The 143,767-nt window shown below is 47.3% G+C and overlaps 2 protein-coding genes and 2 long non-coding RNA genes across 5 annotated transcripts; 2 read left to right on the top strand and 2 right to left on the bottom strand.

The window, feature by feature from the left end:
- Positions 1–44,051: 44,051 nt before the first annotated feature.
- LOC138818052 (uncharacterized) lies at positions 44,052–100,786 on the bottom strand. The gene is made up of 4 exons (XR_011368955.1): positions 100,653–100,786; positions 46,644–46,781; positions 46,085–46,288; positions 44,052–44,618 (listed from the first exon to the last, which is right to left on the bottom strand). It is a non-coding gene; the product is annotated as an uncharacterized lncRNA (long non-coding RNA).
- A 6,241-nt stretch (positions 100,787–107,027) lies between these two features.
- Positions 107,028–136,114, bottom strand: LOC138818054 (uncharacterized). Its single transcript, XR_011368958.1, has 3 exons — positions 135,766–136,114; positions 134,099–134,259; positions 107,028–107,158 (listed from the first exon to the last, which is right to left on the bottom strand). It is a non-coding gene; the product is annotated as an uncharacterized lncRNA (long non-coding RNA).
- Positions 118,237–134,156, top strand: Csf3r (colony stimulating factor 3 receptor). Of its 2 annotated transcripts, none has more exons than XM_070008920.1 (17): positions 118,237–118,308; positions 119,417–119,471; positions 120,632–120,715; positions 124,339–124,638; positions 126,177–126,300; positions 126,467–126,654; positions 128,060–128,229; positions 128,337–128,490; positions 128,572–128,654; positions 129,118–129,331; positions 130,248–130,427; positions 130,790–130,891; positions 131,717–131,863; positions 131,987–132,127; positions 132,432–132,525; positions 132,728–132,806; positions 133,398–134,156. In XM_070008920.1, the coding sequence occupies exons 3-17, from the start codon at positions 120,652–120,654 to the stop codon at positions 133,872–133,874; spliced, it is 2,517 nt and encodes an 838-aa protein (XP_069865021.1). In that variant the 5' UTR covers positions 118,237–118,308; positions 119,417–119,471; positions 120,632–120,651; the 3' UTR covers positions 133,875–134,156. The 2 variants fall into 2 exon arrangements, with proteins under 2 accessions (XP_069865021.1, XP_069865020.1); XM_070008919.1 differs by having other exon boundaries at positions 132,725–132,806.
- Positions 136,115–136,187: 73 nt separating the features above from the next.
- Positions 136,188–142,029, top strand: Mrps15 (mitochondrial ribosomal protein S15). The gene is made up of 8 exons (XM_070008740.1): positions 136,188–136,401; positions 136,801–136,845; positions 136,958–137,033; positions 138,091–138,139; positions 138,601–138,685; positions 140,081–140,139; positions 141,469–141,660; positions 141,868–142,029. The coding sequence occupies exons 1-8, from the start codon at positions 136,284–136,286 to the stop codon at positions 141,979–141,981; spliced, it is 738 nt and encodes a 245-aa protein (XP_069864841.1). The 5' UTR covers positions 136,188–136,283; the 3' UTR covers positions 141,982–142,029.
- The last annotated feature ends 1,738 nt before the right edge of the window (positions 142,030–143,767 follow it).

Here is a 143,767-nt window from a genome sequence, read left to right as displayed (position 1 = left end):
GGAATTCCAGACCCAAACTAAAATAGTAAAATTATCATTAGCTTCAGAAGATATAAACATATTCCTGGTACATGAAAGAGAACCAACTGAAAGACTTACCAACAATAAGGAAATTCAGTGATATGGCTAGCTATAAAACAATATGTAAAAATCAATCACTTTCATATTTTAAAGTGACAGCAATTTTTGTACACACATGTATATATAAATATACGTATGTATATTTATATGTACATATGTATATATGTACATATGTATATTTATACATACACACACATATATATACATATATATTATAAACTGCTACTGAGGAAAACAAATAGGAAAGTATATCATGTTATTGGATAAGAAGAACCAGCATCAGGAAGTGATACCCATTTTCTTGTCACTACCTTATGACGTTTACATGCTTTTCTAAAAACACCAACAGTAATTTTTAATGAAATGGGATGACTGTGAAGTTCATATGGAACATGAGCATCCAAAACTAGCAGGAAAATTCAGAAAAGAGAGGAGTGAGGGCAGGTTTACTCTATCATGTACTTAAGTTTATTATAGAACCTCAATAACTAGAATAATATGGGAAGTGGCTCATGAGGAAACAAACACAGTAATGAAACAAAACAGAAAGCACAGAAATAACCCTAAAAACTACGTGATAAAGATGACATTCAGCATCATTGACAGGGGCCTGAGGATATAGGCTCAACTTATCTAGCATGTTGGAGATCCTGGGCTCAATCCCCTACAAAACAAACAAATAAACAAAACAAACCACACACATACACCATTAAGAATCAAAAGAAGGCTCAGACATTATGAGAAAGAGACTCAACATCATTATTCATCAGGAAAATGCAAATTAAAACCACAATGAGTTATCACCACAAACACACACACACACACACATACACACACCTCTGTTAGAAAGAAACAAGTGTGGCAAGAATGTAGAAAAAGGGAACTTTTGAACATCATGGAAATGTAAATTGGTACTGTCATTATGGAAAATAGTATGGAAGTTCCTCAAAAAAAATAAAAATAGAACTGCCATCTGATCCAGCACTCCTACTTCTGCATATACATCCAAAAGAATCAAATTGAAATCTCAAAGGCATATATGTTCATTATATTATTATTCACAATAGCTAAGACCTGGAATCAAACTAACTGTTTATCAGTGGATATAGGAATGATGAAAATGTGTTATGTTATACATATGTGTTATACATAATAGATCACTGTTTGTCCTTTCCCTTCTGACAACATGGGTGACTCTGGAGGACATGCTAAGAGAAATAAGCCAGGCAAAGAAAGACAAGCCCAATATGATTTGACTTATATGTAGAATCTTAAAAGTCATGTTCAAAGAAGCAGAGAAAAGAATTGTGACTGCCAGGGCAAAGGGGTTAGAGGGAGGTGACTTGGGGAGAAGAGGTTTTAGCTAACTAGTACAGATTTTCTGTTAAACAGGATGAATAATATCTGGAGATAGGGAATAGAGGTGTAGCTCAAGTGGTGAAGCACAAGCCTTGAGGGAAAAAGCCAAGTGAGAGCACATAGCCCTGAGTTCAAGCCCCAGTACCATCATACACACACACACACACACACACACACACACACACACACACACACACACACACACACACACACACACACACACACTTCTTTTTGGGGGGGGGTCCGGTCGTAGGGCCTGAATTCTGGGCCTGGGTGCTGTCCCTCAGCTCTTCAGCTCAAGGCTAGCTCTCTACCACTGAGTCACAGCGCCACTTCCAGCTTTTTTTCTTTTTGCTTATGTGGTGCTGAGGAATCGAAGCCAGGGCCTCATGCATGCAAGGCAAGCGCTCTACCACTGAGCCACCTTCCCAGCCCACACACATAATTCTTGAGATCTATAGTACAGGGTTATTACAGTCAATAATTATGTTTTATATACTTAAAATATCAAGAGATTAGATCTTGTCAGGCGCCCATGGCTCATGCTTGCAATTCTAACTACTTAGGAGGCTGAAATCTGAGGATCAAGGTTTGAAGCCAGCCCAGGCAAGAAAGTCAGTTTAAGATTCTATTTCCAATTAACTACCAAAAAAGCTCATACAAGAGCTTTGTCTCAAATGGTAGAGTTCTAGCCTTGAGCAAAAGACTTCAGGGATAGCACCCAGGCCCTGAATTCAAGAGAAAGAAAGAAAAAAAGAAAAAGAAAGAAAGAAAGAAAGAAAGAAAGAAAGAAAGAAAGAAAGAAAGAAAGAAAGAAAGAAAGAAAGAGAGAGAGAGAGAGAGAGAAAGAAAGAGAGGAAGAGAGGAAGAGAGAGAGAAAGAATGAAAGAGAGAAAGAGAGGAAGAGAAGAAGGAAGGAAGGAAGGAAGGAAGGAAGGAAGGAAGGAAGGAAGGAAGGAAGGAAAGATGGAAGAGAGGAAGGAAGGAAGGGAGGGAGGGAGGGAGGGAGGGAATGAAAGAGAAGGAAAGGAAGGAAGGAGAAAGGAAGGAGGGAAGGAAGGAAGGAAGGAAAGAAGGAAAAGAAAGAGAAAGAAAGAAAGAAAGAAAGAAAGAAAGAAAGAAAGAAAGAAAATTTCTTCAAGACAGAGGTCACTATTAACAAAGTCAAAGAATAAACAATAAACAGAAAACTACCTGGTGCTTATTGCACAAAGTTAGTCAATTTCACATTTGCATAAAAAGCTCTTACAAATCAATAAGAAAAAGATCAATAACTCAATAAAACAATAGACAGAGGGTAACAAAATAGTTCACAGAACAGGAAATAGAGCCAGGTCTTAAACATTCAGAAAGACACTGAACCTCAACCTAGTAAGACAAATGTAAAGCAATCTACCTCACAGACTGTTTACTAGCCAGCTTGGCAAAAATGGGAGGGGGGGTCACTCTTGAAAACTTTACTCTTTAGCTGGGTACTGGAGGCTCAGCCTATAATCCTAGCTATTCAAGAGGCTGAGATCAAAGCCAGCCTGGGCAGGAAAGTCTGTGAGACTCTTATCTCCAAGTAAGCAACAAAAAAGCTGGGAGTTCCAGCACCCAGGCCCTGAGTTCAAGCCCCAGGACTAGCACGCATGCACACGCACACACACATACACACACACATACACACACACACACACACACACACACACACACACACACACACACACAACCATTACTCTTTAGCAGGATGAATTTTACCATATGTGAATTAATAGCTCCAAGAAAGAAAAGAATGAGTAGACTCTTTAAACATCTAAAACATAGTGTTAAGTGAGAAAGCAAAGCACAGAGCCCTCTGGATGATCAAGTAATACTAATGAACAAAAGACAAGAGAGATCATTTTATAGAACTGGATGGATTTCTGCTTATCTGTCATTGTCTGCTGAGACTCTCTTGAAGGCAGGGTGACCCTGCCTAGGCAGAGGGAGTGAGAGGCTGGGTCTGGGCTAAGAGGGAAGCTTTACACTATCCTGGAAGCATCTATTCCTGTCCAAATATCAAAATGAATATAAATTAGAATTAAATTGAATGTAGATTTGGAAATTGGAAGTGGCCCCTCTGTTGAATGTGGAGGATGAAGTAATGGTGATGAGGGTGGGTGGTCTTTGAGCATCTCAGAAGAATAAAGACCTGAGGCAGATGGATCTGAGTGGTGGTGTCTTCATGCAGGGAAGGTCCCAAGAGGGCCCGGGGCTCTAGCCAGGCCCAGTTGGATTCCCATGAGGAAGTGACCTAGAGAAAGAGGGAGTGGTAGAGAGAGGGACAAGGGAGCTGCTGTACTTACAGGTCCTAGAGACCTAAGCCATTTTCTGAACCTGCTAAATTTCTCATGGCTGGCAATGAAATGTGTGCCTCTCCTACACTGGACTTGGGATATAGAGACAGATCGGACAGGAGCCCCATGTCCAGCAGTCTCTAGACCCATGATCCACTTATGGCTCATCTTGCAGGACCCCTAAGGACAAGGACTTAGTGATACTCTGGCCCCAGCAGCAATGTGAAGATACCACTAGGTCCTCACATGTAAGCACCCTCTCTCTTCTTGATGGGGTTGTAGGGTGGAGGGAGCCATGGAAAGTCCCAGCACCCCATTGCTGGAGACTTCATATCATCCCTGCCCTATATAGCAACTCAAAGATGACCTCATCCAGAGAGTAGAAACCTACTGTGAAAAGATGTTGAGAAGTACAGAGAGAGGACTCCAGGGCCAGGAGAACAGTCCACATGGTAGGATCCCTTCCTGGTCCCACCCCCACATCTCCAGGCCTCCAATCCCAACTGTGGCTTTGAAAGCAGGTGCCTCAAAGAAGGAAACACCAGGATCCCAAAAGTTAGCGCCTCAAAAACAAATTATTATTTCTAGTTGAGAAACTAACTATTAAACAACTATTTATGAGTCTGAGATTTGGCTGTGTCTGCTCACCCAGGCTGGGCCTGGATAATGTCATTTATAACACAGCTGGGCCCTGGATGACCTAGGAAGGTCTGAGCTGAGATGTCTCAGCTCTGCTCCACATGGCCTCTCATCCTCCAGGAAGTTAGCACTGGATGGCTCTCATGCATCCTGATTTGAAGGCCCAGCTGCAGAGCTGACAGCACCGCCCACACTTTGTCTCTAATACCCTAGAAGATGGGCAGAGAAGGGACAGAGCTGAAGAAGCATACAAGCCCTGAATGTGAATTTCACATCTAGACTGCAGGGTATCCGTCTATATTCCAGCAGGAAAGGGATTCAGCCTTCAAATTAAGCAGAAATTAGTAGCCACTCCCCCCCCAAAAAATAAAACAAAGCCTACATGCTAATTTACTTGCTAATTATTTACTAATTTACAGAAGTGTGGTGCTGGACATAAGGAAGTCAACTAAGGCTGAGGATCTCCAGGCCCGCAGGAGTAGGAGTTATGACTAATTGGACTGAAAGGCCAAAGAGAACCTTCTAGAGCCTCAATAGAGAGTTGTAATCAACCCCCAACCACATGGCTTAGAAGGGCGGGATAAGGGGTGGAGATGTGACCCCATTCTCCTCCATTTCCATGGCTCCCACTGGCTAAGCCACCTAATAGAACAAAGGACTCATGGGGTTGTCAGTACCTAGGACAAAGCAAAGGAGAGTGGGGAAGGGGTTTATGGAGAGGCACATGACGGCTGTCCAGCCTGCAGGCCACTTGATACTGCCTGTTCCCAACCCTCCCTTCTCCAAGCACTGAGGAGCAAAGGCAAGCCCAGAGACACAGAAGCCAGTTCCCAAATGCACCAGTCCAAGAATCCATTTCCCCAGCAGCCTGGCCAAGGTGACCCCTAACACAGTTCCTCCCCCGGCACTAGGACCCAGTCTCTGCCTCTCAGGTCCTTTCCAAAATCAGAAGGCAGAAAGCTGAACAGCCCTCTCTGATCCCCCTGTCAATCCCGTATCTGGGCCTAGGACTCATTTTCAAACCAACCAAGCGTCAGAAGTCACACATCAGGCTTATCTCTCCTGCCACTCATCTCCAGAAAGCCCTTCTTCCCGTCCCCAGCATTCCCAAACAAATAGAATGTCTCCCCGGCTCCAAATCCTGATAAATGCCTGGGCTCAGGGAGTAGCGTCCAGTCAGCCCCGCGTGCTCTCAGTACATAGAGATTCACCCAGGTCTGACTCTTCTAGTCCAGAAGAGAGCAACAAAAACCACCCCCCCCCCTCCTTCATAGGGCCTGGGCTGCCAGCCCCCTCCTTGGGCTTCAGCTACCAAAGCTAGTCTCAGCCTCGGCTCACTAACAGCAAGAGACCAAGATCTACATTTTGTTTTTGTAACTCTGATTTAATGGTGTTTATTGAAGAACTGCAGTGGGCTGACAGAGGTCTCCTGGAACTCTAGACCCACAAGTTCAACTACCTATGAAGACCCAGCCCCTCCTTCTTGGCTGCTTTGCCTTGCCAGGGAGGCTGTGAATGGGTGGCATTTTTGGCAAGCAACCTAGTTGGAATCTTTGCTGTCCTTATTAGCCATTTAAGATTTACTGATTCACTCATTCATTCATTCAGCAAATGTATTCACTATTTGAGATACCGTGGACAGCCAGGCGCTGGTGGTTCACATCTATAATCCTAGCTACTCAGGAAGCTGAAATCTGAGGATAGAAGTTCAAAGCTAACTCAGGCAGGAAAGTCCATGAGACTCTTATCTCCAATTAACCACCAAAAATCTGGAAGTAGAACTGTGGCTGAAGTGGTAGAACACCAGTCCAGCACAAAGAAAACTAGCTAGCACCCTTTTGACTGATGATCCCCACTTTACCGCCACCCATCCCCCCAGCTACCTTTTGTCCCATCCAGCCCTGTCTTGGATTCCCCTTTCTTCTGAGAACTGGAATCCCATTTCCTCTCCACCCTCCTGGCCACAGAGCCCAGGCAAAAGGAAGAGGGCTAGAGGGATGGAGGACAGCTGGGGCACGGGCAGGACACACCTGCCAGTCCTAGACGGAAGGCCTGGCTCATCTCCTCCCCCACCTAGTCCTCAGCACCACTTCTGACTGATGGCAGGAAATTGGTCCCCGCTAAGCCCATGTGAGGAGGCTGGATAAGCAGTCATGGGGAGGAGAGCAAGATGGAGCCATAGGAGGACCGATGGGTTGGGGAAGGGAGGGGCTGCTCTTCAGACACAGCCCCCATCGCCCCAGCCCTGGGAGCCTCTCCCTTTGCCCCTCCAGGAACTGTGGTGAGGACAGTGACAAGCAGACAGCCAGTTCTTATGTCCCTCATGATAATCATGTGCCCTTCCCTCAGCCCCTCTATCAGCTAAAGTCCCATCCCCTCCAAGGCCTCCCTGGAATCCCACTTCCTCCCAGAGCCCTTCCCACTGGCTCTCAGTTGGATGCTGGTCCTACCTACTCCTGGCCACTTACAGCACACCAAGCCTGATGCTAAGCATCTTATACCCAGCCTTCTTGTCAGTGCTCACCACTCCCTGAGGAGGACCTGCCACACCCATTCTACAGGTGGCAGCAGAGTGAGGCTCGGAGAGGAGAAAGCGACTCACCCAGGAAACACAGCTGGGAAGAAATCATGAAACCACAGTTTGCACCTACTTGACTGTGGGGCCTGGATACTCTGCCCTCTGCCCTCACCTACTCCTGGGCTTGCTTATCAGCACGTTGAGCTTGTGAAACAAACCCTGGTCATAGCCTCCATTGGGGGGCAGGTTATCAAGGCAGGGGGGAGAAGCCACTGGGTTTGCACACAGCAGGTCTCACTCCTCCCTTGTTGAACAGTGGCCAGCACAGAACAGAGCCTAAAGATGCCCCTGCCCCACCCCTCCTCCCACAGCTCTGTCCCAGCAGGAACCCAGCCAGCCAAGCCTTCCCCCACCCCCAGCTTCTCTCAGCGCCTGGCCTGCTACGTTCCCCCTGGCTTCACCGAGACTTCCTTTACAGCGTTTCCAAAATCTCACGAGCCTTTGCATTTTAAGCAGACGCGATTGTATCAGACTTTTCCCTCGTCTTTCCAACAGCTCAGCTCTCCCCAAGTTTGATGAACTGATCTCAGCTAGATAAATCGCATCAGCTGTCGGCTTTGCTGAGGCTGAGGAATGACATTTCCCCCGTTCGCTTCTAGTTTAATGCGAAGGAGACCTTCTTGCTGCAAACCGTCAAGGCCAGGTGAGACAAATAAAGAGTTTTATACAAATGGCCCCACTCCACCAATCTGGGCCATCTAGCCTGGCTTCTAGCTCCCTGTGGTTTCTGAAAGGCTGGGAGCCGGCAGACAGCAGACCGAGGAGGGCACTAGGGATGCAGCCTCCGCTCTTGGCTTGATGGTAATTGGCAGCATTTCCATGCATTTCCATTCGGGATTATGCCATAAATTTCCTTGGCTCCAAATAGGGCTGTTCCCAGCAGGAAATGCAGGAGGGGAGTAGGGAGGAGTGGGAGACGGTGGGGTGCCCCCCGTACTACAGGCCTAGTATCTCCCTTCACCCCTTCTTCCAGACCCACATGCAGCACTGTTGCTGGCTGATTCCCCTGGGGAGCAGGGAGTGGGGAGCAGGAGGAAGCAGGAGAGTCTGAGGATCTGCAACCCGGAGCTCCAAGAAACTGGGCAGGACCAGGGGAGGCAGGGGAGGGGTGGAGCCTCCAGCTGACAGCCTCTTCCCATCCGCACACTGGACCAATGAATGCATTCCTTCTGGCTGCTCAGCTGGCCATAGCAGGCCTCTAACAGGCTGTCTTTGCCACTGAGAGCCCCCAGCTGGGGGATTCTAGGAGCTAGTGCTGAGCTGTGGGCACTGGACAAGGCAACCACAAGACAGATAACAGCAAAAAGGAGGATGTTCCTGTGTGGTGGCTCCAATAAGAATATTGACTGAAGCCCGGCGCTGGTGGCTCATGCCTGTAATCCTAGCTACTCAGGAGGCTGAGATCTGAGGATGGTTCAAAGCCAGCAGAAAAGTCCGTGAGACTCTTATCTCCAATAAACCACTAGAAAACCAGACAAAAAAAAAAAAAGAATGGGGAAGGGAAAGAGGGAGGGTAAGGGAAGAAAGAGAGGGAGGGAATAGAATACAGGAGAGGGGGGAGAAGGAGAGAAGAGAAGAGAGGAGAGGAGGGGAGAGGGGGGAGGGGAGGAGAGGAGGAGAACGCAGAGGGAGGTAATTGTTCCTTACAGGGGACACCTAGACTTGGAGTAGACATGATGACAACTCACACAGTGCACCCTAACACTCACCAAAACCTGCACATACAGCACACCACATACTCACATTCGCTTCCCCTCTTCTAACATGACTCCCTCTCCCCCTCCCTTTCTCTCTCTCTTTCTCTCTCTCTCTCATACACACACACACACACACACACACACACTCAGCACAAAGACCTTAGATACCCACACCCACAAACTTAGCAAGGACCCATGTTTGATTTGTTATGAGTTTTATTTTTTAAATGAATATTTTTTTTGCAAAACTAATTAAGAGGGATTGGAGCCCAGAGAAGAGCTAATGAGCTATGCAAATACCCTGGCATCCACCCCACTGGTGCAGTTCAGAGATGAGGAGGGTGAATGAGAAAGACAAGAGATGCCCTCCTCCTGCCCGTCCTGCCTGGGTTCTTGCCATAGCCCCAGAGGAGGGTGGGGGGAGTTGGACCCAGGCTAGGAGGGTGGAGGCGGTGGGAAGAGCACAATGTTGAAGGGGTGGCACCCTTCAGGAGGATCTGACTCCCACATCAGGACCATCAGCTTCATCCCCAAGCTCAGAGATCTGGGAAAAGGCCGGTGAGTGTGCATTTCTGAAAAGTCCATAGGTGATTTGGCTGCTGCTGGTTCCAAAGGACACACTCTGAGAGCCTCTGCCTTCCACAGACCGCTCCAGCCATTGTGTCTGTACAAGGGGTCAAATGGGATTTGTGCTCACCAGGCTTCACAGGAAACACCAGAGACTCTCCAGACTCTGCCCTCAACAAGAAAGAGCCCAATACACCTGGGAAGACTAAAACCCTTCTAGGATTCCACTGAGCTAGAGATCCCTGCCCTCTTCTTACCATCCCGTCCCCACAGCAGCCAGAGATCATCTGAGCTTACCCAGTGGCAGCCTATGATCAGAACATGACCAGCGTGAGGCTCAGAGAGGTCACCCTGGGAGGGCTAGGATCTTAACTCCCTTCTCCGTACCTCCCCCCCCCCACCTCTGCTCCACCACAGACAGACAGAGACCATGGGACTCTCTGCAGGGTCCAGAGATGTCCCTGAACAACATCAAACCCAGGGAATTGAGCTCCCAGATTTGTCTTCTGAAACCTAGAGTGGACTGGAGCCCACAGCCTCAGCCAGGGCTTGGAGTCATTGTGGCACACCTAAGCAAGGAGCTGCCCAGCAAACCCAACCAATCTCCCCTCCACTCCCCGGGCTGGCCCTGCCCACCATGTATATAAGACACTCATCTCTGGCACCTCAGTCACTATGGCCATGGGGGCCAGCAAAGCAGCACCGGAACCTGGGGGGCAGGAGGGCATCGGAGACACCCTTCGTCTCTGCAGTTTTGAGTCTCCCTAGGGTCCAAGTCAGTTGCCCTTGGAATTGACATAGAACAACAGATGGGGGCTGAGCAGGGAGGAACCCCACCACCCCTCCTTCCTCACAGCCACCTCCAGACCCAGCTGGCTGGGACCCAGATTCTTCAGCCTATACATTAATTGTTATCGACTGGTTAAGTCAATGAATGTGGTGAGCCGGCTGGGCTGGGACTGGAGATGGGAAAGAACTTGAGTCCCAACCACGTGACCCAGTGTCATGACTCCAAACATGTCAGACCCTCGCTGGCCTCACACTTCTCAACACAGGTGCCACAGACAAGAAGTTGTGCTCACAGCTTCTGGAGCATCCCGTCCACTGAGCACACCACTTCACAATAACCCCGAGGTGTTATTTGTTGTGTCATCCTTAAACTATGGAGAAAGAAACAGAGGGAAAGAGGGAAGTGATGTGCTAAATCTCACAGCTGGTAGCTGAGCTGGATTCGGCTCTATTTCATTTTTAGTGCAAAGCCTGTTTTGTGTTTTTCCTCTTCCATGAATTATCTTCTTCAAGAACTCTTATTCTCTAGCTGGGAACATGGCTCAAGTGGTATAACATCTGCCTAGCAAGCCTGAGAAACTGAGTTCAAACCTCAGTACCACCAAAAAAAAAGGAAAACTCTTCCCATTTCACTCAGGCAGAATGAATTATTCTTATCAGAATTCTAAATAAAATGTTGATTTAATAAATAGCATTTCACTGGAAAGAATGCCTGCATTTCATTCTCCTCCATAAGCTACGCACAGAGAATAATAGCAAAATCTCTGGCTTAAGAGTCTATATTTTGGTTAATTGTGATAAAAGAAGAATAACACACAACTGGCTACTTTCAAGTGTACCCACATTGTGACCACCATCATCCATCTCCAGAAGTTATTCTTCATCTGAAATTCTGATCCCATGAAGCCAGAACCCCATTCCTCCCTTCCCACCGGCCCTACTAGCACCATTCACCGTTTCCTGTAAACCTGGCAGTCCTCGGGACTTCCTATAAATGAAAACACATTGTATTCTGCATTGGGTTTCTTTCACTTAACACCATGGACACACAGTACCACCTGTGTCAGAATGCCTTTCCCTTCTGAGGCTGAATGACCAACATCTCATTGAAGGGTATATGCCATGGATGAATGCTTAAGCCGTTTCCACTATGAATAAAGCTGCAGGTAGAACAAGGGTGTGCAAATCTCTGCGCAAGTCCCTGCTTTGGGGTCTTCTGGGTCTGCGCCTAAGTGGAGTCAGGAGCCTTAATGACTACATTCCCTGTCCTGTCACAGTAGACGGTGCAATCAAGACGCCTGCCTCTCTCCAGACCCATCACCAGAGCTGGCTGCCCCCTCCCCCCCCAGCTCCCAGGAGCCCTCTCTGTCACCTCCCTTCATCTATCTGCCTCCTGGACATTTCTGCCCGTGTCTCGCCAGCATTCCCAACTCAGTACATCCAAAGCAGGTTTCTGGCCCGTCTTCTGCCCAGCCAGTGCGCTCTCTCCTCCTCATATTACACCATCTCTAGCCCTGGCTCTGCCAACAAACTGAAACTACCAAAAAAAATATTTACACAATCCCCTTCCAACCAACAGCTGGGTATGGTGGTGCACATTTGTGATCCCAACTAGTTTGCAGTTCCTGACTAGCTTAGGCAAAACATAAAATAAAAGAATAAAAATTCATGGGACTTTCTGTCAGTAGAAGTTGAGCATGGTAGTACATGCCTGTCATCCCAGCTATGGCAGGAAGCATACACAGGAGGATTGCAACCCAGGCCATCTGTAGCAAAAAGCTAGATCCTATTTCAAAAATCACCAGAGCAAAAAGGACTGGAGGCATGGCTCAATATACCGTGCCTGCTTGGCAAGTGAGAAGCTCTGGTTTCAAACCCCAGTACCACACACACAAAAAAAAATCTTAGCTGGGTGCTGGTGGCTCACACCTGTAATCCTAGATACTCAGGAGGCTGAGATCTGAGGTTGGGTTCAAAGCCAGCCAGGGCAGGAAAGTCTGTGAGACTCTTATCTCCAATAAACCACTCAGAAAACCAGAGGTGGTGCTGTGACTCAAGTGGTAGAGCACTAGCCTTGAGCTGAAGAGCTGAGGGACAGTGCCCAGGCCCAGCACCCAACCGACAAAAAAAATCCTGTATCCTTCTTTTCTTTCCATCTACACACACACACACACACACACACACACACACACACACACACACACACACACACACACACACACACACACAGAGTCAAGCCAACACCACCTTTTGCCTGGACCCCAGCATTCACCTCTAGAAAGGCAGGGAAAATCTTCCTGTGGCTTATAGCATCAAGGTCCAAGTTTTTGCCATGATCCAAAAGTCCCCAAAGATTTTGTGCCTGCCATTTTTCAAGCCCCCACCCCCATCCTTCTCATGGCTTCTTTCAGAAACCCGCTCCATTATTCTTCCACCTCTGCGCATGCTTCCCTCTGCCTCTACCATCTTTCTTCACACCCGGCTCCAGCACCTTTTGGCCTAGCTGCTTCCTGCCTTCCTTCAGGGCACAGCCTAAAGGTGACTTCCTCAAAGAGGAAGTCTTCCTCTTTAACTTTGACCCCCATGCTACATGGAGTCCTGTGGACTCCATGCTCTCTCCCAGACCTGGCTCTCTGCCTTCATAGCAAAAGTCACAAATTATGAAGATACAGTTATAAGGCTGTAATGTGTCTCCTCTCAGTCTCCACATGTTACCAGGCCCAGGAATGCAGGTCTTGTCTGTTATACCACTCCTTGTACCTCTAGTACCATACTCAAAAAGTGATGTTCCAACAACTAGTACTGAGCACCCAAGGCCTGCCATGGAAATAACCTTCAACTAAAGACAATTCTACCACCAGGAAATCACACAGGTGCCTGGTGACAGGAAGATACACACACACACACACACACACACACACACACACACACACACACACACACCCCAGAACTTCTACACATTGTCAGCCCATGACATAAAGGCATACAAGCCATTTGGTGGTACACAGGCACCCGGAGCAGTATGCATGTACATCAGCATGAACACATCATAGGGACCCAGAGAGTACTGCTATACAGTTACATACATGGTCAAGAACTCAGCCCCACTCACAGGTACACACAGACATACACACAGTTACGCCTGCAATATACAGTGCCACTCACGATCTTACACAAACAGGATAGCACACTTCACATGACTGCTGCACCATATGCTCATTCATACTGGGACACACTGAGCCATGCCAAAAGCACACGTTAACACATGTGTGGGGTGTGTGTCTGTCTGTCTGTCTATCTGTCTGTCTGTCTGTCTGTCCTGGAGCTTGAACTCAGGGCCTAGGTGTGGTCCCTGAACCTTTTTTTTTTTTTTTTTGCTCAAGGCTAGCACTCTACCACCTTGAGCCACAGAACCACTTCTGCTTTTCTGTTGGTTAACTGGAGATAAAAGTCTCACAGACTCCTGCTGGGCTAGCTTTGAACCACGATCCTCAGATCTCAGCCTTCTGAGTAGTTAGGATTACAGGTATGAGCAAGCCACTGTCACCTGGTTTCAGAAGCCTTTGAATAATGTCTGGAGGTGACTTCTAGGAGCCCAAGAACTAGGGCAACTCCTTACAGCCCTTGGATATGAATGTCCTCCCAGGGAAGTTCCAGAAGTTTCCTTCTCTTCCAAAACATTCTGCCTCCTTCCCTGTCTCCCCTACCCCACCCTGCTCGATTCATTATAGCTTCTGGGTTTGTAGGTTCAAGACTGGAAAGAATGTGAGAGGCACCCAGTGATAGAAAAGACCCACTCAGCAGAACTGTTTACTATGACACAACCAGGGATAATTATTGTTTTTTATGCCATTTCCATATAAAATTACTCATTCTGATTCTTGGGGAGAATGGAAATGAGGAAGTCTCGTGAACAATGAAACCGGCTGGATAATGAGGAGCCATTGTCATTTCTGTGGATGTGGGCGCTTCTCACCCCGGAAAACACAAGCATGATTACACACAGGAGCCTGATACTGTCTAAGGGGGCGAGGGGAGAACTAGAATCAGAAAGAGATTAGAGTGTGTTTGAGTATGTGTGCGTGCGTGCGTGCGTGTGTGCGTGTGTGTGTGTGTGCACATGTGTGTCTGTATATATGTATATGTGTGTTTATTCTGGTTTCTGCAGCTGCCTAAACACTACTTCAAAATTAAATGGCTAAAACAACCAACACTCTTAGATTCAGCTCATATTTTTTAAAGATCAGAAATCCAGGGTAGCTCTATGGAGTGTCAACCAAAATGGTGGGCTTCTAGCAGAGAATGGGATGCTCTAGAGAGTCCGGGATGACATCCTGGCATGTTTGGTACTTGGCAGGGCTGCAGGAAAAGGCAGAACTTTCCACCAGAGCAGCCACTGGGGCCAGTGGCATCCCGGGGGCGGGACTTCTTGCAGGGGGACCCCTCTCCCAAGGAAAGTTTCCTAACAGGTTAGAAGATACCAGGCATCGAGCCACCTAGTCTAGGAGCTTCTAAGCTCAGCCCAGATTCATGCGCATTGTGAAGGATGTTGGGCTCCGCTTCTCAACAGGAAAAGTAGAGGAATTCTTTTCAGCCATCAATTCATCACTAGGTGTTCTATACTTGGGGAGTATTTTTGAGAGGACATTAGAGATTGCCTTGAACCCCAGCGCCTCAATTCCCCAGCTGTGTGACCTTAGAGGACCCAAATAATTTCTCTAAACCATCATAAACTGAACTAACAAATGGAATTGTTCATGAAATTGCAAGTCAAGACCAGCCGGTCAGCATTGCTCAGTGAGCACCTATTTACTTTGTGCTAGGTGCCCAATGCACATGCGTCTCCTCCTGCTTCTTCCAGCCCTCCCGCCCTGGGGACACACGCCTTAGAATGGAGATGGGTTGGGAGAGACAGACATTCCCTTGAGCCAGCTGACAGATTTCCCACCCATCGGGACCCGGGCCCTGGCAGCCTGCTCCCACCAGCCTCCTGATGATTCTGTCTGCTCCAGTGCCAAGACCCAAGGTGTGCCCTGCAGTCCACCATCTGCGCCAGCTGGGCTGGCTAGAAGCAGCTTCATCAGCGCAGGGTTGTCCCTGGCTAACAATGGCGTTAATTTTTCATTTGTTTGTTTGATTTTCTGCAGTGAATGAAGAGTGTTGGAGCAACATCTGGAGCTGCCCCAGGCTGAGCGACACACAGCACAGCTCAGAACGCAGCAGTGTCGGAGTGTGCAGACCCACGCTTGTGCGGGCGTGGTACTCACATGCAAACGTGCACACATGCTCACATACATGTGCCTGCACATAGCAAACACCACACCTATCCACCAGGGTGTCTGTGTACATGTGTGTTTTGTACACACAAACCTACACATGTGTGGGCATGTCTGTGTGTATACACAAATGCACACACGCCCACAGATGTATGCACACAGATACACTTGCTTGCACACTCCTGGCTACATCATCAGGACCCCACAAAGGACTTCTACTAGGCAGGAGTTTACAAGGCCTCAGCCCCAAGGAGGCCACTGTGAGCCCCATTCCACCCAGGTCCCACCCAGGGAACCAGGCCTGACCTAGCCTAGCATGGCGTTAGGACTCAGCTGTCACCATCTACCTGGAGGTGTGGGTTCCACTGCTCCTCACAACTCCTGTCCTACACCCTCCCCAGGCCCAGCTCTGCCCAGTAGTCTTACTAGCCCTGAGGGAAGTTAACTGGAAAGCACACCAGAGATCCAGCAAACTCCTCACTACCAAAGCCCAGCCAGCTGCAGGCCCAGACCATGCCTGCTGTCTGTATGGGTACATGTGTCTGGGGTAGGGAGCTGTGTGTGTGAGTTGTGTATGTGCACACATGGGTTTGAAGCAGGGGCCTGTGCTCCCGCAGTCTGTCTCTAAATGCTCACAGGTGTCTGCACGTAGCTGCATCTGGAGCCATACAGCTCTGTGTCATGCTGCTAACTGTAATGTGCAATCATGTGTCTCCAAGTCACTGTGTGTCCCTGTGTCCCTCACACAGTTCTGTGTATCTAAAGAGTATATAAGCTGCTGTTCATCCACATCTGTGTCTGTGCCTGTATGTTTCTGTGTGACTGTGTCTATGTGTGTGTGTGTATCAGAGTCTATATCTGTGTATGTCAGTCTGTGTTTTAGTGCATCTCTGTATTTGTGTCTGTGTCTTTGTGTGTATCACATGCCTATGCTTGTATGTCTATGTGTATTGTGTGTCAATGTCCATGCATGTTTCAGTGTGTATCTGTGTATGTGTTTTATGTGTGTGTCATTGTGTCTTGTGTGTCTATGTGTTTCACTGTCTCTGTGTGTTTGTGTGTCAATGTCTGTGGGTCACATGTCTGTTTGTGTGTCTCTATGTATTTATGTGTGCATCATGTGTCTGTGTGTTTCTGTGTGTTTCTATGTGTATTTGTGTGTCAATGCCTATGTATCATATGTCTGTTTCTGTGTGTATATATGTGTTGTTATGTGTCATGTGCCTCTGTGTTTTAGCGCATGTGTGTGGTCAGCATCTTTGTGTGTTGCTATGTGTGTTGTATGCCTGTGTGTGTTTCAGCATGTATACATATGTGCTTGTGTATCGATGTCTGTGTGTGTCATGTGTGTGTTTCCGTGTGCCTCTGCATGCGTTTGTGAGATGCAGGGGCAGGCCCCTCAAAGGCCCCTGCTGAGGCTGGCAGTCCACAGGCCTTCTGACCACCCCCCCATGGGACAGCCCACCAGTGGCCTGAAGCAGAAGAGAAAGTCTCATGCCTCTCCTTGCTTGATCCTTGATGTGTCCCACTGTTCTCAGTAAGTCTCCCGGCTGCTCCCTCTCCTGGGGCCTCTCCTGACTCCCTCTCTCTGCACAGAGGTGTGAGTCATTGATCCAGTCCATCTCTCAGTCTTTCTGTCAGTGTGTGTCTATGACACACACACACACACACACACACACACACACACACACACACACACACACACACACACACACACACACACATACCACAAAGGATTGATCTCTTTGTCCCCTTCACACTCCTGTTACAGACTCTGTCATACACTCTTTCTTCCCCTTCCCCCTCATGTTCCCCCCGCCTTCCAGTGTGGTTCTGGAAGGACTCATTCTTAGCTGTAGGATCGATGTGGGGTGGGGGGAGCTGGGTGGGGTGTTACTAATAACAGAACACAATGGACAAGCCTAGGGTTTTCAAAGGATATCTATACCTATGACTATAGGGGTATTCTGTGTCACCCAGGAGCAGAACCAGAACCCTGCCTCCAAAGGACTCTTAACAGGGTCAAGAACCTCCTCCTTCTCTCTTCTCTGTAGCCCCCACTTCCTTCTCCTCTAACTTGTCCAGGCATGTGACAAAGATGACCTCGCCCACCAATTCTCAAGTCCAAAGAACTGCCATTCAAACAGGGGCCCAGTTTGACCAGTAGCAACCAATTCTATGGGACTGAAAGAAAAACCTGAGTGGCCAAGCTGAAGTCTATTGCTACCTCTGATCCAATTAGCAATGGCTGGGGGTAGAGTTACATAGAAACATGGCTGCCAGGAAGTTCTCAAAGAGGTCAGAAGGAAGAAGTTCAAGGCACCCAATGAGCCCTACTTCCGAGCTGTAGGAATGCAGGTGAAGCAACAAGAAGCCTGGAGCCGCCTGGGCTGAGGAGGCCTAGGAGAAGCCAACATGACCGTCTAGTCCCCCAGCGTGTCCTCTGGGTCTAACTGGATTTGCGCCGACCCCAGCCACTGGCTGCCTTCTCCTCATGGAAGACCTACAGCCACGCAGCCCTGTGGTTTCATTCTGCCCCTCCTTCTATCTTGCCCCCACCCCAGGGTTGAAATGTGGATACTGGGTTTAACTGGTGCCATCTTGGCATCTTGGTGAATAATAGGAACCTTCTAAAAACTGCTGCAGGTGAAATTCCACCTCCCCACCCTCACCAGGTGATAGGCCTAAATTCCTAGACACAGGGGCAGGTGACTTGGCCAATAGGTTCCCAGACCTGCCAGACCTGTTCTCTGAACTCAGGAGACTCTTTGAACTCTTGAGTTCCCTGTGACCCTGACCCTTAACCGTGACCTTATTTAGGCCCCCCACCCCTGCTGCCATTGCACCATGCCTGGTGTCTCCTGACTCTCCTCAGGTCTCCATGGCGTCCCTCCTTGACTCTCCCCTAGAATTGATCTGGTTTGTTGAGATTCTTTCACTGCTCTTTCTTTGCTCCATTCCCCTAACAGTTTCCTAACAGTATTAAGTGCATTTGAGGCTGCAAGTTTTCGGGGGACAGTCGCCAGCATTCTAATAAAGACTCATAATTCAGCTTCCCAAAACGTGGCTTCTCTGTATCTAGCCGTCAAATTCCTATATAACAGGTTCTGGGTGTGGAGACCAGAGCGAGCAGGCCTTGTACAAGCACCAGGCCCTCTGACAGGAGCTAGAGCAGCAGAGGGTGGTGAGAAAATCAGCCACCAAATGTCCTTTGCTTACACGGAAGCAAGGCAGTGAGGGACTCCATCCTACTCACGATCACACCAGTGCAGGTCTGAGAAACAAACTAGTTGTCAGCACACTGCCAATACGCCCTCAAAAAGTATTCATTGCAAAACACATGGGTTAGGAACTGGGCTCACTGGTCTGCCAATGTCTTAATGGCAGCTGGTAATCCTAAATTATTATAGCTGACATTTAATGAGCATGTAACTAAAGGACTGGAACTGTGCTCAGTCCTCTCCAGTGCTAAGGCCTCTCCAGGCATTATCTTATTGAATTCTCACCACTGCCCAGAAAGGTAGGTCTATGATACCTTTTATTATGTTTTTAGGACAAAAGGAACATTCAAATTTATGTAACTTGTCTAAGGATCACCCAGCCAATAAGTAGCAGAGCCAGGATTGAAAATCTGGTCAACTGTAATGGCAATGCTCTGGACCTCCATACCGTGTCCTCACTCCCAGGACATGGTGTATAGCTGGAACCATGTTCAAGGGACTATAAGGGAATGAATGATCTCTGTTGCCAGCTGCTGACAATTCTAGGCACTAAAAAGGCAAAAGCTGACCAAACCCAACAGGAACAAAACTATTCTGACATTATTCCAGAGTCTTCCCACATATTCAATAATTCTGGATGTTCCTGCTCTCTTCAAGTCTTGTGTTCCCAGCTTTAAGCCCTGAGGGGACAGTGCCTGTGTCCTCTTTCTCCCACACTTTGCAGGGCTACACACAATGCGAATGTCAAGCCAGGCCCAATTTTCTACATGGTTGTCTATTGGACGGTTCGGTGGGTGATGGATTGATGTTTGTTTGTTTGGTTGGTTGGATGGGTGGGTGGGTGGTTGAATGGTCCATTAAATGCGTGTAGGGTAGCTAGTTGGATGGTGTCAGAGTGTCAGGTAAACCTGGAGGTAGGGGACTCCCTGAATGGGAAAGCTACCATCTGAATCCCTGTGAGGGTTCTCTTGGATTTCTAGATAAAGGCTCTCCAGGGCAGAACACAGAACTCACCTCTTTTCTTCTCTCTCCCTGCCCGGCAAAGTCAGGGCTTCCTCTCTGTCACCTGCATCTGATGGAGTAGTGATGAGGACTCGGTCTCTGGAGGGTCCCTGAGCAGCCTCACACGGCTGTGTCCTCCTCACCCCCAGCCCCCCACTCTGGGGAAACAGATAGCTAATTGTGTTCCTGGCTGACTCGGTGGGCCCAGGGTGGGTTCCTAAAGACTGGGAAGCCACGCTGTGGAAAACAGGGAGACCAGCAGTCTGAAGCGGCCTGCTTCTTCCTGCCCGGGAGAAAGGTCATGTGCTCCGATATGAGTAATTAATTTTCTCCGAGCCTCGCTGAAAAGGTTAACCTGATTTATGGGACGCAATTGAGTGTAGAATGGGTTGTGTATCTTGTAAAAGGCCCATTCCGGCGTCTGAGTCTATAGACTCACTCGCAGCTGGCATCAGCTGGGAGCTAGCCCTACCTTTTATGCCTTTATGTGAAATCCACATGAAGAATCCCACAGAGAGGCTCACTTGGCAAGAAAGTTGTTTTCTGGACTCCAAATTGTATGGAGGGGTCCCTAAAACAGGCAGACAAGAGTTCTTTCTGCCCCTGTCACAACCCCCAACTTGGTGGCAGCCTCAGCTGCACCCTGCATTCCAGGAAGAAAAGCTCTGCCCTGGGTTTGGGTTCCACATCCAAGGCCAGGCTTGTCCATAGACCCTCTGGATTCAGCTTGGTGAGAGAACCCTTGTTCTTCATTGCTTGCCAGCTGTGTGAGCTTGGCAAGTCACCTTACTTCTTTGTGCCTCCATTTCCTCATTTGTGGTAAGGATAATAGTAGGTACTATTATCTCATGCATGTGTGTGTATGTGTGTGTGTGTACACGCACATGCGCACACACGCGCACCAGCACTGTCACCTGTGGCTTGGCTCCTGGTTGGAATGGGCACCAATAGTGCTAAGGAGCCCGGGGCTCCAAGGACATATTTGACTTTAGAAAAGAAGGGGAAGCAGATGGATAATAGGGCTTTCACAGTCAGTGGTATTTGTTCTAATCTGTCTGCTCTCCCTCACCAGAAATGAGAGCTCTGTGCCACACACACACACACACACACACACACACACACACACACACACACACACACACACACACAACCACACCACTCTGAGGGAGTCTGCTGCCTATCAAACCACATCTGCCAGTCTAGCACCACCTAGTGGAAAGAATGAAGTCTGCATGTGGCTTTGGGACCCTTACCTGCCCAGGTTAGGGGTGAGGTGTAAAATGGTCCCTAAAACTTCCCTGAGGCTCAGCTCTACCGAGAGCCTGTTCACTTTGTCCCCTGTAATGCAGTCACGTGTGTTCACATCTGTGTGATTACTGATTAAGTGGGTTAATATGCACATGGTCCTAGACCTGTGCCTGGGAGGTACAAACCATTCAAGAAATGTTTGTCACCGCTGTTGTTATGTATGCATGTGTGTATGTGCTTGTGTTCATAAAAATTTGCATACACTGATGCCTACATGTGTATGCATGCATATCTAAGAAATACTATGTGTTTACATGCCTGTTTACCTACTTAAATATGGCATGGTACGCATGTAAATGGAGAGCTACAGATGTCTGCATCTTTGGTCATATTTGTGACCTATATTTATATACGATGTCTGGGCAGGAGTTCCCTATGGCTGCTCAGAAAATCGCCATCATCAAACCAGCTCAGCACAGCACTCAGTTATCTCACACTTTCCACGGGCCCAAGTCCAACACAACCCAACTGGCCCTCTGCTTAGGGCCTCACAGGCTGCAGTGGAGATGGTTGGCCAAACTTCAGTCTAACTGGAGGGCTGGGGTCCTCTTCCAAGTTCATGTGGTGTTAGCAGACCAAGTTTCCTCATAGCTAGAAAGCTCATAGTAATAGCTAGTAGGAAAATCTCTGACTCTCCAGATGTTCTTTTTTCCATTTGAGTTTTTTGTTTTGTTTTGTTGTGTGGCATCAGGGTTTGAACTCAGGACTTCATGCTTGCTAGGCAAGTAATCCACTGCCTTAGTCACACTCCAGCCCCAGACTCCTCTCTTAAAAGGCTCAACTGAGTAAGACATGACCAGCCAGGGAGAATCTCCATTTTGATCAACTCAGTGACAACATATTAGAAATCTTAATTACCTCTGAAAAATCCCATCACTTTTGCCATATATATATGAGTCTATGACTCACTCACTCTGAGCAAAGTCCAGTGTGCCTATGGCCAATTCTTCTTCTGCTTCCTAAGGGGGGCCATCACTACTTCAGGTCCCCTCCCCAACCTGCTATGAGATTACAAAACCACTGTTCTTTCAAAAACATCACAAGGCCGGGACAGCCCTACCTCATCGGCCTCGCCTCACAAGCCAGGGGGCCTGCTGGGAAGCTAAAGGGCCTTGCACTCAGCCGATAGCCTTCTCCCAACATCATGCACACTGAATAGGATGAAGCCAAGAGACACAGGACAACCTCAGCCGTGGCTACCAAAGCTGTCTGTGGCCAAATAAATGTGAAACCCTGGCTGTTTCCCATCCCTCTTGGAATTGTAATACAGATTAGCACAGCAAAGGCTCTGAGAAGGCTTGTGAGAAAATAGGACAAGAATAGCTCTCAGAACAAAGAGGAGGCAGCAATGCTTGATAAGGAATGTACTCGTTATCTTGCCCATGTAATTGTAACTCCTCTGTACGGTATTCTCACAATAAAAAAAAAAAAGAATAGCTCTCAGCCCAGACCCCAATATGGTCTCTATTACTGGCTCCAGGCAGCAGTTGAGTGGAGTGACTAAATGAAGAAGGCACATGTGTTTCCCATGCCCCCTGGGAAACAGCCAGGGAAGGGAAGGAGACCATGGCCACACTGAGCCATCAGAGGGACTTAGGGCTAGGTTGGTGTGTATACAGAGAAGAGGCCTGGGTGTGGAGCTGCAGCCACAGAGCCGGGGTGGGGTGAGCAGATACAGCTGTGCGCCCCATCATCTCCCGTTTCATATTTACTTCTGTTGATGAGATTTCGTCATGCTCGATTACAATTCATAGACTCGTGTTTCCAGATTTTATGCACCAAAGTGCCCTGATTTACAGAGCCACCCTCAGCCTGACACTGTACCCCCCACAAGACGCATGAGCACTGATGTTGTCTGGGATCACCAGGGACCCTTGCTTCTCAAATCATTAGTCTCTAGAAAGCTCAGGGGTTGGTGCCTGAGGGACCCCTCCAGGAGTTAGTGGGAAACATGGTGGCTACTAGATATCCTAGCCAGGCACGGGGCAGAGGAGCAATGGGACTGTGGCAGCAGTCTGGCAGCCATGGATAGGCCTCCTCTTCCTCCCTCCTTCCAACCCCTCCCCAGCAAACCTCCAAAAGCACCACAGGCTTTCTCCAGCCAGGCAGGAATCAGCACTCAGAAACTATCCCCCTACCTTGCTTGCCTAATTCATGCTAGAGACCCCAGCTGGAGGTACCTGAAGAAGGAGCTACCTGTTGGCCCGAGCAACCCAGTTCAGGCAGCCGGGTACTTGAAATAGTATGCTGCCATCTTGCCTGGACTCTGTACATGCTTTTGGTAAGCATGTGGTGTGTGTGTGTGTGTGTGTGCGCACACACACACACACACGCATGCATGCGCATGTGTACACATCATTGTGTGATTGTGACTTCTTGTCAGTGTGTACCGTGTCTGTATCCTAGCAGGCTCTCAGAAGGAATCGGGCTCCTCTCGGAGTCCCTGTGTCTTGCTGGGTGAATGCACACATGTATGTCACTCCTCTCTTTTGAGCTCTTTCTATCTTCCCCCGTCCCATCCCTTTCTCTGGGCTTTTCCTCTAGGTCTCTGCATGCTGACAAGCCTCTGGCTGCCACTCTGTCCCCCCTTCTGTGTCAGAAACTCCCTGTCCCTGAGCCACACATGCTGATGTTCACTCGTTCACCCACCCCTTATTCTGCCAGTGTCTCTAGGATCCAAACATGGCCTTGCCACACTTTCACGTTCCCCAGGGTGCCTACAGCAACCCCTGACCAGTGAACTTGTCAGTCTGTGCTTAGCTTTAGTCACTGGACCCCCACAATGAGCAGCCCCACATGGCTCAAAATGGCTCCACCTTGGCCAATGCTTTCCAGGCTTCATCTGTCTGATGATAGCCTAATCCTCCCCCGCCCCCAACCCCATCCCTCAGTGCTACCACAATTCCCTTCCTCAACAGTGCCACGGTGACTAAACACACCAATGCCGTCACCACCCTTGACACAACACCCTTCACGTACTCTATCAGTGCCCAGTTGTACTGGCTGGGACTGGAACTCAGCTGGAAAGGCAGAGGCTCCAGTCTCAGGCACACTACAGCTGATGCTAGTTTGTCCAAGACCCAGCGCTGGTTATGCTTGCTCTGTTATCTAGCTCTATCTCCCCAAGGCTTCACACAGAACTCCCCATCCACCAGGCCTCCTCTTTGTTCAGCCTGAAAAGTAATTTTTCCACTATCACAGCCACCCTCCATCTATCTCTCCACTACCCTGGGAAGAGGTGTTCAAATGCCAACCTCTGCCTCAAGTGAATCCTCCGGTGAGATGAGGCTGCTTGTCTGATCCCAGGTCTTACTCCCACTTCTTGGTTTCTCCTGGGGTGATTGTTGGGGTAATGGAAGGCCTAGGTGTCTACACACACACACACACACACACACACACACACACACACACACACACACACACACACACACACACACACACACACACACACACACACACACACACACACACACACTGGGCAGCAGAGAGTCTGGCATTGATCACTGGTCCTACAATTACCACATAGGCACAGGCAGGGATTTCAGGGCTAATAGACTTCAAATGAGAAACCCATGGGCTTCTGGAGGCAGGGACCCTTCTGTTGAGGTAGGTGTGGGGGTAGAGAGGGGCTGTCCTCACCTGCATGAGCCTCTGCATATGGAAAAACCTTTCGCAGGAAGCATGCATTTGCTGGGCACTAGCCTCCCCTTGAGCCTGCAGGAGAGGCTGCTGTGAATCTACCTCTCTGGGGTCCAGGGCTATGGATGGAGCCAAGCCAGGCTCCACCACATGGTAGAAAGGTTCCTGTGCAAAGGTCTGCTCTCTAGGTGCCCAGAGAAAAGCTGGAGGGTAGGGTGTCTGAGGCAGGGGGGAGTGGCAGATCAGTAAGACCACTCAAGGCATTAAAGAGAACTGCTCCAGGGCCCTGGAGAATTGCCTATGAGACACATAAATATGCATCGATGCTCTGATCTCAAACATATTTACAAGCCTGTGAATTTACTCCACGCACCTGTACACACATATTTACGCTCATCACACACACTCACCCACCGCCCTCATTCCCATACTCACAGGCTCAGAGGCTAACAACAACACAAAAAGTCACACACACACACACACACACACACACACACACACACACACACTCTGCCACATACCCACTAACACCCTCCACCATCACACGCTCACATCTTCACATGCGGGCATGTGCCTGTATCCTCAAATACATTCTCTCATTCTCAGAGCCAAATACCCAGAAGAATAAAAAAAAAAAAAAGATGAGGGACCCCCCCACACACACTCATGAGCTCCTTGAGCAATTGTGGGAAGGCACGCCACTTGTTCCTTTCTTTCTCTCCCCCCGGCTTTCACAGGGGTTTTCATTTAAAAGTTGCCTGAGCTCGAGCTTTCAGATTACAGTCGAGACTATATAGGTTTCCCAAAGATAAGGCTGAGAAATTGATTTCAATTACCAACGTGGAGAGGCAGCACTTCTCAGCCTCCCGAGCGGAGCATTAACCCTGGAGATCCAGGGGCTGCTGGAAGAAGAATCGACACGGCAGGCACGTGGCACCAGTGTGCATGTGGCACACGTCTCGTGCCCACACACACACCCACATGCAAAGTCCTACCCACTGCAGCGTCCGCACAGAGCCCAGATCTAGGTGTCAGGAGGCCTGGGTTCTAGCCTCAGTTCTGCCAATATGTTGCTATGTGATCTTCAAGTCCCACCTGCCTTCCCTCTAGGTTTCTCTTTGGGGGACATATTTCTGCTTGCCAGGGCACAGGATACTTTGGCCTCACTTCTAGTGGGGCACCTGCCAGGATCTGTCCCCCAAAGGCTTCTGTGCTGGAAGCTTGGTTCTCCGTGTGGACGTGCAGAGGGGCTAGAATTTTATGTGGGGCCTAGAACAAGGAAATTAGGTCTTGGGGGGGGGGGAGTGGTACTATTGAAATTATGGAACCCCAATTAGACAGAGACTAAGAAAGCTGGAGACTCCTAGTTCTCTGGCTTCCTATATGGCCATGTGATTGCTCCCTTCTGACTCATACTTCCCCCAAGATGTCCCTTGCCCATGGTAGGGCCACAAGAGCCCTCACAGAGTCAGCACAATACTGTTTGGACTTACAATCTCTCAAAATGTGAGCTTTTTGTTATAATGTACTTGGTCTTCAGTATTTTGTTACAGTAGTGAAAAAATGGACTAATGGGACTAATACATCCCACCTTTGAGAAAGTCAACCCCTCAGGAGACCTAACAGGCAGCCAGAGGCCTTAGGACCTGGTCTCTTCTCCATTTTGCCTCCAGGCTAGAGTTGGGAGGTGCAAGGCGGGGGAGGGGGGGCGGTGGGTCTCTGTACACTGGTGGCAAATAGGTCCTACATTAGTCAGCCTATGCATCATTAGCTGCTACAACAGGCAGGCTCTGAAATCTTGGTAGCTTAAAGGATTTTTTTCTTGCACATAAAGTCCTATGTGGGTACATTAGTATCCTATGCCTGCCATTACAAGTTACTACAAAATCAAGTGGCTTTTAAAATAAAACCAATTTATTATCTCATAATAGGTGAAGTGTTAAGACTGAGGTTTTGGCTGTATTCTCAACTTAGGACCCCACAAGGCTAAAGTCAAGGAGCCTGCCAACAGGGCCCTTGTCAGAAAGCTCTGTCAGAGTCAATGTGTTACTCAAGCTGTTGGCACATTACAGGACTAAAGCCTGGTGTCCTTGGTGGTGGGTGGGCAGGGAGCAGGTTCAGCTTTTCGAGCTGTTCTCATCCCTTGATCCCTTTGCCACCTTCCAAGTCAGTGACAGTGAGAACATCAAGTCCTCACGCTTTGAATCTGACTTCCCTGAATCCTCCATTTCCTGCCTTCTTCTACTGTTGGTGTGATTACACTAGATTTACCAGACAATCTAGGATAATCTCTCTATCTAAGGTCTGTTGATTGATAGTCTTCATTAGAGCTGCAAAATCTGCTTTGCCATATAATGTAACACACTGTGTAGCACCAGGGACAAAAATCCTCGGGGCTGAAACTGTCTACTCCAGTGGGCCAAGAGGTCCTCCAGAGGTGACACAGGGATCCAAGTCCCTCTGTCAGGGAATGCCGCCATCCTCAAGTTGTAGGCTCCATTCTTGCCACAGAAAGTGGAGACATGGGCTAGATATTTTCCTAATATTTTCAAGAGCCATTCTGAGACATTTACATGAGTTCTTCCCACATCTTATTGACTAAAACTAGTCACATGGCCCCAACCTAGCTGCAAGGAAGTCTGGGAAATGCAGAGTAGCATGTGGATATTTGAAGCACTGGTCTCTATGGAAGGACATGGAGCAGGATGTAGAGAATACCCTGCCATGTTCGCTCTTTACAAAAGGAAGCAGCAGAAGGTGGGTCTCAGAACTTCAGTCTGGGGTTCTTCTGTTTAGAGATCAGTAAATATGTGCCCTGCCCATGGGCTGAAGACAGAAGAAAGGGAAGCGAGCTTTGTACACTGCCACTCTCCCTGTAGCTCAGGGGATAGAATGTGAGAGTCACAGCTCAGGATCACATCTAGAGACTGACATTTAGGAGACCAACAAGCAATGGAAGTTTTTGGAAAATTCACAATAGTACTAACCCCCTGGGCTGGGTACTCTTATGAAAGTCTCTTTTATTGACTGTGACCACTTGACTTTTTTTCCCTGTACCTTCCACAGGGTCTTGACAACCATGACCTCTTTATCTTTCCTATCACTCCCACCACGGATGAGGCGGATAGCCCCCATGATCACATGAAACCAATGGGGAAATGCTTTTCTATGGTCTTAAGGCACTCCTCAGCAGAAGGACAAAATGGGAAAGAATGTTCTCCTCTTTTCTTCAAGCCCAACCTAAAATGTCCTTGGGACATGACCATCTCAGGGAGAAAAGCACAAGAACCACAGTAGCTTCTGTCCATGACCCACTTAACTAGAAATCTCTTTAGCCATCACTCAATCACAACCCATTGAGCTCTGCTAACAACAACAAAAAGGAAACTGAGCATAGGTCAACTACATATCAATGGCAGAGTCTGAAGCAGATTAAGACAGATGATTTGAGTTAGAAACCAGAGATAATAGATGTGTGGTGTGTGTGCGTGTGTAATCTATTTGGGGGGAGAGCCAGCCAAATGACAGCTGGAGACAAAGATGTAGCTCTGTGATACAACTTGCATAAGCACAAGGCCCTGAGTTCAATCCCTAGCAACACAAAGAGAAGAAGAAAAACAAAAACAAAAAAACAAAAACAAACTTCTTCTCTAGGGCTGGGAAGGTGGCCCAGTGGCCTAGCATGCATGAGGCCCTGGGTTCGATTCCTCAGCACCACATAAGCAGAAAAAAGCTGGAAGTGGCGCTGTGGCTCAAGTGGTAGAGCACTAGCCTTGAGCTGAAGAGCTGAGGGACAGCGCCCAGGCACAGAGTTCAGGCCCCACGACTGAAAAAAAAAAATTCTCTAAATTACTTAAAGATGGAGCCTCCACTTTAAGGTTCCTGGGCATCTGTGACAGGGGGGACAGACAAGAGAAATCCAATCATAAGGAGACACAGGTGGTGGATATACTTGCAAATGAAAACTAAATCAATCAGAGAGACAAGTTGTTAGAGTAACAGGCCAGAGATTCACAGGTAGCTACCAGGCCAGAAGATGTTCCTTTTGCTGCCTAAATCAACTGAGTATTTTACAATCCTGTCCACCTCTACAGAAGGTGCTCCAAGACAAATCGGGAGCCATTGCTGTGGAAAGACTGTACAACCACAGCTAGACGCAGGAACAAAAACTACAAGAATAATAGAATAGCAATGGTTCACTCTGGGAAAAGGAAGCAGATATAGTCTATCTTGAGAGAAATGGTTCTAGCTATGCCCCACCCCTTGTGAAGGAAAAGTCTGAAACAAATGTGTGCGTGCAACTAGCTTATTTGGAGATGTTTCCCAAGGAATAAGAATGGGAGCTGGAGAGTATAAACTGAGAATGACAAAAACCCAACACGAGTACATTATCCAACTAGCCGGTGCTGTGGGAACTGGGACGCTCTGTTCCCCTCTGAGGAGGGGGACGGGTCTTCAGTCCCATTCTGAGCACACCTGAGACTTTTCAACAAAAATCTAATTATCCAGCTACTCTTGAGCTCCTCAAAACAATCAGCCAGAGAGTGAATGTAAACGCCCTGAACAGACTCAACACTCTACCTAGGTCCAGGCCTCGGCCCAGGATCCTCCGGAGAAGGTCTCACCCCATCTATCCTCTCCCTGGTGGCAGGACTATTCACTATCCACACAGTGTGTGCTTGCTGTCTTGGAGTTGGGTATGGAAGACACCAGAGTCACATTTGGAAAAGCCCAGGTCAGGATCCCCACACAGACCAGAGGCCACAGGGCTTGTGAAGGCTGCTGGTTCAACATTGTTCTGGACGGATGGTACAGGAGCCAAGAGGGCAAGAAATGTCAAGACCATAGAGGACTGAGGGGCAGTGAGAAATGTGTATTACAGGAGGGCACGGGCCTTCCCTGGGGGCTACGCTGAGCACTGTCTGCTTGCTTCCTCCAGGAAGAAAGGAGACTTGGACCCTTCTTTCCTGAAGCGTATATACGAGGAGCTTCAATCTACACGTGTTTACAATCACAAGGAGAACAATTGAGAAAGCTTTCCATACCAGAAAGAGCTTGAAATTCAGCCCTCTGAGGGCGCTTTGGGCAAAGTCCTTGCTGCTCATTGCCCAAGGCCAAGCCTGGGCAGGCCTGCTTGGCTAGGAGGTAGAGGAGGGGGGTCCCAAGGGGTAGGCTGCAGCCAGGCCCCTGTAGAGCCTTTCATCTTTAGCACCTTGGGCTAGTTCTCTGCAGAGGGGCTGATCACACACACCCAGGAGATCCCTCCCAGTGGACTCTGGATGCAGCTGCCTTCAGATACCAGGAGCCTGTGAGGACACATCATTCCCTTTCCGCTCCTCTGCGTCTTAATTAAGTGCGTTCGTTTTCCCTCCTTCCTCTGCACACAGGCCTGGCTGAGATAAGGCATTGATCCCCTCCCAGAGGAGGAGGAGGGAGAAGAGAGGGAGGCCATAGCTCCCTCTTCATGGGACAAGAAGGATGGCTTATTAGCAAGCCCTTCATTGTGTGTTCTCTAACTTGGGAAAGTTCTGGGCCAAATCTGGGCACTGCTCAGGAGCTCAAAGTGAGACATTTCTTCCCTCAAGGAAGTTCTGCTCAATATCCCTTTGGGAGAGCACAGCCCAACCTAGACCCACCATGAGAAGAGTGACAACTCACTCTCCAGGGAATGTTTTTGCTCTGAAGGACCATCAGAATTCCCTTACATAGCCAAAATGATGCTCTTTATTGCCTGATGCAGCCAAGAACTAGGCTCTGAACTCAGAGGCCAGTTTAGAGACCACCTCTGCCACTGGCTAGCTAAGAAACTTTGATCAAATCTACTGATCTATGGGCCCGTAGATACTGACCTGAATCCATAGTATTTAAATGTCTATGTTAGGATTGTGTGGTAGAGAGGATTAAAGGAAAACACCAGGGCCTCACACTCTTTGAGACCATTTAGATCCTCATGTATCAGAATTCATATAAGCTCAGTGCCACTGGAAATATTACATAGTCCCCTTATCTCAATTGTTTTAGCAGCAAAATGGGTGTGATCATGGACTCTCAGGGCTGCTAAAACAATTCTGGACTGTAGTACTGCCACGCCGACCCCAGTAGAGTCTGCTTAGCATGGGAAACCATCTATCAGACCATGATAGGGGCCTCGAGACCTATCTCTGAGTTTTGGGACTTCACCGAAGTCTACCTCAGAGAATGGGGCTTTACAGAAACCTATCTCCAAGTTTTGGGACTTCACTGAAGTCTACCTCGGAGAATAGGGCTTCTAAGAGGCCTACTCCTGGGAAAAGGCTGGCAAAAACCCCTGGAAAAGATGTGTTTCTGCCTATCTTTTCCTCATAAGAGTGCCTATTAATCTTTTACTGTTTCTACTGCTCATTGTACTTACTCATTGTCAACGTTCCCTTATTCAAAGCTCTTTCTTAAGAGTGTTGACGACTCCAATATCTGATGAGTGTCTTAAAAATATGACTAACTCACCAGAGTTAAGTGCTACCCTGAAACCCCTCTTATGGAGGCTAGTAGACAAGTTATAAGTAAATATAAAAGTATTGGGGGTTTCACAAAGTCACTCCAGAAGGAATTGTAAGAGATTTACAAAAAGTTGTAGGCGCGGCTAGAACAGAAAGAATGTATGGCAATTGTTGAGATAACTACTTAGGAGAAAGAACTTCCTCATTTACTAAGAGACTTGCTAAATCTAAGTCTCCTTGGTGCTTACTATTAAAGAAGGAACAGGAAAGATCTTAATGGGACAGTTAAGGCCTCTATAGAAAAAAGTAGTGGTTAATTGGTAACAATCATCGAAACCCATTGTATTTCTTAAAAATAGAGGTAAAGCTGGAAACAAGTGCCTATCAGGCGACCAGTTGGTGACCACCCAAGGACGAAGCCCTGCAGCAAGGTTGTGTAACCTTTTGCCCTTTCAGGCAACCAGCTGGTGACTGCCCAAGAATGAAGCCCTGCAGCAAGATTATGTAACCTTTTGCCCTTTCTTATGGAGACTTTTGCTATAAAAGTTTGTTATCCTCTGCATTAAATCGCACTCAGCACTCAGCATCCACTCCTAATGTGTGTGAGTTGTCTGTTTGCCATCTCCCCGTCCTATTCCAGGTTCCTCCCCTAGGTATCCTCCGTTGTCCCGACAGAACCCGGTCCGCGGCATAGTACAACTCATCATTGTGACTTTATAAAGAAAATAACAGCTTTATGTTTAAAAAAATTGAAAAACCTGTCCCCTATTGCTCTGAGGACAATGGGGAGTGGGCAGTGGAGAGCATCACATACACACAGGTATGAACAGCGAGGGCTGAACATCTCCTACAGCCCAGCCCTGCTCCACCCACATCCCTTCAGTCAGTTCGTATCCCTGGCAACCAGCCAGGTCCCAGGGTTTCACATCAACATGTATTGAGTGAAAAATGAACACATGAAGTTAAGGAGCAACAAATGTAGAGCACTTCTTATATACCAGGAACTTCATCAGTCACCTTCATGCCCTTGACCTCATTAAATCTTCCAACATCCCAAGTTATGTCTTAGAGGTGAGGACTCTCAGCTTACAGCAGACAGCTTGGAACAGTCAATTGAACCAATGGATTCAGAGAGCTGCTCCCAACAGCTCAGGGATCCAAAGGGTGGAGGTGGGGGCTGAAGGGGTAGATTGGGCTCAAGGGATGATGACTTCTTTACTAGTAAATGCAAAGCTTAGAGTTCAAGCTTCAGTACTGCATAGTTAGAGATAGATGAGAGAGAGAGAGAGAGAGAGAGAGAGAGAGAGAGAGAGAGAGAGAGAGAGAGAGAGAGAGAGAGAAGAGGGTGAGGTGGTTCTTCACAGAATCCCACAGCTCAGGTGGAGGGGGGGGGGGTGTCAGGGCTGAGCATACCCTACTGTAGGCACTATCAAAAGCAGAGTTCAACCTGTTCACAGGCCTAATCTCTTCCTCCTGAAAGTGGAGGGTAGGTTCTCTGTCCCTTCCACAGTAGAAGGAAAAGTAACTGAACAGGTTCCCACGTCTCTGGTTTATTAATCAATTAATTCATCAATTAATTAATTAATCAATATAGAGTTAAACCTCCTCAAATGCAAGATGTGTGGGGCAATGTCATTTCAGGACTAAGACAGGAGGATCCTGAGTTTTGGTGCCAGCCTGGACTATCTAATGAGACCACATCTGAAGAAAAAAGAAAAAGCTGAGTGCTGGTAGCTCACTCAGGAAGTAGAGATCAGGAGGACCTCAGGTCAAGGCTAGCCTTGGAAAAATAATTCACAAGATGCCATCATCTCAACAGAAAATGCTGACCCGTGCTAAAGAGTGCTTGTCATCCCACCATGACAGGAAGAATAATTAGGAGCATTACTGTACCGCCCTTCCTCCATTGTGCAAAAAGCAAGACACTACCTAAAAAATAAAGTTAGAGTGATGGCCAAAGTTGTACAGCACTTCCTACAAGCATAAAGCTCTGGCGGGGGGAGGATGGGATGGGAAGGGGAAACAAAGGAGGAGGCTTCAATGCTTGATAAGAAATGTACTCATTATCTTGCTCATGTAATTGTAACCCCTCTGTACAGTATTTTCCACAATAAAAAAAAGAATAAAGCTCTAAGTTCAAATTCTAATACCACTCAAAAAAAAAAAAAAAGTTCTGGAGAAGCCTAAGGCTTTTTAAAAGAGTTTCAAGGCTCAAGGGGACACTAGACAGGGTTCCCACCACTACCACTTCTGCTGACCACAGAGCAGAATATCTCTAATTCATCTATCTAATCATACTAGATTTTACTTCCTGAAAGACTGTACAACTTTTTCAAGTTCAAAAAAAAAAAAATCCCAGTCTCGTAAGAAAGCATGGAGCATGCGGCCAGGAAGTTTGTTTTCAGGCCCATCTTTGGGCACAGCCCTTGGCTCTATCCGGGCCTCCATCTATCTGCTCAGAGGACATGTGAGCGAGTGTGTGTCTGAGGGCTTTTCCACCTGAAAATCTTGTATCTAACTTCTCTCTGGGTCACTCTGCGTGGGTGGGAGAGGCCCACACCCCAGTCTTCTGGCAGTCTCATGGAAGCTACCAGAGAACTCTGGAAATATTGATACTAGCTTGGCAAATGGGAGAGCAATTCTTCACTCTCCATAGAAGGAGGACAGGGAAAACGAGCCTGCTCATTAGCAAGGCTGGCCTGAGATGCCTCCTCCTCGCTCCCTTCTCTCTAGGACAGTAGGGATGCAGTAAAACACAGATGAGAGAGATCCATCTGTTTGCATTTAATTTGCGACTGAAGTTTCCAGCTCTGACAATGGAGAGCTCCGTTCCAGCGTACAAAACCAAGATAGAGTTGCTGGAGGAGGAATTACTGCCTGGGAGGCACAGTAATTATAAATCAAGGACTTTCTCATAATATCTGGGTCCCTTCACTGTTTTCTAGGTGATTAAAGTGGCACAGATAAGTCAGGGCAGGGTGGCTGATTTAAAGGGGCATCCTTGAGGACTGGTACTTCCTAGACCTCTAGGAAAATTCTGTCTTCTATCAGGAATAGAATACAGTGGCTATCTTTTATCAAATGCCTTCTATAAACTAAATCTCGATCTCTTAGCATCATAATCATCTCAATAAATCCCCCTAACAACCCAGAGGCAGAAAGGAATGGTGAAAGCCCCATTTTACAGCCATGGAAACAAGGCTCAGAGGTCACAAAACTCAAGGTCACAAAACTTGAGCCAGAGTCTAACCCCTCTGTCTTGTCCAAATTCCACAGCAAGTGCTCTTTACCAACCCATTGCACACATGCGCGCACGCACACACACACACACACACACACACACACACACACACACAGAGCCTCACAAGGTCTAGAGTCCATAGATAATAGGAATAAATAACACAGGGTTCATATCTGCAATCCTAGCTACTCAGGAGGCTGAGATCTGAGGATCACAGTTCATAGATAGCCAGGGAAGAAAAGTTTGTGAGACTCAAATCTTTATCAGCTAACCAGAAAAATGCCAGAAGTGGAGCTATGGCTCAAGTGGTAGAGTGCCAACCTTGAATGAAAAAGCTAAGGAAGAGCACCAGGCAAGAGAGAGAGAGAGAGAGAGAGAGAGAGAGAGAGAGAGAGAGAGAGAGAGAGAGAGAGAGAGAGAGAGAGAGAGAGAGAATCACTTTTTTATTTAATATGCATTGGTTTTGCAAGGGGAAGGGTTTACTGTAATATTTCCTCACTCCCTTTGTCAGCCTCCCTTATCCCATTCCTTAAAAAAATTTCAATAGGTTTCATTGTTCTATTTCATACACATAAACAAACTATCCCAATTGACTATCTTCCTTAGCCCTCCCTCCTCCCACTGGTACCCAGTCCCTCCCCTGAACAGAGCCTATTTTACTTTCCTATCGTTTTTTTGTAGTGTAAATTAATTGTACCAAGGGGTTACTTGTTGATGTAATAAGATGCCATGGACCAGGCAATCTATAAAGTTAGTACTGATATGGCCACTTTACAAATGATAAAACTGAAGTCAAGTCAGCTATCAAGGTTACATGCCTGGACAAGGATGGAGCCAGGATTAATGACCTCCAGACCAGAGCAAGGAAAGCACTCTCCCCTCGTCCACTCCCTTCCCTAACTCTGGGGGTGGAGGTGTCACTATACAGCCACATCCTCTGTCCCTTACAACAGGTCAGCTGTTCTGGCTTGGGGGAACACTCAACATAGAATCAAATATGAAATGTGGATCATTATCTGAGATGAAACATTCTGATTTTGTAAGTGAAACCTATTAGATGCCTAAAAGTGACCATTTAAAACAGATTGATTATTCAATATGAACCAATAAACCATGGAGATAAAATTTAAAAGGACAATGGGAGACACAGATAATGATGCCTTTTGTTTCTATCCCATAAAGTGCAATTTGTGATCTTTTATTTTATGAGTGACCACTGCCAAAACCAAGATGCTGTGGGGTAAAGCGGCCAAAGTATGGAGACAGGGGCTCAGAACCAGACTAGAACAAGAGAAAGGCTAGGCTCCTGCCGCGTGGGACCCAGGTGGATAAGCCTGTGACAGCCCTGAGAAGCAACCACACACACACAGCCTTGGAACCCAGGCAATAGAAGCCTCCCCAGTCCTGGCCTGAAAGTTCCTCCTACCCCAGCTGAACCCCAGCAGGTTGAGCTGAGGGAGCCTTGGAGTTTACTACATAAGCCTAATCTGAGCTTTGTTCTGCAGAAAGTAGTCTGGGACTTGAGGTCCTTGAGACCCCTCCCCAACCCCGGACAGGAAATGAGGGCTAGTGAAGGCTCCTTGGCTGCCTGAACCACCCCTGCACAGCCTCCCTCTACCTCTAGGTGAAAGCCCATCCTGAGATCAAGTCTGGCTTTCCCTGGGCTCAGAAACAGGAGAGCTATCCAGATCCTGAGTGTGTGACTCCAGATGTCACGGCCTGCATACCTCTCCCAAAATACCTGTCAGACACCCTCTCCCTAGGCCGGGAGGGGGTAGGGGAAAGGACAGTTGGGTAGCCAGCACCCAGGCCAGGTAAGCCCAGAAGGCTAAAGGCACAACAGAGCCCTTATCAAAGCTCTGAGGAGAAAGGGCGTCAGGACATGAGCCCCAAATCCCCCCATAAGCCAGCTAGACACCAAAAGCGGGGTGTTCTCATGAGTATGCTTCAGCCCAGGATACCACACCATTCCTGCCCCCACTGGGAACCACTTCCTGCAGTACCTCCAGATCCAACACCAGGGGTCAGTGGTGGGTGATGCTCTAGGGCCAAACTGCCTGGGTTGAAATCCCTGAATTACCGCTTTGTAGTTGCGTGGCTTCATACTCATCCTTTACCCTCTATTTGCATGTGTGTTTCCTCATCTGTGGAACAGGCATGATACTAAACCTACCTGGCAGGTCAAGGCGAGGCCAGCTAAGTGGCTAAGACCCGGCCACGCATAGCTCACCCTCTGTTGGCCTCACCCACTCGGGCTGACTCCTGCCCTGCCCACTTCCCTGGCTTCCTGGTTCCGATGGGTGGTTTTGTGCATTTGCCTTCCCTCTCCCTCTCCAGGGTGGATGGGTTTGAATGCAATCTGTAATCTCCTGAAAGGCCCCTGAGGGACCCATTGGCTCCTTCTAAGGAGCATTAACTCAAACTATAACCAGCTCTCCGTGCCCACGCAGGGGGAGACAGGTCCCCTGGGAAGCCCCCTGATAGCCATCCACTGCCCCAGGGGAGCTGCTAGCTCTTTTTCCAGGCCAGGGGTAGGAACGGCATGATAGCTGCCTCCCTCTCCTCCCCCCTCCCCACCCCCTGCCAGACAGCCCTTGTGTGCAGAGGGACAACTGCTGGACCCTCTGCCCCATGGCCAGGACAGACCACCTCCCACCTATCAGTGACCACAGCTGACCACAGCCGGCCCCCTGTGTCCTTCAGCAGCCCTCATCTCCAGCAAGGAACTGGTCTTCCTGTCCAGACTGGAGTTCCCTGAGAACCAGAGGCCCCCCCCTTTTCCAAACATTCCCACAGTCCTCCCTGCCTACCCTGCCCCTTTTCATTTGCAAGTCTGTTCAAATTCACCAGGAAGAAACTGAGGTGGGCATGGGTGAAGCGCCTCCACCGCCCCTCCCCGCCCCAGCTGCTTACATCCAGGTCCTGGGGTTGTTCTAACTCAGCTCCCCACCTCCTCTCACCCTTCCTGGGGTCTGCTCTTTTGAAAAGTCCCCTCCCTTCTCCCTTGACTTCTCTACTGTCCCCTCTGTCTACATTTAAACTTAGCAAGTCCTTTGTTTAGAAATTCACAGGACCCCCCCCCCATCCCACCCTTCCAGGTCTTACCTACCACCTGATCATCTACACACACACACACACACACACACACACACACACACACACACACACACACACACACACACACACACACACACACACACACACACACACACACACACACACACACACACACACACCCCTTGGGAGTTGAAGAGCTATTGGCTGGCGTTGAAGTTGGCTAGGCGAGTTCAGAGAGGTGGGTATGGAAGTAGCTGGCAGCCTATCTGATTCACGCCCTCTTACTGGGTGCCTGTCTGTGCCAGGCCCTGGACTAGGGCTAGGATGTGGTGGTAAGCAAGGCAGACATGGCCCCTGCCCTCCTGGCAAACACAGGGTGTTATAGCACGCAGCCTCTCTGCATGCACCAGGCCCCAGTCACTTTCAGGCCTCCCCACAGCCTCTCTCTTCATACTGCACTGATAGCAACTCTCACGCTACAACTGAGTCACAGGACGAATAAAGACACCACCACTTCAGGGGAGGGCCCCATCCATGATGCACTTGCTAAACCTTGCTGATCTCTGAGACAAGAAGAAAAGCTGAACTGGAACGACAGAACATTTGCCTGGCGTGGATGAGGCCCTGGGTTCAATCCTCAGCACCAGAAGAAAGAAGAGGAATAGGAAGAGGGGAGGAAGGGGACAAGGAAGGGAAAGAGGAAGATGAAGCTGAGGCCAAGGAACAAATCTTTATGTAAACTCCAGGACGTAGATCCTAGTCACTTTTATTCACTCCTATATCCCCAGGGCCCAGCACCATACTCAGCATTGGGTAAACACTCAATTGGGTAAACATTTCCCACAGGGAGAAACAAGAAAACAAATGAATAACCGCTGCCAGGGTCAGCAGTTGGCCCTACTATGATCACCCTGGCTGACTGATTATCTCCCTTTAACCCCAAGCTCCCCTGCAGAATCCATGGCTGAACACAGCAACCCAGCCTATGCCTCTGGAAGGCCTACGAAATGAGGAGGCCTCTGCTGAGCAGGGGCTTCTGTGGGATTTGGCAAGCCCACTCACCTGGGAGAAAATGCAGCTGCATCAATGCCCTGCAAGTCAGGGTTGCAGGAAAGCATTGGAGAAAAAATAAAGGCAGCCCTGAGCCCACTTTCTTTGAGATGGGATCCTAGCAATGGTTTTGCCCACCACAGCGAGGCCTGTGTGATGTCCTGCTGGCCTGGCCAGGGCCTACCAGTCCCCCACTCCCCTCTCTGTAGCTGGAAATCATGGAATGGGGCTGGAGACCCTTCCAGGCAGCCCCCACCGTGCTCAGAGCCCCCTGCCTCTTACTCCAGGCTAAGCTGGGGATCCTGCTTGATCAGGAAAGACCTGAGCCCTTGGGAGGAGAGAGAATAGAGAAAAATAACTGAATCCCTGCCCCACCCCCTCAGATACGCACAGATGCAGGTTGCCACTCAAAAAGCAATCTCTCCAAACGTTTAAAACCCGCCTGCAATTTATATCTTGTGCTCGACAGAGCATCTCCCAGTCATTTCCTGAGCCCAGGGGCAGCTCCACCCCCAGCCTAGGTACCCCTCGCATGGAGGAAGGGACCAGGTGGGGAAACCCTCTTTATTCCTCACCAGCCTTTGAGAGAGCAGGGACATGTCCCAGGTGTTCCCAGCTACAGCCTTAGCCAGGGTCCTCCTCAAAAGTTACAGAGCCATAAACAGAAACCTACTGGGGAGGCTGGGGGGGGGGGGCGGGGGGAGAGGAGGGGGTTGATGTTGTGATGTTGTTTTCTTTTTTTGGGGGGGTCCGGTTGTGAGGCCTTTAGTCTGGGCCTGGGCGCTGTCCCTCAGCTCTTCAGCTCAAGGCTTGCACTCTACCACTTGAGCTACAGCACCACTTCCAGCTTTTTTTCTTTTTGCTTATGTGGTGCTGAGGAATCGAACCCAGGGCCTCACGCATGCAAGGCAAGCACTCTACCACTGAGCCACCTTCCCAGCCCCTGATGTTTTCTTTTGTTTCATTTGTGCCAGTGCTGAGGCTGGAACTCAGGACCTGGGCATTGTCTCTTAGCTTTTCAAAGAAGGCTGGTGTTCTGCTTCTTGAGCCACACCTTCTTTTCTGGCTTTTGGCTAATTAATTGGAGATAAGACTCTCACCACCTTCCCTGCCCTGGCTAGCTTCAAACCTCGATCCTTAGCCTCTAAATGCAGCCTCCTGAGTAGCTAGGAAAACCGGCGTGAGCCACCTGCCACTCATCATTCTTTCATTTGTTACCAGTCATTTATGAATCAGTCCCCACCTCTAGGAAGCATGATTACCATGCATTGTCTTCTTTTCTGTAAGAGGGAGAGAATGAAGGAGCTCCCCCCCAACCCCAGGAGATCAAAGAGTGGGGTTCAGCTGTCCCTAGAAGGCCATGCAGGAATTAGCCAAATGGAAACTGAGACAAAAGGGATCTAAATGGCAGACGCAGCACAGGAAAGAGGCAGAGCAGGGGGAAAGAAGAAAAAGGATGGAAGGCGGGTGCTGGTGGTGCACACCTATAAATTCTAGGTACTAGGAGACTGAGATCTGAGGATTGAGGTTCAAAGCCAGCATAGGCAGGAAAGTCTGTTGAGACTCTAATCAATTAGCCATGGAAAAGCTGGAAGTGGAGCTGTGGCTTAAGCGGTAGAGACAGGGACAACACCTAGGCCCTGAGTTGAAGCCCCAGGACTAGAAAAAAAACAATTCAAGTAAAAGGAAGCATGGAGTACAAAGTCAGGAGGGACTGCTGAGGAGAGGTTAGAAGGTAGTGGCCAAGGGGACACTGGCTCCAGGAGCTGTCCACATCCCCCGAGGCATCCAGGGGGTCTGCAGGCAGGAAAGGACACGGGCAAGGAGCAGAAAGAGGCAAAGAGGCCAGCCCAGAGAAGAGCGAGGGCCCATGGCGCTGTGCCGGTCTCCCCCCCCCCCCCCCCCCCCTGCTCCTCTCCTTCCCTGGCCACCCTCCAGCCACACTCACCTCTGGTCTGTTTTCCAACAACCTGCTGAGCTCACGGCTTCCTCCAAACATTTGCTCAGGCTGTTTCCTGCTCATCCTCAGTGACTGGCTCAGGTGTCGCCTCCTCCAGGAAGCCTCTTCTGGCTTCCCTCCACCTGCCCACTGCCTTTCTCCCTTGTCTTCTAGAAATTAGCTTCCTTACGATTTTAGGTTATTATCCTTGATTGTCCTCAGAGGGAGCAGAGACCTTGTCTAAGCTTGTTTCCGGTGATGGCCCCACGGGCCTAGAGAAGAGCCTGATGCTTGGTAGACACCCGACAAATATTCCCAAGGGTGGAGCCAGGCCTTGGCTGCCACTGAGGTCCCGCTGCCCCTGTTTCAGCTGGGGCCTCTGCCTAGAAACTCCAACCTCGCTGTTGTCTGTGCAGTCCCTCGGCAATTAATCATGCTCTGTCAGGTGTTAGCCTTTGTGTTGTCATTGGAGGCTGCGTCTCATTCATCTCTGTCTCGCCCCAGGGTCTGGGTGCATAGTAGGTGCTCAGGTGAGGGTTCCCTGTCATTAACCCACCAGCCTCCCCTAGGTGAGCAGACATTCCTAAGGGCACAAGCAGTGTGGGTCTGCGCACAGGTGCACGCATGTGCCCGGCAGAGGCTGGGACAGAGGGAAGGGGCAAGGAGCAGAGGCTGGAGGAGCAGCTTGAATGGGACCAGCAAGGACTCTGAAGGAAAAGTCCTTCTCTGGCAGCAATAGTGACATAGATCTTGGTTTCAACAAGACTGAGTTCCAGCTCAGGAAAGGGTTTCCTCATCCCAGAGCTGTGTGGCCTTTCAGTAAAGCAATGAACCTCTCTGAGCTTCAGGGCTTCTCAAGGAAAAGTACAGTGGTATTAGGGAGATCAAAGGCTATCTTGAGTTCAGAGTGTATAGCCCACCATCTAGCACTGAGTGGGGTACTCAGAGCCAGAAATAGGAGTCACTATCAGAATGATGCTCATGTTAAGACTTAATCACTTTGGTCTCAGAGGTGTGTGTTCAGCCTCAATGGACACTGCGATTAGAAAAAGCCATTTTTGGAGGTGAGCACCAGGAGATTCAGAGACATTAAATGATTTTCCCAAGGCTGCACAGCTGCCACATAGAAGAGCCAAGGTTCCGACCTAGGAAGGCTGGCATCAAGCTATCACACTCTTCCGTTCATCATCACTACCTCAGTTTCCCTGCCCATAAAATGGGTTTCACGTCCTCGCCTGCCCACACCGGGAGGAGGCGGCGGGGCGGGCGCGGGCAGGGCCAGCTCCCGGCGCCGGGGTCAGCAGGCTGCAGCCGCGGTGACATCGGTGTCGGTTGCTCATTTGGTAAATGGGATTTGGTTAGAAAGATGAACGCCGCCACTTCTGGCTAATGTGTCATGTAAATTCTAATGATGGCGCGGCGCCCGCGCCGCTCAATTATCTCCCGGGGCTGGCTCCCGGGCCCACGCTTCGCTGGGATCCTCGGCCCGGCCGCCGGTAATGAAAGCCCGCCTGGGCCGCGAGATTGCTCACTTACATTTTCTATTAATTTTTTTTTCTTTCAGAGGAAAAATGAGAGGAGCTGGGGAGAGGGCGGGGGCTGGGGCCAGGCCAAAGGCAGGCAGTCCAGGGCCTCCCTTGAGCCGCTGTCCTCGGCGCCCGGATGGGGACGGTCCTGGGCAGGGGTGGTGCGCAGGGGCCGGCTCCCTGCTCACTCCCTTGGCCTCAGATGGAGGGAAGCCCGAGGTTCAGGCCTGGACCCTTCAGTGGGGGGCGGGGGGGGCACTGAACTAGGGGTCAGTTCTAACTTTCTCTGTTCACATGCTGTGTGACGTGGAACAAGTCCTTAACCTCTCCCCATGTAGCTGTAGAGGGTGGGAAGAGTTGGTCGGCCCCGGGCGCTAGCTGGGAGGCCCAGGCTCAGGGACGGACCTGCAGTCCTGGCGGACGTTTTGCAGAGGACAGGAGAGGGCCCTGAGACTCGTGTGAGGTGTTACAGTGTGGCTCACTGCTCTGAGGGGGTTTGGACCCCACCCTGGATACCTCTGAAAGGTCTGTTGGCTGGGGCCCGGTGGAGAATGAGGGCAGGAAGATAGACTCTCTACTCCAGGTCCCACCTTGAGTCCTGAGGTGGCATGGAGCCAGCAGACAGCTGTAACCAAGCCATGTCCTCCACATGCGAGAAGTGGTAAGTTTGGACTTGAACCTGAGCGCAGCCCCCACATTTATGGCAGGGTACACACGGGGCCACTGCTCTGGAGGCGGAACATGGAGGAATGAAGACAGCACAGGGAGTCTTAGCAGTAAGAGAAAAGGTACTCACTCATCTCTAGGAAGGCTGCCTGGAGGAGGTGCCAGTGAATCCACTGAAACTCTAAAATGGGAACGAGTCGGCCTAGAGGATTCTAGAAGCATCTGGCATACAGTAGATGCTCTGTAAGGCAGCAGTGACCTCTCAGCCATCTAAGGACCCCGTGCAACAAAGCTGGGTCGCTCACAGGTGGGGCACACAGGCAGCCAGGGGCATGTGCGCCATGCGAGCAGACAGGTCGGCAGGTGCACGGGAGGCTGGGTGGGTTACAGAACTATTCATAAGCAAAGCCACGGTCCCTACTTTGTAAAGACACAGCAGGTGACCTGGTGCTGTCGCTTGTCTACCCAGGAAGAGCATCCTTACACATTCTAGAACCTTCTAGGCTGAGCCCTGAGGGAGGCAGGTTTGATCTGTGGCTTTCAGAGTTTTGGTTTTTTTTTTTTGTTGTTGTTGTTGTTGTTTTACAGTGAGGACATATTGTTCCATAACATAAGAAAAAAATACAAATTTGAGAAATGTGAGAGATTTAAGAGCTTTGTAGATGGATTAAAAATTAAATACGAGTCAGAGGAGATTCTCTCAGCCGCTCCCTCATGCAATAACTGTTAAAGTCCATCTAGACATCAAACCTTAATCCCTCAAGCTATACAGCTCCCTTCTTGGGCTGTGTCCAGGTGAGCGCAGACTGGCAGGGTTCCGGCCTGATGCAGTGGCCAGCACAGCTCGCCCAGGCCTGGGAGCAAGGAGGGAGGGGGTAGCACGGGGCTGGCCCCATCCTAGGGTGAGCACCCACCCCCAAGAAGGGATTTTCCTGGCGGCAATAGCCGCCGCCGCCGCCCCTTCATCTCCCAGGACGCGTGGGATGCCTTCAGGCCCAACATATGTGGGATCTTCTAAAACAGGGACAGGGAAGGAGGAAAAATAAAATCTGTTCCCCCAGGTCTGTTGTCTCAACAAGCAGCAGCCTCCAGAAACACTTCCCACAGGAGGAGGGGAGGGGTGTGGACTCAGAGGCACAGTCCCAGTCTGCAGATGGGTAAACTGAGGAGAAAGGGCTCGCCGTGTGTGGTGGAGGCAAAACCAAGACTGAAACACATCAGCTCCAGATAGAAGCATGAGGAGAAGGAGTCCGGGAGAGTGAGCTGCCGAGGCCAGGGTTGCATTGGAAAAGGGAAGCTAAGGGCAGTCCCAGGCTGGGGGACATAGCTGGCGTTCCCAGCCTTGTGGTCTCGGGCAGGTAGCTGGGAGTGGAGGTGATTATTCCCAATTGTCACCCTTCCTGCAGCAGGAAGTAGAGGCATGTGGCCTGTTCTGGTGAATGACTGCAAGGAGAAGGGAGCTGGGTCTGTCCAGCAACTGATAAATACAAGGTGTTCGGTGATCCACCAGCCAGTTTCTTTGTGACTAAGATGAGTAGAGCCGCTGCTGACCCTTACTGTCACCTCTGCAGAACCAAGAAATAAATCTGTGTTGGTTTAAGCCAGTGAGACTTAGTGGTGTTTATTACTGCAATGGGCAATCTGACAGAGAAAAGAGGACCTTTACAACCAGATATCCCAGGTTCAAATCCCGCTACTGGTTGACACTCTGAGTAGCCTTGGGCAAGTCTTTTCCCTCCAGTTCTCTGGCTCTTCCTTTTATAAAATGGAAGAGCCACATAGGGAAAATTCCTTTTCTGCTCCCAGAATTCCAGGACTCTCTTGTCTAAGAAATCTCCCTAGGCTTGGCTAAGACCACACAGGGTTTTGAGGGGACTAGAGAGAGAGCAAGGCTCCAGGGATCCCCAGAGAGGGGGGCTTTGTGTGGTACTGGGATGTTAGCTAGTCGTCTGGGGAAATGTAAAATGCGGATTCCTGGGCCTGACTCAGGGATTCTGGGCCAGTATGAGGATGGGTCCAGGGATCTGATACCAGGCTGGAAGCTGCCCCAACTTCAGTGGGACCTCAGCCCCGACAAGTGGGGAGGCTCAGAGTCATGCTGCCCATGGGTCCACTGTCCTTTCCAGAAGAAGCTGCCCTGCCCCCAGGCTGGAGCCCCAGGGGCCTCTTCTCTGGCAGGCCTGGCTGAACTGGAGATAAAAGCAAAACAGAGCATTCAATAATGCAGCTGGAACCCAGCTCACCTGCAGCCTACACAGCTCCCAGCCTGTGCCTGCAACAAGAACCTAGCTGGAGGCCTGACTCCTCCCTCCCTTTCCTCCCCTCCTCCATGCTGCCCTCCAAACCCCCCACAGGCTGAGGAGAAAAACACCAAAGGGTGAATTTCTGATTAAAAACATCACCTCTGCTCATTGCCTTTGCTGTTCTTGCAGGGGAAAGAATGTATGTACGTGTGTATACTCAGGTGTGTGGGAGTGTGTCTCTGAATAGGTGTGTGTGTGTTTACCTAGGCTGGGTAAGAATGTGTATACCTATGTGTCTATATGTAAGGACTGACTATGGTTTAATCTGTGTATTGTATGTATGTATGTATGTATGTGAGTATGTAAGGTTGTGTATATGTGTAGGATGGGTGCTGTGTACATAGGTATATTCGCATGTGTGTATGTATAGTGAGTTAATACAAACTGGCTTCCCAATTGATTCTGAGGGAAATCATAACAATAGTGCACACCTTCACACGGCCAACCTTTTATTTCAATTTAAAGCCTATGAGTTGTTTGCCTTTTTTTGTATGTGTGCCAGTCCTGGGGCCAGAACTCAGGGCCTACGTGTGGTCCCTGAGCTTTTTTCTCAAAGCCAGTGCTCTACCAGGTGAACCACTGTTCCATTTCCAGCTTTTACCTGGTTACTTGGAGAGAAGAGTTTCTCGGCCTTTCCTGCCAGGTTGGCTTTGAACTGTGACCCTCAGACCTCAGCCTCCTGAGTAGCTAGGCTTGAGCCAATGGCACTCAGCTGTTTGCCCTTTTAACGTTCTTTAATACAGGGCAAAAGTCTTCCCTTTGCTTATGAGTCTTCTGATTGAGTCACTTCTTTTTTCTTGGGTAAACTAACTCCACAACACATCATCCTTGATTTCCAATTTCAATTTCTTGAAAGTGGAGCAAGAACTTCAAAGACTCTTGTAAAGTAATACGAACGCCGTATCTCCTAGATTTTTACAATTTAGTTCCCAATCTTATCTTACAGTTGCTTATCCACACCTAATTTGGCAACAATTTTTTTTAGCTATTCCCCTTTATAGAGTCTTTCTAAAGATTTCAATTCCATTTTTACGGAAACAGCAACTCTTTACGTGTACGTGGTATTTTGGTTTACTTATTATTTAATTGAATTACACATTTTCAATAAGAAAAGCCACTGGCATAAATGACTTTGGAAACAAGTACACCTGTCTCTTTGTAAGCCTGTGGAAAACAGGAGCCCCAAGTCTAATACATTACAGAGCTTCCAAGGTGGAGTGGAGGGCAGGCTGTATGTTTCACAGAGAAACTGAGCTTCCGTTGGGCAAGCGGGAAGGGAGAGAAGTGTAAGGTGGTTGTCTCCGCCCCCTAAGGGGGTACACTAAGTGTGTACTGGGGTCCCTGACACTCACCTCCAGCAGACAAGTCTGGAAACCAGGCTTATCACCCAAATCTTCCATCTCTGCCGATGAAGGTGACACTATTGGTGGCATGACCTGAGGCCCTGGCCACAAGATGAAGCTGGACAGGACAGAGGAAGTACGTCCTGAGTGTCCACATTCTGTCATCTCATTGAACTCTCACAACGATCTGAGTGAGATGAATCCTTTTCTCTCCTGGCAGAGGGAAGGAAGGAGATTGTGTTTCTGAGAGGTGAAGCCCTCCTTGAGCTAGACAGTTGTGACATTGGAACTGCAGACACAGTCTCTAGGGCCGTCACTGAGCAGGGCACTCTGAGAAGGTTTAAATGATGTCAGGCTTCCTAGAGAATGGTTGCGCCCCACTCCTGAACACCAGTATGCCCTGTGGGCCAGGGATAGGATATATCCCCATGTATACCCCACAGGTACCCATGATGATAGAGCTGTGGTCAGGCTGGCATCTACTACTAACCAGCAAAGGTGTTCATCCAGGCAAAGCCTTCTGGATGTTCCAAAACCACCCACATCCACCTTGGCATTGGAAACTCACATGGTCTCTTAAGAAGAGGAGGAAAGTCCTTCACCATTTTCTAGATGAAGGAACTTTCCAGTGAGTGTCCAAGCTCCGGCACAGACTGTACACATCTCTGGCTCTCTTCTCTTCCACTCCTCACCTCTACCACAGGACCTAGAAACACACAATAAAACACATTGTACTCAGTAGGGTTGCCAGGTAAACCAAAAGCATTTTTTACTATAGGTATGTTCCAAATACTACATGGAACAAAGCTATATTTAAGTCGTTATTTATCATTTGATATTCAAATTTGGACAGGTATCTTGGTGGTTTATTTGCCGAACTTGGAGCCCTACAATGATGCCATCCCTACAGGCAAGCCTCTTGAGAAGGCTTTAGGGAAGAGGTGTCTGAGCCCTGCCTCACCACCGGGGAGGACCTGGCCAAGTTTGTACTCCTTGGTGCATGACCTTGGCCTAGCCCCCTCCTTTGAGTCTCCATTTCTTCCTTGAGAGATCATGAGTATTAAATAAAACTATCCACTTGCCATGTTACATTCCGTGTCGGTGTTGAATGGGAATGAGTCATTAGTTATTTTTATTGTTATTATTATTATCATATTATTATTATGTAACTAGGTGGTGAAATTAAGGCTGAGGGAGAGATGGAAACTTACTGTACATCCTAGCCCCGGGCACTGTCACTGCCCACCTGCTTTGCTGGATGCCAGCTGGGCGGACAGGGCTCCATGATTGTCCTGAGTACCCTCCTTCTGGAAGCAGCTGCCTACCCCAGCATCCAGGGACTCAGAGCACCATGGTCCAGATTTTCTTGCTGCTGCTTCCCAGAGCACACACAGATGGATGACTCCTCGCTCCATCATCCCAGTGTCAGACTCCTCCCTATATCAAATCTATCCCCGCATCTACATCTCCCCCCCCCCTCGCCCCATACACGCACACCCAGAAGATCAGAGATGTGCTAGATGGCGAAGGGACAATGGGGGCCTAGAGGTTGAGCCACTGCCATTCAGAGAGCACCAGGACGCTGGCTTCAGATGGCTCCATGTGCAGCTTCTGGGGAGTCTGGAATTTCTACTGAGCCACTCGATGGGACCATGGAAGCACCAAGAGAGAGACTACAGTGCGGCTGCCTGGGGCTCCTAGGAGGCCTGGCCAAGAACACTACTCCCTCCCTCCCGGTCCCTCCCTCCCTCGCCCAGCTCCCCATCTGCAACCCTAAGGAGCTGCTGACAGTTCCCATATGCTCTTCTCTGGCTTCCTGGGGAATGGGAGAGAGGGGGGAATGCCAAGAAAGGTAGGGCAGAGAGAACAGGGTAGCTCCAGGGCCCGCCTGTATTGGTGGTTTCCTTCAAGGGTGCCTCCTGCCCTGCTGCCAGGGGCCCCTCATCGACACCCCAGGAGGTCCCACAGCTAAGGACAGGAGGGTCTTTGTAAGAAGCAGAAGCAGCTACTGTGTTCTGCCCAGCCCCATCTGCTGGACTATTTAGCTCCCTGACTGCTTGTCTCTGGAAGAGACTTAGGAATTCTTTGAGTGTCTCCTTTCTGCACCCCACCCCTCCTTTGCTTTCAGACCATAGGAGTTCAGGGCTGGTGGCTACAGGCCCCAGGTCTAAGGGCTAGCTCAACCCAGCCTCCACCAGTCAGCTTCCATTTGGCTCCTGCTTGCCAATACTACCCTCTAGTGGTACACTTAGGCACTGCATAAACTGATACACAGGGCCTCATTCCGTGCATGGTCCTACCATGGAAGATGGACCAAAGATTGTGCTACCCCCACACCTTGCCCTGAAGACACTGCTTGCTTTGAGTCAACTGGGTGGCCATGAGCTGTTTCCTAGCTCCTTAATTACATGGGGACCCATTTCAGAAAACTCAGAGCCTGTGGGAAGGAAGCACCATGTGCCTAGGGTGCTTCTACTGAGCCTCTGGTCAGACTTGCAGCAGCTGCCATGCCGATCACATTGCCCCACTTTAAAGATAAGAACACAGGCTCAGGCAGTTCTACATGAGCAGTTTTCCTGGCTTAATTTACTTAGGGGAGCTCATATCAGCATATAGAGGTTCACTGATGGGCCAGTCCTCTGCTGGAGGAGGACCTATAGCATGCTAGTATGACTGTCATGAGCAGCCCTGGGACATAGAAGAACCTGCTCCGGGTATGCTCACCAAGGGTGAGGTTGAAGGCAGGACTCTGGACCTGGCCCACACCTCTACTGACCATACAGGAAACCTGAGAGATGAACCGTGGGGTCCTTGGAAGGAGTTGATGGCTGTGACCGCAATACCAGTCAGAATCAAGCAACCCCTGGTAGCTTAGGCTTCATACAGGGGCTTTGTCTTGGGCACTGCTTCAGGGGAGGTTTCTATCCACCGGTCCACACAGCCCAGAGGCACCAGCCTCTCCCAAGGGCAGCAATAGCTACCCAGTCCCCACAAGCTACACAACCTACAGCGCCTCACAAACCATGGGTACTCAGACTGAGCTTGACAAATGAGTGGGAAAAATTGTTCACCTAGGAGCTTGCAGGTATAGGAGGTTAGGACTCTCTTTCCACCCTGGTTGTTCCTCATGCAGACCATCAGCCAAGCTCCCAGAGTAGAGGGAACCCAGCAGAAAGCATCTAGCCCCAGTTCTGCTTCTCACATGCTGTGGGCCATGGCAGGCCTTCCTGGCCTGAGCCTCAGTTCCTCCAAATGTATAAAAGGGAGTTGAAAGCTGGGTACTGGTGGCACATACCTATAATCCTAGCTACTTGGAAGTCTGAGATCTGATTATCACAGTTCAAAGCCAGCCTAGGCAGGAAAATCTGAGACTCTTATCTCCAATTAACCACCAAAAAAAGCTAGAAGTGGAGCTGTGACTCAAGTGGTAGAGCTCTAGTCTTGAGAAAAAAAAAAAAAAAAAGATCAGAGATAGCACTTAGGCCCTGAATTCAAGCTCCAGGACTGGCACCAAAAAATTTTAATAAAATAAAATTATAAGGGAGTTGAATCATTCAGCCATCCTCTAAGGTCTTAAAATAGGGAGTCAATCCAGGTGCTGGTGGCTCAGTCCTATAATCCTACTTATTCAGGAGACTAAGATCTGAGGGTCAGGGTTCAAAGCCAGCCTTGGGCAGGAAAGTCAGTGAGATTCTTATCTCCAGTCAGCCACCAGACAACCAGAAGTGGTGCTGTGGCTCAAGGTAGTAGGGTGCTAGCCTTGAGCAGAAAAGCTCAGGGACAGCGCCCAGACCCTGAGTTCAAGCTCAAGGACTGACAAAAAGGGACAAAGACTGAGAGCTGTGAGGGGATCTCTAGCCCTATCCAGGCACTCCGGCCTCTGGTCTTTCCACAGTACATGAGGAATAAGCTTGTACCATGGAAGCCTAAAGGAACTGCTCCCAACATACTCACGTGGCGCCTGACATGCGCAAAGCACACCTGTGTGTATATAAATATGTACATGTGTATGTGAAACCACAGGCATACACTCACACACACACACACACACACACACACACACACACACACACACACACACACACCTCTATCTACACACTACACACCCACACAAGTGCCCTTCACTCAGCACCAGAGAGCCTCAGGAACAAGTTTAGGGACACACGAAGTTATGAAATTGATTTCTCTGGGAACAGTTGGAATTAGTTTTAATTATCTTTATCTTTCTTCCAATTGCGCTCTCAGCCTTCCTCTTGCTATTTAATCCATCACTATTGACTTCTCCGCAGGCACTGAAGGTAGGGGGAGCAGGGGAGGGGGCAGTGGGGCTATTCTCAGAAAATAAACAAACAAATAAATAAATAAATAACAACAGCGGCAATCAGCCCCAACCCATCCCTTCCTCTGCTGCAGAAAAACGAGCTTTTCCCGGAGAGCCAGCAGGACTTCCTGCTTGCAGAAGCACACATCACGTCTAAACCTCTTGGGGATAGACCTGGGGGACTAGACAGGGCTAAGATGTAATGTGTTCAGATCTCAACATCCCACCTGTTTGATTCCGGAGCGGGTGAGCTGTATTTTATCCCTGCTGAAAAGCCCTTTCAGACCTTCCTCCAGCTCCACTCCCTGAGCCATCCAGATGCTCCTTGCATACAGATGCCCCCTACCCCCACCCACACAATGTGGTGCGGGCAGGGACCGATTCACCTCTGAGGCAAGGCACTAAGTGATCAGTGCTGTAAACAGCTGTTGAATAAATGGATGGATGGATGGATGGATGGATGGATGGAAACCTCTTTGAAGGCTTCTGAGAATCTATCATATCTATTTATGTGTTCCTTCAACCCACACTGCATGGCCATTGCCACTCTTGGTACTGCACAAGGCACTGAAGTAAATGCAAGCAAGTCATCTCCAGGAAAGCACCCACCTAGGAGAGTCAAGGGTTGGGTCCCTAATGAGCTAGGGAGAAAGATGCATCTAGGGGAAGGAGACAGGGCAAAGCTTTTATGTCCAAGATGCCTGTGAAGGCAAATTTCCATTTTCTTTCTTTTATTTTTATTGTGAAAATACTGTACAGAGGGGTTACAATTACAAGATAAAGAGTACATTTCTTATCAAGCATTGTAGCCTCCTCCTTTGTTTCCCTTTCCCATCCCATCCTCCCCCCCGCCCCCCCACCCAACCTTCCTCCCCCCCCCAAAGTTGTAAAGTTCGTTTTCGACATAATGACTTATACGGCTCATTGTTGCAATGGGTCCACCTGTATCCCTATTTAAATGAGCAAATCTCCATTTTCTCAAGATGAAAGCATCTCTCTTGCCTTGATCCTAGCACTTGTGCCTTGACCCTTCAACTGTGCCCAGGCCTGGGTCAATTCCACTGCAGCATCTGAAAGGCCCTCTGTGCAGGGGACACAGCTCCTCCTCCACGTGAATGGAGGAGGAGAAGGCCATTGCATAGCAGTGAGGCACCAGTGCTAAGTGCCCTGCGGCGCTAATATTTTATGATTAAAAACCATTAAGGTTTAGACCGTGAAAATCTGAAGGACACAAAATCAATGGCCCAATATTGCTTTCCCCGGTAAGTTGTGTAAATATTGTGTCTTTTATTGTTTGGCCAATGGCAAGAGCAGAGATACAGGTGCAGATTATACTAATGAATCCCCTCCCATCCAAGCCTGCACTGGTGGAATTAGCAGCCTGGCTTAGAGAGAGCCAGACACAAGGAGAGCCTGACTGGGTCTGGGGAAGGTTGTCCATTCATGCTCCCAGACTTCCCACCCTGGCAGTCCAGCCCATTGACCAGAGCAGCACAAGGGCTCTAGGCCTCCCCGCCCCAGCTTGCCATCCCTCCCGAATCACACAGGCGTGCACATGTCATGCACATCACATGATGACATGCTCTCCTGACAGCCCGTCCATCACTGGGCTCTGCCATCTGCTTGAATTTGCATTTTTAATCAGGATCTGTCTTTTCTCCTCCAGGGACTTTGGTAGGCTATGGAGGGGAAGATGATTCCAGAGGCTGAGCTAGATTGTAGAGGGGAAGGAGATGAGAGGGGTCTCTCGTGTCTGGAGTTAAGGCTGCTTCTTCCCTTCTACTCTGGGAGTGGTTGAGATGACACTGAGGGCCCTCCTGTGTCTAGGGGGATGGGGACACATCAATGTCCTTGTTTCTTCCAGAATTGGGTATACATGCATGCACACACAGAGTCACCCTCAGGGAAGAGGAGGACATGACTTTGGAACTAAGCACCACAGCCAGGCTCTTGCCCCAAGTGGAAGGAAGTTAGAGTAGGATGGGGATCCCCTATCCATACCCGGGGCTATCCTGGAAGGGGGGGGCATTTCTTCTCTGTTCCCTGAGGGGGTGCGCAAAAAGAGAATGGCTATACCCATGTGAGGAGAGGCGTGTGCCAGCCATTAGAGACAGCTGGCTGAAGTGGAGAAGGCTAAGCGGATGTGGAGAGAGCGGCTGGGCTGACCTGAAAAGGACAGGCCGTTGGTGTTGAAGGAGGATGGCTGGGGGCTCAGGTGAGGGAGAGTGCGTGGTTCACATGGCTGGGGCCTCAGGTGAGGGAGAGTGCATGGTTCACATGGGAGGAAGCTGCACTGACAGAGGGCAGATGTGAACAGAAAAAAAGCTCCTCTCCGGAGGCATCGGGGTCTGAGGAGGTCCTATGGACTAATGTTGGGGAGAGCTAGGCTTTTCTGAGAACAAGTGGGCTGAGGAAGGCACTGCTTGGCTGAGGAGGTCACAGCTGGGCTAGGGAGGAGAGCGCTGGGCTGGGGAGGGGGCACTGGGCTGGGGAGGGGGCAGCTGGGCTGGGGATGGGGCAGCTGGGCTGGGGAGGGGACAACTTGGGTCAAGTGGGGACAAGAACACGTTGGCTGTTGTGCAGAGAGCAGAGCTACCAGGAACTGTCAGTGAGCCCCCAGGCCTCTCTGATTCTGGTCCACATCCTGCTGGTGGAATGTTTTGTTCAAGTCTGCTAGCATGTGCCCCTCACGCTGACAGGCCCCAGAGGAGGAACAGCTCAAACGGGAACAGCTTCTTCTACCCTCAGTGCTCTCCTCACGACCAACACAAAGGCAGGCACCCACTGTGGGAGGTGAGGAGAGGAGACAGGAGGAGGTTTCCAACCCTGTGAAGAACCCTGGATGTCTCCCACACAACAGCCTCAGGTAGTAAACAAACCAGACCTCCATTTTACAAGCCGTAGAAAAAGATAGAGGCAAGTCCTGATCTACAGGGCTGCAAGAGAGCCACACTTCCCGCAGGCTGGAGATGCACCCTCTCCCACAGCCCTCTCTCCATCCCTAGCATGGTTGGCTTGGGCTGCCATGACAGAGTATCAGAGCATGGGTGGTTTCAACAACAGACATTAATTTCTGCACAGTTCCAGAGGCTGGAACTCTGAGGCCAAGGAGCTGACAAGATTGGAATCTGGTGTGGTCTCTGACTGGTCAGCTATGGCCATCTCGCTTTGTACTCCCGTGATGAGTCTATATGTCAGAAGACAGGAAGAACAAGCGCTCTAGGGTCTTCTCTTAGAAAGCTCTGTATCCCATCAGGCGGCCTTGTCCTCCTGGCTGCCTGCTAAACACCATCACCATGGGAATTCAGGAGGACACGTTTCAGTCACAACCACTCCATCTGAACCCAGGCCCTGGGCACTGAGCACTGCCTTCACCTGAAACTCCTTTCCTGGAGGGGGCTGAACTCCAGCCTCCTGATCTAACCTGGCACAGGGGAGCTGTCCTTGGCAAAAGTCCCAAGACCCCTGCAGCTAGGGGCCTAGGGAGCCCATATGCCCCCAGCCCATTTGCCAGCCATGTTGTTACATGTTATTGTCTTTAACCCAACCAACAAAAATCTTGTGTGTCAGAGGCCATTGCTCCATTTTTCAGCTGGGGAAATAGGATTGGGGAGGTTGAGTGGCCTGTCCACAGTCAGTCAGAAGTCAGGGTCAGTTGAGTACCAGGCTCCCCATCATTTTTCAAAACTGGTCTCAAGAAGCCTCCTCTCTTCCTCCCCTCCTGAACTTCCTATCTATTCCCCTGTAGAGAAAACTCCGTACTCCTCCTCCAGTCCCTGGTACCTGGAGGTGCCCTGCTACACAGGACAGCTATTGCTAGAGACATGAAAAGGCCTGGGGATTAGAGAGGCCAGGGTAGCTCTGTGGGGAACAGCCCTGCCCCGTTGGCCAGGCCTTCCCAGGGAAAGCACCTCTCCCAGCACAAGGTCCTCTCTAGGCCTTTTCTAGCAGGAGCCCCCCTTCGCCCACTCCACCCCCGGCAGGGCCCTTCTGGCACTCCAGGAGCCAAGAGAAGTAGATACCACTGGGCCAGTCGTTCCAAAGGGACATGCTGGTGCCGGGTGCAGGCAGTCCTGGTGTGTGAGTGTGAGGGCACGTGGGAGGTTTCTGGCCAGGTGCAGGTGTGATGAAACAGTGCTCAGAGAGGCTCCATGTGCAGATCTGGAACTCGTTGGCCTGGGTTCAAGTCCAAGCACTACCACTCCAGAGCTGTGTGATCTTGGGCAAATCACTTCCCCTCTCTGTGTTTAGATCCCTTATCTACAAACTGGGGCTAACAATAGTACCTGTTGAATATTTTTTAAGTTTCTATGTGAAAAGTGCATAGGACAGCGGGGGGCAGCTAACCAGAGTGACCTGTGCTTGTCACAGGTGGTATAGAGGCCGTCTGTGCGTCCACCTCCCCACCACAGGCAAAGCTGCTGAGGACAGTCTCACCATCCTGCCCAGCCCCAGCACCACCCTGGACTCAGTGGGAAACCTGTCCCTTAATGACTAGGGACTGAACAAAAGATCTGTGTGTGTGTGTGTATCATGAAAACATATCAATATTGTATATAGGTGTGTGTGTGTGTGTACATCACTAGCTTGTGTGTCAGTAACAGATGACCAATGCCAGTGTCACTACTGTGTGTATCTGTCACTATCAGGCTACCAACACTGTGTGTTACTGGGTGTGGCTGCTAATGGGTGCTAGGTGTTACAACATGTGGACCAGTGAGTGTGTGTGTGGGTAGGAATTGTGTTGGGGAATGTCAATACCAGGAACAGGAGTGTTCACACTGTGCATATTTGTGTATCAGCATTTGGAGTATCTGTGTTTCAGTGTGTGTATGTGTGTGTGTGTGTGTTGGCACTGGGTGAATAGCTGTGGCATAGTTGGGTATATATCTATGCAGGGTTTGTACATGTATCAATGTTATGTATATATATATATATATATGTGTGTGTGTAGCATCCTGAGGATCTTTTGTCAGTATGACTATGTCTGAGTGCTGAGTATGTAGATGTATGTCAGTGATGAGTATGTTTTGTTTTGTTTTTTTTGTCGGTCATGGGGCTTGAACTCTGGGCCTGGGCGCTGTCCCTCAGCTCTTCAGCTCAAGGCCAGCGCTCTACCACTTGAGCTACAGCGCCACTTCCGGTTTTCTGGTGGTTTTATTGGAGATAGGAGTCTCACGGTCTCTCCTGCCTGGGCTGGCTTTGAACCATGATCCTCAGATCTCAGCCTCCTGAGTAGCTAGGATTACAGGCGTGAGCCACCAGCGCCCGGCTTTGGTGTCTTGTGTTATCTGTGTTAGCGTTGTTGGGTGTGTCAGTATTGTATTACATAGACACCTGCACTGGCTATATGCATGTATCCAGGTTGTGCAAGCTTTCATGATAATACTGTGGATAAATACAAGTCTGTGGATAAATACAAGTCTGTATCAGTGCTGGGTATGTGCACCAATCAGTATTGTGTGCATGTGTCTCTGTGTTGAGTGTGTGTGCAAGTGTCCTGGACTGTGTGTTTGTGTCTTTCATTGCTGAGTGTATGCATGGGTGTGTAGCAGCTTCAGGTGCAAGTGCGTGTCCAGGCTGGATGTACATGTGTGTCAGAAGCATACATGTATCTACATGTGTTGGGGTTGAGCACACCATGCATCAGGGTTGAACATACCATGTGTCAGTACTGGGTGTGTTTTGGGATTGTTTGTACATGTGTCTGCACTGAATGTGTGCATGTGTGTGTGTGTGTGTGAGTGTTGAATGTGTAGATGTATGTCAACAGTGGCTTATCTGGGTTGGTGAGGGGTGTGCATTTCTGGGTGTCAGCATGTCTGTGTAGTCCCTGTGGGCATTGGGGAAGTATGTGTGTGCATCAGGGTTGTGTGAGTTTGTGGGCCAGTGTGTGCTCCTGTGGCTGTCCCTCACCCCATCCTCTGGAGGGCGTCAGCAGACCCCTGAGGCCTGGCTCTGCACCCGCCCCAGCCTCCCCTGACTGGCACCCGAGTTAATAAGTGTTGCTTTTCTCCTATTCTACTCAGGTCTGTGATGGAAAATCCTCGGGCTGGAAGTGAGCCCCGAATCGATAGTCCATTCCATTTAACAGGGTGGCTGTCACCATAACGAGATAAAAGTGGATTAGCTTCGGCGCTCCTGCTGCCGTGGCCAGGCCATCTGTTCCCTGCCCAGCCAGCCTCCGAGCAGCCACTGCCCCGGGGCTCCCCACAAGGCTCCGGTGGGTGCAGTGTGAACCCAGGGCTGGGTTGGATGGAGCAGAGAGTGGGGCTCAGGACAAAGTAGCTTCAGCGTTCTCAGGATGGAGATGGGGCAGGGAGACCAGGGCCAGCTGGAGCGGTGTGATCCAGCTGACCATCCACAGAGGCCTTCTGAGAAACCTGCACCCTCCCTGAAGGTCTGTGTGACTGAGCCACACCTGCCAACACATACACATGCACCAATGCCTGTAGGCCCATGTATGCTGGGAGACACACACACACACACACACACACACACACACACACACACACACACACACACACACACACACACATACACACACACAGCCTGTGGACTCACTTCAAGGGAAGGGAAAGTTCTCCTACTCCCTTTACAACGAATGACAGAAGCAGCTCTTATCACACAGCAAGAGGAATTCAGATTAGACACCAGAAGAACTTCCTGCCCATGAGGATAAACTGTTTCAACAGCAGATGACCAAATGTTTGCCTTTCAAGATTTGTCCCAGCTTTTGCTGAGTCCTAAACACAAGACACTAGGTATCAGCCAGCCGCAAAAGAGGTTGATTCAAACAGATCACTTCATTTCTTTCTTCTTTTTTTTCTTTCTTTTTTTCCTAAAGTACATATTGTCAATATTACCATTCCCAACTAGGCTGCATTTTAGCCTTGGGAATCTTAGTTTTTAGTTTGTTTGATGGGAAAGAAGACTATCTTATTTTGTGATCATCACTTTTATTCCTTCCAGTTTTTTTACAATTGTTTTGTGCATTAACATTTGCTCCACCACCATGGCCATCTCTGTGAAGTGAGTACCTTTATTTTTCCCAAGCAAAGCACTAATTGCTACTTCATTCCACAATGAATCTCTCCTCACTATAACAACTGATGTGTCACTTTTGCCATTTATTGAGGTCTTAGCTGCTAACTTGATCATCTTTGTACTAACGGACACAGTATTATCTAGCATGCCTTTGTGATCTATTTTGATCTTTAGCAGAGTGTTTCTCTTTCACATTAATACCCAGAGTCTATTATTTTATAGTTGTGTAAATTCCAAAGTCTATCTAATAAAATCAATGGCAACCGCCTTTGACATGTAAACAGCAGTCCCCCAAATCTTGTAGAATCAAGTTTTAGAGACAGACCTGCAAGGCCTTCAGAAGACCTGCTTTTCACTGGAACAAGAGTAAGCTGAGAATTTCAGCTCTGATGCCTTCCAGACTATCCTAAGAAGGGTGTGAGAGGCAGATGTGGACCCTAAACCTGCAGGAGGCAGGAAGGACAGAGGGCCTGACTCCCTTTGAGCTCCTCTGAGAAGCAGACTTTGGATAAGGTAAGGGCAGATGTTTCTCTAAGACATGACCCAGAAAACCTCAGGAGGGGATACAGCATTGTTCCCCACCCCCCAGAACCTCTGCGTTTAGAGGGTAGACTCAGGCTGAGTTCTCCCACTCTTGGGAGGAAGCTAGGGTATTTATACTCCCAAGCCCACCAGCAACTGGCTGAGAGGCCCCTGAGCAGCAGGGAGGTGGCTTAATTCTCCCATTTCCCCAGCCAATGAAAAAGACTGGGCAATGGGAGGGAGCAGGCCATGCACTCTGATAGGACAGCTCAAGGAGAACTGACCAATGAAGGAACAAATGTGGTGGCCCAGTAAGGAATCAGGGACAAGGAGTAGAGTGTTTAAAGTAAAGTGCTCTTAGGAAGCAAAATAGACAGAAACTGAGACAACAAGGGCATCGGAGGACCAAAAACTATGGTGACCCGCAGGTTTCTGGCCTGAAAGGCAGGGTAGATGACAAAGGGAGACATAAGATGGAAAACTCCAGAGGAAGAGGTGGGAATGGGGTGAAGAAAGTCTAGTTTAGGTTGTGTTAGGTGGAAGTCCAGTAGCATCCAAGTGGGTCCTAGAGATTGCCTGGGCACAGGGTACATGGTGCTGGACCAGCAGGCAGAGTGGGAAGGCAGATGGAGAATCAAGGCCTGTCACCAAAGCCAAGGACCATTTTCAAATGAGAGATGATCTGCTTTCAGTCTATTCAAAGTGTATTCTCTTCCTAATAAACTTCCCTATCATTTTCACATACACACACACACAACACACACACACATACACACACACAAAGCCAAAGGTGTGGATGAGGTTGGCCAGAGATGGGACCAAGAGGCAGAGGCTCAGGGAACTTTCCACAGATAGGCTGGAGGGATTGTGAGGAAAGTTCAAGGTTTGTTGTACTGGTATGGTGGCCACGCCTACAATCCCTGCACTCAGGAGAACTGAGACAGGAGGATCTTGAGTTTAAGGTCAACCTGGGTTATACAGCAAGATCCTGTCTCAAAAACAATCCAAAACCAAATAACAACGACAAAAAGATGGTCTCCCTGCCATTCCCTACTGACGGAGAGTCTCTCCCCTCCCTACAGGATGGGAGGAGGGGGAGAGGGGAGGGAGAGGGGAAAGGGTGATGGGAGGGGAGGGGAGAAAACAGGGGGATGTGAATTCTAAAGGAGCCGACAGCTGTCAAATAATATAAAACCTCATATGTTAATAATTCTTATGGTTTTGCCAAAGACTTAATGGCTGGCCTGTCAAGAGTGGTGACAGAAGCTATTATGGAAACAAGACAGGAATATTTTGGAGACAGCATCAACAGCACTGTCCAGTGCCAGGCCTTGGAGGACCAGCACAATGACAAGCCAGGCCTCCTACCTGCCACCCCAGCCAGGCCTCGCTCCACCAGAGAGGAGCTGGGTCATTGCGGATTCAAGCCATTAACTAGGGATTGATCACCTCTGAGGACATTTTAATTAACCGTCAGATCCCAGAGCGACCTCATCTTTCCTTCCCCACCCCCTGCCTGATCTGCAGCCACTATGGTCTCCAACACAAACAAACAAGCAGCACTGGCCAACAGCACAATATGGCAATGTCCCCTGGAAAGAGGCCTGTGGGCCCTGGCTGAGGCCCATCTGGTGACCCAGGGGGGTCTCTAAGGGGTCTCCTACTGGTCACAACTCAAGGTCTGATGACTGGGTCCAGATCAAGAGCCAAGTGACTCCATACATTTCTGCAAACCCTTGGATGCCCCCACTTCTCACCTATAAAATAGGAACAGTGGGAAGTAAAAACATACGAACACACCCCCCAACCTCAAAAACAATGTTTGAAGGTTTAATATCAGGCTAAGGGCATGGCTCAAATGGTAAATTACATGCCTAGCAAGTACAAGGTCCTAAGTTCAAATCACAGACCACCACCACCAAAAAAAAAATTAAGGTTCAATAACTCAAAACCACTTTCCCCAACTCTCAGAAGCATTTTCTGGTTAATATTATTGTTTAACCCTCAGTCAGCTCTAAGAGGTGACGTCACTGTCTCCATTTCTCCAGGGTGGGACAGGAGATGATGTAGCAGGAGATGTAAGTGAGCACTCAAACCCAAGTAAGAGCATCTCAAACTGGATGGGGCAGAGGGCCTCTCCCGGGTGATTTGTTGAGATGAAGATCTGGCTCAGCAGGTCTGGGGTGGGGGTGGGGGACTGCGATTCTGCATTTCTGATAAGCACTCAGGTGATAGGGATGCTGCTAGACCAGATGACACTTTGACGTGGTGTGAATGTCATGTTGCATTTAGCTGGCACAACATGCAATCAAACAGGCACTGTTACTATGGTCCTTATTACTCAGAGCCCTCCACTGGGGCTTAGGGACAGGAAATAGCTTGATCAAGCTACAGTGCCTGAACAGGAGAACAAGGCTGTGACCCAGGTGGCCCGGGTGGGCTCAGGTGGTACTGAGGCAGGAGGAGCTGGGAGGGAGAAAGTCTGGCCTCAGTAAAAAGGAAGCTATGATTTAGAAAGCAGATAGTGCCAGAACCAGAAGGAAAAGATCCTTGTTCTGGACATTTCTCCTGTTTCAATGAGCGAGCCCTGCGCTAGTCTGCTGGGAAGAGGGGACTTTTGATCTAGAATAGCCAAAGGTCCAGGAACCCCAACCTCAGGGACCAGGAATGGGAGGACTTGCCCTGCCCCCCCCACCCCATCCCCCACCCCCTTCCCCCATCTTGGGGATAATCTTTCTAATACCAGAAGAGAAAAAAATCATACAAATATAGGAATTCTCACATGTTTTCCTCCAGCTTTCCTGCCCTGTGTGCCTTAGTCTTTGTAGGACAGTTAGGAGGAGAGATGGGAAGTCCCAGGAACTGGCAGGACAAAGAGGTTTTGAACAGCCACCTGCACAGGAAGCTTGAGGTCTCTGGGCAGCAAGACTCCCCACTGTGCAGGGGCATGGCAGCCACCACAACAGGCTGCTAGACCCTAAAGCAAGGCCTGTAAATGCCAAGGACTGCTGGACACTGGTAACTCACACCTGGATCCTAGAGTTCCAAGCCAGCCTGGGCAGAAAAGTCCTTGACACTCTTACCTCCAATTAACCAGCAAAAAGCAGAAAGTAGAGGTGTGGCTCAAGTGGTACAGCACCAGCTTGGAGCAAAAATTCCAAGTGAGAGCACAAGGCCCTGAGGTCATGCCCCAAGATCAGCATACATGGGTACACACGCACACACACACACATATGCACACGCACACGCACGTGCATGCACAAGCGTGCCATTAACCACCATTAGCAAAGGGCCAGCATCTGGGGCTTTCTGCTGCTGTAGAGTAGGGTACTATTCACAGATGAGGCCCCAGGGACCTCTTTCCTACAAATAACAAACCATGAAGCTCCAGGCAGTCCCCAGAGGCCAAGAGACAGAGCCTGACCAGGTCCTCCTGGCCCCTACCTGTCTTTCCCCTCTCCTCCCCCCCCACTCCTCTGCTCCTATAGTGGCTGTTCCCAGGCTGCTGGGCTGCAAGCCCATACTGCCTGCAGCTCCCAGCCCAGGAGCATTAATTGAAAATTAATCCGCTCGCTACGTGTCGACGTGCAAATCAAAGCTAAGTGTCTCAATTAGGAAGAGAAATGGAGTCGGGCACTCTTCTCGGGTCCCAGCTTATTTATGGGGATAATATCATTTTTAATGAGGGAAGCTACTAAAAGGCACAACAAATGCAACATTTAATAGAAAAATATTACAGTATTCCATCAGCAGAATGCAGCCAGGAAGGAAGGTGGGTCCCGGGGACGCACGCGCACCCCATGTCCCTGTGGCTGTGTGGAGCTTGTGGAAGAGCACGGGCGGCACTCAGTGTCTGGGAAGCATGCGTGCGGCCTGCGTGCACAGGGGCATCTACATGCATATCTATGTCTGGATATGTGTGGCTCTGGGTCTGAGGGAGGGATGACATTTCCTGTGCTTTTGCTGTAGATTTATTTGCTACCTAAAGTACTCTTATAATCAGGACCTGGGCCAGCCCAATAAGGTACCCACCAGTGGAGGGCTGTGAAGGGAAATCAAACCTTTCTGGACACCTGGGCGTACACAGCCACAGCTGTCTCAGCCAGCTATATCACTGGCTACTAAAGGGGAAGACGTCCTGGCCCGGCCCGATTTCCCCAAGCTGACACTTAGCCCCAGTTATCCCATCTAACCCAAGTGCAAGTTCTCTTGCTTACCACCCTCTTTCTCTATCTGGCTGCCACATGGCCACAGATCCAGGCTCTGCAGCCCCTGCTTGATGCCCTTGGTATTTGCCTCCACACATGTGGAGATGCAGTTAAGGCGGGCAGCTCCGAGTCCTGCCTGGCCTCACCTTGACCCAGCAAAGGTCACCTTCCCAGCCCCCAAACACACACACACACACACACACACACACACACACACACACACACACACACACAGTCCTCCAACCTTCTTGTCCTGCCTAGTCCTCCAGAAACGCAGATTCCAAATCTTGCCTACTGTCCCTATTACTCCCCCAAGGAAGTGTCTGACCACCTAATCCTCTTTCAGAGTCCTCCCAAGGCCTGGTTGCCTGGGAATGGATGATGGTTGTAGTGCCAGTGGGTGAGACCACAGTGTGCTCAGTGCATGAGCATCAGCATCACTCTGGGCCTGGCCAGGGTCGGTGGTGAGGGGTGAAGATAGGGTGTGATGTCTGCCTCTGTTCCCACACCATATAAATCCAGGCAGATGCAAAGTTCCCAGAAAAGGAAACTGAAACTCAGATAGGCTAAGAAACTTACTTGCCCAAGGCTGTATAGCATGGAAACATCAAAAGGTTTTACAAGGTTCCAGAAGGCACCAGACCCCAGGCCTCCCAGGACCAGGACCTGAGTTCCCTCTGGTGAGACTGGTCCCAGAGGACACAGGAAGAACCAGCTCTGCCTCCCACCAGCTCTGTGACTTTGCACTTGTGACATAACCTCTGTGTGTCTGGTGTTCATGGTAAAAATAAAGGGACGTAGCCCTTCTTTTGCAGGGTCTGCAGGGTTAAATGAACTAAGGTCCCTACAGCTCCTAGAATTGAGGTCAGCTCATGATAAATGCTCAGTATGTAGTGAGATGTTGTTACTAATATTAGGCCATCACACACACACACACACACACACACACACACACACTCCCCAAATCATTCTCTCCCTGGTCAGACAGCAGGCACAATCCATCAGGCAGTCTGCAAAGGGCCCCAAGGCAAAGGCTTCCGCTCCCCAAAATGCTCAGGAAGGAGCCTGGGGTGCCCCTCACACTGAGAGTCCATACATTATGTCCCCACTGTTCATTGAGCCACCCGCATTGTTTCCTGCACCTTTCTGGATGCACAGTATGCTTGAGTTTTGAAATCATAAAATAACAATAACAATGAAATTAAAGCAGTGGGAAAGAGGAACTCGTGCCTAGTGGAGAGGCATTAGCTAGGCAGTGGAATGGTGGCGATTCATCTCCTGTCTGCCTCCTTCACATGACCTTATGCTGCGTGTGGACAAGGACATCTTGACTTCTCCCTGCAGTATTTCCCAGAACCTAGAAAAATGTCTGGACCTGGGAAGTGATTGATTATCACTGGAGAAAGGGAAGAGAGAGCAGAGGGCTGAGACAGAAGTGGGGGTGGTGGGCCATCCTGTGGGCTGTGGCTGGGGAGAAGGCAGCCACCACCCTAAGTATAGAGATCTGAGCGCCTGGTAGCGGAGACCCCAACCCCAGAGCCCATCTAATCTGCCCTCCCTCTTGGACCCCAGGTACCTCCAGACTTACAATATTTGAAAGTTAACTTCCCACAAAAGTCACTCTCCAGGATTAATATTTATTTCTTATGAAATTTAAATGTTTCAAGGTAATTAAATTTTTATTCATCGTGAGATATAGATAAAAATATTTATAACTTTCTCTTTCACACCACTGAGGATGAGGGCTGGATGAAACCAATTACCCAGACCTCCTCCTGGTGGCTGCACTGGGGTCAGGGCAGGGAGGGTTTAGCTAGGGTAGTAGAGGGGGGGGCAGAGCGGGGGCTTTCATCACCCTGAAACACAGCCAACATGGCTTCCTGCATCCAGGCAGGTGGAGCCATGGACAAAAGGTGAGGACTAGACCCACACTGCCAATGTCTCAGGCCGCTGGCTTTTTTACTAACCACAGGGTGGTTGATAAGCAACAGACATTTCTTCCTCAGCGTTCTGCAAGCTAGGAAGTCCAAGATCAAGGTAACGGGAGATTCAGCATCTGGTGAGGACATACCAGGTTGCCATTGGTGGTAGAAAACGCTGGAGCTGGGCACTTGTGGTTCATACCTGTAATCCCAGCTACTTAGGAAGCTAAGATCCAAGGATCACAGTTTGAAGCCAGCCAGGACAGAAAAGTCTGCGAGCTCAAACCTCCAGTTAATCACCAAACAGCCAGAAGTGGTACTGTAGCTAAGGTAATAGAGTACCAGCCTTGAGCCCATGCCCTGAGTTCAAGCCCCAGGACCAGCGTATACACACACACACACACACACACACACACACACACACACACACACACACACACACACACACACACACACACACACACACACACACACACACACAGTAGACGGCAGAGCCACTGAGAGGAGCTGGCTGTCTTCCAAGGTTACTCAGCTTGGTTGGAAAACTCATCTTGTTACTAAACTTGAACTCTGAGCCCTTAAAAATGGGGTTCCTTGGAAGACACCCCGGTCTCATGTGTGTCGCTCTGGAACACAGTTTTTTCCTGCCCTGGAAAAGAAGAACCCAGTACTAAAACTCACCATTCATTCTGTCAACACGGCCTCAGGTCTCCCATAAAAGCGCTGCCTTCCTAGGGGACTACATGAGCACACTGCAGCCTTCCCCAAACAATGGCACCTGTGGGACAAGACACCATGGACAGGGCCACACAACCAACCACAGAGTCAGACACTTGCCAGGTCCTGGTCTTTCCTCCCTTGTGCCAGAGAGTCCAGAGGCCCTGGATGGGCAAAATCTGGGACTCACCTCCCTGATGACATCAAGAACCAGCCTGCTCTTCTTCCTGCCCTTGCTGGGAGCTGCAGTTTGTGCTCGCTAATTAGACCTGTCGCCAGCCCAGAATCACTCCCAGGCTGGGCTGGGGAGGTCATTAAGCTGGAGATGGATAAGTGCTAAGCCAGCCCCGCTCTGGAGATTTACAAGGCTCAGGCCAGGGAGGATTTATAAGGTTTGTTAAATTTCTAATTGAGTTTAGAGTGTAGCGCCATGGTCTCGGTGACCAAGCTGCACGGATGAGAATTAAAAGAAGTACATCCATCCCTCACATTCCAGGATGACTCTGGCATTCCTTCTTCCCTACCCCCACCTACCTGCCTAGCGGCAAAGGCCAAGGGATGCCCAAAGGCAGTGCAGTCCAGTGAGCGGCCCAACCCAGGCCCTCAGCAAATGCCCATCAGGTCCAGCACACAGACCAGCCTGCCCAAGAGCTGCAGGCCTAGACTCAGTCTCTCAGTTACCATCCAGGTCCCCTCCCTGAAGAACAGCAACGATGCCATCAGGAGAAGCCAGGTGTGACTGCACTATTGGGACTCTGGAAACCCACATGGGTAATAGGAACCTGTTCATTCACCCCCATTCATTCCATAATGTGCATGAGATAGGCTGGGCATGGTAGCATATACCTATAATCCCAGACACTTGGGAGGCAGAGATTGGGAGGTTGAAGGATCAAGGCTAGCCTTGGCAGATAGGGATAAGTACTCTAGAGAAAATAAAGAAAGCTGGTGGCAAGAGAGGAACAGGTGTGTTTAGAGGCAGCCTCTCGGAGGAGGTGGCCTCTGGCTGCTGCCAGTAAGTCATGGGGAGATGAGAGGAAAGGCCACAGGCAAGGCTCTGAGGATGCACTTAGAAGTCCATTCCCTTTTGGGTTCTTGAAAAGGAATGGATCTAGGGAGCCAAGCACCCCCAAAACAGAAGGCCATGGAAGCAAACACACTACCTGCTCATGTGTGACCTCAAATGCTCCTCCCTGATTTCTGGACCTCAGTTTCTCCATCTGTATGTGGGCTGACAAGAACTGAGACCCCACCCCCTCCCACATATCTTGACCCCTGGAGTCAGGGCTCTTCAAAATGCATCCCCAATCCCTACACCTACAGTGCCTACATGGAGGTCTCTTGTATGAAAGAGGGGAATTTAGGCAGAATCCTTGGTTCATAATCCAAACATTGTGCGCCCTCTGGTGGCAATTGTGCCAATCCAAAACCAGTGATGCACCCAGCCCAGCCCTGCTCCAGAGTGACAGAAAACACACTGCATAGTGCAAGACCCCTGTCAGTGCCCACTTAGAAGAGGGCATGCGTTGAAATGGCACCAGACTTTTCCAGGGTCACACAGCAAGTAGATTGTACCTGGTGGCCCAGAAAAGCCTTCATTCACTCATTTGCTCTGCATCATCAAGCACTGATTGCACACAGTACTGTTGTAGACACAGGTAAACCAGCAGTGAGCAAGACAAAGTCCCTGCCCTCAAGAAGCCTACATTCTACTGCGGGGGAATGCTAAGCCAATAAACACATGACCGAGCAAATACAGAAGTCGTCAGGTGGCAATGTGGGCTATGGTGAAACCAACAAAGCAGAGTAAGGGAGTAAGAAGCAGCAAGAATGCTATCCTGGATAAAAAGTGATGGAAGGAGTCTCTACAGACATTTGCATCAAGACTCAGTAAGGAGATAGGGAAATGTCTAGGAGAAAGCAACCCAGAACTGGAGAGAGAAAATATTCCCATAGCATGTGCAAGTCCCATTGTGTGTGGCCAGAGTAGAGAGGGCGAGGACGAGAGGAGAGAGGATGAGCGAGGAGAGGTGATGGAGGTCCCGCATTGGCCACAAATGCTCATGGAAATGAAAATAAGCCAATCGGGGCAGGGGAGAAGGGTTGTTCAATTGTGGAGCACTTGCCTTGCATGTGTGGGACCCTGGATTTCATCACCAGTAATACACATGCACACATACACCACACATGTAAAAAAAGTTGGAAAATACCATCCATAATAACAAGACAATTTCAGTTGATACTGACCCAGAACTCTCACTGATGCTGGAATTAGCAGATGAAGACTTTAAAATAATTCATTTAGCTTGACTCCATATGTTCTACAGTTAAGTAGAAGCATTTAAGACATTCAAAAAACTCAAGTTAAACTTACAGAGATGAAAGCTACCATCTGAAGTGAAAAACACACTGAATGAGATTAATGGCACACTGGAAATTGTAGTAAAGAAGTTTCATGCTGAGTGCCAGTGGTTCATGCCTATAATCTTAGCTACTCAGAAGGCTGAGATCTGAGGAACACAGTTCAAAGCCAGGTTGGGCAGAAAAGTTCATGAGACTCTTATCTCCAATTAACCACCAGAAAATCTGAAGTGGCACTGTGGCTTAAGTAGTAGAGCACTTGCCTTGAACTAAAGACTTGAGGAATAGCGCCCAGGCCCAGAGTTCAAGCCCCATGACCAACATAAAAAAAAGACGTTTCATGAACATAGGAATAGAAACTACCCAAAATCAAACAAAGAGAAAAACAAAATTTTTAAAGAGGTATATCAACAGTCTAATCAATTTAATTTATATGTGATTGGCATATCCAAGAGAAATCAAGGGGAAGGTGTCACTCTATTATTCCAAACCCCCCCCCAAATTACTTTCCAAAACAAGCCAGGCATGGAGGTACATGCCTGTAATCCCAGCTACTTGGGAGGGAGAGGCAAGAGGCTATTGAGATCAGGGCAAACCCAGAAAAAATAAAGCAAAACCTTGTCTCAAAAACAAATAAATAAAAACAAAAAGGGCTTGGAGTATAACAAGTGATAGAATGCTTGCCTATCATGAATAAGGCCCTGGGTTCAATCCCCAGTACCACAATACTTTATAAAAGCAAAGAAAAAATAAAAGGCTTGAGCAAGATGGTGTGCATCTATACTCCCAGCTACTCAAGAGAGGGAGATTGGGAGGATGGAGTCTATGAGTAAACCAGGCAAAAAGTTAATGGGACACCACCCTCATCTCAAAGAATACACTAGTGTGGTAGTTCACCCTGTAATCCCAGCTACACAGAAGGCACAGGGTAGAGGATCACAATCTGAGGCAGACACCTGCCAAACAAATGACTAAAGCAAAAAAGGGGGGGGCATTAGAGCTATGTCTGAAATGAGAAAAAATCTGCGGAGCAAATACAAGGTCCCAAGTTCAAATAACACTGCCACTAGAAAAATGACAAAATAGACTCTTTCAAATATACAAAAGCTTAAAGAATTCATCACCTGCCGGAAGCAGAGCTATAGCTCAAATGGTAGAGCACTAGCCTAGAGCAAAAAGCTCAGGGACAGTGCCCAGGCCCTGAGTTCAAGTCCCAGGACCAGAAGAAAGAAAGAAAGGAAGAAAGGAAGAAAGAAGGAAGGAAGGAAGGAAGGAAGGAAGAAAGAAAGAGAGAGAGAGAAAGAGAAAGAGAAAGAAAGAAAGGAAGGGAGGAAGAGAGGAAGGGAGGAAGGGAGGGAGGGAGGGAGGGAAGAGACAGAAAGAGAGAGGGAGGGAGGGAGGAAGGAAGGAAGGAAGGAGAGAGAAAGAGAGAGGGAGGAAGGAAAGAAGGAAGAAAGAAAGAAAGAAGGAAGGAAGGAAGGAAGGAAAGAAAGAAAGAAAGAAAGAAAGAAAGAAAGAAAGAAAGAAAGAAAGAAAGAAAGAAAGAAAGAAAGAGAAAGGAAGGAAGGAAGGAAGGAAGGAAGGAAGGAAGGAAGGAAGGAAGGAAGGAAGGAAGGAAGAGAAAAGAAGGGGGGAATGTGGCTCAGTGGTAGAGTGCTTGCCTAGCATGAATGAAGCCCTGGGTTCAATTCCTCAGTACCACATAAACAGAAAAGGCCAGAAGTGGCACTGTAGCTCAAGTGGTAGAGTACTAGCCTTGAGCAAAAGAAGCTCAGGGAGGGGCTGGGAAGGTGGCTCAGTGGTAGAGCACTTGCCTTGCATGCTTGAGGCCCTGGGTTCGATTCCTCAGCACCACATAAGTAAAAAGCCGGAAGTGGCGCTGTGGCTCAAGTGGTAGAGCGCTAGCCTTGAGCTGAAGAGCTGAGGGACAGCGCCCAGGCCCAGAGTTCAGGCCCCACGACCGGACTCAAAAAAAAAAAAAAAAAAGAAGCTCAGGGACAGTGCCCAGGCCCTGAGTTAAAGCCCCAGGACTGGCAAAAAAAAAAAAAAGAAAAGAAAAGAAAAAGAAAGAAAAAGAAGAAGAATTCATCACCAACAGAAATTTTTTTACCAACAGATTTTTGCTACAAGAAATGTTCAAGCCCCACGACAGACAAAAAAAAAAAGAAAGAAAGAAAGAAAGAAAAAAGAAAAAAAGAAATATTCAAAGGAGGAAGTGGTGTTGTGGCTCAAGTGGTAGAATGCTCACCTTGAGCTGAAGAACTGAGGGACAGTGCCCAGGCCCAGAGTTCAAGCTCCACCACCGACAAAAAAAAAAAAAAGAAAGAAAAAAAGAAAAGAAATGTTCAAAGTAAATGATGCAGGAAGAAGCAAAATAATACTAGATAGAAATATGGATCCCGCAGTGGTTAAATACAGGAGCAAATATATGCTTTAGTATTATTATTTAAAACACTTCAAAAGTTAAGTATTTAAATAATGACAATATATACTGTGGAGATAAACATATGTAGTTGTAAAATGTATACTAACTATAGAATAATGGCTGAGGGATGGCAAATATTCTATTGTAAAGTCTAGGCACAGTGGTTCACACCTGCCCAGCTACAAGGAGATGAAGATAAGAGGACCACAGTTTGAGGCCAGCCCAGGCAAAAAGGTACTGACACTCTATTTCAGAAACAAGCCAACCTACCTGGGCGCCAGTAGCTCACTCCTGTAATCCTAGCTACTCAGGAGACTGAGATCTGAGGTTCACAGCTTAAAGCCAGCGTGGGCAGGAAAGTTCGTGAAACTCTTATCTCCAATAAAAACCACCAGAAAACCAGAAGTGGCAATGTAGCTCAAGTGGTCGAGCACTAGCCTTGAGCTGAAGAGCTGAGGAACAGCGCTAAGGCCCAGAGTTCAAGACCCATGATCGACAAAAAAAAAAAAAAAAAAAAAACTTGTTGAACTAAAACCCATTTGTACAACTATTTAAAGATAAGAAAAATAATTTTTTATAATAGCAAGCCAAGCATGGTAGTTCATACCTGTGGTCCCAGATACATGGGAGGAGGATTATAATCTGATGCCCACTTGAGCAAAATGCATGAGAGCCACCTTGAAAAACAACTAAAGCAAAGAGAGTGGGGATCATAGCTCAAATGATGAAGTGCTTGCATAGAATGCACAAGGCCCTGAACTCAAGTCTCAATGACACCTAAAAACAGAAAGAATGAGAAAGAAAAAAAGAAGAAAGAAGACAACCACTAAATTAGAAACTCACTAAATAACAAAAATAAAAGTGATAGATAATTAGCCAATGATAAACTAGAAACAAAAAATGCTCATTTAACTTAAAAAAGACAAAAAAAGATGAATAAAGAGAACAAATAATAAATGAGACAATTATAAAACATGCAGGCTTAAGCCTAACCACATCAATACTCACATTAAATGTAAATGACCTAAACATCCCAATAAAAAGATAGAGATTGTCAGACTGAATTTTAAAAAGTCAAGGCTCAATTATTCACTACTTCAAATATATTAAATACAGGCACAAATAGGTTAAAAGCAAGAGAATGTAAATAAACAGGCATACCCTGCTAACATTAAATACAAAAAAGCTGGGGTAGATAAACTAACATCAGAAAAAAATATATTCAAGATCATAATATCATAGCAATAAGCAAATTCATTTCATAATTATCAAGGGATCAATTAATCAAGAGAATAACAATTCAAAATGATTTTGTGTCTAATTACAGAGCTTCAAAATATTTAATAGGAAAATGGATAGAACTACAAGGGAAACAATAGACAAATTCACAATTTCAGTTGGAGATTTCAATATTCATCTCTCAATAATTGACTAAGAAAAACAAGCAGGCAGAAAATCACTGAAGATTTGGAAAATTTGAACAACACTATAAAACAACTTGGTTTAATTGGTATTTTTAGAACACACCACTCACCATCAGAATAAATATTATTTTCAAGTATGCATGGGATCTTTTAGAAGACAGATCCATAGACTAAGCCATAAAAATCATCCAAAGAAATTTAAAATGATTCACATCATACACATAATGTTCTCCATCCACAACAGAATTAAATTAGGAATCAAGATGGATATAGAAATCACCAAATACTTGAAAACTAAACAACATTCTTTTAATAATCCATGAGTCAAAAAGAAATCAAGAGAGAAATGATAGTGCATTTTAAGCTAAGTAAAAACTAAAAATGAAATTTAGAGGGATGTTATTGTAACAGTGCCTAGGAAAGTATTTATAGCACTAAATACCAATACTAGGAAAAGAAGAATGGTCCCAATTAATGACTTCAGCTTCTAACTTAAGAAACTAGATGTAGCTCAGCAGAATGCCACTAACCTAGTGTGTGTGAGACCCTGGATTCAATCCCTAACACTATATAAACAAATAAATAGGAGTAGGCCAGTGTGGTGGCACATGCCTATAGTCAGACCTATTCAAGGCTCAGATGGAAGGAGCATTTGAGCCTGTGAGTTCTAGAGGGGGAGGGGGGGAGGGAAATGGCTCAGTGATAGAATACCCAGTATGCATGAGGCTCTGAGCTCAAAATCCAGTTGCATTGGGAGGGGGCAAATAAGACCCAAAGCAAGCAGAAAGAAGGAGAAGGAAGAAGAGGAGGAGGAGGAGGAGGAGGAGGAAGATTAGAGCCAGAATTGATTAAATAGAAAACAGGAAAAAAAAAAAAGATGTAATTAATAAAGACAGAAACGGATTCTTTATAGAAATCAATAGAATTGATAAACCTTTAACCAGACTGATGAAGGAAAAAGAACATTCATTACAATATTGTAATCAGAGAAATTGTATCACTACACATTCTAGATACTAAAATGGAAAAGGGAATAGCTATTAAATGGGCTATATTTGTTGGTTTAAAAAAAAATACCTTTCTGAAGCTGGGTGTAGTAAACATTTGTCCTTCCAGCTCTGGGGAGACTACGATAGAAAGTTCCATACCAGCATGGGCTACACAGTAAGATTCTGTCTTCAAAACAAAACTAAAAACAAACTAACAAACAATAAGAACATAAAACCTAGAAAGAAAACTTAAGAGCCCGATGACTTCACAAGGGAACTTCGGCAGCTTTAAGGAAGCTGCTATAATTATATAGTAAGCAAACATTTGGTCTTCTTCCTGTTTTCTGGCACTAAGCTCTATAACCCTTGGGACCTCTGGAATGATTAAATGTTTGTAGGCTCAGTCCATTCAGGCTGCTATAACAAAACACTTAGCCCTAGAGGTTTATAAATGAAAGAAATTTCTCTTAATTCTGAAGGCTGGGAAGTCCAGGATCAAAATGTCTGCAGGTTAGATTCCAGGTAAGAGCTGACTCTCCGCTCCAGACGTGATGTCTTCTTGCTCATAACGTTATTTGTTTCTGGTACAGGATGTGCTTACTGAATGACTGGATAGGTGAATGGGTTAACATCTCATTCACTGGAGCTGATAACCATGGCAGTGATGGGTGCTAGTGTGGTATGACACGACACACCCCGAAGGCCACAGAAACTTACCCATCCAAGATCACAGTGGCTTTTCCCCTCTCATTTAGTTTTTAATCATATACTTGGTATAAACCCACTGAATAAAAAATTTAAATAGAAAGAGACTAAATAAAAATAAATGTAAAATCTCCTGAGATTACACACTCAGAAATTACTATTGTCAAGCATTCACTGACTCTCATCCAGACCCTCTTCATGCAAGAAAAAAAAATTAACAAAGACGGGCTGGAATTATGCACACGCTGCACTGCAATGAAGTGTGACTCTCTCCATGTCAATAAATATGTATCACGGGCAGCAGCCACTATTCTATTGTAGAGCAGAATCACAATTTATTTAGCCAATTTGCTGTTGGAGGAATATTTAGACTGATCCAATTTCTCACCATTTTATGTGATGAATATCCTCCTTATCCATACAACTTTTTGAACTTGTCCAATTATTTCCTTAGGATAAATTTCTAGAAGGGAAATTTCTGAGTCAAAGACAATACGCTTATTTAGGAGTTTTCATCTGAACCTACAACCAAATTGTCTCTCAAGAAGGTTGTACCAATTTATACTCCCACTTTTGCCGAACAAGATGTAGATGATACAGGAAATACATTACAAAGGGGGCATTTGTCAGGAAAGGATGGGCCAAGCTGCATTAACAAATTAACCCCCGACCCTCAGTGGCACGACACAACAAAACATTATTTCTGACCCATGTGAAAGATTCAACCCTGCTCAGCAGGAGGGCCTCTATGTAAAGTAAAATTCAAGGTCATAGCCTGCAGAGAGCTGTCTGCGTTTCGCTAGCTGTACTTTTTGGAACATGGGGAACCTCCTTAGGGATGGCAAGTGAAGTGTTCAGGTTCTTAAATGCCTTGGCATAGAAGTGACAAGCAGGAGCTGGGAAGGTGGCTCAGTGGTAGAGCGCTTGCCTTGCATGTATGAGGCCCTGGGTTCCATTCCTCAGCACCACATAAGCAAAAAGAAAAAAAGCTGGAAGTGGTGCTGTGGCTCAAGTGGTAGAGCACTAGCCTTAAGCTGAAGCACTAGCCCAGAGTTCAGGCCCCACGACTGGACCCAAAAAAAAAAAAAAAAGTGACAAGCAAGCTGAGTGCCAGTGGCTCACACCTGTAAATCCTAGCTATTCAAGAGGCTGAGATCTGAGCACCAACGTTCATAGCAAGTTGGGGCATGGAAATCTATGAGATTTATCTCTAATTAGCCACCAAAAAAGCCAGAAGTGGAGCTGTGGCTCAAGTGGTAGAGCACTAGTTAAGCAAAAAAGCTCAGGGGCAGCTGGGCGCTGGTGGCTCACACCTGTAATCCTAGCTACTCAGGAGGCTGAGATCTGAGGATCGCGGTTCAAAGCCAGCCGGGGCAGGAGAGACCGTGAGACTCCTATCTCCAATAAAACCACCAGAAAACCGGAAGTGGCGCTGTAGCTCAAGTGGTAGAGCGCTCGCCTTGAGCTGAAGAGCTGAGGGACAGCGCCCAAGCCCAGAGTTCAAGCCCCACGACCAACCAAAAAAAAAAAAAAAGCTCAGGGGCAGAATTCAGGCCCTGAGTTCAATTACTAATACTGATACACATAAAAAAGAAGTGACAACCAGTGCCTCTACTTATATTTCATTGGCTGGAACTATTGCATGACCCTGTCTATCATCATGACAGGGACTAGACAGTATGGCTGCCAAGTGTCCAAGAAAGATACCTGATACTCACAGATACCAGCCACAACCATTAGGCATAGTAAAGAATAAAAGCCCTGAGAGGTATCTTTGGCCAGAGGACTCTAAATTGAATTCTGTTACAACAGGTACTAGTACTCATATCACCTGCTCTAAGGTAGCTTTTTTTTTTTTTTTTGCCAGTCATGGGGCCTGAACTCTGAGCCTGGGCACTGTCCCTCAGCTCAAGGCTAGCGCTCTACCTCTTGAGCCACAGCAACACTTCTGGCTTTTTTTCTGCTTATGTGGTACTGTGAATCGAACCCAGGGCCTCATGCATGCAAGGCAAGCACTCTACCACTGAGCCACCTTCCCAGCCCCATAAGGTGGCTTTTTTTAAGAAAGAGTTCTTTAGCCAGGCACTGGCGGCTCATGCCTATAATCTTACTGCTCTGGAGACTGAGATCTGAGGATTGCAGTTTGAAGCTAGCCTAGGCAGACAAATCTGAGAAACTCCTATCTCCAATTAACCAGGCCAGGAAAAAAAAATTAGAAAGAACCCCCATCTCAAAAATAACCTGGGATGGGCACTGCTGGCTCACACCTGTAATCCTAGCTACCCAAGAGGGAACCTGGACCTCTGTCACTCTGATGGGCCCCATCAGACTCTGAACAATGTACACTTCTTTCTGTCCTCAGCCCTCAGCCTTCCTGACCTGTCCCACCCATCTTGCCTTAATGAAGTTCCCAATTGACACCACTAATTCCCCGATGATTAACTTCCAGCAGATTAGAACCAGGACAGCTATTTAATTAACATGCATGTCTGAGATTACTCAGGACTCATTAATGCTCCATGATTGACTTGTTAACATTCAAGAATTCAATTACTTGCCTGGCACTGAACTCCTAGCCAGGATGTGTGGGACCAACCTGGGTGATGAATACCCCAACTTGAAGGTGCCCAGCCTGGGAGCCCTATTCTAAAGAAGGAGACAGCCCAGTCCAGGAGGACAGGAGGGATGGAGGTCTGAGGGAGGAAACAGCACAGCTCAGCTAGTTGGAACACCCTACTCATCCTGTCCTGGGAAGGAAAATACGCAGCCCTGCCACTGGAGGGTGCCAGCCTGAAAGGTGGGGGGTGTGAAGGTCTGAGGGAAGTTATAGTCTTCCTATGGGAGGCCTTGGGCTAGAGGAGCCAAAACCAGCGTCTCCATCGAAGTGAGCCAGAAAGATGAAGTGTCAAGGGATGGGGAGGGAGATGGTTAGGAACTACTTTCCTTAGGGTGACTAGGAAGCCCCAGTTTTTCAGAGGCTGCAGGGGAAGAAAAGACAGAGTGGGCTGTCTCCCTCCTCAGCTCTCCTGCCTGTCACCCCACCCCATGCCGGAGCCTCCAAAGAAATACAAGTTTGTCACACAAGGTCACAGGGATGCTGCATTTATCCAACTCCTCTTCCACCTGAGCATCATCCACACCCATCTTAGTGACGCTTCCTACCCTGGAAACAGGCAGACTGGGCTGGGAAGGTGGCTCAGTGGTAGAGCGCTTGCCTTGCATTCATGAGGCCCTGGGTTTGATTCCTCAGCACCACATAAGCAGAAAAAGCCAGAAGTGGCACTGTGGTTCAAGTGGTAGAGCGCTAGCCTTGAGCTGAAGAGCTGAGGGACAGCGCCCAGGCCCAGAGTTCAGGCCCACGACCGGATCCAAAAAAAAAAGAAACAGGCAGACTGAGATCTAGGGAAGCTAATAAAATTGTCCAAGGATGTACCTGGTGCCAGTAGCTCATGCCTGTAATACTAGCTACTCAGGAGGCTGAGATCTGAGGATCTCAATTCAAAGCCAGCCCAGGCAGGAAAGTCTGTGAGTCTCTTACTCCAATTAACCACCAGAAAACCAGAAGTGGTGATGTGGCTCAAGTGGTAGAGCACTTGCCTTGAGCTGAAGAGTTCAGGGACAGTGCCCAGGCCCAGAGTTCAAGCCCCATGACTGACAAAAAAAGAAAAGAAAATTGTCCTAGGATGCACAATAGAAAGGAAACCCTTCATCACAACCCTAACCACACTGTCCCCAGACCCTGGTCATTCCAGGGGCTCTAGATGACCAGTTCACCCCTGCCACCATAAGTTTCTGTGAATTAAAACTTCTCTGAGGAATCTCAAGGAAGGAGTGTGGGTCACCGTGTGACTGTGGATCCCTCAAGGAGCTCAGTGATGACCAATCAAGAGGACTGTACCACTGTGCCAAGCATGCCCAAGAGGTCTAGGCCATGCAGGGACCATAACATGGCAGAGTTCTGCAGCACATTCCTCAGGAGACGTGGTAAGGCCAGCAGCCTAGGGAAGCCCAGAAGCTGAGCCTGGAAACCATAGCTCTGCTCCCCACAAGCTGTATGGCCCTGATAAATTACTTTACCTCTCTGAGACTCTTCCCCTAATATAAACTGAGGATGGTAATAATACCTTCAATGGAGTAAACAATGTCACACAGAGTTCAAATCCAGGCCTGGCAGGTGGAACACAAGCACCATGCCAGCCAATGCTCAGCCACAGTCATTTGTTAACATGGTTTAAGGGAAGAGAAGTAACTAGGAGCTGCCAGTAGTTCATGTCAAGAGAGATGTCCTGCCAGGTGCCAGTGGCTCACTCCTATAATCCTAGGTACTCAAAGGCTGTGATCTGAGGATCATGGTTCAAAGCCAACCAGAGCAGACAAATTGGACTCTTATCTCCAATTAACCATCAAAATTCAGAAATGGAGGCATGGATCAAGTAGTAGAGTGACAGCTATGAGTGAAAAAACTGAGCAAGAATGTGAGGCCCTGAGTTCAAGCCCCAGTACCACTAACATCCACATGGAACAACATTACTAAGACAATGAGTCAAGCTGCTGTTTAACTGTACAAACCTCACAACCGCATTTGACATGCTTTGATGTCTACAAAGTGGGGGCTGGGTGAAAGACTGTCAGATGCTGGATGAAGCCATGCTGAGCACTGATTAAGTGGTTCACAGGCGGCATCATTGAAGAGGGTCACTGAAGATGGGCACGGCGAATATATCTGAAGATGACAAGGTGTCATAAAGCAGGAAAGGCCAACAACAATAACACCTAATGACTCCCGAAGTCCCAAACAGATTTACCCCAAGAGGACCAATTGTAACAGGAAAAGGTAAACGGCTTGCCCTTTGAAAGCTAATAGGAAAAGCCTTCCACTATATGCTGCTTAGCAAGCAGAACAGTAAGCAGGGAGTGGGGGTGAAAAAGAGAGAGGAAGGGGGGGAGAGCGAGAATCTTTAAATGTCTGTTATCCTTTCAAATAGCCTTGCAATATCTTAACAGATCTTAAACTAGCCTTACAGACCTTAAAATATCTCTGGATAAACACAAAAGGAAATTAATGACTTATTTAATCTCTGGGGAGGGGTACTGACGCTAGCAGACAGAGATGTGGGAGGGAAATTTGTCACTGAATAATACCCTTTTCTAATTTTTAATTCTGAACATTGCGAATGTATTGCCTATTCAAAAATTAAATTACAGAATGTTAACACTGGTTATCTCTGGTTGCTGGGGCGATTGGTGGGTTTCCTCTCTTTTTCATATTTTCTTGTATTGTTGGAATTTTTAAATGGCCATGTAACTACATTTTTAAGTCAAGAAAAATAATGGAGCCATTAACATTTTCTTTAAAAATCTGCCTCACTTACATAGGCTAGGGACCCAGCTGGCTCACAAGTCATGTGACAAAAGCACTATCAAGCCAGGCATGCTTACAATCCAAGCTACTTGGGAGAATGAGATTGAGAGGATCAAGGTTCAAGGCCAGTCTAGGCAGAACTTGTGTGAGATCCATTCTCAATCCCTTATGGAGTGCCATGGAGCATATCTGTCACTCTCAAAGCAACATGGGAGGGAGGTTGAGATTTGGAGGATCTCAGTGCCAGGCCAACCCAAGCAGCAAAGTACACCAGACTTGGTCTCCACAGAAAGAAGCTGGACGCAGTAGCACTAGATTATGACCCTAGCAGTAGTTAGAAGCCTATTGTAGGGAGATTGGTGCACACCCAGGAATGAAATGAGATGCTCTCCTAAAAATAACTAGTGAGCCTGTAATCCCAGATACTTAAAAGACTGAGATCTGAGGATCACAATTCAAAGCCAACCTGGACAAGAAAGTCACTCTGAGACTCTTATCTCCAATTAACTAGCAAAAAGCCAGAAATGGAGCTGTGACTCAAGTGGTAGAGGGCCAACCTTGATGAAAAAGCTAAGGGACAGCATCCAGGCCCTGTGTTCAAGCCCCAGACCTGTCACTAGAGGAAGGAAGGAAGGAAGGAAGGAAGGAAGGAAGGAAGGAAGGAAGGAAGGAAGGAAGGAAGGAAGGAAGGAAGCAAGGAAGGAAGCAAGGAAGGCAGGCAAGCAAGCAGTAATCTTAGCTACTCAGAAAGCTGAGATCTGAGGTTCGAAGTCAGCCTGGGCAAGAAAGTCTATGAGACTCTTATCTCCAATTAACCAGCACAAAACTAGAAGTAGAGCTGTGATTCAAGTGGTAGAGTACTAGCCTTGAACAAAAAGCTCAGAAACAGTGCCTAAGCCCTGAGTTCAAGCCCTAGGACCAGTGCTTAAATAAATAAATAAATAACCAACCATCCAATCAACCACTAGGGAAAAACAGAGCTGGGGGCATAGCTTAGTGGTATCATACCAGTCTAGCAAGCATGGGGTACTGAGTTCAAACCCCAGTACCACCAAAATAAATGACCATGTGTAATACCTTTTGTAGCCTCTGTCAGTGGTAAGGGTGAGTATGCTAGTGCTGGTAATCAGGTTAGGTGTAGGGAAGGGCCAGAGCCAGGGCCAGAATGTACATGGGGTGGGGGTGGGGGCATGCACACATGCACATGCGCACGTGCGTGAGCGCACACACACACACACCTGCATGGGGACGTGGAGGTGATCGGGTACTTGCTTGGGTGTCCTGTGTGAGCATGATGTGAAGTGAATCTACAGGGTGGCCATGTGAGTGGTACGCATGACATTTGTATGGGTAAAGTTGTCTATGCACAAACGTGTGCCCATTCAGCCTGGCCTTGAAACAGAGAAAGCCACTATGCTAGTCTCTCTCTCTCTCTCTGTCTCTCACTTGCTTGCTTGCTCATTCACTTGCTCTCCCTCTCACTCTCTCACACAAACTAATAGACATCCTCTACCACACACATGTACGTCTCCAGTGCCCAGGTCGATTTGGTATGCACAGCACTCAAGCTTCACCAACACTGTGGAGTGGCCAGAAGTTTACTACCTTGGCACATGTTTGGCATTCAGTAAACATGTCTATAATTAACATTTTTATCACAATTTTACAGATGAGGAAATAGGCCAAACGACCTGCTAATGTCATGTAAGTTTATGGTAGAAATGGAAGCCAAGTTCACTAGACCGAATTCCCACTCAGGGGAATTCCTTCCTCCATTATACATTTTCATATTGTGCAGTAAAAATTTTGTAAGATCCTCTGGTTTGGACTAAGCTCCTGCATTAGGCCCAATAGACCAAATTAAAATGGAGTTGCTCATGTCAATCTTCCAGAGATCAGGAGACTAAGAGAGACACAGTCAAATCCCCAGACAGCCCAGTTTTGCAGCCTGAGAAGGATTTCACATCTGCTTTAACCATTATGCCACAAGTAATTTCCAACCAACCTATCAACTCTGTGTGTGCGTGTGTGTGTGTGTGTGCGTGTACACACATGCACACTGGTCCTGAGGCTTGAACTCAAGGACTGGGCACTATTTCTAAGTTATTTTGCTCAAGGCTAGTATACTACCACTTTAACCACACTTCCACTTTTGGTTTTTTGGTGGCTTATTGTAGATAAGAGGCTCAGGACCTTCCTGCCCATGCTGGCTTCAAACTTTGATCTTCAGATCTCAGCCTCCTGAATAGCTGGGATTACAGGCATGCGCCACCAGAACACGGCTTAACCAGTCAACTTTTTATGTTCTGTTTTTTGCCTCCTTATTCTTCCATGTGAATAAAGCGCATGTCCTCTGCTCCGTTCATGGGGCCCTAACAAATGAGGGCAGCTTGATATAAAACTACAATTAAAAGCCAAATTAAATTTGCTGTGATTTTCTCTTTTCTTAATATACACTACTTCATTCACACAGGAGCTCCCACAAATGTACTACAACTATGGCTGCCCATCATATTACACCCATGCTAGATGCTCATGACAATACATACCATCATATACACACCTCAGCATGGTGTTACATAGATACCATATGTCACATACACATCAGGGCTGTCTATTACATACACATATGCATAGTGCCCAGCAGAGCACACACAAAGCATCTACTATATACACACAAATAACCTGGTGTTCACACAGATACACACATGGGGATCCATCACAACATATGCATGCAAATTATGTCATGTACATATTACACATGTCCTTGCACACAGAGACATCTACCATACATACACACAAACACATACACTAGTCTTTGTCACATACATGGACACACACACACACACACACACACACACACACACACAAAGCATCCATTACTGACTCAACATATGCAAGCATGTAGCATATAATCCCAGCTAATATTTGCCCAACAAGAAATTTAGCATCTTCTCTGCATAATCTCATTTCATGCTCAAAAAAATCCTGTAAAGTAGGTGCCATTCCTACCTTGCAGACGTGGAAACTGAGGCATGCCCAGAGGAGCTAAGAACTGACCCCAGGTCTCCTCTCTCTCTCAGGCAGAAGAGCGAAAGCATGTGCTTCCGACCCCTCCGTTCTGTGCCTCTCATGTACACTGTCATTCTGCCTGTCATCCGCTCTGCTGAGGTATATAATTATTTGCCATACAATGGTCTAATATTAAAGTGAAATTAGCAGCGACCTAGGCGTGGGCGCCCTTTCAAATCTGCCCCTCCCCCATTCTCTTGGAGAAAAGCTAGTGGTTTTGAATGATCAGAAATCTGCATAATGGCTTCCCTTTGTTCTGATTAAATTGTCCAGAATACTAGGACAGCCTCCTTTAAACCCAACACCTCTAGTCCAGGAGTCTCATTTTTATATCCTTGTCCTTAACTACGTATATGGCTGGGAAAGGTGCCATGTCAGTTCTCTCTCTGATATGTACCGTCTAGAATTGGAGAGTTTTCAAGTTGGCCTCAGGACAATGAGGAGTCAACAATAACCTGTGAGAAAAATTAAAGAAGAGGAAGTGGCGCTGTGGCCCAAGTGGAAGAACACTCGCCTTGAGCTGAAGAGCACAGGGACAGCACCCAAGTCCAGAGTTCAAACCCCACGACCAACAAAAAAAAAAATTAAAGAGGCTGACAGATTCAGAAGGACAAAAGCAGGATCTTTTATCTCATATGTAGATGCTAGACCTAAAAGATAAACATATATGCAAACACATGCAAATATCATATATATATATATATTCAATCCAACTAAAGTATGATGTGTGCATATATGAAATGACCATGGTGAAACACCTTTGATCAATTAACATGTATTGTAACAAAAATGAAGCTGAATCTGTTGTCTAGGGTGTAAGTTTTAGTGAGGAGGGGGAACAGAGAGGAAATATGGTCTGGAAAGGGGGAGAAGAAAGAATGACCAAGGGAGCCGGGCGCTGGTGGCTCACGCCTGTAATCCTAGCTACTCAGGAGGCTGAGATCTGAGGATCGCGGTTCAAAGCCAGCCCGGGCAGGAAAGACCGTGAGACTCCTATCTCCAATAAAACCACCAGAAAACTGGAAGTGGCGCTGTAGCTCAAGTGGTAGAGCGCTCGCCTTGAGCTGAAGAGCTGAGGGACAGCGCCCAGGCCCAGAGTTCAAGCCCCATGACCGACAAAAAAAAAAAAAAAAGAATGACCAAGGGGATGACTCTTTGGTGGAGATGCATTATATAGTCAAATGGACTTGTTAAAGTAAAACTTCCTTAACCAGGCACCAGTGGCTCATGCCTGTAATCCTAGCTACTCAGGAGGCTGAGATCTGAGGCTCGCAGTTCAAAGCCAACCCAGGCAAGTAAGTCCATGAGGCTCTTATCTCCAATTACCACTAGAAAACTGGAAGTGGCATTGTGGCTCAAGTGGTAGAGCGCTAGCCTTGAGCTGAAGAGCTAAGGGACAGCGCCCAGGCCCAGAGTTCAAGACCTACAACTGACCAAAAAAAAAAAAAAAAGTAAAATTTTCTTGTACAACTAATTGAGGTGACAGAAAGAGGTGGGGAGGGAGAGACAGCTACTAGGCTTTGGGGAGAAGAACAAAAGGCATACAGAAGATTCCTGCTGAGTTGGAGATAGGATGGGTGGAGAGAGAGCTGTTACACCTCTGGAGGGCTTAGAAAGACTGAGAGAAAACGTTTCCCTCTGAGACCAGACCCCAGACTCACTGTCCATTATAACTGTCCACCAAACCTCTAGGACCATCTGCTAGCAAGCCCAGCAACCTTGGTCCTAATTTTTATTATGCGACAGGAGCAATGTTAGAAGCCATGGCTGGATGGTATCACAGACATTCAAGATGTGCTAGGTTCTGAGGACATTACTGGAGTCCGGGGCCTTATGAGCTCTGTACAGGGGACTCCCCTCTGCTCACAGGTGCAGAGATAGGCTTTGTCATGAGATAGAGCGACAAGACGGATGGCAAGGTCTTCCCCCTGCAGATGCAGTCTCTGCACACACTGTGGGAGCCTTTGTATAAAAACAGAGATATAGGAATAGTTCCAGCAAAGACAGTAAAGCCCTAGAGATGTCTCAGGTGAAGGTATGAGAGGATCCAGCTTAGGGAAGGAAGGAAAGGGAATCTCCCTCCCTTTCCACCCCCTCCCATCCATACCCAGAAGGTGGCTCAGTGGCAGAGTACTTGCCTTGCATGCATGAGGTCCTGGGTTCGATTCCTCAGCACCACATAAGCAGAAAAAAAGCTGGAAGTGGCTCTGTGGCTCAAGTGGTAGAGCGCTAGCCTTGAGCTGAAGAGCTGAGGGACAGTGCCCAGGCCCAGAGTTCAGGCACCATGACCAACCAAAAAAAAAAAAAAAAGAACTGCTTCTCTTCTTTCCTGATCTTCTCTCTTCCCCTCTTCTCTCTCTCTCTCTCTCTCTCTCTCTCTCTCTCTCTCTCTCTCTCTCTCTCACACACACACACACACACACACACACACACACACACACACACACCCTGTAGCTCTAAAGATATAGGGTGCCCCCAAAATAAGGAGAAACAAAGAAAGCAAAGCGTGCCCATGCAGCTTTTAAAACCCAGCCACCTGGATGCTTGTGCTAGCAATCCAAAATCCCTACTCCAGGTAGCCCATGGTTCTCCATGGGCCAGGTAGCATGCTAGTGTATATGGCATCACAGCTCATCTGTCTGTAGCCCACTACTACCACCACCACCACCACTGCCTTGAACAGGGCCACTGCAGCCTATTCTGTTGTAGGGAACTTAACAAGATGCCCCGTGGGCTAACGTGCTGGCACAGGTACTGTAGAATACCCAGGGCTTGGCAATCAGAAGGCATCTTTATGACCCTGTGTAACCTGGGTTACATGGAAGCAGCCCAGCCAGAGATTCAGCAGATCCCAGATTGTGGAAGCTATTAGTACTACACTGCCATGACTATACTTGAACCCAGGTCCCCAAGGCCAAGCCTTGTGGTTTTTGTTCCTTAACTTCCAAACCTGAACACATATCTGGCCATGTACAAGCAGATAGGAACTCACAGATGCACAAACACATCAAGCTCCAATATGCCTGGTCTCTCAGGAAGGAGCTCCCAACCACACAGGAAACATCCCTGCTTCCAGGAAGCTCCAGCCAAACAGGGGGGGACCCCTGTGCCCTCTGAGCTCCAGGCATGACCCTGAGCTCAGGAACCCTAGCATGAATGGATGAGCACAGCCTATCTCTGGGGTTCTCCTTTCCCAGGAGAGTAATGAGACAAAAATGAAAAGAGGAGGGAGCCCAGAACACCACTCAACAGGTCTTAGAAACAAGCTGCCAGTCCTCCTAGACTGTGGGTCAGGGTGGGCTGCATCTGCCGGCAAGGCCTCACCAGAGAGCACTGAGCAGAGAGGCAGAAAGGCGAGGAGCCAGGCCTGGGCTGTCACTCAGCAGCGCAGCTCCCCAGGGAACATTTTACAACTTCACCTATTCTGCGTTGCCTGCCTGATGGAGCATCCAAAGCAATTCCAGGACTATATTTCATTGTCACATTTATTTGCAAGGGGTGTCAGTCAGGCCCCAGAAGTCAGCTGCCCTGCTGCTGCTGCTGCTCGGGCCTTTTGTTACATACACAGGCACACACCCATTAGGACCCACATTCAGAGACACCCAGAAACACAGTCAGACCCATGTCACACCCCCTGGGGCCCATGGATCAAGGTCACTACCTTGATGTCCTCAAGGACACCAGCCACATCACTGGTGTTCACATTTCATGGTCCTTCATACACACATGGCCTGGTGCAGGGTCCCCATGCGCACATGCATGCAGGCAGGCAGCATGCGCATTCTGCAGCACAGAGAGATCCAGACTCCTCAAGCCATGGGGACCATGTCCAGGCCCTTCAGGGCCTGTTGGGGGAAGCTGGCCTCTCAGCCTCTTGGACCAAGGGACAAGCCGAAGAGAACAGGAGTTCTCCAAGCCTCCTCTGTTCCCACAAGTTTGTAGAACTGAGAATGCCCTACTACACACACACACACACACACACACACACACACACACACACACACACACACACACACACACACACACAGCAGGAACCTCTTCAGCTGCTAAACCATTAGCACTAATTACCACACTTGTTGAGAAAGGGATTTAATTAACTCTCTGCTGAGGATCCAACGGTAACCAGGGCCCAGGGACTCTTTCTCCCTCATGTGGCTTTTCAAGTGTGGGGGAAGGGTCTCTAGTGAGAGAGCGGAGGGAGGTCATCAATCCAGACATCTAGATGTATATTGACACCTGTCACACACACTAGATGTTCACATGCATTTTTGCAGACATACTTGGAATAATCCCATATGTATTTGACCATACTCTTAAAAGCATATGATAATCCAGTGCCAATGGCTCATGCCTGTAATCCTACCTATTCAGGAGGCTGAGATGTGGAGGATAGTAGTTTAAAGACAGTCTGGGCAGAAAAGTCCTTAGACTTCATCTCCAGTTAACCAGAGAAAAGCCAGACTAGTGGTAGCTCAAGTATAGGGCATCAGCCAAGCAAAAGTCGCTGTGTTCAAACTCTAGTATCAGCACCCCACCCCACCCCAAATACATATATACATATATATATGTATACATATACATATATACATATAAATATGGATACATATATATATACATATATAAACTAGACGAGATTAAACAGGAAGGTAGATGTGAGGTGGATGGATGGATGAATCCAGTGCAATACACATGGGCCCCACCCAGCCCCACACAGGGCCTAAGTAGAATCTCATAGCCTTCCCACACGCAGATTCTTTTTCCATCTTGCACTTTTCTTCCCCTCCTCCCTCCATGAAGGAAAGCTTTATAGAGACATGGCTGACAAGTGAACCCTGAAGTTCAACTCCTTGTGTCCGAGTGATGGTGCCACTTCCCTGTTGTATCTTCTGCTCTCTCTATGCCTCAGTTTCCTCATGTACAACAGGCAGATGACATTAGCTCCTGGGTACAGGGCTGGTGTGAGGAGTAAAGGGCTGAGTACAGACAGTGAACATGCTTGAAACTTCCACTGGGGACCCCCAAGCTCCAGCAATTACTGCCCAGGGGCTATTTCTCCTATAAGGAACATCTTGAGGGCTGGAAATACACAGACAAGCCCCAAGTCTCTCCCTAAGTACCTGAGGCCCCCTCTCTCTGACCCACACAGCCCTGGAGACCAGGTCCTGGACAGACAGCCCTGGCAGGCAGGAGGGGGGAAGGGAACGCAGTGGGGGGGTGGCCCAAAGGTCACATGGGGCCGGCCATCCTGCAGAGCAATCATGTACAGAGATGGCCCAAGCCAGGCTCCGGCAGAAAGCCAGCGAGAGCCAGCGCCGCCCCCCCCCAGGCCCAAACAATGATATATATTTTCAATTTTCTCAAAGATTATATATTTTTTCTGCCAGACGTTCATCTTGTGCGTTTTTTGACCAGGATAAACTGAAAAATAATAGAATCCAGATAGGAAAGATATATTCATTGGCCCTATGCAGACTGTGGTGCCGACCGAGCTCTCTCTTGGGGGGTGGAGGAGGCAGCGACTGAACAGTGGTCAGGCTGAAGCAGGATGAGGCGCTGTGCCAACTGTGCCCCCAGACCTCAGCCACTGAAGCCCCAACTGGGCTCCCCCCAGCCTGGTGGTATGAGAATTGCCCTGCTGGCACCTTGACTGACTCCTTCCCCTCATGAAGAATGCAAAATGTTGATAGTCCTGCAAAGGGCAGATGGGCAGTTAAAAGGAGCTACCTGTGGAAGCTTCGTAAGCTGTGACCCCCCACCCATGCAAGGCCTCATCTGCACTGAAAGGCCTGGTCCTCCACCCATATTCCAGGGGTCTGGGCCCCACAGCTGGGCCTATCAGGCCAACCTTCTTATTACTTTCACAGTTTCCGCTGGGCGCTATTAGCCCATGCCTGTCATTCTAGCTACTCAGGAGGCTGAGATCTGAGAATCAAGGTTCAAAGCCAGCCCAGGCAGGAAAATCTGTGAGATTCTTACTTTCAATTAACCACCAAAAATCTGGACTTGGAGCTGTGGCTCAAGTGGTAGAATACAAGCCTTGAGTGAAAAGGCTAAGGGACAACACCTAGGCCTTGAGTCCAAGCCTCAGTGCTGGAACCCTCAGATTTCATTCCACAGCACCAGCACCCCATCTACTACGTAGGAAGGCCACCAGGATGACCGTCTAGTTCTAGAAACAGGATGGGGCTCTAGTTCTGAAAGACCATCAAAGAAGATAAGCTGGAGGCTCAAGTGATGAGTGCCTGCTTACCAAGCATAAGACCTTGAGTTCAACCTTCAGAGAGCATGTTCTCAGTTATCTATATTAGAATCCACTTTTTTGTCAGTCATGGGGCTTGAACTCAGAGCACTGGTCACTGACCCTGAGCTCTTTCTTTATGTAAGGCTCGCACTCTACCACTTTGAGTCACAGCTCCATCTCCAGTTCCCTTGTAGTTAATTGGAGATAAGAGTCTTACAGACTTTCCTTCCCAGGCTGGCTTTGAACCTTGATTCTCAGATCTCAGCCTCCTGAGTAACTCAGATTACAGGAGTGAGCCACCAGCACCCAAGTAGAACCCACTCTTTTAACAGTCCTTCCTAATGTCTAACTCAACTCCATGCTGCAACATACTTGGTTATTCTTATTGTGGTTCTGGTAGGGTTTAAGCCTAGTTGACTAGAACTATCATTTTCTGACCAACAAAAATCTTCCTTTTCCAATGTTCTTTTCATGCAAAGCAGGCTGCTTGGTGAATAAAAAAATATATATTGGAATTTGAAGTTCAAGTACCAACACAGTAACTTACTTGTGTGATCTTGGATAAGTTAACTAACTTCTAGGAGCCCCAATCTCTGTGGGGCTGGGAATCCAGCACTGCCTGCTCAGTGGCTGCTATGAGGAGACACTGGAGCCCTGAAACCCTATAGCACTTCCAGCTCTCACCCGAACCTCACACCCCAAGCTACAACCTCCCTGCCCAGGGTGAGGCTGTAGCTCTCAGGAGATGGATGATTTGGAGGGAAGAGAGGAGCAGCTCTCTCCCTGCTGCCCCTAGTAATTGGTGGTAATCCTGCCTATCGCCTCGCTCCCAGCTGCGGGACTCGGTGGCCTCATCATCCGTCATTAGCCTGGGCTCTTCTGGCGGCTCAATTGTAGAACATGATTTTAATAACCCTGGCAGGAGGGGATCATTCTTCTTTTGTCACTTAACTCTGATCCTGTTGGAGAGAGAGAGAGAGAGAGAGAGAGAGAGAGAGAGACGGAGATGCAAGAAGAGAGAACCATGGCGGACAGAGCAGCAAAGGCAGGCAGTAAAAGGGGGAGCTGGGGGCAGAATCAGGAGAGCAGGGCAGAGACAGCGAGGAGCAGCTTTGGAAGGAAGAGGAAGGTAGCAGGGGTGAAGGAGAGGGGAGAATGGAGAGGGGGAAGGAAGGGAGAGAAGGAGAAAGGAGGGAAGAGGAAGAGGGGAGGAAGAGGAAGAGAAGAGAAGAGGAAGACAGGAGATGGGAGAGGGGGAGTAGGAGAGGAGGGAAGGGGAGGGCAGGGAGAGGAAGGACAGAAGAAGGAAAAGAGGAAGGGGGAGGATGAAAGACCTAAGGGAGAAGCAGAATGGCAACCTACAGCCAAGATAGCCTGGGGCCTGGGGCATGTGGTTCCCACACAGCTCCTTCTTCTTAACCTTACCCCCACCCCCCTCCATAGCCCACATGGGCCAGACAGGTGAACACACACGGACCCCATCAGGCTGGCCCAAGCTGCCGCCTCAAGCTGTCACTCCTGGTTCAGCTTACAGCTGTACATGGAAAGACAAAGTACCAGACACTGGGATGAAGAAGGTTGAACAAGGGTCCCAGATTTGGGATAATTATAGCAATTGCTCCAAGGTGTGTCAACAGCCCTGCACAAAGGTGACAACACATGTGTGAGAGAGATAGACATAGGCCACGGGCCAGCTCTGCCACATGCTAGGCTAGCTAAATGGCTTTGCTGGTCGTCCCTGACCTCAGTTTCTCATTAGCTCCTCCGTGAGCTGCTGGTGTACAACACATAGAACTGAAATGCTCCGCTACAGAGAACAAGCTGGGCAGCCAAGAGGCCTCTCAGGAGAATAAGGAGCTGGGGAGAGAGAGATGCCATGAAGTAGTGTCCATACTTTTCAGCCCTCAGAGTTATCTTATCTCACTAGATAGCAGGGAGTCGCCACTAGAGGATAGGGTTTGTGGGACCCTCCAAGGTTGCAGCCCAGCCCCCAACAGGACCAGAGAATTATAATCAAGTTCCAAGGCCTGCAAAGCTGGGGGCACAGTGCCACCTGCTGGCCATAGGGGAGATCAACAAGAACTCTGATCGGGAGAGTAGATGGGTGCTTCTCCACCCCTCAAAAAGACCAGCTTAAGGGCTACTCCCCCAGAGAAACCTGCACCCCAGTTACCGGATTGGTTTCCTGTGTCCTTCTCTTTGTTTAAGAGCCCAGTAGAATGTCTGGAACAGGCCCAAGAAAAGGCTAGTGAGTGATAGCAATGGTATCTCTACTGTCTAAGGCTACACATTTCCCTCCCAGCCCCAAAGATGGGGCTCAGCACTGGAAAAGGAACAGTTCAGATGGACTTAAGGCCTTGGGGCACCAGGGAGTCACCCAGTTCTTAACACCAGGATCTAAAGTTGTGGAAATAGAATGTAGGGATGTGGTGATCATGCCAAACACAAACACAGCAGCACAGGTCTATAGGTAAGAAAGCTGTGGTACTGATGGAGGCTCAGCAGGTAAAAGGAACCCCATCATGACTGCAAGTAATGCAGAGGTTCACTTCCTGCCTTATGATTGGGGATATTCTCAACTGTCTGATGACTAAATTTTCATCGTCTCTCTGGCCATTGGTGTTTCCCCATCTGTGAAATGGGTGTGAAGAGATGAGATGGGGCCCAGGTCATGTGTCCTGGGCCCAGGGCTCATAGGCTCATTTCTGCTTGCTCACATCCAGGAGGAAGCTCTGCAGCTCTGAGACCTGAGATAATTCCTCTTTCCCAGGATGGCAAGCCAGCAACAAGCTCAGAACCTGGGCAGGGAATGAGGCTGGTCACAAGAGGGATATGACATCCATCAGATCTGGGGTTTAAGCAGGAGTACAGAGCCACCAACCAGCATAGCTTCAAGTCAGAAGCTCAGGCTCGTGGTCTCTAGACCATGGATTATGATGTCTGTGGCCTAGGTATGTGGCTACGGCTACCCTAGAACCTGGGAGAGCTTCCAGGACCAGCCTGACAGTCAAGCCTGTGGCCAGTTAAAGCCTCCATCCTCCAGTTCATATCCTAGTAGAAAGCCTTGGACTTATGAACTAGGATCAGAGCTCCTAGACTTACCCAAAGGTTTCCATTTGTGGAGGGCTCTGCTAGACACCTTACATGCCCCCCAACTCTGGGGCAGCCTCCATAGATCCGTGACTCCTCCCACAGAGGTGCTCATTTCTTGCCATTCCCTGGAAGCATCTCCAAACCAGAGCATGGTTTGTGACATGGGGACTTGCCATCAGAACATTCCCAAAGGGTGTGACCACCAGCACTTCTAGTACCTGGGATCATAGTTATTTCCTTCTCCAGCTGACCAGAAAATGTGTCCCATGTCATATGTCCTAGTCCCATCCAGTCAGTGTCCAAGTCCTCTACCACTTACACCACACCCAGCTCTGATTGCCCTCCCACATACCTCAAGTCTGCCCTGTGAACAGAGCCTTTTAACCTTGTACATTCCTTCAGCACCAAGGTCAGCTCCAGCACTCTGGCCCCCTCTCCCAGGCCTACCAGGTCCCTGCATCCTGTTAGGTCACCCTGGCCGCACACTTGTATGGTAAAGACTCTGTGCACAGCAGGATGAGGATTCCCTGCCAATGAACACAGCACTTCAACAAGGTACCCCCAACATCATACTGGGTTTGGGGGTGCCCCACTATATGTAACCACTGCTGTCAAGAGTTAGGCTCAAGGGTCCTAGTCCTAGCATCTGGCCCCAGTCCCCCTTCTCATTTCTCTGTGTGTGAGTTTCAGGCCTAATTTGCCCTCAGAGGCCTTCCTGGCTCTCCTGGACCCTGTGGTTTGAGTGGCTCAGGTACCTGTTCCACTTTCTGATCTATAAGAAGCATTTATAAAAGACTAGAGAAAGGAGGAAGGAAAAGCCAGGGTCATTCTCAGCCTCACACCTGACTCAGGTAACCCTGTGAGAGACACCATGTTTCCCTGTCCCCAGCTCCTGCCTGGCAGGCCCAGCATTCCAGGATCCCTGTCTCTCCTAAGAGTGGTAATGGCTCCCAGCACTTCCTCCAATGTGGCTTCACCTTTGTCTCTTGCTGGCTTCTCGGCCTCTTCCATTTCCAGTGTCACCAATTCCCTGCACTAAGTTCCCTCTATTTAGACACTCTGAGTGCTTTTCAATCTTATGCTGGCCCTTCCCTCTCTAGGACTGATCTGCGCACAATCCTCGTTTGCTATTTCTCTCACAAAAGCACCTGAAAGAGAAAGCTGAAAGGTCGATCAGAAAAGTTCTCTTGCCTCCCTCCACACTCGCTCACACACATGCACACACACTTCCTAAGGACAATCCAAGCCTTGGAAACACACATGGTCTTAGCCCTTCCATAGAAAAGGAACATCTCAGTCCTGGGCTGGGTTCTGATCCTGGCCCAGCCATTTCCTTGTTGTGCACCTGAGGTCAGTTACTTGTGCTCTTATTCATCTATAAAATGGGTATATCACTAGTAGCTATTTCACAGATTGTTTGCAGAGGCCTTCTGGACTCTCTACTTTATGGCTAACAAAAGGCATTGTGGAAAACTCCAAACAGAATTTAACAGAAGTGCTCTGAGCAACTCTGTTAACTTGGCTTACAATTCTCTGAGCAGGTTCCAGGGCTGGAATCCTCATGTTACACACCCTGCCCCATCCAGCCCTCACAGACTTTCCTTCCTGTTCAGACCCTCTCTGACCCTCATCTCTTTTGCTTCTTTCCTGTGTCCCATTCTGAAGTGCCCAACCTCTACCCTGGAGAACGTCTCTGGTTATTTTGTTCCCCAAACATCACCCTCTGGGAAGCCTGCCTCCTTAAGGGTCTCCTCCAAAGGGACTCCTGACATCCTGCTGGGTCTCTCAAAGCACCCCCTGCCTGGCCCATCCTCCAGTCAGAGCAGTCACAAGGCTGGATTCCTGGATCCCCATCCACCAGGACACCTTGAAGAATGTGCAGCAATGGGGAGCAATTGCAAGCTCTAAGACATGGTAGTGAACACAGCTGTCTGACAGCCCCACTGACTGAGGCCCCAGGAGGGCTGAAGGCCACAGGATGGGAGGGGCAACCCAACGCCCATACTTCTTTATCCCCTGTCATCAGGAGCTCTGCACTTCTCTCTCCCCACACTCCCATCCCAGGAGGAGGTCAGCACCTGCAGCCTCTGACTCCCCCACTTCCTGCTCAGAAACAGCACAGCACTCCTATAGATCATCTACTCTTCCCAAAAGGCTTTTTCTCCATCTTTATCCACCTTGACTTTCCCCCTCACATTCTGTGTGTGCATGCACACACACGAACACACTGGGACTGCAGCTTAAACTCAGAGCTAAGATGTTGTCCCTTAGCTTTTTCATTCACGACTGGTGCTCTACCACTTAAGCCACAGCTCCACTCCTGGTTTTTTAGTGGTTAATTGGAGATAAGAGTCTCACAGATTTTCCTGCCTGGGCCGGCTTCAAACCATAATCCCCAGATCTCAGCCTCCTCAATAGTTAAGATGACAGACGTGAGCCACCAATGCCCAGCTTCCTCAGATTCTATGGAATTCATTTACAAATGTACTGACTAAGCCCCAGAAGGAACCACAACTGGTCATGGGTTCCCTGGTCCATCAGCTGCAGAGCTGGGACTCAACCAGACACTTGGAGACCTGTGAGGGGGTGATGGGCATACCCAGGTTTTCCCAGAGCTTCTCATCATTACCCCACATGTCCTTGGGTGACCATGCAGTTGTTGTAGATTTGAAACCTGTTTCTACTGCATCTTTTTCCCAAAAGGACATGAGATGGCTTTAGCACAAGAAAGATCAATTTACTCAACAAATTCTTATTGCTCAAGAAAGAAAGCAGCAGTCTCAAAGATACTGATTGATCCTGAAATGGGAATTTGAGCTTCCTGGAAGCCAAGACAAAAAAGAAAACAAACACTAAAACCTGACTTACTTACTATCAGCAAAGAGGAAGCAGATTAGTTCCTCCAAATATTTCCAGGAACTAATTTACATAAATTAGTAAGCTGGTTGACTGGAGGAGCAGATGGAGACTTTCAACATAAGCCAAGGAAGTAGTATCAGGCAATCGTAGAGGCCTGTGGATCACCTGCTGACCAGAGTCCAGAAAAAAGTGGAATTTCCCCATTTCTTAGCTTAGCTGGACCTGTTCTTTTGAGCGTAGAAGTCTATAATTGGTTTCTTACAGGTCTTAAAGAGGTGCAGGTTAATCTGGGCACTTGTGGCTCAAGCTTGTAATCCTATGTACTCAGGAGGCTGACATCTGAGGACTGAAAGTTCAAAGCCAGACTGGGCAGGAAAGTCTGTGAGACTCTTATCTCCAATTAACCACCCAAAAAAGCCAGAAGTGGAGCTGAAGCTCCACTTGTAGAGCACTAACCTTAAGTACAAAAGTTCAAGTGGATGGGATAGGTGAGCTAGAAGATAGATCTGAAGAACAGCACAGAAGCCGGGAACTGATGGCTCATGCCTGTAATCCTAATTGTTCAGGAGGCTAGGATCTGAGTGTCACAGTTCAAAAGACAATCTGAACAGACAAATCCTTGAACTTTCCAATTTAGCCAGCACAAAGCTAGAAGTGGAGGCATGGCTCAAGTGGCAGAGCACAGCAGTGAAGCTGAGAGACAGTTCAAGGCCCAGATTCAATCCCCACAACACAGATTTCCAAACAAACAAAAGCAAACAGAAGACATGAAAGACAGGTTAGAAATTAGGAGGCTGCAAAAAGAGGACAAAGAAGGCTGGGAAGATGGCTCAGTGGTAGAGCGCTTGCCTTGCATGCATGAGGCCCTGGGTTCGATTCCTCAGCACCACATAAGCAGAAAAAATTTTTAAAAAGCCAGAAGTGGCACTGTGGCTCAAGTGGTAGAGTGCTAGCCTTGAGCTGAAGAGCTGAGGGACAGCGCCCAGGTCCAGAGTTCAGGCCCCACGACCAGACCCAAAAAAAAAAAAAAAAAGGACAAAGAGAAAGAGTAGTGATGTGTGTGCAGACAATAGCTGAGAACTCTCCAGAACTGATGAAAAGCAGGACTTCACAGATATGGGTCTATCTATCTATAATAGATATATACCAAACAAGACAAATAAAACTAGTCACTGTGGTGTCTCTGGTGAAACACCAAAGATCTTAAAAGCAGCTTTTCCAGGAGAACATGCCCCCTACAAAGGAAGGATAATTAGACAACACGCCTCTCAAAGCAGCTGGGGAGAGCAAATGACAGGGAGTAGCTTCAAAGCTCTCAGCATAAAGGACTGGCAACCTGAAATTGTGAACTTAGAAAGCTATCTTGCAAGGCTCGGGGTGAAATGGAGATACCTGAATTTTTTTCCCTAGATAAAAACAACCAAAAAGGGCTTATCCACAGCATATCTTTACAATTGGAAACTCTGGAGAATTTGTTATAAGAAGAAGGGAAATTATCCCAGAGGGAAGGATAGACAGGTGAGAGAATGGGGAGCAAAGAAACTGATAAACATGTAGAGAGATCTACACAGATACCGCTCAAGACAGTGACAACCTGTGGAAATAGAATGGGAAAAACTAAAATGCTGTGCCAGAAAAATAAAAAAAAAGAATGCAAATCTGTAGAAGATTAAAGGTGGGGGGTTAAAAAGTCCTTGTATTTGGGAGAAAGGGCTCAAAATACAAGTAGCCATAGCAACCTGCATTAGGCATGCAGGTTTATGATCCCAGAGGAAAACAGTGTTAGAGCCAGGCACCCAGTGGCTCACATCTTTAATCTTACCTACTCAGGAGGCTGAGATCTGAGGATGGAGGTTTAAAGCCAGCCTGAGCAGAAAAGTCTGTTAAATTCTAATCTTCAATTAACCAGGCCAAAAAAAAAACTGGAAGTGGAGCTGAGGCTCAAGCAGTAGAACACTAGCCTTGAGCACAGAAGCTCAGAGACTGTGCCCGGGTCCTGAGTTCAGTCCCTAGTGCCAGCACAAAAGAAGAAAAAGGAAAGGGAAAGATGGGGTCAGCATTAAATAGCCTGTCCCTGAAATGCCCTGTTTCCTCCCCCAAGCCTCTGTGCCAAGTCAAAGGGACAGGGCAAGCAGCTGAGGTGAGGCCCTTGCCGGGCCAGTGACTACCTCCCATGCACACTGGGAACTGGGGCAGATCAGTGTTGTTTAGCTAGAAGAAAACTTGCTTCCTTCTGCCCTCAGTACTCCTGGGAATGCTGGTCCTGAGAGGACAAAGCAAACTAAACTAAGGATGCCACTGCTTACTAGTCTAACTTATAAAGCCCTCTCCCTGCACTTAGCAATGTGAGCAAAGCACCATGAAAGACAATGAATGCAGGTGCTGCCACCAACAAGCTAACAGGGGACCTTGAGAGACTGTGGGATTAGGCACTGCCACAGCCTTTTGGCTGGGTTTTCTGTCTAGCCAGCCACCACTGGACATTTGGTGCTTAGCAATTTTTTTTTTCCAGAGCTAAGGACCAAACTCAGGGCCTTGCACTCGCCAGGAAAGCTCTCTTCCGCTGAGCTAAATCCCCAGCCCCGATGCTTAGCAATTTATCTCCTCTGGTTGCTTTCCTGTTGTATTTTGTAAACCTTAAACCTTGCAAGTGGCTTCCAGGTGTTTTCTATGGTTTCTCTGAGATGTGTCCCACTCCCTAGAGGTGAGACTAAAAAAAGCAAGCACTTGAACTCTAGATGTAGGGCATGTATCCAGGTACCTATGGCTCACGCTTATAATCCTAGCCATTCAGGAAGCTGAGATCTCTGGAGGATCACAGTCCCATTCAGCCTTGGGAGGAAAAAGATCAAAAGACCTCCATTTTAACAGAAAGAAGCTGGATGTGGTGGTATACATCTGTCATCTCAGCTATCAGAAAGCTTAAATATTAAAGGAAGATCTTGGTCTAGTTTGCCTTAGCAAATAGCAAGATCCCAGTTCAAAGCCAGCATGAGCAAGAAAGTCTGTGAGACTCTTATCTCCAACAAAGCACCAAAAAGCCAGAAGTAGAGCTATGGCTCAAGTGGTAGAATGCTAGACTTGAGCACAAAAACTGAGGGAGATCACCTAGGCCCTGAGTTCAAGCCCCAGCACTAGCACACACACACATACACAGTGCAAAACAGAATAGAGGAATGCATGGCTCAAGTGGTAGAGAGCCTGCAGGCCCTGAGTTCAAGCCCCAGCACTAGCACACACACACACACACACACACACACACACACACACACACACACACACACACACACACACACACAGTGCAAAACAGAATAGAGGAATGCATGGCTCAAGTGGTAGAGAGCCTGCCTAGCAAATGTGAAGACTTAAGTTCAACCCCAGTGCCACATAACAACAATAATAATAACAACAACAATAGACATCTATATTCCAAAATTAGTGAAATAGGAATAGAAAATAAGGAAATTGACAAAAAAAATGTGTATGTGTGTATATAACAAAATACCTCAATAGTCACAATACACTTAAAAATTCGAAATCCCAAACCAGGCACTGGTGGCTCACGCCTGTAATCCTAGCTACTAAAGAGGCCAAGATTTGAGGATTACAATTCAAAGCCAGCCTGGGCAGGAAAGTCCATGAGACTCTTATGTCCAATAAACCACCAGAAAACCAGAAGTGGCGCTGTGGCTCAAGTGGTAAAGCACTAACCTTGAGCTGAAGAGCTGAGGGATAGCACCCAAGCCCAGAATTCAAGCCCCACAACAAGAAATCAAACTATCTCTATTTGCAGATGGCATGATTTTATACCTGAAGGATCAAAAAAAAAAAAAAAAAAAAAACAACTCTATACCCAAGCTCCTAAAGCTGATCAACCACTTTGGCAAAGAAGCAGGATACAAAATTAACCCACAAAAATTAGTAGCCTTTCTGTATGTCAACAATATACAAGCAGAAAGGGAAATCATGAGAACAAATCCATTGGCAATAGCCTCAAGATAATAAAATAAAATACCTAGGAGTTAATCTACCCAAAGATGTAAACGATCTTTACAGCAAAAAATAAATCTAAAGAAAGAAGTCAGATAGGATACCAGGAAATGGAAAGATCTTCCATGTTCATGGATAGGTAGAATCAATATTGTAAAAATGGCCATACTGCCAAAAATGATATACAAATTCAATGCAATTCCCTAAAAATCCTATGTTCTTTACCAAGATAAAGAAAACAACCCAAAAATTCATATGGAACAACATAAAACCTAGAATAGCCAAAGCAATTCTCAGCAACAAAAAAAAGCAATGTAGGTAATTACACAATGCCAGACCTCAAACTCTACTACAGAGCCATAATAACAAAAACATCTTGGTATTGGCCAAAAAATAGAACCAAAGATCAATGGAATAGAAGACCCAGAAATAAAACCATACATTTACAGTTATCTGATATTTGGTAAGGGAACCAGACATACAGTGGGGGAAAAAATAGCTTCTTCAATAATATGCAGAAAACTAAAAGTAGATCTCTGTCATCATGCACTAATATCAATCAAAGTGAATCAAAGATCGCAACATCAGACCCAAAACTTTGAAATTACTGCAAGAGAGAATAGGAGAAACATTAGACCTTATGTGTATAGGTAGAAACTTCCTGAGTAGAGTCCCAGGGGCACAACGGATAGGAGGGAGACTTGACAAGTGGGACTACAACAAAATAAACCAGTTCTGCATGGTGAGGACATAGATACTAAACTAGAAAAACAGCCAACTAACTGGGAAAAGATCTTTTATTAGCAATATACAGACAAAGGCCTAATATCATATATATATATATATATATATATAGTATTATGTATGTATGTATGTATGTATGTATCTCAAGAAACTAACCCCTCACAAAGTAATAAACCAATCACTAAATGGGCAAAGGAGCTAAGAAAAGACTCTTCAGAAGAGGTAAGCATGGTAAAGAAACACATGAGGAAATGCTCATCATCCCTGGCCATCAAAACAACTCTGATATTCTATCTGAGATTGGCTAACATTGTGAATTCAAACATCAAATGTTGGCAAGGATGGGGGGCGGGGAGGAAAGAACCCTACTGCACTGTTGGTAGTAATGTGAACCAGTACAACCACTCTGGACAGCAGTCTGGAGGTGCCTTTAAAAATTAAACATAACCCATTGGGGGGGAGAGGGGAGGCTGGGAAGGGAGGTGAAGGGTAAACAAAGGAGGAGGCTGCAATGCTTGGTAAGAAATGTATGCATTATCCTGCCAATGTAATTGTAACCCCTCTGTACAGTATGCTCTCAAATAAAATAAAATAAAATTAAAAAAAAATTAAACATAACCCTTCCCTACGACCCAGCCATGCCACTCCTGGGAATCTACTCTGAACATCATGAGCCAGGATATAAGGACACCTGCACATCCATGTTCATTGCCACACTATTCACAGCCTAGATGCCCCACAATAGATGAGTAGATACAAAAAATGAGATACCCATATACACTGGAATTTTACACTGCCATTAGAAAGAATAAAATAATGTCATTTGCAGGGAAATGGATGGAACTAGAACAAATCACATTAAGTGAGGTAAGCCAGGCTCAGAGACACAAATGGCACATGTTCTCTCTGATATGCAGAAATTACATCAAAATGCATTGGGAGATGATAAATTATACAGGATTCTGGATACTGACAGTGAGACCAAAAGAGGATACTCTTAGAGAAAAACACAAAGGCACAATGCCTAAAATAATATACATAGCAAAATGAACTCCAAGATATGAAAAAAAAAAGACTTTTTATTTTTTCCTCCTTTTTTTTTTAGTTTTTAGTTTTTGATTCTTCTGTCTTCTTTACTTTAGGTATGGTATATTCAAGAATAGATCTGCAGAAGGGTTAGGGGGAGACTACAGAATTCAAGGGAAAAAGGGTAGAAAAATACAGCAGTGTTGCTTACTAGACATTGATGAAAGTGAACTATACAATTTGTGGGTGGAGATGTGAGGGAGGGACTAAGAAAGAATGAGAGAACAGAAAACATTGTACAAAAGGAAATGTACTTATGATGCCTGACTCATGTTAATTGTAATCCCTCTGCATATCACCTCTATAGTAACAATAAAGTAAATTAATAACAAATAAATAAATAAATAAATAAATAAATGGGACTCTTCAAAAATTCTGAATCTTAGCACTTGGGAATGTGAGTCAGAAGGATCACAAGTTCAATGCCAGCCTGGACTACAAAGCAAGATCTTGTTCAAGACAGAGAAAGAGAAAATGGTGATCCTCAGAGGCTGGAAAGGATACAAGGGAGGGAGATAGAGAAAAGATGCTAATGGATACAATATTTGTTGATAAAGTTAACAATGTATTATTTATTCCAAAATACTCAGAATGGTGAATTTTGGGATGTTCTGAATACACACACACTATACACACATGCACACACACAAAGTATTGTGTCAATAAATATTCTAATTACTCTGATTTTATCATTACACATTCTATGCACATATAAAACCATCATTCTGAATCCATAAATATATAAAATTGTTACATCAATTAAAAATAAATTTAAAACTGAGATGGAGCCAAAGTAGCACTCCTCACAAAATACAGCCTGGAAAGTTTAGCCAAAAACTTGATAACATAACCCCTCAATGTAAGAAGTTACAAAATCTTTTTTAAAAAGGACAACCCGGAGCTGGGAAGGTGGCTCAGTGGTAGAGCGCTTGCCTTGCATGCCTGAGGCCCTGGGTTTGATTCCTCAGCACCACATAAGAAAAAAGCCGGAAGTGGCACTGTGGCTCAAGTGGTAGAGCGCTAGCCTTGAGCTGAAGAGCTGAGGGACAGCACCCAGGCCCAGAGTTCAGGCCCCATGACCGGACCCAAAAAAAAAAAGGACAAACCCCCAGAGGCTGGGAATGTGGCTCAGTGGTAGAGTGCTTACCTAGCCCTGGGTTCAATTCCTCAGTACCACATAAACAGCATAAGCCAGAAGTAGAGCTATGACTCCAGTGTTAGAGTGCTAGCCTTGAGCAAAAGAAGCTCAGGCCCTGAGTTCAAGCTCCAAAAATGGCAAAAAAAAAAAAAAGAACAAACCCACAGGAAGTAATTTCTGAGAGAAGAATTTTAAGTCAAAGTAAAGAAGAAAAACAAACATACTCAAAAATTGGTTTCTTGGATGGGAACAAAAACTAACAGAAAAAAAACCTCTGGCAGGACTGATTTTTAAAAAATCAGAGATGTCGCCAAAAAAATGTTATTAAAAATAAAAAAGAGATGTACTTACAGATCCAGAAGAGATTGGAATGATAGAAAGTAATACTGTGGACAGCTCCATTCCAAATTACACTGCCGCATAAGAAGAACAGAAAAGAAGAGCAGCCCAGCCTGGCCCATGAGGACAGCATAACCTTCATTCCAACTCTGACAAACAGAGAAGAAGGAAAATTACAGGCTGATTTCATTTGAGAGCCTAGACACAAAAGTACTAAACAAAGCAATAACAATCTGAAGCAATGGTCAATGGAAATGGTAAGATAATGTGGCTAAGTTGGGTGTATCCAGCCTACAACTGCAGGGCTGTCTTAAAAATACGAACCCATGCTGGGCACTGGTGGCTTATGCCTGTAATCCTAGCTACTCACAAGGCTGAGATCTGAGGATGGAGGTTCAAAGCCAGCCTGGACAGAAAAGTCCTTGAGACTTTTATCTCCATATATATACCCACACAGAGATGTGTGTGTATACACACACATATATACACGTACAGATATATAATAAATCCATGAGTATATTCAGCACATTAACAAACTCACTAACAAAATGACATTATTGTTTCCTCTCTTAATCTTTTTATTTTGTTGCAAACTGTTTATAATTGCATGCATTTATGGACTATAATTTTGTGATACTATAAAGCTAATTAACAGAACCATCGCCCAAATACTTACCATGTTTTATGGTAAGAATATTTTGATGTTTATTCTCTTAGCCATTTTGAAATACATAATATATTGTTATTAATTTTCTTTTCTGGGGGGGTGATAATACAATAATGACAAAAAGCTCAAGCAACATAAAGTTTAATTAAAAAGAAAAATGAGGGGCTGGGAATGTGGCTTAGTGGGAGAGTGCTTGCCTAGCATGCATGAAGCCCTGAGTTTGATTCCTCAGTACCACATACAGAAAAAGCTGCAAGCAGCACTGTGACTCAAGTGGTAGAGTACTAGCCTTGAGCAAAAAAAAAAAAAAGCTCAGGGACAGTGCCAAAAGCCTGAGTTCAAGGGCTGGGAAGGTGGCTCAGTGGTAGAGCGCTTGCCTTGCATGCATGAGGCCCTGGGTTCGATTCCTCAGCACCACATAAGCAAAAAGAAAAAAGCCGGAAGTGGCGCTGGGGCTCAAGTGGTAGAGCGCTAGCCTTGAGCTGAAGAGCTGAGGGACAGCGGCCAGGCCCAGAGTTCAGGCCCCACAACTGGACCAAAACAAACAAACAAAAGCCTGAGTTCAAGCCCTAGGATTGGCAAAAAAAGAAATAAAAATGAATAAAAGACTAATATATGAACTTGCTTTCAAACATTTTTAATAGTACTTACTACTGCAATCAAGATTATGCAGTCATGGGGCTGGGAAGGTGACTCAGTGGTAGAGCGCTTGCCTTGCATGCATGAGGCCTGGGTTCGATTCCTCAGCACCACATAAGCAAAAAGAAAAAAGCCGGAAGTGGCGCTGTGGCTCAAGTGGTAGAGCGCTAGCCTTGAGCTGAAGAGCTGAGGGACAGCGCCCAGGCCTAGAGTTCAGGCCCCTTGACCGGACCCAAAAAAAAAAAAAAAAAAAAAAAAAAGATTATGCAGTCAGGCACCAGTGACTCACATCTGCAGTCCTAGCTATTCAGGAAGCTGAAATCTGAGGATCATGGTTTAAAGTCAGCCCAGGCAGGAAAGTCCACGAGACTCTTATCCCCCATTAACAAGCAAAAAGCCAGAAGTGGAGCTGTAACTCAACTGATAAAATGATAGCCTTGAACTGGACATTGGCCAAAATGAACTAAGCAACACAGTGGCAGCAATGGGAGGGAGGGAACAAGTGGGAAAGAGGGAACAGCTGATGCTATGCAAAACAAAAGAAATGTACATATCACCCAATGTGGAAGAAATAACTGTATTGAAAAGCTCATAGAACTCATAAATGTTATAGACCATGATAGACAATTTGCTCCATGAAAGTTAGAATGTCTGTGACTTAACTAAGCATCACTATCCCATAATACTGTGAAATTTGGGAAATTATGTAACCACTTAATCGCAATAAAAAATTTTGGAAAAAAAAATGATAGACTTGAGCAGAAAAGCTTAGGGTCATCATCCAGTCCCTGAGTTCAAGCCCCAGGACAGGCACAAAAAAAAAAAAAATGAAATGCCACTTGTGTAAGTAAGGAGTCACTTAAATAAATAACATACAGCTATATTATTGGTGGATTGGATTGAGAAAACCGGGCCCTCTTGTGACAAGATAAGGAAAACTAATTATTTGTGCTGTAGATGATACAAGCAATTTCACTCCTTATATACCAAGACTAAATCTAGTGAATAGCATTTGGGGCTATTTTGGGGGAAGGGCCAGTTTTATGGTAGCACTGGGGTATGAACTCAAGATCTCACAAAACAAGACAAAGCAATTTCCCTACCAGATATCAAGACATACAAAGGTAGAGATTGGGAAAGAATAGTACAATGCAGGGGTGGTCAAACAGACTCCATGGGAACAGAATGGAGAGCCTACAACAACAAATACATGGAAATCTGATGTGGGCATGGACAGAAGCAGTGCTGTCCATCACTAGGGAAAGTGGAGGAATTCAGTAAATGGATAGCCACAAAGAAAATAAAGCTGGGACCTTTCCCTGAATCCTAAATGATATCAACTCCTCATGGATTAGAGAAGCTAAAAGCAAAACTTTTTAACTATTAGAAGCAAGCTGGATGCTATTGGCTCACACTGTACTCCCACTCAAGAGACTGAGATCAGAAAATGGATATTTGAAGTTGATACAGGAAAGTCCATGAAACTTATCCCTAATTAGCCACTAAAAAGCTGGAATTAAAGGTGTGACTTAAGTAGTAAGAGTACCAGCCTTGAGCAAAAAAGCTAAGGGACAGTGCCAGACACTAAGTTCAAGCTCCAGCACCAGCACAACAAATAACAACTATTAGAAGAAAATGTCTTTCTGATCTCAGAATAGGAAAGGCTTTTTTCGACAAGATAGAAAGCATCTATCACAAGGAAAATATTTATAAATTCAGTGACACTAGAATTAAGAACTTCTCTGTATCAAGTTATTGTGAAGAACATGAAAAGACAAGCCACCAAATGGTGGTTTGAAGCATACACCACTGACCACCCATCTAAGAGGATGAGCAACAGACATTTCTCAGAAGAGGAACTGAGAGACCAATCAGTCAGGAAAAAAAATCAACTTCACTGATAACTAGAAAAATACAAATTGAGACAATAATTTCACACCCACTACCATGACCAAAAGAAAAAGAAGGTTAACACCATCAAGGATCTGGACCAATAGCTACTTCTACACTCAGCTGATTGAGATGTAGATTACTACATCTCAGTCTCATTTTGGAAAATGAGATGGTACCTTTTATCATTCTGAACATTCACAAATCATATCTACTCAGCAATTATTCTTCTAAAGAGACTCATGAACTTATGCATTGGAAGAGATGCCCAAGGCTGCCCACAGTATAATCCCAGAATTTGGGAGACAGAGGCAAGAGACTCAAGAGCTCCAGGCCAACCTGGGCTATACAGAAGACCAAAAAAGAAAGAAAGGGGAGGGAAGGGAAAGGAAGGGAAAAGGGTCTTCGAAACAAAAACAAATGGCAACACTTAGTAACAAAAAAAATGATCAAAACTAATTTTGGTATAGTTACACAATTCACTACACATGGGGGGAAAAAAGGCAAAGCTTTGTCAAGAGACAAAATTACAAAAAGTATAGCTATAGTTCTATAGATTGACTTTTATTCAACACTCATAAATCAGGAAGCTCCTGCATTCTAGGAAGTGGAATGAGAGTTCCTCCTAGGTGATAGAGAGGACAAAGGTGGTGGATGAGCTGTGCAGTGAAAGAAGCAAAGACACAGGAAAGAAGCTCCTTGGTTAACCAAGTTCCCTCAACTTACTTTTCTGTAAGACTTCTTCTTAGAACTCTGTTCACACATCATATAATTCACCCATGCAACATATACAATGGTGTTTAACGGATTCACAATTATAGGATCATTTCCACAATCAATTTCACAACATTTTCATCTCCCTAAAAGCCAACTCCACCACCATTAGTAGTTGCTCCCATTTCCTTCCCTCCCATCTACTCCCACCTCCCTGCCTCAGTCCCAGGCAACCACTGAACTTCTTTGTTTTCATATATTTGCCTATTGTGAACATTGTTTAACTCTCCCTATCCTGTGACCTATCTGTCTTTACTCCATCCCCATGCTACCGACTCCTCAAGTCCTATGCTCTCCTTCTATGAGGCCAACTATTTGAGATTTCACATATAAGATCATGCAGTATTTTTCTTTTTTGGGGGGGGTCCGGTTGTGGGGTCTGAACTCTGGGCCTGGGCACTGTCCCTCAGCTCTTCAGCTCAAGGCTAGCCCTCTACCACTTGAGCCACAGCACCACTTCCAGCTTTTTTTTTCTGCTTATGTGGTGCTGAGGAATCAAACCCAGGGCCTCAAGCATGCAAGGCAAGCGCTCTACCACTGAGCCATCTTCCCAGCCCCTCATGCAGTACTTTTCTATGCCCAGCTGATTACACTCAACATAATATTCTCCAGGTTAACCCACGTTGTCACAAATGACAAAATGTTCCTTTTTACTACTGAAGAGCATTCTGTTGTGTGTATATGTATGCACCACATTTTTTTAATCCAGTAACCCAATGAGCTAACCTAAGGCTGATTCTGTGTCTTGGCTGTTGTGAATGGTGCTGCAATAAACATTGCCATGCACATAACCTCTTCTAGGTTCTGTTCTCATTTCCTTTGGACCTATACACACACACACACACACACACACACACACACACACACACACACACATATATCTCATAGTAAGATTGCTGGTCAAAGAGGACTTCCTATTTACACTGACTCAGTGGGTTGGCCCTGTTTTCAGGAAAATCTGTTTTGAAATTATTGTTTCCTTCAAGTTTCCATTTAATTATGTGGTATTTAGCATGAGTCACTCCATTTTAGTTTGGTCTTATCTGTTGGAGCCTAAGATAAAATCTACAAGTTACAGCATTTGCCTTGAGGTAGAGTATAAAACCCTGGATTTGATCCCCAGACTTACCCCACAGGAAAAAAAAACACAAAATAAATAGTCCTCCATAGTTTTTTAATAACTTCAATCACCTATCACAAGGCAGCAGAACTATAATATTAAATTTAAATAATAAGTTGCAGAAGACTGCATACAGGATGATAATATTTTTATTAAGTTCAAAAACAAGCAAACCAGCAGGTACTGGTGGCTCATGTCTGTAATCCTAGCTACTCAAAAGGCTGAGACAGAAGACAGCAGTTCAAGGCAGAAAAGTATGCTAGACTTCATCTCTAAAATAACCAGCCAAAAGTAAAGTTAGAAGCATGGCTCAGGTAGTAGAGTGCCAGCCAAACAAATGTGAGTTCAAAACTCTACCACAAAAAAAAAGATATAGTCACAGAAACATTAAACTGTAATCAGCATATTTTGAAATGGAAATAGAATGATAAATACAAAACTCAAAATGTGGAAGCTGAACAGGCAGAGAAGCTGGAGTAGGGGAAAGTGCTTACAAGAGATTGAAAAGCTATGGGTGTTGTCCCCAAGCTGTGCCATCCAATTTAGCAGCCATTGACCACATGTGGAGATTTCTGATTTAACTTTAAGTGAGTTAAAACTAAGTGAAATGTAAAGTTCAGTTCCTCAGTCACACATTAGCTACCCTTTCAAGTGCTAGCTAGGCACAGGCCGCCAGGAACTATCATATTGCACAGCACAGATTCCCAGGGCATCTCCAACATCACATTTCTCTTTTTTTTTAATACTTTTTTATTGTAAAAATAGTGTGCAGAGGGGTCATTGCATTTCTCTTGTCCAGAAGTTGGCAGACTTTTTTGTAAAGGAGCAGGAGGTCATCTTGGATCTATGGAAAATAAGGTCTTAACAACTTGACTCTGCTCTTGTTTCTCAAAAGCAGCCTCAGATAAGATAAATAAGTCAATGTCACCATGTTCCTAGGTTAATTTCTAGTTTTTACTATTTTACTATGGGCATAAGTACAATAATGCCATTACTTTTAGATAGTACACAATGAAAGAACCTATTCATAAAGGAAGATCATAAACATAACTTACTCTCAGGTTAGAAAAATTAATGTGTGTACCTATATGTGTGTGTGTATCATACATGCACACATATACAGAATGCCTGACAGAAAAGTACTGAAAGCATATTTAAAATAATTTTTTAAAGATTTTCATATAGATATATTCAGGAGCTTTTTTACTATTCTTGTTATTTTCCTATAAATCTCAATGTTAAAATTAAAGGTTAAAAACATATTTAAAAGCCACGCACTGGTGGCTCCTACCTGTAATATTAACTACTCAGGAGGCTGAGATCTGAGGATCATGGCTCAAAGGCAGCCTGGGCAGGAAAATCCATGAGACTCTTATCTCCAATGAACTTTCAAAATGTTAGAAGTGGAACTATGGCTCAAGTGGTAGCCTAGGGAAAAAAAAAAGCTAAAATCAGTACCCAGGCCCCCAGTTCAATCCCTAGTACCAACACCAACACACACACACACATCATTTACAGATATAGTTATATACACTTACACTAAAGTTTTAAAGTTTTGCTACAGCAAGATATGTTATTCAATGAAAAGTTTTAAGACTCCAGTCCCTGAGGCTCAGTTTATCAGGCAAATAGAAGGATAGAACTATTAGCAATGACTCAAGTAAGGGGCTGACCAGTGGATCAGTGCTGGGCTACAGCATGAGGGGGAGAGAGAAGGAAGTAATAAGGAAGAGGCCGACAGATATGAAATGGAGGGAGGCCTCTCTGAGCTTAGAGAGCAGAAATGGATTATGGGGATGGTAAAACTTACTTGGAAGGAATCAAAGAGGGAGGTGTTGGAGTGTAAGATTCTAGAAGTTGAAAAGAGGGGCTGGGAAGGTGGCTCAGTGGTAGAGCGCTTACCTTGCATGCCTGAGGCCCTGGGTTTGATTCCTCAGCACCACATAAGCAAAAAGAAAAAAGCCGGAAGTGGCGCTGTGCCCAGGCCCCGAGTTCAGGCCCCACAACCGGACCCAAAAAAAAAAAAAAGATAGAAGTTGAAAAGAACCAAGTGGCTAACATAGAAAGCCCTTGCAAATATCCAAACAAGGGACTGAAAGACAAGCCCATCACCCATGTGGCCAATAAAGCCCGTTCAAGATACCAGTGGGAGATACTCAGAGGCTCTGGAGAGGGGTGAGGGCATAGTAAGTCTGCTTTGTTCTGGAGCGAATAAAGCCACTGATTTTATTCTTATACTAACCTTAGGTTCAAGATCAGGACCTAGCTGATAGTAGGTACTCAACAATACTCATGGGATTAATGGGACGGTAAGTAGATGATATGTGTACAGGTAGTAGGTAGGTGAAGAATGAGTATGAGGATAGATGAATTAGTGAGTAGATAAATAGGTAAGAGCGTGAGTGGATACATAGATGGCAGGTGGATGAATGAGTAGTTGAGTATGATGGAGAGATGGAAAGATGGATGGATTAAAAGAAGAGTGAAAAGATAAATGGAGCCCTATAATGGTAGCTCACTCCTATAATCTTAGGTTCTTGGGAGGCTGAGATCTGGAGGACTGCAGTTCAAGGTCAGCCTGGGCAGAAAAGTTCACTAGATTCCATCTCTAAAATAACCAGTAAAAAGCATGGCTGAAGGCATGGCTCAAGTGATAGAGCATCAGCCTAACAAGCACAAAGCCCTAAGTTCAAATCCCAGTATCACCAAAAAAAAAAAAAAAAAGAAAAGAAAGAAGGAAGGAAGGAAAGAAGGAAGGAAGGAAGGGAAAGAACATGAAAAGGTAGAGAATATGAATGAGCAAATAAGTAAATGAAAGAACTGAATGAACTAGACATTCAAGAAACACAGGAAAACAGCCTGGGAAGCCAGCCAGAGACATGACAGATAACGATTCTGGCCTTGGCCCAGTAGTCTAGACCACTTATAAGAGCACTATAACCACAGGAGGTTGCAAAAGCCACCATTCCTCTGCTCCTGATGCCTCCTTACCCAAAGCCTGCCCTGTGTCTCCAGGTCCAGGCTGCAGAAGCAGAGAACATGGAACAGAGAAATTGGGTATTTCTGGGAAAGCTTGCTCCCTCTTGGATCCAGGTCTGACCCAGAAAGCAGAGAGACTGCAGACCCCAGGTACTGATCACAGACATTCTGGACAGCCTTCACTTCTCTCCAGCCTTATATGGGTCATTTGACTTCTCACCATTCTCCCTAGGAAGATGTGTGTGTGTGTGTGTGTGTGTGTGTGTGTGTGTGTGTGTGTGTGTGTGTGTGTGTGTGTGTGTGTGTGTGTGTGTGTGTGTCTGTGTCTGTGTCTGTGTCTGTGTCTGTGTCTGTGTCTGTGTGTCTGTGTGTCTGCGTGTCTGTGTGTGTCTGTGTATGAGTGTGCACCCTGGTACTGAGACTTGAACTCAGAGCTTCATGCTCTCTCAATTTTTTCAATCATGGCTGGCACTCTACCACATGGGCCATGCCTTCACTTCCAGCTTTTTGCTAGTTAGTTGGAGATAAGAGACAGATTTGTCTCCAAACTTCGATCCTCAGATCACAGCCTTCTGAGTAGCTGGGATAACAAAGATGAGATACTGATGCTCAGCTTTCCCAGAAAGATTTTTAGTAAAAAAAAGTCCATATCTTTGCCCTTCTAACTGCCCACCCCATGCTGAGGAACCCATGGATGTCTGTTTAGAGGATGGATCCAACTCCCTCTTCCAAATAAGCCTGGCTTATTTGGCGCTCATTCCTTTATCTAGTTACAGAGGTTACAGAGGCCACAGGCTACAGAGGAATAAAGTTCCTAAACCCAAGATAAGCCCCACACTCACCACAAGTACCAAGTGCCTCCCTAGCCATACTGTAGCAGACCCTCCCGCTGGGCAGTGGCCCATAGGAAAGGGGGACAAGAAGAGACTGGGAAGGAGGGCTTCCCTTTTATCTACTATGAACTAGAATTCTGCTTCCTTCCCCAAGAGAGCACCTGGGCAGTCAGCCCAACCTCTACACAGCCTGGAGCCCTGCAACTCACTTATCAGCATTCAGCATCAATTAGGCCATAATTAATTCATTTCTCATTTTGAGGCTCCGATCAAAGGCAGAAAACCCTGCCAATCTGAGCATCGGGGACGTTGGAAAATGCAGTAGTAGCTGTCACAGGTGGAAGAGACTACTCCATAGCTCCAGGCAGGTAACTACAAGCCCACTGGGGGTGCTCAGCACTGAAGGCCACCCAGTCTAACATCCAAACTTTATTGGCCCCCTTTCAGGGGCACATGCTCCATGCCAGGCCCCAACAAGCTGGCTACCAGGGTCACAGATCTACCTCTATCTTCATGGAGCTCCTGGGAGCCCAGGAAGCAAAGGAGATCTGGGGAACTTGACAGGAGGAGTTGGCATTCCAGCTGGATTTGGAAGTATGAAAGGGTTTTCAACAGGCACAGAATTATGGGAAAGGCATTCCAAACAGAGGAATGGTGTGGGAAAAGGTATAGAGCTTTGTTAAAACAGCTGACTAGGGCTGGGAAGGTGGCTCAGGGGTAGAGTGCTTGCCTTGCATGCCTGAGGCCCTGGGTTCGATTCCTCAGCACCACATAAGCAAAAAGAAAAAAGCCGGAAGTGGCACTATGGCACTAACCTTGAGCTGAAGAGCTGAGGGACAGCGCCCAGGTCCAGAGTTCAGGCCCCACGACCAGACCCCAAAAAAAAAAAACAAAACAGCCTGACTAGTGTTAGCAGCCAGCATAGCTAGAGCCTAGGCTCAAGGAAGAAGAAAAAAATGGGAAAGGCAGAATCCAGAGCTGAGGCCCTAGGATGGGGAGACCCAGACCCAGATTAGTTTTGAAGGGCCTCAAGATTATTTGGAAAATCTAGAACTTTATCCCAAGAGCAGTGAATAACAAGTAGCTGGTTTTCAATTGCCTGGTAACTCACTAAGATTTGTGGTTTCAAAAAAGTCCCCCCACAAAGGGTGAACCAGTTCAGCAGTGATACTCACTAGACTCTTTGTTGGAAATGAACTATACAACTGGGGGAGAAGAGCAAACAGGAGGGGAAAATCTGGGAAAGAATGTTCAAAAGGAATTGTTTACCTGACTTATGTAACTGTAACCCCTCTGTACATCACCTTTACAATTTTTACAATTTTTTTAATCCAACCAGGCTGAGTGCAGCAAGGCTAAGAACTCAGGGACAAAGGCCGGAGTGTGAGCTACTTGCTCAAGATCTTATAGAGTCAAGATATCTGGTCTATATTGCAAGCCTTCCCCATCACCACCAATCCAAGACTCTCGCACCTCTTTGATGGGCATATAGGCCTGCTGCCCACTCCACCTCCAGACTTTTGCTCTTGCTGTTCACTGCATACCCTTCCCTTCTCAACACATCTCACTCATGCTTAAAGTTCTAGCTGGAACCAACCCTGCTGACCTCAGGACTTCAGCAAAGATCTACGGTCAGACTCTGAGTGGATGGGGTGAAAGAAAGGTGTTGTTTATGATCTGACTTATAGCCCTGCTCAGCCTCAAGCCAGCTGTGTGGCATAGGTAGGCACTCTCTCTTTCCAGATCTGTTTCCTAACCTTTCAGAGATGAATAAGGAAAGAGTCAAACCTGAGATGCTAACAATTTAGAAGGCTATGACCAGGACATTAAAAATGTGCTGAATGCCTTTAAGGTCCAAGAGGAGGAGGCTGAGGAAGGAACACTTGGTGGCATTTTCTCTGAGCCTAGAAAGAAAAAAGGGTGAAATTTCAACATGGATAAAGAACCAGGGAGGGCTCCTGATAGAGGGATCAGCCTGAGCAAAGGCTGGAACACTGAGGTTCCAAGTACATTCAGTCTAGAACGAGCATCCAGATGCTGCTATTTTCTGAGTCAACATCTCAAATGTTTTTGTAAGTGGGCAGTCTGAGCACAGCCTCCAGTAAACACCTGTTTACACAATCAAGGGTGTGCTTGCATAATGACCTGTTTGCACAATCTCGGCCGACTGCTCTATTCCAGTCCTGGCAGAGAGGCACAGCTTGCACTTCCGGACACTCACCCTGGGCACACTCTTCTGGAAAGGCACCTCTCAGGAGGTGCTGCTGAGAATACAGTTACCTGAGCAGAGTTCCCTGGTTGGGGGAGGTGACCCACAGAGGCCTGTCTGATGGAGGAGGGGGCAGGGACAGGAGAACCTGAGGAGGAGGAAGTATCCACCCAGTGCTGGTGGAGATGTGACCTCTCATTTTCCTTGTCAGTTTCAGCACACCAAAATGAACACTTACTAAGTATACCTGGCTCTATTCCATAGACCTCACATTTCACGGATTTTTCTTAGGATTCCTATGAAGCAGATATCATGATTTCCATAATTTCTTCCCACCCCTGCCCCCGGCTTTTTGGCAGTACTGGAATCTAAAATCAGGGCCTCACTCTTACCAGGTAAGTATTGCTGAGCCATGCCACCTGCCCTTTTAGCACTGTTGTGTTGTCTTTTATTGTCAAGAATTTTATGAGCATCCTTTAAAACATAAAAATCAGTGGACCATAAGAGACAAACATGGTAACATGATTTAGATCAGCACATAGCACACCACTTTTTATCAGTTACTTGAATCCCTGGCAATTTTTTATTAACAAATTATTGGCCCTCTGTGAAGGGCCAGCTGTCAACCATTCCACAATTGAGAATCAATACATTTGACCCTATTTCCTTCAGTAGCATTATGTTTGTATACTATCCTTAAAAAGTAAATTAACGGCATGTTATAAAGCATCAGGGTATTTCTCCCACACAAAATAAAAACATCTGGGAGGACTGAGGGAGTTGGGGGAGGAAAGGAATAGTGGGAGAACAAGGGAGGGGTAACAGTGCTTGACAAGAAATGTACTGGTTGCCTTACTCATGTAACCGTAACCCCTCTGTACATCACCTTGACAATAATTTTTTTTTTTTTTGTCCGGTCGTGGGGCCTGAACTCTGGGCCTGGGCACTGTCCCTCAGCTCTTCAGCTCAAGGCTAGCGCTCTACCACTTGAGCTACAGCACCACTTCCGGCTTTTTTCTTTTTGCTTATGTGGTGCTGAGGAATCAAACCCAGGGCCTCATGCATGCAAGGCAAGTGCTCTACCACTGAACCACATTCCCAGCCCGACAATAAAATTTTTAAGAAATAAATTTTCATTTTCAGACTCAAAAAATTCTAAAGGTATCCTTGGCAAAGTAAATACTTTAGATATAATTTTTAAGGGTCAAATGTAAGTTTTGAGTATTATTTCTTTTATTCAAATAAAAATAATACAGATGACAAAGGACATTACCATTATCAGTTAAAGCCATAAGTGGGCAACTTATAAGACTAATTATTGATTTAGAATTAAAATTTGACAATATTCTTCAAGTTTAGAAGCTGTGTCACAGAGAGGAGCCAACCAAGTTATTTATTTATTTATTTATTTATTTATTATTTTGTTTTTTGGGGGCCTGAACTCTGGGCCTGGGCGCTGTCCCTCAGCTCTTCAGCTCAAGGCTAGCGCTCTACCACTTGAGCCACAACGCCACTTCCGGTTTTTTTCTTTTTGCTCATGTGGTGCTGAGGAATCGAACCCAGGGCCTCAGGCATGCAAGGCAAGCACTCTACCATTGAGCCACCTTCCCAGCCCCGAGCCAACCAAGTTATAACCTCAAAGGTCTAACATTGTAATTGCTTTTCTTCTAATGAATTTGATATTAAATCATTCATGATATGAAATCACAACCCTGTTGGTAGGCATAGTTCTAATAATTCAATGAGTCTTGTACATAAAAGGAACATTCCAAGAACATCATTCTTTTTTTTTTTTTTTTCTGTCAGTCGTGGGGCTTGAACTCTGGGCCTGGGCGCTGTCCCTCAGCTCTTCAGCTCAAGGTGAGCGCTCTACCACTTGAGCTACAGCACCACTTCCGGTTTTCTGGTGGTTTATTGGAGATAGGAGTCTCACAGTCTCTCCTGCCCGGGCTGGCTTTGAACCATGATCCTCAAATCTCAGCCTCCTGAGTAGCTAGGATTACAGGCGTGAGCCACCAGCGCCCGGCTTAACATCATTCTTATCTACTAACATTTATGAATTTTTTTTTTTTGTCGGTCCATGGGGCCTAGGCACTGTTCCTGGGCTTTTTTCTCAAAGTTAGTGCTCTACCAGTTTGAGACACAGCTCCACTTCCAGTTTTCTGGTGATTAATTACAAGTAAGAGTCTTATGGATTTTCCTGCCTGGGCTGGCTTTGAACCACAATCCTTATATCTCAGCCTCCTAAGTAGCTAGGATTACAGGTGTGAGACACTGGTACCCAGCTTAGGAAAATTTTTATTTCCTGGTATTGCATCATTTTATAAAACTACACAAAGCAATCTTAAGAAGGTAGTAAAACAGTGGCATGAAGCTGGGAAGGTGGTAGAGTGCTTGCCTTGCATGCATGAGGCCCTGGGTTCGATTCCTCAGTACCACATAAGCAGAAAAAGCCCAAAGTGGTGTTGTGGCTCAAATGGTAGAGCACTAGCCTTAAGCTGAAGAGATGAGGGACAGCGCCCAGGCCCAGAATTCAGACCCCATAACCAACATTGACGATAGTTTCTCCCTGCAAAGAATAAAAAGCTATGAACTCCTATTCTTTAAGTAATCATCCTGAAAATTACTCACTAAAACAAGTTGCACACCAAGGTGTGCGCTTGGACATCAATCTGCCTATTTTTACCCTTCCCACAAAGCTAGGATGGTGAGCATGCACCACTGCCATCCAGCTATGGTAGAGAGGGGTCTTGCAAACTTTTTTGCCTAAGCTGGCCTCAAATCATCTTCCCTATCTCAGTCTCTCAAATAACTAGGGTTACAGGTGTGAACCACCAGTGCCTGGCACAGGATACCCTTTGGAAGACAACAAAACTGAGGCTCAATAATACTTAAAATCACTTGTCCAGGTTCACATAGATAGGGGGTAGCAAAACCAAGCAGTCTGCCTCCTCAGAACCATGCTCTTAACTGCTCTATGCTCTTAATGTGTCTCTCCTCTAAGGGGAAGTTCTTCCTTAAATCTAACTTTCGTTTCCTTAAATCTAATTTTCATTTCAGCTGCTGCACCTCCATTTCCTGGTTCTGATCCTTAAAGGAAAATGGAGCACCAATCAGAAATAATCTTGCCCTGACATAGTAGAGTGTACACAGAAGTGAATACAATTTTGTTGAACTGAAGCAGTTACCATGCAAGGCACTACACTGTTTTGTTTGGGGGTATTTTGTTTGTTGTTGTCTGATTTGGTTTAGTTTAGTTTAGTTTTATAAGATAGGATCACACTATGTAATCCAAGCTGGTCTTGATCTTCCAGCCGCTTCCTGCCAAGTACTGGGATCACAGGTGAGCATCACCACACTTGGACCAGCCCTGCATTTCTGATAGCTCATTTAATCCTCCCAAAGCCCCTGGGAAGAGTTATTATCCCTGTGACAGATAAGGAAACTGAGGCTTGAAGACGGTAAACCACTTCTCCAAGATTCTGCAACCCAATAAATGCACACTAAGTGTCCTTTGTACCCCCACAACATGCTCTTGTAGCAAAGGCAAGAAAGTTGTTTCTGCCCTCAAAGAGATCTAATGACTGAGGCAGACAGTCAACAGGCCACCCTGTTACAGACCCAATGAGGAGGGGAGCCTGACATGCTCTGGTGTTAAGCCTGAGGAACACTCCACCAGGCTAGAAGCCAGAGCTGAGTCAGGAACAGGACTCAGCTGGGAAGAAGTGTCAGGAGTCAACTGTCTGGCAACAGCAAAGGCACAGAAGCGTTGCAGAGCCTGGTTGCAGACAGGGAAACACAAACTTCAATATGACAAGAGCATGAGATGTGGGAAGCAGAGGCCCAAGCGAGCAGCAGGAGAGGCACCTGAATCCTTCCCACCATCCTCCCCTTTGCTACTTTCAACCAGCTTATCCCATTAAGGAATCAGGAAGCTGGAAGCTGGGTGCTGGTGGCTCACATCTGTAATTCTAGCTACTCAAGAGGCTGAGACCTCAGGATCCCAGTTCAAATCTAGTCAGGGCAGAAAAGATTAAGAGACTCTTATCACCAATTAACTAGCAAAAAGCCACTGGTGGAGGTATGGCTCAAGTGATAAGGTACTAGTCTTGTGCAAAGAAGCCAAGTAATAGTGCCCAGGCCATGAGTTCAAGTCCCAGTGCCAGCACACAAAAAAAGGAATCTGGAGAAAAAGACTTCTACAGATAAACAGAAGAGATGAATTGTGGGTGTGTCAGGAATGAGATGATTGCTTCATGACAACCAGAGCTGGACCAGGGCCCATACCTGCTCAAGAATCCCATCTTCTGCATGATAGGCAAAGGTCCTTCTCCTCTAGGAAGAACTGATTGGTGTGGGCATATGGAGAAAGGAATGAGTCCCCAGGGTGAGTGACTTGCGAGAGGAGGAGATTGTGGTTAATTCATCAAGATGAAGCACACAGGGATGGGAACAGATTTGACCATGTAAGCGGGAGGAAATTCACACACTCATTCAACATGTATTGACAGGCAGGGTTGTTAGACACTGGGGCTAAAGTTTTGAACAGAAAAGCCAAACGGACTGCTGTCATGGACTTTCCGATCTGCTGGAGGTGGAGACAGATAATATCTGAGGGTGAAATGGGACGTAGGAGAAAGAGATGGCTGGGAGAAGGTACAAATTTTCAAAGGATACTCAGAAAAGGCTGACATAAAGCAGAGTGCCAATGGTTCATGCCTGTAATCCTAGCTGCACAAGAGGCTGAGATTCTGAGTATCACTGTTCAAAGCCCAGGCAGGAAAAGTCATTGGACACTTATCTCCAGTTAATCACCAAAAAGCTGCTAGCCTTGAGCAAAAAAAATAAAGCTCAGGGACAGTGCCCTGAGTTCAAGCTCCAAGACTGGCAAGAAAGAAAAGAAAAATAAAGGAAGAAAGGAAAGGGAAAATGAAAAAGAGAGAGGGAATGGAAGGAAAAGAGAGAGGGGAGGAAAGGGGAGGAAAGAGAAGGGAAGGGAAGGGAAGGGAAGCCTGACATTTGAACAAAGAGCTAGAGAAGAGGAGGGAGGTGACACCATAGAACTATTTCAAGGAAAAGAGTCCAGGCTAAAGAAACAGCAAGAACAAAAGATTTGATGCAGAAGGCTGATGAACAAGACAAACAGTGGCTTGAAGAGACCAACTTAGGGGAGAGACTAGTGAAAAGGGCTCAGGCAGGTACGAAGCACTCTGCAGACCACTAAAAGGACTTTGATTTTGACTGTGAGTGAGTGGAAGGTATGGGGCAGAGCAGGACATGATCTGCCTTCTGTTTGATCAGTATCTCACCAGCTGCTGCAGGAATAGTAGATGGTGGGACAGAAGGATGAACAGCTAGAAGACTGGGTGGAAAGTGAGAGTGATTTCAAAGACCCTGGCAAGAAAGAAGGATTGACTGCATCTGGCTGTTGTCAACATACATTTTCCAAGGTATTTTCATGAAAATATATAAACCAGCTGAACTTAATTACGAATCCCTAAGCGCCTCAGGATTCTGGAAGGGACAGAGTGATGCCATGTTGCTATTTCAGGAAAATAAGTCCAGGCTGAAGAAACAGCAAGTACAAAGACCCTAAGGCTGCAGACATTCTAACAAGTTCAAGAAACAATGAAAGCACATCAGCAAGTGGATTTCCTGAGTGTGCAGGGGTCATGAAGCAGCAGGTGGCCAGGTACTCAGATGTGGACCCAGAGCTTCAGCCAAGGTCTGCCCCATCCCACCAGACCCAGTAGCCTGCTCTTCTTCACAGCTCACCACACTACACATATACAAGCATACAACTGAGTGCTTGCACATGGCCAATCTGTAGGCACCTTGCCTTTATTGGGTCATAAATCCCATAAACTCTGATCAGCCTGAACTATCCTAAGAGAGCATCTATCAACAGTCACAGAGGAGTCAGACACAGACAATCAAAGACATAAAATGTTCTCAGCTAGAGAACAGTGTAACCCCATCATGGTGTGCAAGTACTACTAATATGTGGTGAGCCTATGAATATCCTAGGCCTTATTTTGCACATCTTGTCTCGTCTGGCCTTTGGCAGTGGTGACAGAGAAGCCATGGGGACCAGTGAGTGTTGAGTTCTAAAACACAAATTTCAAGGGCCCCTAGGCCAGTGTGGAAAAAGAGGCTGGGGGCAGCAGGGGCCTTCCCAGTGACACTTCCTCAGAACAGGGGGAACCAGGATAGCACCCAGCCACTTGGAGGCCTGGCCCGACCCGGCCCAGCCCCAAGGCTTCAAGCTCAGGAAATCCGGAGACTGGCAAGAGGGCCATCGTTGCCACATCGCCAGCTCTTTAGGACCCCCGAGGCAGGAAGGCATCGGGCTCTTCAGTTTCTCTCAGGCCCCTTCCTGGGAGGAAAGGGCTGCGGGTGCCTGCAAGGGTAAGGGCGCAGGGGAGGCTGGGAGGCCTGGGAGGTGTCGCAATCTCAGTTCCCTGCCTGTCATTAACGACGGAGAGAAGGAACTTGCCCCCTAGAGAAGAGAGAAGACAGCAGGGAGGCCGGGTGCCCTGCACCACCCTGGTCCCAGTGTGAGTACAGGATGCCCGGGAGGACTGAGTCCGGCCTTTTGTGGAGACCTGGAGTCCTAAGACCCGTCCTCGCTTTTCCAAGGGCAATGTCTGGGAGCCTAGGCCTGGGCCAGACCCTGGCTGTGGAGTGGTCTCTGGGACCCAGGAGTCTGGGATGGAATTTCTCTGGGGAAGGCAGACAGCCAAATATCTCTTTGGGGGTTCCAGAGCTGGACTCAGGGATAGCCATTCCATTCTTCCTGCTCCATGCTTGTCTCAGAACCTGCACGCCTGCCTGCTCCAGTTGGCCATCTCTCCCTGTCTCCATCTGCTCTCCTTTCGGTCTTTCCTTCTCAGCCCCTCTGGGCCCCCTCTCTGGCTCTCCTGGCTCCCTTTGTCTCTTCACCTGCAATGCTTGGTATCAGACTGTTTCTTAATCATCCTCCTAGGGCCTTAGCCTCTCTGGGTCATCACTGGTGTTTCTTGAGTTTTTTTCTCCTGCCTATCTGTCTCTCTACATCTCCCCTGCCCCAAACCACTGCCATTCATGAAGATCTCTGAAGATAACATTCTCTCTCTCTCTCTCTCTCTCTCTCTCTCCCCCCCCCTCTCTCTTTGTCTCTACCATGATTAGGAAACTCTCTACACTGGTTTATATCCTCCTTCCCCACCTCTTCCTAGAAAAAGAATTTCAAGAAAGGAGTAGAGAAAGGAGCTCAGGAGGGAGGCGAGGTGCAATGGGAAAAGAGAAAAAAGCAGAAAGGTGTGACAGCAACCATGGCAAAGAGGTGCTAAGTGTGCTGGGTCACTGAGGGTCAAGACAGCTACAGAGCCTGACAAACGGCTAGAGTAACAGAGCCAAGGAACTAGAAAAAAAGGATCTAGAAATGAGGTGTTGGGAACTGTGCAGTGCTACATAAACAAAGCAAGGTGGCAGTCCTAGGAGGCGCTGAGCTACAGCATTAAGGGTGGGGTTGTAGGCCCTGCCAGGCTCCAATAGCTTGGGGATGCAAGCCATGGGTACTGAGTGCTTGCTCCATCCCTGCACAGCTCAAACGGCTTTTATGACAATTGTCTCATTTTGTCAGAACACCAACCCCAAGAAGCTACTGTTCTTCTTTATTCACAGATGGGGAAACTGAGGCTCAAAAAGGTGAAATAACTTGTCCAAGGTCACAAACTGGGTAAGTGATGGAGCTGGGTTTCTAACTTCTTTTCATACATGATCCCTAGAGAACAGCTAGACACACCAGTCCCCAGGAAACTAAGGAAGAATCCCTGGGCCTGTGTCAGGTCTGGTTCCCCACTCCAGATACAAACAATGAAAAAGGAGAAGGCAGAACCTCACTAGGCATAGGCAATGGCCTCCAAGTGATACGTACAGAGACCACAGGAACAGTAAAAAAAAAAAAATGCGCTTAAGAGAGGAACATACACAACGGTGCAATGCTTTATGTGCCTCTCATCATATAAAATAATATTTATCAGAATGAATTCCAGGAAATGGAAACAAGAGGTTTTTTTGTTGTTGTTGCTCTTTTAGTTTGCTTTTCTTTTTGTCTTGTTTGTTCATTTATCTGTCTTTGGGAGGATAAAAGGGGGGGACACAGAAATGGAGGGACAAAGTGTAAACAAATGCAGCAACTGTACCCCCTAGACAGTACATTGAAAATGAACTATACAACTTGTGGGTGGAGATGGGAGAGAAAAACTGGGAGAGAGTGAGAGAAGGGGTGCTGCTTAAAAAGAAGCATACTCGTTACCTGACTTATGGAACTGCAACCCTTTTGTACATCACCTTTATAATAACAATTAAAAAAGAAAAAATGTTCAAAAGAATGCCTGGAGACCGAAGCCAGTCTCATCTTCCTTGCCTAGGAGGAGGAAAGCTAGCCAACCACTGACTAGTTGCCTACCACTGACTACCAGACAGGGTGTCGTACAGATTTCTCACTGCACAAAATCATCCCAGGGAGGCTGGAATCCAGCCCGTTTTCCAGCTGTCAGGGCTTAGTCCAGGAGGGGCTTGCATTTTTTCTGATTTGCACAAAGGTGACTTATGGGCCCAAAGTCAACAGGTACCCTGAAGGAGAGCACTCTGTCACTCATGGCTCCTTCCCCTGCTCCTCTCCTGGCAGGCAGACATAATAACTATGCCACTCACAGTGCAAGGGCATCATTTTGTGCCTCCCTTCCAAGTCCCTATATGCTATGGGCCACTCTTACCTTCATTTTGCAAAGACAGGCCAAGTAACCTGGCTGCAGCTGCACTGTGGCAGAGCAAAGATTATGGGCAGCTTGGATTCCAAATCATGTGACCTTCCCCACCTCTGTCTGCCTCTAGGTAAGCAACAAGTTGACACCATGGCAGGACTGGGAGCCGGTGGCCTGGCCAGAGCTGCCCTGATCATCCTGCTGCTCCCTGGAAGTAAGTGTGGAGCAGTGGGGAGTCACCAGCGATGGAGGGTGGGGTGATACGGAAGGAAGCCTTTTCCTGCACAGCCACATGGCTCTGAGCTTCTCAGAGACTGAGCCTCATGTGGGGCTGTTGGTCCCCCCACCACAAAAATACTGACAGGACTGGGAGAGGGGGAGGTCCTTCTGCAAATCTCTGCTTGGCTGTCAGAAGGAGTCTTGGAGGACAGCAAAGAATCCAGCAGAAGCCACAGGGAGACAGGTTTCATTCCAAGACTCTGTCTTGACAGGTGAAGAGCTCCATGGCTATGCAAGCTGAGGCCAAGTTAGATGAGGTCAGTAAGTTTGAGAGCAATACTTTGACATTTCAGACCACATACAGCCTCTGTTGTTTTTTTTAATTTTGTGCCTTTAAAAATATTTTAAAGGGCTGGAAAGATAGCTCAGTGAGTAGAGTGCTTACTTTGCATGCATGAGGCCCTGGGTTCAATTCCTCAGCACCACATAAGCAGAAAAACCTGGAAGTGGTGCTGTGGCTCAAGTGGTAGAGCACTTGCTGTGAGCTGAGAAGCTGAGGGACAGCACCCAGGCCCAGAGTTCAGGCCCCACAACCGACAAAATATACAGAGAGAGATATAGAGATAGAGATAGATTTAATATGTTACATATAGATAATCTATATATAATATTATATATATATACATATATATGTCAAGCCTAGTGCTGGTGGCTCATGCCTGTAATTCTAGCTACTCAGGAGGTTGAGCTCTGAGGACAGGGATTGGAAGCCATCTTGAGCAGGAAAAGTCCTTGAAACTCTTATCTCTTATCTATAATTAAGCACCAAAAAAGCAGGAAGTGAAGCTGGGGCTCAACTGGTAGAGAGCTAGCCTTGAGGAAAAAAAGCTCAGGGACCGCACCCAAGCCCTGAGTACAAGCCCAAGGACAGGTGTACCACACGTGTACACACACACACACACACACACATACACTATATATATATGTATATATATATAGTTTCATAAATGTTTGGTTTTATAAATTATATATATACATATATACATACATACATATATATATATATATATATATATATATATATATAAAACACTTTCTAAGCAGGTAAGGCTACCACTCGAACCACACCCTCATCTGTTTTTGCTTTATTTCTGGAGTTAGGGTCTCTCATTCTCATCCAGGCTGACTTGGACCACAATCTTCTATTTACACTTTCTTTTGTAGCTAGGATGACAGCTATGAACCACCATGCCCAGGTTATCACTTGGGATGAGGTCTTGTAAAATTTTTTGCCTAGGTTGGCCTTGAAGGGAGCATCAAGGCCTCCCAAACTCTGTCTCCTGAGTAGTGGGGACTATAGGTATATGCCACTATGCTTGGCCTTTTTTTTTTTTTTTTTGGAGGTACACTGTATTGAACCCAGCCCTCCTGCTTGCTCAGCCTTCAGCCCATTTGAACTTACTTATCTAGCAGGCTACACAAAAACACTAACATATACCAGGCTCACTTACTAAGTAAGATGGAAGTAAAGCTGTAGTTCAAGAAATAGAGGGCCAGCCTTGAGAGAAAAGCCAAGTAAGAACACCTGACCACAACCTTCATTAAAAACTAAGTAAATGTAGTATAGTATGTACAAGTAGCACATGGTGCCAATTTTATTTGCAGCTATTATGATAGTACTCCAACTCAAGTGTACAAGTTACACCTTTGTCACCGCCTTCGCTAAGTCTTGAACTAGTGCAGAATTCAGCTGTGGTAGAATGCTGATGTTAGCATGCCTCGATGTAGCACACTCATTCTTGATAGTCATGTGCTATGTAAGCCCCTGATTCACCATGACTATATTCTTAGCCAGGTGCTACATAACAGGAAGAAGAGATTTGCTTTTAATAGCTTAACTCATCTAAATATCATTACTTCCTATTCTGGGGTAACCTGTAAGTCATATTAAAAGTTTTTTTTTTAATCCTTTTTGTTTTTAAGCTGCTTTCAGATTACCAGGGACTCCAACTTGATGTATATAATTGTCACTTGCATGTTTATATACTTGACTGTTTTTAATGTACCTGGATTTTCCTTTTGATATGGTAAAGATACATAAAATGGATAGTAACATAGGACATAACTGCATGTGAGCTTAGTCATTTTAGAGAACTTCTTACCTAGTTCTGTTTTTCAGTCAAAGCCTGCATCATCTCATCCCTAGTTCCCTTGTATTATTTCTTCAGGTGCTTGCTGCTCTGCTTCTGTTTTTACCACTTTCTTGAGCTATCAACTTAGCTTTTTCTTTCTCAATTTAAAAATCCAGTTTTCATTTTGTGTATTTGTTTTTGTTTATTGGTTAGGAAAATAAAACAGGATGTTCAAAACAAAAAAGTTAATTTGCCCAACCTTTCTGAACCTCATCTGCTTAAAGGATATTGACAGATTAGATGCATCTTCCCTACCATCTCTAAACATATACATATATGTGTGTGTGTGTGTGTATATATATATATATATATATATATATATATATATATATGAGTTGCTGTGGGGAGTTTTCAATGGGTCCATTCAGTAATATTCCCTCCAATGTGTAGGCCTTTCTGTGTTTATTTATACATCACATACTATTGATATACTGTATGTAATGTATACAGCTATTGTCCTGTTGACATTTAGAATACATTTTTTCATTGCCTATACAATGCTGGTTAAAAATCACTTAATACCACTGTTTTCTTGATGTGATAGGTCACCCAAAGTGTATATGTTCGCTCAATCACATGACTTTCTCAATGTTGTCAGCAATATACACAGTGCTTTTCTCTGCGTCTTTGTTAAATCTAAAAGTAGTCTGTCTTAAATGTTTGTGAATATAACTAGCAATAACTACTCTATCTCATTTGTTGTTTTAATGTATACTCCCACCTGTACATGCTATGCTAACCCCCAAGTTAAATAAATGGTTGGTCTTATCAATGTGAAAAAAAGAACCCTGAGTTCAAGTCCCACTACTAGTACAACAAAAAGAAAAGAAAAGAAGACATAATAAGCAAGCCATACGTACAAGATTTAAACATGGACAATCTAGTTGTAATGTCAGGCTCTTACCCAGCATACCACAATTGCCTTTCTGGGGAATAATGTGCCTTTCAAGTGCTGTGATCAAGTGGGGATTATACAATCAGAAGTTTAAATTCAAAAACCACAGATTGCTGTGGCTGAGGGATTCTTATCACCCTAATCGTTGCTTTTACCATCTTCAGATAGAGGGTGTGAGAGGACAGCGGTCTCTGGTGAGGAACTAGAGCTAGCTTGCAAGAACAGATTGTCATGTCTCTTCAATTCTTTGGGGAGAGCACTCTACTAACTTGAAATCAGCCCTACTGGGAGCATTTACATTATGGGAAGAGGAGCATCCTACAAACTAGAGGTGTTCAGAGCCCATGTTGAAGGCTGTTGATAATAAATGTTAATGGCAAATTGTTACCTCCGTCTCACTCCAGATAGCTTCTTGCTTTCAGAGATATGAGGCAGATTAGGGCCTTAAGACTAGGACAAACGCTAAGACCCAGCCCAGTTCTACCCAGCACAGGAGTCCTTCAATAAGCACCCTCCTCACCCTACTCACAGGCCTGGAGAAATGTGGGCAGATTAACATCTCAGCCCCTGTTGTCCGTCTGGGAGATCCTGTCACAGCCTCCTGCACCATCAGCCAGAACTGCAGCCATTTGGACCCAGAGCCACAGATTCTATGGAGACTGGGGAAAGAGCAAGAGCAGCCTGGGCAGAGGCAGCAGCGCCTGCCCGATGGAACCTGGAAATCTACCATCACCCTGCCCTACCTCAACCACACCCACACCTTTCTCTCCTGCTGTGTGCAATGGGGCAACCACCCACAGATCCTGGACCAAGCTGAGCTACAGGCAGGCTGTAAGTTTTCCCAGTTGGCTTTCCATTCCCTCTGCCTCAGATGCCTTCCTTCCAACACCAGGAAAAGCGGTGCCTACTGAGCTCTTGCTGGGCTCACACTTTATGGACGTGTTATCAGGGGAGAGTCTCATTTTACAGATGAGATCACACACTAAGACTGGATGGAGCCAAGATTTCCCTTGGGTAGTGTGGCTCTAACACCACTCCTCTGTGTTGCTGTTTAGCTCCTCCCTGGAGGCCAGCCTCTACCCGCAGAACTGGCTCCCAGTTCCTTCCACCCCAGTCTCAGCTTTCTTTGCAAACAGTAGGATGTAGTTTGTGCAAAGCCAATACATAGGGAAAAAAAGAAAACCCAAAGTTCTTGTCTAAAATCAATAATAATGCTGGACACTGTTGGCCCATGCCTGTAATGTGAGCTACTAAGGAGGCTAAGATTGGGAGGATTACGGTTCCAGGGAGTCCAAGCAAAAAAGTGCACAAGACACCATCTCAGGGAAGAAGCTGGGTACTATAACAGAAACATAAAAGGAAAATTGTAACTCAGGCTGGGGCCTGGCAAAAAGTGAGACCCTATCTCAACATAACCAGTGCAAAATCTTAAAAGGACTGGAGATATAACTCAACGGTAGAGTGCTTGCCTAGCAAGTATGAGTCCCTGATTCCAAATCCCAAGACCACTCTCTCTCTCTCTCTCTCTCTCTCTCTCTCTCTCTCTCTCTCACACACACACACACACACACACACACACACACACACACACACACACACACACACACACACACAGTAATAGGCTGAATATAGTGACATGCACCTGTAATCCCAGCTATGTGGGAGGTAGAAGTAGGAGGATTTGAGTCCAAGGGCAACCTGGGGGAAAAAAAACATTCCTGAAAAATAATCTAGACTGGAAGCATGGCTTAAGTTGTAGAGTACTTCTCTACCAAGCTCTAGGCTATCTAGGCCCTGAGTTCAACCCCTAGGGTTGGAAAAAAAAATCAGTAATGGTAGCAGTTAACACCTGCTGCCTGCCAGCATTGTCTGAGCATCGTTATGTATGAGGTTATACAGCACTGTAATCCCTCTGTATAGTATCTATACAATAAAAAACATATAAAAAATTTAAAAAGAGGATCTACAGCCCTTGTAATAACTTAGGAGACAGAGGTGTTGCCACTACCTCCACTCTACAGATGAGGAAACTGAGGCACAAGGCAACTGAGCAACTTCAAGATCATATGGCTAATGAATGGCAGAACCAAAATAAAAGCAAAAACCTAGAGGGCCCATCCAGGCAAAGGGGACAGGAGTGGGAGGACAGAGGTCATGGTGGGGGGGGAGCACATGGTGGGTGTCTATAACACTCGCCCTATACCTCCTGTAACCTAACCTGGCTCCTTCCGGGGCTGCCCCTGCAGGGTCACACTGCATGAAAACCGAAAAGGTGACCCCAGAGACACCAGCCCTGAACCTGGAAGTACAGCCATTAATGCAGATGGGAGTTTTCTAAGTGTCTCACATTCTTCCCCCTCTACACACAGACCCTCCAGCCGTACCCTCCAACCTGTCCTGCTTCATGAACCTCACCACCAACAGCCTCACCTGCCAGTGGGAGCCAGGACCCAATACCTACCTGCCCACCACCTTCATCCTAAAGAGCTTCAAGTGAGTAGGGGCCATGACCCTAGCCCCCTTCCTTTGGGTCCTGGGGTGACGCACAAGGAGGAATGTAGGGGTGAAGAGCCAGAAACAAAGATGGAGAGAGACAAGAGAAGAGAAGGGAGTCTTGATTTCTTCCTCTGCTTGGCACCCAAGATTGGCCTTTTGGCAGGAGCCGGGGCAACTGTCAGACCCAGGAGGACTCTGTCTTTGACTGCGTGCCTGAGAAAGGGCACAGCTACTGCTCCATCCCCCGCAAACAGCTGCTCTTGTACCAGAACATGGTCATCTGGGTGCGGGCAGAGAATGCACTGGGGGTCCGTGAGTCCCCACAGCTGTGCCTTGATCCTGTGGATGTTGGTGAGTGCCACTGGGTGCAGGCGAGGGAGGGAAGGATCCCCAATGTGAGTAGCTGCAGAGAGGCACAGAGGAGACACATTCCCAGCAATAAACAAGACAACATTGGAAGTCCTAAAAGAAAGGCAGGGAAGAGAGACAAAGACAGAGACAGAGAGGATGCAGCTGGAGACAAGGATGGGGACAAGACTGGGAAAGCAAGCTCATTTATTCTTTTTTTCTTTTTTTTTTTCTTTTTTTTTTTTTTTGCCAGTACTGGGGCTTGAACTCAGGGCCTAGGCACTGTCTCTGAGCTGCTTTTTTGCTCAAGGCTAGGGCTCTCCCACTTGAGCTACAGCGCCACATCTGGCTTATTTTTTTTTTAATTGTGAAAATACTGTAGAGGGGTTACAATTACATGGGAAAGATAATGAGTGCATTTCTTATCAAGCATTGTAGCCTTCTCCCTTGTTTCCCCTTCCCATCCCTTTCCATCCTCTTCTACCCCCCTCACCCAATCCTCCCCTCCCCGCCTTCCCCGCCAAAGTTGTAAAGTTCGTTTTTCAACATAAGGACTTGTGCATCTCATTGTTGCAGTGGGTCCACCTGTATCCCTATTTAAACAATGTGTTTTTTTTTCCCTTCCCCTCTACAAATTACACCAACATCAAATACAGTGAAAGCAGGGGTTATACCATGGAGGAGGGACATACAAAGCAACAAAGAAATCATCTTATAAATGTGTTAGAAACACTCGTATGAAAGAAAAAAACATTTGAATACATAGCTTAGGGTTCATTTCCCTAATATCAACTTATCTGAGCTTTTCTGCTTGACTCAGATATATACTAGTTATCTGGCTTTTTTCTGTTTATGTGGAACTGAGGAATCGAATCCAGAGCTTCATGCATGCTAGGCAAGCACTTTACCACTAAGCCACACTCCCAGCTCTGCTCATTTATTCTTTCAGCTAATTTCTTAAAATGTTCACTGTGTATGAGGCTCTGCTTGAGATCTTGAGGATGCAGGTGGGAAAGAAAATGTCAAAAGTCCTCCCTCAGAATGTTGTGTCTGGCAGGAAAAATAAATAAAATAGACTGTCAGGTGACTAAAAAAGGTGACAACTAAGTAGACCTTTGGAGGAACTAAGGGAGTATGTCACGGGATACCTGGAAAGCAAGTGTTCTAAGCAGAAGTAACAACTAGTGCAAAGGTCCTGAGACAGGAGTGTGAAACAGAGACAGAGAAAAACAGACACAAACACAAAGACAGAATGTGGGCATATGAACAGAGATGAAAAGACAAGACAGACAACACAGATGGAGACCTAAGAAGGGAAATGGACTCACACAGAGGGAGCAAAGTAAGAGCCAAGGCAGAGCCTTATAGGGTGGGATAGGGAGAAGTTTGACCACCCTGTTCCTTGCAGTGAAACTGGAGCCCCCCACACTGTGGGCCCTGGAGCCTAGTCCTCAAGCGGCCCCACCCCAGCCATACTGCCTCTGGTTTGGGTGGGAGCCATGGAAACCAAGCATATATATGGACCAGGAGTGTGAGCTGCGCCACCGGCCACAGCAGGAAGGAGCCAGCTGGGCACAGGTGAGGCAGGGGTTGGACTGTCAGGGCCTGAGCTGGGAGATCAAGGCGGGGGTGGAGTGTGAGCTAGCCCTGAAAGGCTCAGACTTATGCCCCCCACTCTCTGTCAGGTGGCTCCCCTGCCCTCCAGTATCCACCAGTATGAGCTCTGTGGGCTCCTTCCAGCCACGGCCTATGCCTTGCAAATGCGCTGCATCCGCTCACCCCTGCCAGGCTACTGGAGCAGCTGGAGCCCCAGTCTGGAACTGAGAACCACAGAATGTGGTGAGTGGGTGACGAGGACCCAGGCCAGTTCCCAGCACCCTCCCAGACAAGACTCCTCATACTCCATCACTCCACCCACAGCTCCGGCCATCAGACTGGACACGTGGTGGCGGCGGCAGAGGCAGCTGAACCCTGAGCTGGTGGGCGGGCAGCTGTTCTGGAAGGTGACTTCATCAAAGGCTATGCTTCCACCAGATACTTCCTCCCCCCCCCAGGTCCCCATGGCTGGGGCTCAGGATTCCCACAGGCCAGGGCGGGGGGTGGGGGGGAGGGCTTGGGTACATTTACATGTGATGTGCATGTGCCCAGGAAACTAAGAAGTGACCTAAAGAGGCTGCAATGCAGGACCCACTTGTGCCCCAAAGGATCTGTTCAGTGCTGTGTGCACAGACCGGCTTCTTCCTTCTCTCCTTCCTAGAAGCTGGAAGTAGGGAACAGAGAAAGTACAAGAGGGCCGGAGGGAGGAAAGGAGAAAGGGAAGGAGGGAAGGAATGAGGGAAGGAGGGAGGGACGGAGAGAGAGGAGATATCTGGCTCTGGCTTGGGAACTCAGTTCCTAGGACCAGCGCTCCTCCACTTACAAGAAGCTGGACAGACCTCTTACCATTTTTCTCCTCACCTGCCACAGCCAACGGCCCTGGAGGAAGACAGCGGGCGGATCCAAGGATACCTACTCTCCTGGAGCCCCTCAGGCCAGCCAGGGCTGGTCATGTCCCTCTGCAACACCACAGAGTTCAGCTGTGCCTTCTCCTTGCCCTCCGGAGCCCAAGAAGTGACCCTTGTAGCCTACAATTCAGCAGGGACCTCTCAACCCACCCCAGTAGTCTTCTTGGAGAGCAAAGGTAAAAGAGGGCCAGCAGCCAGAAGAGCAGGGGGCCCGAACAGGTAAATTCCAAGAGACTTGCCTGAGTTAAAGTAGAGTCCCATCACATGCTAACCGAATGATCTGGGCAAGTGAATTCCCTCCCCTACCTTTGTCTACTGAAGATCTAGTAAATGGCTGAGTGCCAGCAGCTCATGTCTAGAATACTAGCTACTTAGTAGGCTGAGATCTGAGAATCTCAGTTAGAAGCCAGCCAGAGCAGAAAAGTCCGTGAGACTTATCTCCAGTTCACTGCCAAAAAGAGCTGGATGTAGAGCTGTGGCTCAATTGATAGAGCACCAGTCTAGAGCCAGTAAAGGCAAACAATCACAATGCAACTTAAAGCACCATAAACACGAAGCACCATATCTTTCAGTGCCAACTATTACTATCATTAGCCAGAACCAGGTAAAGCTGCTGGTGGTATCTGTATATGCATGTGCAAGTGTAAACACACAATAATTCCTAAGATTCACACTTACAAGCTGTGTGGCCTTTGATAAATTACTGAATGTCTCTGTGTCTCTCATTTTGTTCATTGATACACTGGAGACAAAGATAGCATAGATCCCTGGTGGGACTGTTAAGCACCTGGCAAATTGACACATATCAAGGACTATGCCTGGCACATACCAGGAAGTGTCTAAAGTTGTTCCCAGGATCAAGTGTCCCAGTGATGGATGCCATGCTAGGGTTATTCTATATCCATCTCATTTTCTTTGCGCCAAGACTCCACATAGTAGGAACTTTTCTTTACCAATGAAGAAACAGGCTCAGATGTTGATTCAGCCTAGGTCAACCAGCCTATAAATAGCAAAGCCAGGATTGGAACCTAGGCTTCTGGCTTGGAGGCCTGCTTCTTTTCACCTTTATTCCTTGTTTCCCACTGTCTGCAGGCCCACCCCTGGCTGGACTTCGTGCCATAGCCCTAGACCCTCACAGCCTCTGGGTGGGTTGGGAGCCCCCCAGCCCTCAGCCTCAGGGCTATCTGATTGAGTGGGGCTTGGGCCCCATGGGCAGCAACAAGACCTTGAAGATGGAACACAATGGGAGCATCACAGAGACACTGCTGAGGGGTAAGCCAGAGCTGGAAGGCAGGGCTGGGGGCCAGGCATGGAAGGGGAAGATGAGGAGGTCATGCTTGTAGCAAGAAGAGCCTGAGCTGCCTGAGGTGGGGGGGGGGAATCCCCAAGCTTTCTTTAATCTCCTTCTCATCTAACAGCCTCACAATCTGGAAGTTCTTCTTGCAGTCTAATCTGATTCTCTCTTCAGCCCTACCCTTGCCACTCTTCTAACTCTGTCTTCACTTCCTAACTCCCATCAAATGATCTAAAGAATAGATTGCAGCAGTTAGCCCTGACCAGAAGTCTGAGATTTGCTCTGATCATCAGCAGAGATACCCCTCAATCAGAGTGACTACCCTTTCTTCTCTCTACAGAGAATATCAGGCCCTTTCAGCTCTACGAGATCACCGTGTCTCCCCTGTATCCAGGCACCGTGGGACACTCCCAGCATGTCTACACCTACTCCAAAGAGATGGGTTCGTCAGCCACCAGCCCATTTCCAGAGTCCTTCCCCCTCTCTCAGGGTCTGCCAGGGTGTGAGGAGCCAGAAATAAGGGAAAACATTCCCCTTCCTCACCTATTCTGGATCCCAACCCTAAGGATACCCCTGATTTACAGTCACCCCTGCAGCTGAACAAAAATTGGGACAATGAGTCTGAGGGAAATTAGGGAGCAGGTCTTATAAAATTCAATTGATGGCTTCAACACGTCTGAAAGACATTAGACAGAAGCCCTGGCCTAAATTCAGAGAGTAAACAGCAGGAATTGGTTATAAATCAGACAAAACTCAGGCCTGGCAGAAATTGGAGCTGAAGAATTTTCAATCAAACAGAACTAGATTCAAATCCAACCTCTGTACTTAGGACCAGTAGATGGAATTCAGATAAAAACCCTAGGAAGGCCAGGCATGGTGGTTCACATCTGTGATCCCAGCAACTGGTAATTTCAGGGTTAGACTAGGTTACATAGCAAGACTTAGTCTCAAGCAAACAACTGAAAGGAAACCTTTGGAAAGATAAGTCTTAGACAAATGTTGCCTTGAACTCTTCTTTTCCCCACACGATGTTTAACTCAAGACAAGAGCTCACCATGTAACCCACACTAGGCTTGAACTCTACTTCTTCGTGCCTCTATTTCCTGAGTGCTGCTAATACATGAATGTGCTACCATACTCAGCTCCTTGGACTCTCTTTTCTCACCCACCCACAGGATGGGCCAGTTCCAGAGCCCAGGGACCCACAAGGCTCTCAGCTCTGCTCTGGCCCGTTTCCTCCAATCCTTCCACTTCTCTCTTCCCACAGGTCCTCCCCATGCCCCAGAGCTGCATCTAAAGCACATTGGCAAGACCTGGGCCAAGCTGGAGTGGGTACCCAGGCCCCCTGAGCTGGGGAAGAGCCCCCTAGACCATTATACCATCTTCTGGACCAACACTAAGGACCAGTCCTACTGTGAGTCTATCCTCAGCTCCTCACAGCTACAGAAGATCTGGGAGGGGGGTGCTCAGTAGCCCTCTAGGGGGTTCAGCACCCCAACCTAAGTTGACCACATACCCCATCCCACCCCACCCTTAGCCACCATCCTGAACACCTCCTCCCACAGCTTTGTCCTGCATGGCCTGGAACCCGCTAGCCTGTATCACATCCACCTCATGGCCACCAGCCAGGCTGGAGCCAGCAACAGTACAGGCCTCACTCTGATGACCTTGGCCTCAGGTAAGGGGAGAGGGGAGCTGGCAGAAATGGCTATGGGGATTGTGTCCACCTGAAGGATTTTGATTTTGAGAGAAGATATGAATGTGCTTCTGGATCCCCTGGTCAGACCATGGATTCCCCCAACCTAAGTCAGAAACTCAGCCCCACTCCTGGATCTCAGTCTGGGGAGGAGACCCAGCCTCATCCATGGATTCCAGCCTGAAGGAGAAGCCCCCACCCTCACCCACAGATCCTAACTTGCAGAACTGTTCATCTTTTCCACATGCACACCGACCTCTTCTGGCTTTCTTTTCTCTAACCCTAGGGAATTTGGAGCTCTACATATTCCTGGGCCTGTTTGGCCTCCTGGTTTTGCTCATCTGCCTCTGTGTGGCTACCTGGTTCTGGTACAGCCCCAGGTAAGATCGGTTGAGAGAACTGGCTCTTACCCACAGGGCACTGCCAGCTGGTGAGCAGAGGAGGCGTGGCAATCTAAGTCCCTTCCAGCCTCATCCCCCCCCAACCCCCCACTTCATCCCCTCCTCAGCTGCTGGGATGAGATTAAAGGAAGGCAGGCTGGGAGGGTACACCTGACCTTTCACCTTCCCCCTTCTCCAGCAGGAAGAATCCCCTCTGGCCAAGCGTGCCAGACCCAGCCCACAGCAGCCTGGGCTCCTGGATACCCAAAGCCATGGCAGAGGTGAGCACGTGAAGGGAGAGGGAAATGTGGCTGGGGCTGTTAGCTTCAGGTTCAAATAAAAGTGAAAGAATAGGGCTGGGAAGGTGGCTCAGTGGTAGAGCGCTTGCCTTGCATGCATGAGGCCCTGGGTTCGATTCCTCAGCACCACATAAGCAAAAAGAAAAAAGCCGGAAGTGGTGCTGTGGCTCAAGTGGTAGAGCGCTAGCCTTGAGCTGAAACGCTGAGGGACAGCGCCCAGGCCTAGAGTTCAGGCCCACGACCGGACACAAAAAAAAAAAAGTGAAAGAATACTCTTCCAAAGATGAGCGCACAGGGTTTTGCATCATGATGCACAAGAATTGCACCCTTTAGGAGCGATACAGACCTAGATTTGAATGGCAATTGGACCATCTCAAAGCTTCAGTCACTTTACTGTGTGGTGGGAGGGGTCACCATGCCAGGCCTGAGAGGATAGGATATTTTGCAGGTCCAACTCTATATTCTACCACATAGCACAGGAACATCCCCACAATTACCCTGATTCAGAAAGAATAGTATCTGGAGCAGATATTTGAAATGAACCATTCCGTCACTTCCTGTCTCTGTGTCCAGGAGATCTTCCCACTGCCCAGCCTTTGGGATTCAGGAATGCCACCCATCACCAAGATCACTGTGCTGGAGGAGGAGAAGAAGCTGGGGTCCTGGGAGTCCAGTGACAGCTCAGAAACCTGCGGCCTTCCCACCACAGTCCAGGCCTACATACTCCAAGGGGGCCCAAAAGCAATATCTACCCCACCCCAGCCCCAGTCTGGCACCAGTGACCAGGTCTTTTATGGGCAGGTGCTAGGCAGCCCAACCAGCCCACGACCAGGGCACTACATCCGCTGTGACTCTACGCAGCCCCTTCTGGGAAGCCTCACCCCCAGTCCTAAATATTATGAGAACATTTGGTTTCAGAATAGTCCCTTGGAGACCCCCATGGCTCCACTCCCAAGCCAGGAAGATGACTGTGTCTTTGGGCCACTGCTTGACTTTCCCCTCTTGCAGGGGCTTCGGGTCCATGGTATGGAGGGATTGGGGGCCTTCTAGGGTTTTCTGGGGTCTCCTCATCTGGAGCTACCTCTGTCTAGAGGAAAGGAGAGGTTGGTAAGCCCATCACTAAAAAAAAAAATTTACCAGCCCCAGGAAAAGTAGAAAGGATCCAAGTTTCTCCCTATTCCTGGCCTCCATCATCTCTCCTTCACCCTAACCTCCATGTGCAGGCCTCCCAGACCACCCCATACTTGAGCCAGATAATGTTCCATTCAGCCCACCTGCTTTTGTGTCTTTTTTCCTTGTTTTTCAATTTCTTAAATTGTTTTTTGACTTTGAGTTTTTGTTGTCTGTAGAAACTCTGGGTATGATGGTGCACACATGTACTGCCAAAACTTGGGAGGTTGAAGCATGAGGACCTTGGGTTTCAGATTAATTTGGTCTGCAGAGAAGGAGGGAGGGAGGAAAAAGGGAGGGAGGAAGGGAAAAAGAGAAGAGACAAATTCTGAGTAGGCCTGAGAATCTGTCCTTTTACTTTTTGGGTTCCAGTAGTCAGGGAACAAGCTACTTCTCAGAATCCTTCCCTCCTTCATCCATCTTTCACCTAGCATAGGCCCTGTAATAGTGGCAAGGATTCAAAAAGGACAGCTCAGCCAACCCTCAGACAGCTCCCATTCTAGTGGTGGAGACCAAACATTGTCAGTGCCCAGAAGCAAGGCTAACATGGAAGGAATCACAGAGAGCTATGGAAAGAACTAACCCTGCCTGTTGTGGTCATACATGCCTATAATTCCAGCACTCAGGAGACTGGAGTGCAAGGCTGGCTTGCGCGACAAAGTGAGACCTGCCTCAGAAAAAAAAAATCCTTATTGGGGAAATATAATAAAAAATAAAAATAGTATCTCAGGGCTGGATATATAGCTCAGTAACTGAATGTTTGCCTAGCATGTGTGAGATCCTGGTTTTGACTCCCAGTACCAGAGTTAAAAAAAAAAAATCTGCTAGCCCAGAAACCCTGTAAAAGAGAAAGAAAAGGTTTTATTGTTGAATATGCATTAAGTCAGAACATGATGTGCATAACAAGAGATCCACTGAAGAGACTGCAGCTGGGCGGCAGTGGCTCATGCCTATAATCCTAGCTACTCATGAGGCTGAGATCTGAGAATTGCAGTTCAAAGTCAGGCCTTGCAGAAAAACCCCCATGAGACTCTTATCCCCAATAAACCACTCAGAAAAAGCCAGAAGTGGTGCTGTGGCAGAGCACAAAGAGGCTCAGGGACAGCACTCAGGCCCTGAGTTCAAGCCCCAGGACTGACCAAAAAAAATAGAGATTGCAGAGAGGAAAGAAATCCTTCTTTTACATAGCCAAGTGGATACAGTTCATTACACATACCACATACTTTCTCAAGATAAAAAATAATTAGGTTCAATTAAGAGGATTTGACAATACCGTTTTGTCCCTTTTGTCCATCCTAAATTTGCCTTTTAAATGGGGTAGTCATCTGTACTTGATAATAGCCTTTATCCAAAGTGAAAAATTAACTTGTCATCTATTTATCATAAAGGTTTACAACTTGGAGATAGGCATCATTTGAAGTTGGGGATCCCTCCAACTAAACAGAAAGTCAGGACACCACAATCTCTAATGATTATATTTCAAAGAGATGATTCTCTCAAGTCCTTGAGAAAAACATTGCTGGATTGTGAAACTGGCAAGAAGTTTTACTTGACTTGTAAGGTTTCCACACATCTTGAAAGAGTGTAGAAAGAATTCCCAATTACAAGTTTTCTAACATAATGTTCTTAGAAAAGCCTGCGGGAGAAGGGTCTTTGCACCAAAGGGATTAAAATGTGTTTCTGATTTCTAATTTACATTTTTCCTTTACACCCAGTTCCTCATTTCACAAATATCACAGCTTGAAGTTATTGAAGGCATAGGATTTCTCACCGTGCAGACATGTGGCTCTGTTAATTTTCTGGAGATGGTAACTCGATTGGGATTCCGGCCCAGCGATTTTAGGAGGCCGAAAAGAGAATACTAACTAGTTTGAGGAGCCCAGGAGGGCAGGCCTGCAGAAGCCCCCCAACAGAACTAAGGCCTAAGGCCAGGAAAATAAGAGGGGGCTGAAGAGACAAGTAGGCCCAGGAAAAAGAAAAAAGTGGCACGTTACAGTTCATACAGCACATCACGGCACCAGCCACACTCGGCGCCCCCAATCTGTCCAATCGCCAGCCGAACCTCTCAACCACCATTTCCTTCCCCTCCCCACCCGACCCCCACCTCCGATTCCTTGTGATCTTCGAGTCCCGCCCACCAATCCATTCTCTCGGCCCTCGGCTGCTCGGGTCGCCCCGCCGCTTCCATTGGTCGAGCCTGACCATCATGGCGGCGCCCGTGTGAACCCGGTCCCACCGTGAAGGGAGCGGTTGCCGCGGCGCGGGCCCCCGTGGGGATCAGGAGTCACCATGCTCAGGGCGGCGTGGAGGGTTCTGAGTTCGATTCGAAGCCATGCCTCAGTCTTTGGGCTGCCGGGCGGGGCGAGCGCCAGGCTTCCCTCAGCCCCGTGGGGCCTGCAGTCTCCAAGTGAGGAGCTGGGCCGCGGGGGGCGGCGGAGGGGGGGCGGGGAGGGGGGCGGCGGAGGGGGGGCGGCGGAGGGGGGCGGCGGGGAGGGGGGCGGCGGAGGGGGGGGCGGGGAGGGGGGCGGCGGAGGGGGGGCGGCGGGGAGGGGGGGCGGGGAGGGGGGCGGCGGGGAGGGGGGACGGCGGAGGGGAGAGGGGGCAGGCCTCGGGGAGGGGGGGCAGGCCTCGGGGAGAGGAGGGGGTGGAGACCTGGGACGCGGGAGAGCGGCGGGGAGGGGGGGGGACGCGGGAGAGCGGCGGGGTGGGGGGGCAGGACCCGGGCCGCAGGCGGTGGGGGAAGGGTGAGGGGAATGGAAGCCCGAGGACTTAAGGAGACGCCTGTCGGCCCTCCCGGTCCGCCCAGGCCTTCTCCTGCAGGCTGCCCGCGGACACGCCGTCCAGAAGCCAGGTAAGAGGCCTTGGGGTGGCCAGGGGGGTGGCGGTGGCGAGACAGTGTGGGGAAATGAGCAGTGAGAGGCCATCCTCGGTGAACTCTGCCTCGCCCCTACTACATTTCACAGTCCAGCCCAGCCAAGACCATGACCCACCCCTTTCCACGCTGCTCAGAGACTACCAGAACGTCCCTGGAATTGACAAGTAAGCGTGGGAGAAATGACTTGAGGGCAGGGGCACCTGGTGGGGTTCGTAGACAAGTGGAGGAGGAGTGGCTGTGAGAGGAGGCCTGCTTTATGTATTTGAAGCTGGGTTATAGATGAGGCAGAGAGCTAAGGGGCTAGAGTTTGGCTATCATGGTGGGCATCAGGGACATACGGCACTCATCAAGCTCTGTTTCGTGCTTGCATTTGTACTCTGGATAAAGACTTTGTACTGCTAGGTACCTAGGAGTTAAGATGCCTCATTGGTCTGTATAGAAATCTTTCACTTCTGTTTCTTCCCTGTGAGAGAACAGTGCCTCCATTTAATAGATTGGTATTAAGCTGCCCCATGTCCTGCATTTCCTAAGGGAACAGGGGGGGGGGGGTTAAATCCAGGGTTGACAGACACCAAAGCCAAGATTTCCCTCCTCAGCTCCTGTTCTGGAGAGCTGCCCCTCCAATTCTGGCCACTGTACAGTTTGGCTTGAAGTATCTCAAGACAGATGGAGCCAATTTCCAGCTGAAAGGGGAATCCTTTTTGTCATTCATGGGGCTTGAACTCGAGGCCTGGGTGCTGTCTCTGAGCTCTTCTGCTGAAGGCTAGTGTTCTACCACTCTGAGCCACAGTACTACTTCTGGTTTTCTGGTGGGTAATCACTGAGCTGGCTTTGATCTCAGCCTTCTGAGTAGGTAGGATTACAGGCATATGCCACCAGTGATCAGCTTCATCCTTGCCTTGTATTTATCCATTTAGGTTGGTCATGGAGCTTGAACTCAGGGCCTGGGTGCTATCTCTAAGCTTTTGCACTCAAGGTTAGCACTCTACCACTAGAGCCACATTTCTACTTCCAGTTTTCTGGTACTTAATTGGAGATAAGAGTCTCATGGAGTTTCCTGCTTTGAGCTATGATCCTCAGATCTCAGCCTCCTAAGATAGGATTACAGGTGTGAGCCATCAGTGCCCAGCTCTTGCTTTTTAAACTAAAATGAAAACCACATTTCTTCTTTTATCCCATCTTCCCTCATGCTTACCTGTCATTACTGCTGTTGTTCAACAGGGTTGATGACGTTGTAAAGAGAGTCTTGTCTTTGGAAATGGCCAGCAAGGTGAGTTTGTACCTATGTCAGACCTTACTCAGCCCTCTCTCCTGGGACTTCTCCCACCATGATGAGCACCCTGTCTTCCATGCTTCTCCAATCACAACATTTCCCCCTAGTGTTATTTTGTGTATACTTGTCAGTACTCCTAGACCGAGCCCATAAAAGCAGAGATAGTTTTGCTCCCTGATTATACCCTAAAATCTGACAAGCATTAGATGGTGCTTAAATAAAGAAGTGTGCATGAATGAGTAAACTTTGGAGACATTCATCCAACAAATATCTATTATTGGTGGCCTTTGTCTCAGGCTCACCTATATGTGAGTAGCCATGTGGCTGACCAAAACCATGGTAAGCACTGTAAAGTCCCAGTCCTATGCAGTAATTGCACACATGGCCTTTTGAACAAGAAGTTTAGTACTTAGGGGGTGGCAGATCATACAGATACTCTTGATCTTTCTCTTCAACAGAAAGAGAAGCTAAAAGTCAAGCAAGAACAGTTGATGAACAAGATCATGGCGAACCTTGAGGATACCAGATCCCTAGAGGCTCGAAGTTAGTCAAGGGAGTCCTTGTGGGGATATGGGGAGACATTTGCTCAATGGTACCTGGTCAAGGGCTATTGCCTAATTGTGGTTCAGGAAAGGGAGAGACATGAAGGACCTGGATTCCAGATCCTAGAAGCCGCTGCTGCCTAATCTGCAAAAGGAGAGATCAGAGGCATGACAGAGGTACTGTGACTTCATGGCAGATAGTGAGAAGCTGGAGGGTGTAAATACACCTTGGAAACTAAAGATCATGGTCTATGATAATAACAGTAAGACTGTTAACATCTAGAAAAACTTCTGTGCCAGACAGACATACAGACATGTGGAGCATTCCCAAGGCATAAGTTTTTTCTTTGGTTTCAAGCTAGAACCAGAAGTAGTCTTTACTATTAATAGAAACCCCACCACCTGCCCCTTGCTTTGGGTGCAGTTTATCTTCACTGACTCTGAGAACAGTGGAAGTAGCTATCACATATTACCATGAGCTAAAAGCATGATGCACCTATGTGGGCTTGTTTCTTCCCCCTGCCATTGGCTTCCATTATAACCTCTGTCTCCTGCTTCCCCCTCTGTCAGAGTTCTTAGTAACTACTGACTCCATTGGAGAGGCCATGCTTCTTTTCTCTTTTTTGAGCCAGCAGCTCCTCAATTCCTCAATGTAATGAAAATGTATTGAAGTTTTACCATTAAGAATGATACCTCCTATGGGCTGGGAAGGTGGCTCAGAGGTACAGCGCTTGCCTTGCATGCTCAAGGCCCTGGGTTCGATTCCTCAGCACCACATAAGCAAAAAGAAAAAAGCCGGAAGTGGCGCTGTGGCTCAGTGGTAGAGTGCTAGCCTTGAGCTGAAGAGCTGAGGGACAGCGCCCAGACCCAGGGTTCAGGCCCCACGACCAGACTCCCCCCCCCCCCCAAAAAAAAAAAAGAAGAATGATACCTCCTATAATCCTAGCTACTCAGGAGGCTCAGGATCACAGTTCAAAGCAGCCCAGGCAGGAAAGTCCATGAGACTCTTCATCTCTAATTAAACACCCAAAAGCCAGACATGGAGCTGTGGTTCAAGTGGTAGAACATTAGCCTTGTGCAAAGAAGCTCAGGGAGAATACCCAGATCCTGAGTTCAAGCCCTGGGACCGCCACCAAAAACAAAAACAACAAAATGCTATTTGCTTTGAATGTTTTTTAGATAACTTTATTTAAAATCAAGAAATTTCCCTTAGACTTTGATTTCTAAAACAAAGATAATCCAGTCTTTTTGAAATACAAGGTGCTTTGTGATTTATAGAGAGCTATGTAAGAATATTGATGATTGTGTTTTCTTTAAATTCTTTAAAACATAATGCAGGCCTGGGCCCTTCCTTCCTCTCTGCCCGGCTCTCATCCTCTGTGGTTTGTGGTTTCAGTTGTTTCCTTGACCGTCAAGATCCGCAGTTTGGAAGAACATATGCAGAAACACCAAAAGGTAAACCCTGGGTATCACTCATAGCTACATAGTAGCAGTCTAAGGCAGATAAGTTAGAAATGGGTCTCTGGGTCCTAAGAAGCCAGTACCCGCCCTTCAACTGCATTGGAGAAAAACATTGCCCTCCCACCTCTATAGGAGCCTGCCAGGGCTCTGCTGATTGTCACCAGTGATTAAAAACACAAAGTTCAGAGCATGGTCATCATCTCTGATACATATTGGGTGCTTAATAAATGTTTATTGACTGCATAAATGGAATCAGATTGCCCTATTCAAAACCCAGCTCTGCCTTCAACTTAACAAGCTATGTGACTTTGGGGAAGTTATAGGCCTAAGTCTTGGTTCTTTGAACTGTAAGGTATGGATCATAAGAGAACCTGCCCACAGAATTGCAAGACTTACACAGAATAATAAAAGCCCATAACCCAATGCATAGACAGTCTTTAGACCCATGCTGAATGCTTTACATGTACCATCGCTTTACATGTACCATCACTTTACATGCACCATCTCATTTAACCCTGTTTCTTCAAGAGGACCAGTCTAGTTGTGCAATGATGAAGTTACTTCTCAACCTGCTGCTAGAAGTGATGGCTAAGACTTGAAATGAGGCAGTCTTGCCACAGGACCCATATTCTTTTTCCTTTTTTGGTACTGGGAATGAACGTAGGGCCTTTTTGTTGTTGTTGTTGTTAACTTTTACACTCCCAGCTCCATAATACCCATATTCTTAACCATTATGCCACATCTGCCCAGAACATTTGCACAGAGATACAGCTCCACTTCAGGCTTTTTCTGTTTATGTGGTACTGAGGAATCAAACCCAGGGCTTTATGCATGTTAGGCAAGCATTCTACACTGAGCCACATTCCCAGCCCTTGTGGTTTTATATGCATAAATATACATGGTAATGAATACAGACTAATTCGATACCATGCCTGGTACACCTCCCCTAAAATGGTCAATCATGTACCTTGGAGATCACAGTTTTGTTTATTTGGATATGGAACCACAGCCTCAATATAGAGGTCCCTCATAGAGCAGCATCTAGCACAGACCCTCACTCTACCGACCTCACCCCCAACTGACAGTTTGCTAAGCTGTGGGTAGGATAGGGAAAGACAACTAGACTTGGTGTCAGGTAGGAGACCCAATTTCAAGACCCATCTCAGCACCCTCAGTTCTATAAAAAGAATGACAATAGCACTTTCAGAATTACGCAAATTTTCATAAGGTTTCAATGAAATTAAAAGAATAAACATGCTTTTTTCTGTAAACAGCAGCAGTACTCATTTACAGAATATTAAAATACAGACTTTTAAAATACAGGACAAAGCCCAAAAGCGCCATCTCCTCATGAGCACTGCCAAGAGGAAAAAAATGCTCAAAAATCTCCGTAAGATCAACTATGATGTCTTTGAGAAGACATGCAAGGAGCTGGGAATTGAATATACCATTACCCCTCTGTACTGCCGAAAAGCCCATCGCCGCCTCTTGATCAAAAAGGCTTTGTGCCTTAGGGTATGAGACTACATGGGTGCTTTGGTCAGCCTCACTGTAGACTGTGGGGTGGGGGGAGAGGGGGTTGAAGGAAGGGACATCTGATTCTGACAGATGCCTGGAACTAACACTAGAGAGGTTACAGGCCACTGACCCCTTGAAAATGGGCTGGGGGGAGATAAGTTTCCACCAATCTGCTCTAATAAGGTTTCCCCTTTCAACCTCCAGGTCTTTCAGGAGAAGCAAAAGCTTAAGAAGCAAAAAAAGGCCTTAAAAGCAGCAGCAGCAGCAGCCCAAAAACAAGAAAAACAGGGAATCCCAGAGAGCCCTTCCAAAACCTGACCAGAAACATGCAGAGAAAACCAATAAAGTCTGTTTCAATTACTTGTATCTGCCTTGCAGAGTGATAGGAGAAACAATGGTGTTCTTTTTGGGTTGAGAGAAGGGGAGGAATTGATTCATTCAGCCCAGGGATCTCAGAATTGTCTGGAACACAAAGTCTGCCTTTACCCCACTGAATAGTCACTCATACTCTACCACCTGCCATCCAGATGACATGTGTTTCAATGGAGGCAAGGCTGAGTACCACAACGTGGTGGAAGAGTGGCTGCTTGGTAGAAAGACCAGCTGTACGAGCCGCCTTCTAATGAATAGAAATTCACTGGAAAAAGGAAGGGGCAGCATCTAGGAAGAAGGAATTGCACGTACAAAGGCAAAGAAATCTAGAGGCACATGCTATATTCAGGGAGTAGAAACTTGAAGCTGTAGTGGGTGTGCAGTACTTTATATGCTAGGCTGAAGAGCTTGCACACTGGTCTATAGGGAAAGGAGAGATGGTTGAAAGTTTTAACAGCCGGGCGCCAGTGGCTCATGCCTGTAATCCTAGCTACACAGGAGGCTGAGATCTGAGGATGGATTTTTCAAAGCCAGCCCAGGCAGGAAAGTCTGTGAGACTCTTTATCTCCAGTAAACCACCAGAAAACCAGAAGTAGCACAGTGGCTCGAGTGATAGAGCGCTCGCCTTGAGCTGAGGACAGCACCCAGGCCGAGTTCAAAAAAAAACTTTTAACACCATAGGAGTGGGGCTAAAAGCTTGTCTATTTAGATGGTTAAGCAGAGGCCTTGTTGAAGGGAACTGGGAGCAATGATCAAAATAATGTTTTTGGAGGTAAGGGTGTTCATTGTTCACACTGAGAAACTTTTAAAATAAGTAGTAGGTATATGTGGCTTACTAGCAGCTCAGGAGGCTTAGCTCAGATTCGTGGATTTGAAGCCAGCCCAGACAGACAAATCCAAATCTGAGACCCTTGCCTCCAATAAACAAGCAAAAAGCCAGAAGTGGAGGCATGGCTCATAGCAAAAAAAGTTGAGCAAGAGTGCCAAGCCCTAAGTTCAAAGTCCAAATCCTATCCCTGTGAAAATACATAAGGACTGCTTATAAGTTCTAGGGGTACAAATACTCCCCATAAAACCCACCTAAGCATACTAGATATGTCTGAAGAATCCATGGAAGATACTTGTCTAAAACTAAGCAAGCAAAATGAAGAGCAGGAAGAGAAGGCCAGAATGATAGGCAGACAAACTGGTGACACACAGCATTCTAGTTATGTACTGCTCAAGCAGCAGTAGCAACAAACTGAGTTTCAGGCATGGCTCAGAGGGCTTGCTCAGCATGTGTAAGGTCCTGGGTTCCATCCTCAGCAGTGCTAAAGAGAAATTTTTTTTTTTTTTTTTTTTTTTGTCGGTCATGGGGCTTGAACTCTGGGCCTGGGCGCTGTCCTTCAGCTCTTCAGCTCAAGGCGAGTGCTCTACCACTTGAGCTACAGCGCCACTTCCGGTTTTCTGGTGGTTTATTTGAGATAGGAGTCTCACGGTCTCTCCTGCCCTGGCTGGCTTTGAACCGCGATCCTCAGATCTCAGCCTCCTGAGTAGCTAGGATTACAGGCGTGAGCCACCAGCGCCCGGCTTAAAGAGAAATTTTTTATCTCCATTCTAGAAGCTATGAAGTCCAAGATGAACATCAATTCAGTTTCTAGAGAGGGCTCTCTTCCTAGCAAAGGCCATCTTATATGTCTTTCACATGGAGTATGGATTTGCTGAGGCACTGCTTCAAGTACACTTTGCTTAT

Source organism: Dipodomys merriami, unplaced genomic scaffold (assembly GCF_024711535.1).
Source record: "Dipodomys merriami isolate MVZ:Mamm:240054 unplaced genomic scaffold, mDipMer1.0.p SCAF_71, whole genome shotgun sequence".
Taxonomy (NCBI): domain Eukaryota; kingdom Metazoa; phylum Chordata; class Mammalia; order Rodentia; family Heteromyidae; genus Dipodomys; species Dipodomys merriami.
Note: the sequence above shows the minus strand (reverse complement) of the source record. Positions and strands in the feature narration are given on the sequence as shown.

What these genes read in the sequence shown, in the direction of transcription:
- Csf3r (XM_070008919.1), top strand. Translation starts at nt 120,652, where the DNA reads ATGGCAGGACTGGGAGCCGGTGGCCTGGCCAGAGCTGCCCTGATCATC. An exon ending in AGCTGAGCTACAGGCAGGCT is followed by an intron (nt 124,639 to 126,176) that starts GTAAGTTTTCCC and finishes CTCTACACACAG; the next exon opens with ACCCTCCAGCCGTACCCTCC. An exon ending in AGTCTTCTTGGAGAGCAAAG is followed by an intron (nt 129,332 to 130,247) that starts GTAAAAGAGGGC and finishes CACTGTCTGCAG; the next exon opens with GCCCACCCCTGGCTGGACTT.
- Mrps15 (XM_070008740.1), top strand. Translation starts at nt 136,284, where the DNA reads ATGCTCAGGGCGGCGTGGAGGGTTCTGAGTTCGATTCGAAGCCATGCC. An exon ending in CTTTGGAAATGGCCAGCAAG is followed by an intron (nt 138,140 to 138,600) that starts GTGAGTTTGTAC and finishes TCTCTTCAACAG; the next exon opens with AAAGAGAAGCTAAAAGTCAA. An exon ending in CAGATCCCTAGAGGCTCGAA is followed by an intron (nt 138,686 to 140,080) that starts GTTAGTCAAGGG and finishes TTGTGGTTTCAG; the next exon opens with TTGTTTCCTTGACCGTCAAG.